Source organism: Tauraco erythrolophus, chromosome 3, assembly GCF_009769465.1.
Source record: "Tauraco erythrolophus isolate bTauEry1 chromosome 3, bTauEry1.pri, whole genome shotgun sequence".
NCBI classification, from domain to species: domain Eukaryota; kingdom Metazoa; phylum Chordata; class Aves; order Musophagiformes; family Musophagidae; genus Tauraco; species Tauraco erythrolophus.
In genome coordinates, this window is record NC_141467.1 from 5,618,812 (window position 1) to 5,762,990 (window position 144,179).

Genomic DNA, 144,179 nt, shown 5'->3' on the forward strand with positions numbered 1-144,179 from the left:
TGCCCAAAGCCCTGCACTCCTGGGTTGGCCAGCTAGCAGCAGTTGAAAGAGCAGTAGGGCTCTTGGCTAGAAGGCAGGTCCCACACCAACATCGAGGCTGAAGGAACATGCTTGGGACGTCCGAGCATCCGGCTGCTCAACGCAGCTCTGTGATTTCATTGCGAGGCCACGAGCAAGTCTCATCCAGAGATCTTGTGTTCTGTAAAATGGGGCTGGAAATAGAAATTTTTCTCATGCGCGAGACTTGCCATCTGTTTGGGAACCTTGCTGGCAGGTTCACCGGCTGAAAGTTAAGTGTTAAAGGCTTTGTATGGGAGGATGAGAAGGTGTATGTGTGTGTGGGGGGGCAGGTTGGAGCAGTAGCCTCGCAAAGACTCGTGCAGCAATTGTGCCAGCAGCAGAGGGGACTGGGGGCTCAGCCTTGGTAGGGACCACTGCGGGTATTTCCAGCATGCTGAGCTGGACACGAGGCTCCACGCTCAGGCCCATAGGCCAGTCCATGGTAGTTACCTGGTAGCAGGCATGCGTTTTCTTGGTCACTTCATTACGGGCATCCAACCTGAACCACTTTAGAGGGGAAAAACCTAGAGAAGGCAGAGGAACTTTCTATGGAAAAACAAGCTTCCTTGCAGCATCTCAGTTTGAACTTGCAAAAATCTCTAGTCGCTTTCGAAAACCCTGACAGTTTACATTTACAGATCACTATGTATAAAGAACTAAGTTTATGAACATTTCCAGAAGAAATCAATGAAGATATTGCAGAGAATTATGATCCCAATGAGGAAATAAGCTGCAGGAGAAGAGGGATGGTTAATAAGCAATGAGACTTTCCCAGAAAAATACCACTGCCATTATTAGGAAAGCATGAGGAAAAGCAATATATATATAACTGAGGACATGAGTGAATTGTCTGGCTTAAGGGAGAAGGTAAAGGAGAATTGTTTTCTAAAAAGCTATTTTTAAGATGTAAGCAGGTCTTTAAAACACAGACAAGCATTCTGCATATTACATTCACTAGCACAGGGAATCCAGCAAATGAGCACCAAACCCAAAGGACTCCATCCCAGCTGATAACTCTTATGCAAGGGGTATTTAAGTGTACTCCTGGGGCTGCATGGAGAGATTGGACAGGGACCTCTATGACAATTGCACTGAAGTGAAAAAGGAGGAATGATCAGCAAAGCCCATGGTATGGACTGGAGTTAACAGAATAAATTTAACCCTGCAGTAAGTGGTCAGATCCTGCTATTGCTTCTATGAGCAACTCGCCTGATTATTGCCACGTGTCAAATTAGATTACTACTTAGCAGTAGCTCTTGAATAGCTCTTTACACATTCATGAAGAGACATTAAAAAAAAAAAAAAAAGAGTAAGCTGTTTTCTTACCAACTTGAGACATCCTAAAGGGCCAAGGCTCTACACCGTCAGACATCTGAGTGCTTTGGAGATGCCTGAGGATGAGCATGTGTGTGTAACACGCATATGTTGAGGGCATTGGGTAGATGGTGTCCAAACATTTAACCAGAATGACTTGAAAGGCTGCCTAAGAGAAAATGAATGCAGGGAAACAGTTTTAGCAATGGACACAAGTGAGAAGCACTAACCCTTGGGCTTCTGGTGCTCTTGCTCTCACATCTCAATGCCTGATTTCTGAGGTTTTTGGGAACTCAGTAACATACTCAAGCCTACTGAGTCAAGCAGAGCCAGACTCAGAGCTCAAAGATGTTACAAATATTCCTGTCAAACCTCCAGGGGACCAGACTAACATTGAAGCAACGGGATGTATAATGTACTTTACCACCAAGTTGATTCATTTTCACATCAACAGTCTGTATATGTGTCAATATTTCAAAAATCAGTAGGTCAGTTTAAAGGGAAAGCAATTGGTAATGCTTTAGAATCAATATCAACCAAAGTGACTGACTCAAAGGCAGTAGAAAATCATCAAGGCTGTAGCAATAAAATGAAACAAGCTTTTACAGAGATATAGCTGTGGCTAATTTTGAATGAAAGGCATCAAAACATCACTGGATGTTCTTCTAGGGTGCCAAAAAATAATCGTATCACTGTGTTGCTCCATATCACTCTGAGCCACTCTGGACCAGCCTTCAGCGTAGTGAGACACTTGAGACAACTTACAAATGTGTTGAGAGAGGAAACAGGTGAAAAGTGTTTCCAAGGCTGACACAATAGGAAAAATTTTGGTCTCTGGTGAAAAGAGAAAACCTGATTGGAGCATGGAGGAGATGTTCCACTGCGCTTGTCACACAGCAACGCTCAATTGGTGTACTTCTCAAGATGAATTTCTGAGTCAAAGATGACACAGCAGTGTCGAGTTCAGTGTTTGCACTAGCATCAAATTAAATGTATCAAAGATTCAGGATACAAGCATCCAACCTGGGCTAATTAAAAGTAGATCTCTCTGTTGCAATCAAATACTACACCTCTCAGTCAATAAAGACCACAAAGCCAAACCAAGACATGATGTCAGCTAGTCCAACTCTGACACAACAGCTGCTTTTGGTATTACTTTTACCTATCTTTACAACACAACGAAACATAGTTAGTATTGATTCTTTTAAAAGCTGGCACATTATCAATGCTTTTGTATGTGTTCTGGTAAGATACATCTCTTCCCGGGAGGTACCATGTGCTTTCACTGAAGTCAGTGGGAGCCAAGCACTTTTTACTCAGTTCCTTTAAAAACCAGCCCTGTATCCCCCTGCAAATCAACCTTTGCCAAAAGCAACCATCTGGGGCATTTGTTCTGGAGATGTTACATACAGTATAACTTTAACTCCTCTACCTATCTCTATATTATATACAAAAATTAAAATAATCTAATGTAGTAATACTATGTTTCTTTTTTTTCCACAGCCCACATAAGTCCTTGGGGAAAAAACAACTTTCTGACTATCGTAGTTTTTCATTTGAAGCCAAGTAGGAATTATCCTATGCTTTTGAAAGTTTTTTTATCCTTCTCATTTCTCCCCATTTCTTGTTTGCTGGCAAGTGTGAAGTTTTTGTAAAAAAAAAAAAAAAACCAGCTGTGGTTGTTCTGAGGATCACTTTCTGAAGTCTGTGGCTCAACATTGGTCCATGGCTCCAGGCAGTGCTTCCCAGCTGTAAAACCAGGACACAAAATAGAGAACTGACTTGCACAAGGATGTCCAAAAATCAGCTACAGAGCTAATTTACCCTGAATCACCTTCCAGCTCTGTCTGGTTGGCCTTATTGCCTCCCTTGGCAGGGGAGGAGCAGAAACATTTTCCCCTTTCTCTGGCTTCAGCAGTGGGTTCAGTTTTTTCCTACAGTACAGAGCTACAGTCTCTGTTCAGATTCTCTTGATTTTATTCCCATTAATCCCCTTGATTTTCCTGTACATTTTTGGAAATCACCTAAAGTCAGAGCATGTGACAACAAGAGAAGTAACAGCCAGACTTTTGAAGAAGATTCACCTGCTCTTCTTTGTGTTATTGTCTGTCTTTTCTGGTGTGCACTAAGAAGACTAGTGCTACTCCTGGAGCTGACTTAATTGCCCCATATCCTTTATCAGGACTCTAGTAAGGTGGATTGCAGAGTGAATGGATCTACTGTAACCCAGCCAGACATCAACAATATACCTCAAAATTCATGAAGCAGAATCATAGAATGGTTTGGGTTGGAAGGGACCTCAAAGATCATCTAGCTCCAAACCCCTGCCATGGGCAGGGACACCCTCCTCTACACCAGGTTGCTCAAAGCCTCATCCAACCTGGCCTTGAACACTTCCAGGGATGGGGCAGCCACAACTTCTCTGGGCAACCTGTTCCACTGCCTCGCCACCCTCTGAGTGAAAAATTTCTTCCTTACATCCAATCTAAATCTCCCCTCTTTCAGTTTAAAGCCATTACCCCTTGTCTTATCACTACATGCCCTTGTAAAAAGTCCCTCTCCAGCTTTCCTGTAGGCCCCCTTTAAGTACTGGAAGGCTGCAATAAGATCACCCCGGAGCCTTCTCTTCTCCAGGCTGAACAGCCCCAACTCTCTCAGCCTGTCTGCATAGGAGAGGTGCTCCAGCCCTCGGATCATCTTCGTGGCCCTCCTCTGGACCCACTCCAGCAGCTCCATGTGCTTCTTGTGTTGGGGACTCCAGAGCTGAACGCAGTATTCCAGGTGGGGTCTCACGAGAGCTGAGTAGAGGGGCAGAATCCCCTCCCTCGACCTGCTGGCCACACTTCTTTTGATGCAGCCCAGGACACACTTGACTTTCTGGGCTGCCAGCGCACAGTGCTGGCTCATGTTGAGCTTCTCATCCACCAGCACTCCCAAGTCCTTTTCCTTCAAGCTGCTCTCAACCCATTCTCTGCCCAGCCCGTACTTGTGCTTGGGATTGCCCCGACCCATGTGCAGGACCTTGCACTTGGCCTTGTTGAACTTCATGAGGTTCTCACAGGCCCACCTCTCCAGCCTGTCAAGGTCCCTCTGGATGGCATCCCTTCCCTCCAGCGTGTCCACAACACCACACAACTTGGTGTCATCAGCAAACTTGCTGAGGGTGCACTCGATCCCACTGTCCATGTCACCAACAAAGATATTAAATAGCACTGGCCCCAGCACTGACCCCTGAGAAGAAACAAATAAGGAAGAGGAAAAACACTGTTGCCTTTTAATTATTTGGTGTTCTCACATTTTCAAGGAACAGAGAGGAAAGAAAGTGAAATCTCTCACTCTCCCCTCACTGATCACTGTGATGGGTCCTAATGGCCAAGCAAAGCAGAGGGGAATGGATTTTCTGACCTCTGCCGATACAAGCACTTGCCAAACTAATCTCAGCTATGTCAACCTTCAAATCCGGGCTTCGACTCCATCTCCCTGGCTTTGTGTTGCACCAAAGCCCCAAGATGGTAGGCTTGCTGTGGGGTGAAGGACTGACAGCCTCTGGTCTGTGTCACACATGGACATCCAGACTGTGCAATTCCAGCAGCCTCGATGGTGGTGACTTTCCTTAGGGAAGCTCATCAGGCTGGAATTTGCCTGAAAGCCCTGATCCTACTGAAAAATAAAAACGTTCAACTGTCCAGATACAAAACATCAATTAATATAACAAATCATTAAAATAAAAAATTATAAGTTCTGGACAATGAAGTCTTTGCAAAGTTATTTATTGCAGTGGCCCATTGTTTCAGCCACTGTTGTCCCACTGAAAGATGTTTGGGATACTTCCACTCTCAAGCCGCTAGTGAAGACAGCCTACCCCAAGCGTGTTTCACTGCAGATGTTCAGGGCTGAAAGGAGGGATCCCACCACCTGTATGATGACCACAGATAACCCACACCTTGGCCAAGAATTTTACCTTCTGCCCTTCAGCTCTATGACAGCCCCCTCCTTTTGTTTTTTTGTGGGTACTGCAGCGCGTCTGAAGTTTCTGCCCCAAATTCAGTAAGGCCAAGGAAGGAGAGAGGGAGCCTCAGCAAGGACTGGGGGAAGAAGTCAAGGATCACCACAAGCCCTAGCTTGCCCTGCTTCTCCTCCCCACCAGCTATTCAAGCGCTGCTCAGAAAGCAGAGTTACTCTTTCTTCATGGGCTTTCTGTTGCACACCACGACTGCGTTTTCCCCAATAAGCCCCATAACACACCGGGTGGTGAGAAGCCACAAGCTACCTGGAAAATTGGGATGCTCAATTAACAGCTGGTTTTTGAGAGGAGTTAGACTTCCTGCTGCATTTTATGGATTCAGCGTCTGACCCTCATTAACTTCTCCCACAGCAATGAGTATGCTACCTCCGCACACAGAAGCCTTGTGTCTGCAATCAATCATCCAGAGCTGCAAACATCTAATCACTCATCCCAGATAGACCCATCAGCTCACCATCACAGGAGCGCAGTGCCAGTGAGAGCACACACAGCCTAAACAGGCATGACTCTCAACTTGTTCTTCTACTAATTGCTTCCCTTATCCACTGCATTTTCCTCCACTCTTGCAGGAGATGAGACTGGGATCCAGCAGGCAGAGGTTGCACTCACTGTCACTGTCCTCCTTCCTGCCCCACCATCCACTCATCCTGGCCAAAGGAGAAGTGTGTAATTGCTATATACAATGGTGATGACTGCCCTGTGAAGGGGTGGACTTCAGATCAGTCATGCAGTCCTGTTTCTAAGCACTTGACTTTGTGACCTGTTAATGTGTTCTACATAGACCCAGCAAGAGCAAGGGAAGGCAATTATCTAGGGCAGGCAAATTCCCAGACTCTCTGTACCTGCTTGGACCTGTCAGTTAGAGCTGCCAAATGTTAACTGTGCTTCTGTTGAGTGTTCATAGCATCAGGTCCTTTGGGACAGCAGGAGATACACAGATGTGCGCAACATTGCAGACAGCAGTGCCACCAAAGCAGATAAGTGAAATGCAACACTTTTCTATCCCACACTCTTTTTTTCTTATCAGGTCTTAGCTTATTCTTTCTTCAAATCCCATTAAATGCCAGTTTTTATAATTGCATAATTGTTCAAGGTCCCATCAAGCAGCACCTTATCTGACAAATCAACCCACTGAGTAAATTGCGCAGCAGCATCCTGATCAGCAGGTACAAGTCGGACTCTCATCAGTTTCTTTCACACAATGGCGAAACCAGATCAGAAGCAGAAAACCCAGAAAAAAAATATCAGAAGCGGAAATTATACAATCTGTTACAGGAGTTCCCAAACACAGGCCTGCTTAAAATAACGAAAGAGTAGCGAAGGAAAAGCTATATAAAATTATTGTTGTCAAGGAAAGGCATTCACATAGACAAAAGAAGAAAAATAAACCTCACTTTCTTTTTCAGTCCAAATTGGCCTACTGAGATCTGATACCACAGGTACTGCTGTGTGTGCTTCTCGTTAATTGTCTAGTGCTGCACTTGCTCTAAAAGCTGGAGTGGCCTCTCTTGGCAGTTTTTGCTTAGAGGCCAGGTAATACCCATTCCGTGATCAATACAGAAGATGTGACAACAAAATTGCACTGCTCTAACATGCTAAAATACTCAAGCTATTGGCAGTGGTATCTGGCCAAGAGCTTGCAGTTGATTTGCTTGAAAGCAAAGCAAGTCCATTCCATGGGTTTTGCTTCTCTGCTGTAATATTGTCACTGTTACAACACTGGTTGTGCACAAAGTACAAGAAACTTGAAATAAAATGAAGCAGCATTCAGCTTAATACAATTTGTCCCCATACAAGTCACTCAGAAAACTATTCTCAAAAGATATGCATTTAATTTAGGACAGCCAGAAGCTGCATTTTTTGAAGTGGGTGAAACAGGATTTCTGCATCTGTCCCAGACATTGCATGGCTGGCAACTTGAATGCCTGAGCTGGGACTTTGCAAACCATAGCTCACTTCTAGCTGCAAGGAACCTAAACCAGCCCTTCCCAGGAGAGGAAAATATCTCTGTAGAGGAGTCTGGGCAGCTCTAATGACTATAGAGCCATTCAAACTAATCACCATCCCAGCCTCCAGAAATACGAATCCGGTAAATTCCTGATATCAGAGCTTTTGTCCTGCCAGCTGTTTAGTACCTCTCCCTAGAGGGGAGCTGCAGCTCTGACTTCTGATAGTGCCAGAGTGAATAACTTCCTAGGCGTTTCCAGAAAACTGGAGGGAAAGACAGAATTTCTTATCATTTCCAGTCCAAATCCATAATGTCATGTGTATAAAGCACTTATTACAGCATTTTGAAGAAAGGATGGGCTGAATGGGGCAGAAAGCAACAGAGAGGTTCTTGCTACACAAGAGGAGATGTCAGCCATAAAGTCCCTTTCCCACTCCAGGGAGAGAGGTATTCAACCACTGTTTGAGCATTGACATGGGGGAACCAAGATCCAGCTGGTGATAGGAATGACAGACGTCAGAAAGAAAACTGCATAACCAGTTTGCCTGCTGGCATATCTGTGCTGTTCTAGATCCAGCCTCTTCTGCCCCTCTCCCTCGTTAGTGTCCCTGGTTGTATTTATTCTCAAGCAATCAATGTCTAAAACTTAAAAATCACATGCAGGGATTTTCAACATCGTGCCCTATAGGATGTAAAAGCCAAACTGCCCAATATATGAAACATACATGTCAACAACTAGCCTACAACTCAAACTATTTTCTTGGGACTTTAATAATTGACTGGTCATGGATGGATCTGGTTGGGACTATAGGTTAGCATATGGTGACAGTGAGAAATGGATTACTGACAAAAAGGCAGTGAGAAGGATCTCCTTCTTTGACGAAGCACTGAGGTCATGCTTCTTTAAGAATAGGTGTAAAACGTGTGTGGAAGTGTAGGTAGGTGCACTAGCACCCAGGACACCCCAATACCCAGCCCATCGTGATCCAAGGCAAACACGGCACAAGGTGGGTGATACTGAAGTGGTCTCAGGGCCACACTGAAGAGGCAAACTAGGCAGGGAGGGAGCTGTGGAAAGTATGATGATAAAAAGATACCAGCTGCCTCTCTCTCTATCTGCACTAGTAAGGAGTCAAAGTACTGCTAAGATGAATGCACTGTCTTTACCTGGGCCATTAGCTCAGTGAGGTTTTAGAAGTCTGGCTAACGAAAGGCTGAACTAAATGCTGTTTCCCAGAAAAACTGATGTCTTACAAGAATGTCCTGATGTTACACAGCTTCACTAGAAAGACAGCCATAAGGGACTTCATATTTATTTCACTTTTTTATATTTCTGACCACTCCAGTCTGAAAAGTCCGCTTTTCCCCCCCCCCCCCTCCTTTCTTCTCCAAAACGATGGCTTTTCCCATTTGCCTAACCTCACACCTTTGGTTGTAACCCCAATTGGATGCAAGTTAATCTGCAGTTTGATGATGACACTTCCCCAATGCTAAGTGTCCCTGAACACAAAGGCATTTTTTTTTCTTGGGCACCAGTAATGCTGATGAGGCCAACAGAGCTTTGGGAATAGGTTTTATCAGCTAAAAGCTAGCTCATTGGAGCACAAAGTATTGTTTTATAACGCAAAAGCTTTGGCTACCATACTTACCCAGTTGAAAGGCAGAAAATAATTCACTAGCATGTTGCAGTGGGGTTTATAATGGCCCTGTGCAAAGCTTATCTTAGTACATGAAAATGTCTTCCTATAAACTGAACTGTTTAGGCAGCAGAGGCTTTGGAACATCATCTTTATAACAGTCCCTAAATTAGCTCAAGTTGTTTGCTTTATAAAGGACAACAAACCCAACAAACTTTGAAGCAAACAGCAGGGTAAACTTTTACAGCTGCAGATGGGATTTGGAGCCCGTGTACATCACTGATGATGTACACTGCATTTGGTTAAAAGGAGACAAGTTCCCAAAACATGCATCTTGGTATAATCACAAGCACGGATACAGCTGGATGAGTATAAAGATGCCTTCAATGATCAAATGGGATCAGAGTGTGCCACTCTAGAGGGCATCAAGAATTCGTGCTGATAAGAAACGAGACCTATGGGAGAATAGAGATATTTTTCCTTAAAGTTGGACTATTAAGAGTTCACACCATTACTTCTGAAGGTGCATTTTGACTGTTGCTTAGAGCGTACAGTCAATTTGTGCCTCCTATAGGAGTGAGGAGTACTGCTGTGAGTACTTTTGTACCAATACACCTGCTCAGGGAAATATCAAATGTTTTGATGCTCTCTGATAGCACTGCCCAGGCAGATCTTTGCCATGCAGCTGTCAGATGCTGAGCTCTTGACCATCCCTCACATCTTCTGACCAGGAACATCTTTTCGAAATAACAGCTTACAGTACTTTAGTTCACATCAGAGGGGTCTTGGAGCACACATTTTTTCAGCTCGGTTTTGTCTGAAAGGATTTGAAAAGTGCGCCAAATGCTCTCCAAGTGCTTATAGCCATTCAGAGTGGCAAGTCCAATATGAACCCTCCAAAACACACTATTGAGTACTCAACACCAGCTGTTTCCCTCTACAGATCTGCTCCTCAAACTTAATGCAAATATAGCTTAAGAATATTAAAACTGAGTCACAGCTCACTGGATTTACCCCTTACTTCAGGAGGTTTTGGCTGTTCAGTCGTCTGAAGTTCACAGCAGCATTTCACTATTATTCTGCAGGCTATTTCCAAATAGAGGAATCTTGTAATCAGACAAAACGACCCAAAGGCCACCACATAACCACTGTGATATTAAGAAGTATTTACTTTGAAGAAGAGCAGAATACAGATAACATTTAAGAACATCTCAGAACCCTATGAATCTATGTAGCAATGAAAAAAAAAAAAAGATTGTTCTCAAATGTTAATGCCTTGCTCTTTATCAGCAAGTTGCTGCAGAAAGCTGCCCCATGGTCTTTTCAAGAGCAGTCACACTGGTGGTTGCATGAAACAGTGGGGGTTTTCATGAAACACTCCATGCAAAGGAATAAAATTTGCTCAACCTTGACTGTGCAGAGCTTGCAAACAGGGCAGGTTTTGAATCTATTTGTTTCAGCCACAACTGGGTCCAGGTTTAACCTAATCAACCTGGATCCCAACAGATCCACACTCTCCCTGCACAGGTAGGCCGTTCATTCATGAGCACTGTCCTTTCAAAATACAGATGCTTAAAACAGCTGTCTTGTTTTTAAATGGTACTTAAAGTCATGAAATATTGAGAGAAATTCAGAGGAGGGAAATAAGAACGAGCACAGATGTGGAACAGTCACTTTGGGCATGGAAACTAAGGTAGGACCTCCAAGTCTGAAAAAGACAGGATTTGGGGCAAATACAGTGTAGAAGTCTATGAACTTATAGATTATATGTTGGAGATGGAAGTTTTCTCTGACTCTTCCAGTACCAAAGCATGCAGCATCAAAGGATTTCAGTAGGAGAATGAGGTTCAAAGTAAATATGAGATGGTGGTTCTTATCTGTTGGTAGCACACCTGGGGAACTCCTTTCCCAAGTATGTGGTAGATGCCAAAAGCTAACAAAGCTGCAAAAACTCACAAAAGAAAAAGCCACAAAAGCTACCAGACAGAGAGATGACATTGCATTTGTGCCCAATAACGAGGCTACTGTAACACAAGCAAAATATCTGCATCTGCAATGCCACTCATTGCTACTACAGTTTTCACTAGACCAGACATTTCCTGTTTCTCATTATCAGGGGTGTTATGCTCCATTTGGATTGCTCAAATTAACAAGACAATGTACTCTGTAAATTAAACTCTATTTTATGATTACACTAAGAAAGAAAACAAACACTTCAAACAAGGGCTAAATGGTTTTATACAGACTAGCCTAACATGTGAATTCTCTGATTCCTCACTTAATTCATGATGTTTCTAACTCACGAGTTCTCTAATTCATAACTTGCAACCCATGGGCAAAATAGTTACCTAGTAGATAGTGACAGTGCTCCTTCTTCACCCTGTGGTGTCCCCTGTATCACACCTGGAAGCATGAAAGCTTCGGCAGTCTGGCTGCTGTTGGATGTGCTTCAAAAGTGTTTTGGGTCAAGCTGATGTATTTATACCTTCCAGCTTGGAAGTTTGATCTACATCATTTCCATAAGTGGATTCTGAAGAAACTGTCATACCATCAATACGCAAGGATTATGGCTGCAGGAGACCTCAAGCTGCAGATGATGACAGCTGCATAACAACCTCTAGCCCTCCCTGTCCATAGTGTCCTGCCTATGTGTTGCTCTAGCTTTGACCTAATGGCACTACTCCCAGCATACCTCGGACCCTACCATGAGCTGTGTATCAGCCAAAACCTGAGGAGGAGTTGAGTGAGAAGTCACAAAGGGTCCCTTTTATTCCCAGACTAATACTGTGGAGATCAGATAAACACAACCACGTTTGGGCTGAGCTGCAGGGGACTTAAGGAAAATGCCAAGCCCCAGCCTGGATCTCCTCATAGTGCACACTCAGCCATAGAGTTGGTTTGCAGCTGTTGACTGCCTCACAGTGGCCAGGTTTCTGTCACCCAACCCACCTTCTGACTTTTTCTTCCCCATGATTTGCCAGCCCTGCAGACAAAGCTTGCTCCTGAGCCTAGCCATGGCCCTCAGCATAGGCTTACTGACCTACCTGCAGAGGAGGTAAATCCTGAATCCCTGTGCTGCCAGCCCATAGTCCAGCTCCAGTCACAGCCAGGAGGTCTGCCTTCTGCCACCACTGCAAGTCTCCTGTTGATGCCTTACATCAGGCAACAGAGCCTTGGGGCCTTCCTCTCTTACAGCTTTCTCTTCCCTGCACCAGGAATCTTCCCTTTGCATCATTTTGGCCACGTTTTCTCTCTTTAGCATGCAGTCTTTGTTTTTTTCCTTCAATATCCAACTCAGCCTTTTCAACTTTACCTTTAAGCACTGAGTAAATCCCTCTCACCTGCATGTCAAAACGTCCCAGCTTCTCTCAGGCACTGGCTTGCATTACAGGTGCTGCTCCAATGTGCACATCACACCCCTATTCATTACCAGCTATCATGCCAGCTCCAGTATGCAGGACAATCCCTCTCCTTCTATCAGCACTCACAGAATACTTTGACTTTCCTCTTTCATAATGGGGCTATTAATTTTGGTTTGAACAAACCCAGGCACTTTTCTCACCCTCGCTGACCTGGTCATCTTCCTCCATTGCACCATTGCTCAAGCTCAGGAGCTAGCACCAGCAGCCACAACCTCTTCCTCCTCAAAGAAAACAAGGACAAACATGAAAGCAATATGTTGAGAAAAGGGCAATATATAAGCCCCCAGCAGGAGAAAAGGGCGGGGGGGCCAGGGATGTCACCCATTTGGCAGAACATTTATTGATTAGTTTCAGTTCAAACCAATTATCACTGGCAGCACCAGTCACTAGGAAAGCTAATGCTCAGTCACATTCTCGGATTTTGTTCCACAAATAAGATGCTGCCATTGCTTGTGAAAGGTCACAGCTTGGTGATACGCTAGTGACACAGGCATCAGGACTCATCAAGCTGTTTCTGTGCTTTGTTTAGCTGTAAGAGCAATTATCTAATGACCTGATGTCTACTACTGACTCTGGTTTAGCTTTTGCATTGCTTTATCCAATTCTATGGTGAAATGTTTGCTGTTATATGTACATTTTGTCACTAATAAACAGTAATAGCAGGTAGTTATTACATGTAGAATTAAATATTTATGACCCCAAAATAAAATGCAGCATAAAGGATCAGTAGCATGGGATGATAACAGGGGCTCTGGAAGTACAGGTGGGGGATGATGTTGGAGATCTCAGGCTACCAATAGCTCATCAGTGGTTAATTAGTGGTCATCAAAGGATGCAACTTTAGCAGGTGGGTAAGACAAATTTTAGATGTAGGAAAGCAGAATAAACAACAAGTACCCAACATGTGTAAAATACACAACATGCAGAAAATTTGGATCTACTGTGAATCCAATGAAGAAAGAACAAGATGTGGAGTGTATTGGTAACCACATAAAAATGACGTCCAGTGGATCATAAGGTGAGAAGGAAGAAATTTTCAGTTGTACTTATCCCAGTAAAGAGGAAGTCTGCCCACTAATGTCAGATTCTGCTTGGTGGAGGACCTGGGACACTGATGTCTTGCTGTTACACCTGCCCCCACCCCAGACTGAAGACAGGGGCAGTGCAGTGGTGCACATAAAAGCAGAGAAGGGGGAGTGTGTTAGAATGCTTATGTGTATCAGTTTTACCTGATATAATTTGGACTATAAGTGCTAGTATCATTGTAATAAAAATACATGAATATAACTCCATCACCTAATTAATCTCAGCCAATAATAAGTCTAAATAGGCTATTTTTTACAAAACTAACAATATATTCTTCCTAGGTCTGCCTGTAAGGTGTGTTTCCTTTTGCTTATAACAAGATTTTGAATGTGATGATTTGATAGGAATTGAATCAACCTGCTCCATAGCTTGCATGTAACAAGTTGGTAACAAATGAAGCGTGCTTTCAGGAGCTCACAGGCTTTTCTTTCGTACTTGGCTTCTCTGAGCTGCTGGAGTGTCGGATCTGTGGAGGCAGGGGGTTGGTTTTGAACGTCTTCTTCACCTGTCCATCTCCAAGATGTGATGGTTGGGTTCAGGACACAAGTTCACCCCACTCAAAAGAGACCCTCAGCTGAAGAGTTTGACCTCCAACTCTTGAGATTCAAAGATCCTCCAGATCTAGGGTTGCCAGTCTGACCTTATTATTGATTGATTATTTCCTAGGCGTACATATAGTGCTATCACAGCACTCACTGCTTCTTCAGTCAGATTTTACTCATGATTCATGTGACAGCCCATCCACAGGGTGATGAGTGGCTGAAATCCTAGAGGCCATCCTCGTTTTGTCCTTGGGTTTTTGTGAGCAACTCTTTACAGAGTGAGGGGGCTGGTGATGCCGAGGGCTGTTGACATCCCTGGCCTCTCTACCCAGTCATCGCTTCTCTTTGCTTCAATACACCCTTCTACAAACTATCAATAAAAAATGCTTCTTGTCTCCTGGTGAACATCATTCAGCTTAACGATTGTTAGTAAAATGCCTTGAAATATTTAGCTGAGAGAAGCACACTGTAAAGGTGCGATGTAGGTACGGTTTAGGAGCCTATGACCACTTGATTGGCCCTGACGTATTAAAGCAATTTCCAGGGGAATCTGGGGATCTTCTTTGCTGGCACTGTGATGTGCTCCGGAAATTGTCACCCTCTTCAACGCCTTAGGTAGGCAGTTGTTAAAACAGCACGAAAAACAAAGGCAAATAGTTAAACTGAGCCTGTAATTTTTTTGTTTGCTTGTTTAAATAAAGATAGGGTTTTCTCCTTAGCATCAAGAAACAGAGGCACCTTTGTCAGCATGGCTCGGAAGCAATTTTTGTTTAATTTTACAATTTAGATGCGGCAAGTGGTCTCTATAGTGCTACTATGTAGAAGAAGTGATTGATCAAAATACAGAATACAAGACACAAGCGCAATCAGACATGCTTTATTTTAAGTTCTTATTACACTGTGGTTATAAAAAGTCTGAAATGGAAAGCAGGTTTATATGCAAGAGCAAAAAATGGATAATTTTATTAGAAGATGTAGATTCTGGTAGGACTGCTTAATTACTTAACAGAGATTGTCACCTTGCATTTATAACAGTGCTCAGTACCCCAGACGACTTGTATGGGAGACCTTGACATCGCAAAGTTTCGAATGTGGTCACGTAAGGTGCACAAAATGAGTGTGTGCCCATGCCTGAAGTGAAAGCCCCCAAAAGCCTGGTGTTCCTGGATCCAGGGGTACTCAATGAGCGTATGAGATGTATGAATCTTTGCTTTGTTCCACACACTTTAGCAAAAGAGCAGCCCGCGTTTCTCCTCTCTCAGGACTTGCTTATTTTTAACAGCTGGTCACAGGTTTTGCAGGAGGCAATGTGTAGCAAGAAGAGGAGCAGAAGGCAAGTCATCTCTCTTGCTTTCCCACTAATGAGACCACAAAATGACACAGCCATACATGGTGAAATAAAGCCGCAGTGTTTAACGAGCACGAGGCTCCTTTTAACTTCTTTGGAAGCTCAGTTAGGTCACCTGTGCTGCTAGTATGGGACATGCTCTTACATGCTGCGGCCAGTGGAGAGATGTTGCTGCAGCTTGTGGCACATGCATCGTTGCCTCATGGAAAACAATCCCGAGAGGATTTCAGGGGAGATGAGAAATGAACACACACACATCCACACCCCTGCTGCCCTAGCACGATGGGGTACATGGCTTAGGCTGGAGTGGTACCCTGCATGCAAGACTGATGGAAACCACGGATGCAGAGCAGCTTCTGCACCAGAAGGTTGTCAGGGGAGGAGTGATGCCTTGGGGGACCCTGCTGCACCTCACAGAGGAATGTGCTGTGAGAAAGCCAGGAAGCAGATCCAGCTGGTAGAGTTTCTTACTCTTGGGATACATCTTTATTCCTTTTCCAGCTAAGCTGCTGTCCCTGTGCGTTCCTGGGGTTGCTCATGTAACAGGACTTCATTCTGCAGTAGCCCTGATTCCCAGGAACTTTCTGGCATGGTTTAGTCTAGACTCATCCCCAGGTGGCAGCTGCAGTGCAGGATATTTGCTAGGTTTGTGGGGCTGGCAGGAGACCATTGGGCTGCCCCCTCCACTCCTCTCTCCTTCACCCCATTTACCAGCTGGCAGAGCCTGGGCTGCTCAGGGGTGGGGAACCCCCCTGACACACACACGGGAAGTGAGGCTACAGGGGGGGTTCAGGAGAGAAGAAAAGGCAGAAAATGTTGAAGAAAGACCACACCATGCAACAGAGATGTGACCAGGAAATGCAAGTTTGGTGTGATGAACTCTGAGCAGCGGCATGAAAAACTCTGGATTTTCATCAAGCAAAGGAGAGGAACAGCGTATCAACAGCATACGAGGTGGGATGAGGGAATGAAATAAAGGTGTGAGTATGTGTGGGTGCTTGTACACATGAAAGAGTAAAAGAAAAATCACAGGGAAGCATCAAGAGGGAACAGGGAGCTGGGAATATTCTGGAGATAACATATCCTGAGAAATACTTCCAGCAAAGTGAGCTCTCCATGAACTGGAAAATGATAACATTGTAAGATCAAGCAGTTTCTTTAGCTAGAAATACCTGTTTTTATCGCAGCCTCAATGATCTACCATGAGGTTGTGTAATTCAGTCTAAGAATTTATAACAATGGGTTCTTTTTTTTTTCAGTGAAATATCAGCCTTAATTAAAACTAAAGTTCAGACTATTTTGGTGAATGTTGTTTTCCAGATTCCCTTGCAGCACTAACACAAAAGACCACAAACACAACTGAGCTATAGGAATAATATGGCCTAGAATTGCCTTTAGTTACATGTATCTGATTTTAAATCGGTCACTATCCAGGTTCCCTTCCTGCTCTCCCCAGTGTTACCAATTACTTTTCTCTATCAAATTTTGTTCAGCACAAGAACGACCAAAATAACAATAAGCAGATTTCTACCTCTTCTCCCACCCCACTGCCTTAACATGATATTTTGAAATACAGCTAAATGAGATATGAAGGCAGCACCTTGGTTCATGGTTTCTGAATCTGGACATTCAGCTCACCGTACACATGCCTCAAAGCATCACAATTCAGGCTTGCAATCAGCTTTCGCAACCCTGGTCGTGTTGGGATGAATTTTACTTCCCAGATCAAGGTAGAGTTCATTGGGATTTGCCTGTAGGGAAAAAGGAAAGTAACAATATTGTGATCAGTCAGCCAGTGCTCTCAACCTGACCCACCACTGAAGAAACTGAAGGTAGACAGTGTAACACGTCTCAAATTGTTTATGTTTCACTCATTCTCATAAGTGTCCTATAAATTATTCTCTCCATCTTCTGTTCCTCACAGAACTGACTCTGTCAGACTTTTCTAGTCTTTCCTCCAGGCTAATTTTAAATTTTCCAAAATGAATCAGTTTTCCTCTGCCTCCTGTCACTTCCTCTCACAATCACTTTCAGAATGATATTCTTTAGAGCTAACATACATTTTTTTCTACTTTATAATTTTATTTTACCTATTTATTATAGCCTGTAGCCTGTTGGTGATTGCTTAAATGGTTAAATAAGTCCTTGTTACGAAATGTCCAGGGCATTCCCATGCAAACCTGACACAGTGCTGGTGAGATCCTGAGCCCCTTTGCCAGTTCCTACCCTGAACAACCCTGCCATGATTGTAACATGAGCAGATCTCCTCACTGGCCACTTCTGATGACTTCTTCATGTCCATACAAATAAGTCAAAATGTTCTTGGGAGCCCTGCTGTTAGCAGTTACTCTTTTACATTATGCATGACTCTTGATAACTCATACTATAAAGCAACCATATTCTGTGCTGCTCATGATTTTCAATCTTTGCTACAATTAGGATGCATGGAGAGCCTCAGGTATTGGGTTTCTGTGTTTTCTCAGCGCTTTCACTACATTCTGTGTGCAGATTTTGAAGGCTGATATTGATCGATTGATTATGTTTGAGCAATGTTAGGATATAGCTGCTCTAAGAGAACCAAAGGAGAAGGTAGCATAGTGGGGAGCTATTTATAAAAATGAACGTTCTTCTCAGTGTTGAGTAAGAAGATTATGAATTGAGCCAGTGTTCTCATCTCACATGGCTATGGTATTCTGCAAACAGTTGAATAAAGAGAGAGTAAAGTAAGCCTAAACCTTAGTCACTGTTTCAAATTCTCATCTAGTAGGATTTGGCTCTCAGATGTCATGTCTTATGCCAGGGTCAGGACAGAAGTGACTGCCCAGGCTAAGCACAAGTTGCCACAAGACAAGAAACCTTAATTAGCTCTAAATGAGCTAGCTTGGAATCTTCCCACCTGAATATTTGTTTTAGTGCAAGTCTGCCCCTGCTAAAATGAGAGGTATTTTAGCTCCTTAGAGGTTAGCTTAGATATCTCTACATGGTACTGTGTCGCGTTTTGTATATGCAGTTGTAGGTATCCTGGGGCACGTTCCCAATGTGAGAAAAGAAAAAGCAGAGAAAGATCATTTTTGGTGCGCGACCACTTCCAGCAAGTGTTTTCCCTCTTATTGTCTTTGTTCTTAATGAGAGATTTCTGTTCCCCTCAGCTGGCCTGCCTGCTCCACCAAATGCCCACTAAAATAGTAGTATGATAAAGCAATGACTTCAATTGCTGCACAAGGTTAAATACCTTTTTAAATTTAGAGTTTATAGGAATGATCTGCAAGGGGTTGTCTGTATGGAAAGTGAAGAAGATACTATACAAGTCTGCTGTTCAGCAAGGTTCAGTCTACTTTCTTGAGCGCTTGGGGCCTAGATTCTCTAAGGATGAAGGTTTCCAGACCACATCTTTACAGTGCCCCAGTAAGTAGCACTACCATCTCTGATTTATAATGCTATCATCTCTGCATATATATTTTATTTTTTTTTTCACATATATATATATGTGTGCAGGAAGACAACAGCTGTGCTGGGAAACCAAACCCACCTTTTCCTTTTTCTCTACTATCCTGTTTCTAAAACAACTTGCTTCTCTCTACAAATGCTACTACTAGCTGAGCTTTGACATGTAGAAACACCTGAAGTCACAAAGTGACTTACCTGCTAGTGTGAATGCATGCCTGGATAAAATCCCTTTAACACTATCCATCACTGCCTGGTTAATTCTCATTGTCATGCAAAGACTATGCCCCATGTAGGAACTGCTGCTGCCAAAGGTTTTTCCATAAGTCACACTCCTCATCTATCTGAGGCTAATAGCCAAATATCACTATATATATATATTTATATATATAAGTCTTCATGAATGGTGAAGACTGAAGACCCCAAGCCACTTCATTCCCAGAATAATGTTGTATCAGCTGGATCACACATATCTGTTTTGTGGAGTCACCCAAGTGATATAGAAAGGCTACCTTCAAAATACAGAGAGGTCAAAAGTCTCATCGCCACAGAGAACTGCAAAAGTCACATCCCATATGAGACAGTCCCTGATGGACATGGAAGCAGTGGAAGAGTGAGGAAAACCTAGACTAGGTTTAATTGTCTTTGCAAATGGAGTAAAGCCACCGTAATCTGATTTTCCTGGGAGAGAATTCAGTGATGAATGGTTCTGTGTAATATGCTGAGCCATCACCACACCAGAGCCATTTATCACTCTGAATGCATGGAGGCAAATGTGATTATTATTTAAATAAACTACAACTGCCCCCTGCTCTGTCCTCTCTGTGTATAACCTGCAGCCTTCATTCATCTCAGAGAAGTTAAGTCTTAAAATGACTGAGCTGATCCATTTCCATTTTAAATGATGCAAAGGGCACTACTGAAAAGGGGAAAACATGGTGACTTGAAGGAAATTGATGTCTGTTCTGTGGGTCGTTTTTCTCCCTAACTCCCGTGCCTTTGATGCACCTGACAGCTTCTGCATCCTTGAAGGTGAGAGCAGCCCATGGCAACTTTTGGATCGAGGAGGATGCAGAACAACAACGGAGGCTGGCACAGCTAGGCAGCAATGAGGGCTGTTGCTGCAACTTGTGTAGCTCGTGTGGACCGTGCTGAGTCATATTCAGCAGCATCTGTGACATACCACATGCATAAAGCAAGCGCAGTGTGATGCCCTTTCACAGTCATTTTTCTACCCAGCTCCACTCTGGAGACTGGTTTTGATCTTTTTATCCCTGACCCAGGTACAACCAGGCTCAGACCTCCCCTACTGACTGCAGATAATGCTGACAATTTATGCAGCTGCTGAAGCACAGGCAATTTTTCAAACTCCTTTTGCACACACCTGGGGACCATCAGCTCAGGTAATGATAGATAACATTGCTTTGGCTGCCCAAGACTGAGCAATGGCTGGAAAATTTTCCAAGGATCTCAGTTATATATCCTGGAACCAGCTGAGCGTATAACACTGAACTCAGATGGGAAGAGGGTTCAGGAAACAACTTGCTTAGCGTGTGGGTACCACTGCATGAGCGTGAGGTGCAACTCTGAGTGTAACGAAGGTGTCTGAAGGACTTTTCTTTTCCTCAGGCTTGGGAGCCCCCTGTGTTGTTGGGAAGTCACCTCTGTGCCAAGGCAGCCCTCTGCAGTGGTGCTACTGGGGGGAGTTGTGTGCTCACGCACCCACTGCAGCCTTCCCAGCGGGCTCTGCTGCATCCGACACACATTTCGTATCTTGACATAAGCTTGCAAAGATCATCTGAGGTACCTGAATGTCTTGTATAATCATGATTAACAAGAGTGGAGAAAAGCCCTTTTTGAAAAACAGCACAGGACTTGATTTGCACATACTGAGCGAGTGGCAGTAAACACTTTGTGTGTAGGATAAATCTGACTTTCTTTCTGTGATAGCGGCTCGTAGGTGCCATTGTCAAGCGCTAAAAATAATGTAATACAGTGAAAAAGTAAACTCAGGCTGCATTAGCAACTACCCACAACCACTACCCCATCCTCCAACGCTGGTACTGAACAGATGAAACGCTCTCACATCTCTCTGCATGGTCTCTCTGGACAGCCTGACTTCTGACTGTTGAGACCTATAGCTCCCCTGTGTATTGAATTTCCGAGTGAGGAGAGAGTGTCTGAATTGAATTACTCAGCACAGCACTAGTTAAGTGTCTCTTGTGAGCTGCCTCCTGTGAGCAAGCAGGGGACGAACTCCCAGCTAGTTGTGCTTTCCTCCCTACCTGAACTCCTTTTTCATCGTTCTCAGCACGCCGGGTCCCTCAAGGCGGAGTGTGACGTTCTCCAGGGTTTGTTTCAGAGGATTAGTGAATTCCACAGTCACAGACATTTCTTTGCCAGCTACCATCTGACCTTGGGTCTGCAAGACAAGGAAAGGACAATGCTCCACAAGCTGATAATAATAAAATGCCCCACAGTGAAATCTGTAGGGTTAAATACACGATACTTGCAAGGAAGGAGAGGAGGGGGAAAGGAGCACACAGCTCACAGTATGAGGCAGAAAAAGCCTAGTCAGAAAAAAATTGTTGGATGGACCTATAGGTACCGCTGGAGATTTTTCTACTCATTGCAATTTTCCCTCAAGCCACATGGCAGGTCAAGAGGCAGGCCCTCATTTCCATAGAAAAATCAGAAATCTGCACGCACACAATCTGGAGCTGAGTGTCCATCTGAGGGCAAGTCCAGCTGAGGGGGCTCCCAGATTCTGCCCCAGGCTCCCCACCAGCACTGAAGTGCATGGACTGATCAGGACGTACGCTCCAGAAGAAAAGGGCAGGTCTTATAACCACAAATTAGAAACACTAGGTCACATTGCTTGCATCCCCCCAAAAGTGTTGTTCCCATCTTCCTACCACCTTGCAACTGCCCTGAATGGTTCCTAACCCTGCACGTGTGCTCTAAGTAGACCTGAGAGCTAGTTGTCCTCCAAAGCCCTTACAGACCAAAAAAGCAATACATTTTGCACTGGAAAATATTAAACTGCAAGACTAACGAACAGTGATTGCATTGACTTCCACGTGCATTACAGTACGCAGCTGAAGGGATCTATCTGTCCCTTCAGATCAGCGCTGGCAGCACAGCTGCCTGGAAAACACCTCCAAATGAATGTGGTTTTAAACAAAGACTATATGTGTTGGGATTTTTTTTTCCCCCCTAGAAACACACCATTTCTCACAGAACATAAAAGGCTCAGGCAAGGGTTTTCAACTTCTAGCTGGCAGATCCCAGCTGGTCCATGGACTACTTTAAAGGGCCTTGAGAAAGGTAGCTAAGGAAAACAAGTATCTTGTCAATAAATTTAAAGTTCTCTGCTGGGGTCTGCAGCCCTACCGCAAATTTTTAAGGAGTATGACAGTTGTAAAAAGCTGGAAAGACTCTGGCCTAAGGGGATCGCTCTGCACCAAATACTGATATATTGATGGGAGTAAAGGATGGGATACTCACGGCTAAGCTCCGAACAGCATTTGGCCACTTGAATTTGCAAAAAGACATCAGCAGCATTTTCAGAAGATGTAGCCCAATTAGAGGTCTTATGTCCTTCTTATTTCAGTTGCACATTTAAGATCACTGTTACATGGGAGGAGTCAAAATTATCCTGAACTTCCACACATGCAACTGAGGCCATGATATGTATTTGCTGAGCTTATTTTTGTAACCTGGTCTCAAGCTAAATTAGAATATGATGTAATTTCCTCAACTGTTAACTCTGTCCATCTCCTTAGACCAACAGAGAAAGATCAAAGGTGTATCCAAAGACACAAGGGGAAATAGGTTGTTTCAACCTTCTCTCTTACTCTCACATTAAGAACTCCAGTCTGGCAGTCACATTCAAAGATGAAATCTGACAAGAAAACTAGGAAGATAAGCTTCCTCAGAATTCTTAAAAAAGCAAAAAAGCAAAAAAGTAATATAAATACATAGATATATATACACATGCACACACACATTCTTAAAAAAATCCAGCTATTAAAATTTCAGCATGTTTTTGCCCATCACAAAGAAGCAGGGAAGAGACAAACTCAGTTCTACTAGAAAACATGGTTATTGGACAACAACCTGTCCTATATACTAAACATCCTTTCTTCATAATAACAGGGAGGATAAACTATTTTGAAGCTGAAATTGGGGATGCTGTATAAGATGTTCTGTTTAAGTACGGAATTGAAAGATCTCTAGTTTTAAAATTTGGTTATTGGAAGATAGGTATTTGAGGTAGCGTTTATCTGTCCTGTTTACCTCTTCTCTAGAATGCTCAATAAACAAAAAACACTTTTGTTTGAAAATACCAATAATCTGATCAGATCATCACGACATTTCTGCAGACCATGAAACGGAGTGGATTTTTTTGCAACCTTCACTGTAGTTTTGATCTATGTGTTTTAAAAAGGTTTTTCTGCAGAAGGCTGCAGTTACTACATACATTACTATATGAAATCCTGAACATTGGTTTGAATAAATATACAGGGGGAAAAAGATCTAGAAACTCAAATTTCTTTCGAGGTCCTGAATTTTAGGGAGCTGCATTCATGTTTATATAAGACTTCCTGAACAGGTGCTCTGATTTTTTTTTTCAGTGTTAGGAAAAAAGCAGTTCTAAATGACATCACTGAAAGCAGATGAAGGCTTTTCAATATCCAATTTTGAAATTGGATGCCCATTATGAACTGAGAACTCTAAATCTCAACCCTGCCTTTGCCATACAACATAGGGTCCTTGTCCTATCATAAATATTACACTTCTACATTTTCATAGGTATCATGCCACCGTCTGCAGAAATGCCTGAACTTTCAGGGAACTTCAATGATAGTACATTCACAGAGTGGCAGCAAAGCACTGAAATCCTGAAAGCGTCGTCCTAAGTTGATGCTGCCTGTCCAAGTTAGGAGAAACTTTCCACAACACCTGCAGGAGGTTTTCAAGCACATTCACCTCAATAGCAGTGCTCTTCATTCTTCAGCAAGAGGCCTCTGTGCTGTGTCACTTTAAATATAACAGACTTGGGACATAGTTAAAGACTTGAGTGACTTGAGTGAGTAATCTCTCTTACCCTTTGAGCTTCTCCAGCTTTCTCAGATCTTTTCCCCTCCTTCCTCCACTGAGATCACTTCAGTTTTCTACTACCGGTGATGCTGTCAGCCTCAGGCTTTCACGTAAGGATACTCAGTACAATATATAACATACCTATACACCCTCATACACTCCAGCCAGCCACTGCTTTATGAGGTCCATGTTAGACTGAATGTCTAAAGTGCACACACACACACACACACACATACACTCCTCCAACCCAGCAGTCAATGTGACAGCCTTGTAGAGAACAGCCTGCCCACAACACGGCGGTTGCTCCCCTCCACCATAGCCTTGAGATACCTTGATCCGCAGGCTGGGAATTTCCAGGACTGTCGCCTTCTGCATGGCCAGAATCTTCCCTGTCTCATTGATCCGTGCCGTCACAAAGAAATGAAAGGAGGCTTGGTCCAGCAGGTCACTCAGGTAGTCACTTGACTTGATCACAACATCGAAAGTGCTAGCTGAGGGGAGAAACAGGAAAGAAAAAAGGCATCTGAAGCAATCTAATGGCTAATCGCTCCTCCCATCATGGCCAGTGCCAGTTACATGAGTGCCTTGGAAAAAAGGTGGCCCACAACCAAAGAATGGCTTTGATTTTTTTGCCCAAACTATCTTCCTTTCTTTACCTCACCATTCCCCCTCTTACCTTGCCCTCTTTCCATTTAGGCTGTGAGCTCCCCGAGGCAAGGTCTGGGTTTGTGCACAGCCTCCCGGCAGCACAGGCCCAGCTCACTGTTGAAGGTTTCTAGGCATTACCACAAAATAAGTGAGAAGCAAGACTGGCATTAATAACCACTGGGCACGAAGGTCTAAATCAGCTTTTGAGTGTTGCTGTTGTAAAAGTTTGCTCTTTTGCTTTACTCCTGTGCTTTCTCTGCCTCTCTTCCTGGCAGAGGGATGCCACCAGGGATGCCACCAGAGCAGGCACTGGGGGTTGTGAGCCCATGCAGGCTACCTGGGAGAACATCTGCTCCCCAGGACATGTCTGGATATCTGCCTTTGTCCTACATTGGACTTGCCTGCAAAATTTAGCAAGAAAGTCCTCCTGTCACCAGCATGCCCTCCAGAGAGCTTTCACGTGCTCCCTGACAATAATTATTGGAAGAAACAAGTCCCCCTAGGCTAGACAGTAGAGATGCAGGGAATCATTAATTTTAACCATATTGAACTGCAATTCCCAGACCAACAATGGTGTGAGAATGTGATGCAGAAAAGCAGATCTGCTAACTAAGTGACCAGGCAGAATGTATAGATCTGGAGCTCTTGCCTCTATAAACATTCATTGTAACCCTAGTAAACATATCAGGATCTCCCATCTGTTAACTATGATTATTACTGCTATCCATTATTTGTATTGCATTTGTGACACACACTGTACACACTGAGATAACTGAACCCAACTGGGTAATGACACTCACCCTTTTTCACTCTTCTGATTCGCTCACATCAAAGCCAGTTCCTTGATTTGGTTTCAAAGCTGTTCCCTTGGTGACCACCTGACCTGGATTTACCAGGCCAGCCTTAAATTTACTTGATGTGCTCCCCCTCCTTCCCTCTCTTTCTCTCTCTCCGTCTCACTGTCTTTCTTGTAAAAGAATTTCCCATAATGCCCCAAACTGTAAATTATACATCAGGCAAAGTATTTATCATCTGTGTAAGGTAAATAAATAAATAAGTTACAATCTAAAAGAAATTTACTTTACAGTGGAAGGAAGAGCTAACTTTTCTGTTTAAATTTAATCACTACAGGTAAAAAAAAAAAAATAATAGACTTCTATTTCCTTAGCATGGGCTGTGCTGGTAAATTGCCAGAACCACTTACTGCACCTGGGAAAGCCAAGGGAGACACAACACCAAGCTGCCTTACAGCCTTTCAAAAAAACAGAGAACACTAAATATAACTGAGTAGATGTGAGAGCAACTTTGAAGGCACTGGAAGGTTTAAGCTATTCAAATCCTCAAAGAAGTTTTCAACCCACACAATTCCTTTAATCATTATTCTGAAAATCATGCATTCGCTTCCTGTTTGAAAACTTAGTTTGCTTCATTCTTTCAGCAGCATGAGCTGGAAGAATGTCTTTGACACATCTTTATTATACTGCAATTTTCTGTTACTTCCAGATATACATATTTACACTTCTTGCCATGAACGAAGCCTACAAATTCTGCCTGAGTGCCTCCCATCACACCCCTGACAGAGTATTCTCACACAGTGGCAAATGATCACGCCGCGTCCCTTCACACCGCCCATCTGCTCAGACACCATTCCTGATTGCACACGTGCTCCTTTCCAAGGCACAGGCGAAAGAATTCATGCTCAGGTTTGATGTGTCACCTTCAGAGATGGCATAACTCGTGAGGGTTATTTGTCCTGTTGCGGGACAAAGTGCTCCACAAGTTGAAGGCTGCAGCTCAGATGTAAGCTTATTTCCACCTTGAAAAGTTGTAATACCTTAAAACATGTCTCCTTGGCCAAAGGCAGTGATGGGGATATACTTTTGGTATACAAGCAAAAACATCCATGTTCTGTTCTCTCAGGTGCCTCTCTCTAGTCTGTGTTCACTCACCATCAGTCAATTCAGAGTTTCTGGCATAGTTTCAAGAAGCTTTTTACCAACCATTTACTTAACTTAGAAAAAATGAATTAGGTGGCTCGGCCTCATCTATTGAATCATCTATTCATTTCATTTCTTGCGCAGAGGATATAGATGAGCCTCAAAGCACTGCAGAAGCTGCGTTTTAGGTAATAATACCTTACACAGACCTTTGGTGCAAGAGCAGACGTAAGTCCTGGAACCAAGCACAAAGCACAGCCAGAAAGCGTAGCAGGTATTTGCACATCTCCTACAAGATGACTGAATTTTCCCTTGTCAAAGAAGTGGCACAGAATTTAGACCGAGCAGTTGAAATTGATTTTTTTACTGTGCCTAGCCAAGTCTCTAAAAGTTTTGCAGTATTTCAGATCAAATATTTAGTAACTGATGCAAGCCAATATAAATGCCCACACTGTGTTTCAATTGGCTGTGTTGGAACAACCCAGTGTCCATTTCCAGATCCCCCACAAATGAGTTGGGAGTTAGAAAGAACCAGTAAGCAGCTGTCAGAGCTTTGCTATAGACTGGAGGTAGAATTTTTAACCTTCACCTGTAGATCCCTGTAAGTGGACTCCTACTTTATAGAGATTAATCAGCTCCAAATAAAAATGTGCAGTTTTAGAGTACACTCAAAATAAGGGATAAAGCAGAGGATTTTTTTTTTTCATGGCACAGTGGGAGACAAAACCCATCCTCTTTGAGGAAAGAGGGCTTACAATGTCTCCTGAGCTGGGATAAGATAGACAAGACTGACGAGAAAGCTCAGAGGTCAGCCAGGGTTGCCGTCATCCAGCACCAGACACAGATCAGGAGGCCCATCCTCTGGTCTCCCTGAGTCCTGCTGCTCCCACTGCGCTCAACAGATATTGCTTTTGCCCAACGGCAGCATCAAGAAGGCAAAGTCATTGCTCCTGACTCTCTCAGTAAGGAACTCAAGAGGAGGAGCCTCTGACTTAGCCTCCATAAGATAACATTATCATGGCTTTTGCTGAGCTGGAGGCACTGACTCAAGAGCACAGTCCTGTCAGGAGAACAAGTGATTGGCAGTCACTTGTTCCTGGAGAAGCCAGGATCTACAGCCAGCCTGCTCCATAACCCTTTGGAGTACAGCAGGTCCTCAACATTTGCTGACTGTGTTCCAAATGGGCTGCCATGACTGCTATCAAACAGATTAGTTATGTCCAAAACAAAAAAGGAGAACGTCCCTCTTCCCTGCTTTGAGCAATGCAAAATCCTGCCCTCAGACGTGTGAGCTAGGCTGCCAGGAACTGCTTTTCTCACGAGAAGAGGAAGGCAGGATGTCCCCACCACAGTTCAGAGGGCACCTGGAAAAGCGAACGCTGTGTCTGTAAAGATAACTCTTAACTGTCCAGCTGAAAAATGCCCCTGCTCTATAGTGGTACGTTTTAGTTACAGATCAACTGTTTAGATCGCTGTAAGCATAAAATTCCGAACCGCTTGGTCCTCTAAAGCCAGATGTGCACTTGGACTCACTAAGAGCTTGTCAGCTTCTTCCAGGTAAGACAAGATATTCACCTTTTTGTCACTGTAAATGACACCCTGGGGAGCCAGAACTTTTCCTCCACTTGCTGAGATACTGCTAGGAGACTAAAGGTGTGAAAAATGATACCTTGCACTCCTTTGCTTTCTTTTGTACTGCATAAGAAAACTCAGCAGTTCCCAGACATGAAGCTTGGTGTAAGAGAGCATTATGCAGGGAGCAACAGCCTGAAGAGAACAGCCTCAGCTCTAAACGACACTGCTAGCAGGGGCAGAGTTGGGAGTAGAGCCTCCTCATACTCAATAGAGTATCCCACCCCTAGCTACTAGAATTGGCTCTATGTATGGGTAGAGACATTGGTGACAGTTAATGACACAGAGGGAAAAAACGTAGCAGGTTTGAAAACAGCTGCCCAAGTCTTACATGAAGAGGGTTCCAGTTTCGCACTGAAAGACTGTTTCTTGAATTCATTTTTTGTGACTCCTGTATAAAACACTATGTTGCCTGAAAGGTACGTAGTAGCAGTGTAGTAGTTGTGACTTTTGTTCCTGAACGTTATAGTGACTTTAAAGTCACTGCCAAGGACTGCCTTTTGCACTTGGAAGTCCATGTCAACATCCGTCTGTGGCTCATACATGGTATCTTGGGTAGATTGCTTTTTAATGCCGTACATCACAGCAGTCTCAAGAGCCAGTCTCTCCTCCTGTGAGCCTGGAAATGAATGAAAATCAAATTTAGAAGATAAGCAGGGGTAATGCATTAGCCCACTCACCGATCTCAAGGGTGTATCTTCCATAGTTTGTGGTAGCTGAAACGAGTGGATGAGGACAGTGAACCTTCCTGTGGTGAAGTTAACAGTAGGAGAACTTCACAAATTCCAAGTGCGCTGGTCTTAAAGATTCAAGCCGTATCAGACAAATTAACTTAGCTTAATTGATATTAATGGAGCTGCACTGATTTACTCTGTGCAGACACCTGGCCTGAGTAAGAAATGTCTAAACAGCTGCATAGAAAGCCTTGAATTGTTTCAAATGCTTTGAGTTACTCCATGATCATCCTTCATTTTCACTACAGCTTACTCAGTCCAAAGCATTTCTGAGTAGCAAAGTCTGTGCTTTTATCAAGACATCTGCGTTTCTGGAGTGGAGTTAGAAATAAAGAGTTCCAGAGGGCACCTTGGCAGCTTTTCATGCAGCCTCCTCAGTGCCAGAGGTCTGTAAATCCACCATCCAAGATCTGACTGAGGTAAATCTATATCGGTATAGTCCCACCCCATTTCAGGTTACCTTCTTGGAACTTGTACTCCTCAGTAATCTCCATCATTCCATCACCACCAACTTCCTTGGTCACAATCAACTGCCCAATATGGTTTGTGTCAATTTTTTCTATCACTTGGGTTCCATTTTTCTCCCTTCTTGAGTAAACAATATCACTATTCACCTACAAAATTAAATTAAAAAGGATTGAGATTCATGGAAGTAGAGAGAAGAAGGGAAGCCAGCCCATCTCCCCTCAAAACAATGACACGTTGACTTGAAGTCTTACTCGCATTGAAGTCTCATGTTTAAAATTAGTCATGTGCTACAAGAATGTTCACAGCTCCAGAACAACAGGCAGTGTAAATTTGAGTAGGCTACAAAGATACTGTTTGGACTTGGGGAGCATGATTCCTTGCGCCAAAAAGCTTTAGACCATAGAGAGGGGAATGCTTCATACATAAAATATCTTTATTCTCTTCTGTCCTACACTATATACAATTCAATTAGAGAGACACTTGCTTTACAGATGCTGCAATTCTGGGCACACGAGCTCTGGTGGTGCAAGAGATTAAAACTCCAGACCAGGCCCTCTCGCTCTTCACGGAGATATTTTCCTCTCAGATCTGCCAGACAAACCATCCATGTGAGCTCTCCTTGACATGCTGCAGCCAAAATGAACGTGGTGAGCAAACACCTCTTTCAAATCACTGCATCCATTTTGACTGAAATAAGCAAGGGAACCTTAACATAACCAGCTTTGCTGGCAAGCCTGAGAAGAAGGTAACAGCTAACAAGGGATGAAGATGAGCAGCTAGAACTAGTGACTCATTTGTCAGCATAGCTGGAATCTGGGAAGGATAAATGACCACAGCCTGATGTTTCATCAGAGCCAGAGTTAGCTTTTTCTGCTTATTACATTGGGGAGCAGAGATTAGACAAAACTCTGTCATTCATTGGAGCCACATCACACCTACTGGCCTGCATGTCAAAGTACAATTACGAGATTTTTTCTTTAATGTGGAGTATACATGAAGTAACTCCTCAATCCATAAATTGCAGCGGACCCCTATCTTCTCTCTCACCTATGGTGCCACTAATATAATTCAATGCACTAAAAATTTTCAGGTAGGTACCTCAGCATAGACAAAAGGAGCATCAAACTGGAAGCAAACATGACCGTGTTTAATGGCTTGAACTGAGGCTGGGCCACACCTGTACATACCTATGGGGAGACGAGAGATAAAGTGAGAGATTAAATTAATTTAAAAACATGTCAAAATGTTATATTTTCTCAAAGAAAAAGAATCCTTGGAGTTTGGTGAACTCTTTTAATAATTTACAGGAACGCCTGACCAAGAAGTGAGAAGCTTAATTTCTGTTACCAGCCCTCTAAACAACACAGACTCAAGTCTGAAAGAACCTAATGGTTTGGTACCTTAATGACACCTTAAAGTCCACTGCAAGTCTCAAGCGCTTGAAACGCAGATACAGCTTGTTTTGGTTAAAGCAGGTAATTTTGGGAAGGCTCAGTTATACCACAGACTGAGAAAGATCTCACTGCAAATTTGCTAAGAATGTCTTTTAAGAACTAGGAAGGAATAGCAGTGGCTTTTCACTTTTTCTCTCCTGCCTACCACCTGCTCAGGAAGTTTTGTAAGGGTTGCAGACATAAAATGAAGGAGAATTAATTTTATTCTGGCTCCTGTATATGTTCTCTAACATTTTAGGAGCCATCTTTTGGCAACAGGACTACATCTCTTCCGGCCCTTCTCACGCAGGATTTTGTGCACATGCATCATGAAGCAGTGGACAGATTTTAGAACTCAAAACATATCAGAAGGCCCTGAGCACAGGTCAATGTGGTTATCTGGTGTGAGAAGTCATCACCAGCCTTATGGTGCCACTGGCTCAGCTACAGTCATTGTTTGCCATAAAGAACCCAAGTGTTAGAAAGACAGCTAGGGAGGACTTCAGGCAGTATTACCATCACTGGTTTCTTGGGGTGTCCCATCAACAACCTGCCATCCTCCAAAACCAACAGGAAGATCAGGTCTGGTCATCCAAGCTTCATTCCAGCAGTGATAGTTCCTTAGACAAGAGATGAGATCAGAATATTAAGTTCTTGGAAAGCAGCATACAGATCAAAACAAGCCTGTGTATTTATGTCCTGCCATTGCTTCAATAACAACATTTGCCAATGTAGGTATGAAAAAGTATTCTCTTTTTAGAGAATAGATTTTTAGGTCTAAAAGTTCAGTACCTATCTGTTAAAACCTGAAGGCCACAATCCTTCATTGTAGTTTCTTGACTGCAAGTTGAAGCAGCTTTTTGATTCTTCTAATGTGTTCTGAATGCAAATGTCTCAGAAAACTTTCCAGTGCTTGTAGATTGTTGGGGTATAAGAAGAGCTACACAAACTATAATCCCTTTCCAGCCAAAAACCTCCACTTCAGTCTGCCTGCTAAAGCAATCTTCTTCAAGCCATTGAAGCACGGTCTGCTTTCTAACTATTAAGACTGAAGCTTTGGTGCCTCTTCTGAAGAGATTTCAGGATCAACTCCATAACGTACAGGGTGTAGCTTTATTTTCGTGGCTCAAAACAAACACGCTTAGCTGGTTTTCACGTTGGCTGAGAAAGAGACCCTGCACAGGCTTTATAAGACTATCCTCTTTGTGGATTCCTTATAAGGTCTTCCCAGTGTGTCATGCCACTGAGGGAGGTCAGATCTCCTAGAACATACAGCTTTCCATAAAACCCACCTACAATCACTGTAGGCCAAGCCTTGCCTTTAGGGTCCAGGACAGTATGCTGAAAGGTGAATTTCTGAGAGTGGTTCATCTAGGCACTCAGGGTTGAAATGTCCTCACTTGGCTGGATGCTCAGGAAAGAAAAAAACCACTACAGCACCATCAAAGTCTGCCCAGAATGTTTCAAAGATGAACAGAAAAGACAGACAGATCTTGTAACTTCGTGCAATGGTACCAGTACTGAAGGGAGACCACAAGGACGTAAAAAAAGACAATCTAGGAAGAGAGTCTTGCAGTAAAGTCAGCAAAGTGTTTGAATTTCATTACTGCAAAAAATAAAAGAAGGAAGGAGTAGAGAAAGGGGCAATTTTGCTTGCAAATGATACAATTTCTACAGCAGATACGAATAAAATTACATCTGTGTAGCTGCTCATACAGCCCCTAGTACACGCGATGATATTAGCAACCAAAATGGGGATTGTTAAATTCTGACCATTTCATTAATAATAGGTGAAAACCAGCCATGGAGCAGAGTTGGAAGGATCTGAGACTCGTCTAACAAGACATTTCAAAGTGGAAATGAAAGCTTGGATCAGGGTAAAACTTGTCAGTTAAGGGAGTTAATGAAGCAGCACTACAGAAAAAGGAATTATTCAAGGAAAATGACACACACTCAGAGAATTTTTGATGCTGCTGAGAGTAGTCAGTGCTGAATCATGCTCGCAGAGATTTGCTGAGGGCAATCAGAGAATGGGGACACGCATTGTGGTAAGTGGGTTTTTGAAAACTGCTATGCCAACATGCGAGAGAGACAATCCCTGCCCTGAAAACTTCACTGTTTCACTTTGAATCAAACTCAGATGTGTCACTGGCTTTGTGTTCTGCGAAAGAAAAGCCTGAAGAGCAGGCAGGAGGGAGGATGATAAAACCAAGTAGAGGATAACAGCATGGAAAAGTGGCAGCTCTGCTTCAATTCTGTAATTAGGTAATGCATTTTTTTCTTTTTTTTTTTCTTTTTCTATGTTCATCCTAAAGGACAGGACCTTTCTTACTGGTTCCTATTGGCGTAGTGTTGGGTGCAACAAGATGGCAATTTTTTTAGGTTTGCTGCCATGCAAATAACAAATACACCTAAGGATACTGAATGCAAATGGACAGAAAGACATTGCTTGTAAAGCACATGAGCATTAAGGAAAGGAGGATGAGTGGAACATTTCTCTCTCCAAAACAGAGCAGAAACTTCTCTCTGGTAGAAGTGAGCAGAGCCGAGGAGCTGGCTTCCCAGCTATAATTCGTTAAACTGATTCTGTAGTTCTTGTATTCTACAGCAAGCCTAAGACATTAAAGAAAGCAAGAATGGCTATACAGATCAATGTAGTGACCATTAAATATTTACAGAGATAATTACGAATAGACTAAACAAAGCGATGGGGAAATTAATAAAAGATGACCAGGTGGATTTTATGCCTGGAAGACAATTTAAGAAGGGTATTTCTTATTGCTTATGAGACAGGCACATGCTGGAAACAGCTGCTGCCCTTTCATTAGTTAATAAGCTCAGGCATTGGGGTTGAGAGAGGCACTGATAACATTATTGAGAAATTAGAGAAAAGTGAGTTGGAAGCAAATAGGAGAGCAGAGGTCTCAGAAGGGCTTTCTCCATGGGCCTAGACATGGATGAACTCCCACGGGGCCAAGTGACTTCAAGCAAGTTTTTGCTGAGGTACTGACGTTGGTCTGCTTGGACCTCACAGTAGGAGTGAGTCTTGATTCCCATCCAAGAGAAATATTCTTTAAGTGTCTTTATATCATCATTAAGAAAGACAAGGAGAACAAAGTAAGGGGACAGAGCCAGTACTGATGGGCCCAAATCCGGCCAGCTTTATAAAAATAACTTTTTGCAAAGTCTGTGTAATTTTGTATGTGTGTTCTGTTGTCGTTGATTCCTATCCTGAGGGAGATGATGATCTTTAATAAAAATAAATAAATGTCAGATAACATTCAGAGGGAGCCCTACACTCGTAGATTGATTAGACAAAAAATCCTGGCTCCAAGTATCCCTGAAGTCTGAGAGTATTTAAAACCTGAAGACAGATCAGCTCCAGCAGTACAAGGCAATAGAAATGATATATTAATAAAGAAAAAGAGCTTTGCTTCCAGTTTTCAGGAGATTATAAATAAAAGTGAGAAATACATTTAAAAAATCATTAAAAATACCTTGAGATTGTCCTCTTTAAAAAAAAAAAAAAGAAAAGAAATAAAAGAGGCATTAAAAATAAAATCAAGGTTAAGACACAAGCCATTTAAAGTCGGCGTGTGGGCTACCATGGAGTGTTACAGAGTAATGAAGAGAAAGGGCACAGAGGAGAAATGAAAAGAGGTGTGTAATATATTAAGTCATGCCCGAAGGGTTATGTGCACCATGTACTAATAAATGCACCAGGAGAATAAAAGGATGAACAAGGCAGTTCAAAAAGTGATCAAGCCAAAGAAAAGCAAACACAGGATGGGAGGATGAAATGCTCGTGTGAAGATATATGGATTTCAGTGGCACAAGGATGATTTTGGATGACCTGGCCTTGTTCCAAAAGAATGGAAAAAAACCAAGACTGAATTAAGAAGTCTTGGGAAAAAGAGAGGTAGGGAAGTAAAAGCAAATGTCAAAAGTGGGCGAGAGTGGTTTCACAGATCAGGTTAGGAGAAGAGGAGAGGAAGAGATGAGACAGTGAAAAGTCTGAAGCATGGCAATGATCATGCTCGGGTGTACATGGACTGAGCATGGCAATGATCATAAACTGGGTGTATATGGACTGAGCAGTGAGGCAGACAGTCATTGAGTCTTGTTTCACATCATTTATAGGCACAAGGTTTCAGAAGTGACTGTTCCTTTACTGCTCTGTGAGCCATAGAAGGACTAGCCCCATGAGATGTACTGAGGTCCTGCTGTCACATAGACCAGATGCAGCTTAGCAAACTGGGAACTCTCAAGGATCCCAGCAGGAGGGAACAAGGCAATCAGCAGGACCACAACCCTGGCCTTCAGGAGAGTAGGCTTTGGCTTGTTTAAGGTCCTGCTTGGAAGAATTCCATGGGAGGCAGTTCTGGACAGAAGATGGGTTCAGGAGAGCTAGTTGTTTTTCAAGGGTCACTTCCTCCAAGCTTAAGAATAGTCCATCCCTATGTGCAGGAAATCAACCAAAAGTGGCACAGGCCCGTATAGTGAACAAAGTGGTCCCAACTAAACTCAAACGTTAAAAAAAAGTGCACAAGAGGTGGAAGCAGGGACAGGTGACCAGGAGGAATATAGAGACACTGTCTAAGCATGCGGGGACAGGTTTAGGAAAGCCAAAACCCACATCAAATGGAGTACATCAAGGGATGTGAAGAGCAATAAGAAAGGCAAGCACATCAGTATCAAAAGGAAGACAATGGAAAACATGGGTCTGCTGCTGAATGGGGCAGGGGACCTGGTGGCAAAGGACTAAGAAAGGGCCAAAGTATTCCATGTCTTCTTTGCCTTGGTTTTTACTGCTAATATTTGCCCTCAGGAATCATGGCCTCCGAGACCAGTGTGGAATTTTGGAGTAATGAAAATTTACCATTTATAGAGGAGGAACAAGTTAGGAAATATTTAAACAAACTGGGCACACAGAAGTCCAGATGGGATGGGATGGACTCAAAAGTGCTAAGGCAGCTGGCTGATGTCATTGTAAGATCACTCATATCTATGTTTGAAAAGTCATGGTGATTGGAGGAGGTTCCCAAGGACTGCAAGAAAGCAAGTATCACTACTTTCTTCAAGAGAGAGAAGGAGGAGTACACAAGGAACTACAGACTTATCAGCTTCACCTTGATCCCTGGGAAAGTTACAGAGCAAATTCATCTTGAAAACATTTCCATACATATTAAGGACAAGGTGATTGGCAGTAGTCAGCATGGATTTACAAGCGACCAGTCGTGCCTGACCAACTTGATAGCTTTCTGTGATGAAATGAATGGTTAACTGGGCAAGGGGAAACCAGTGCATGGGGATTGCTTTCTCTTTTGACTTCAGCACCATCTCCCAGAACATCCTCATAGACAAACCACTGAAGTATAGACAAGTGGACAGTAAGGTATATTGAAAACTGGCCGAACTACTAGGATCAGAGGGTTGTGATTAGTGGTGTGAACACCAGCTGGAGCCCAGCCACTATTTGTGTAACCCAGGGGTCAATACGGGGTCTAATACTGTTCAACATCTTCATTAATGACCTGGATGATGAGACCTACTACACCCTCAGCAAGGAAGGAATGGATGATAGACTAGAGGCTGTAGATGAGGAAAGACCAAGAGCTGGGACTGTTCAGCCTGGAGATGGGAAAGCTCAGTAGGAACTTATCCATGTGTATAAATGCCTGGTTAGGGAGTTGAGGGAAGAAGACAGAACCAGACTCTTCTCAGTAGCCCCCAATGACAGGGCAAGAAGCAACGAGCACAAACTGAAACACAGGAAATCCTGTCTTCACATCAGGAAACACTTTTTTACTATGAGAGTGGTTGAGCACTGGCACAAGTTTCCAAGAGAGGTTGTGGAGTGTCCGTCCTTGGAGATATTCAAAACCCAACTGGATGCAGCCCTAAGTAACCTGCTCTAGTTGACCCTGCTTAGAGCGGGGGGGGTGGATGACTTCCAAGGGTCCCTTCCAGTCTTGACTATTCTGTGATGCTGTGATATGAGCTTCAGAGGTAAACGAACCTAATTGTTTTCCTTAGATTCCTTCTTGATAGCAGATTATGAAGGCACATAGAAGAGGATAAAGCAACAGGTCCAGTCATTTCCTCCACCACAGAATGCGTTTATTACAGTTTTAATATAAAGACTTCCAGAGATTAAGTTGTTAATGAAACATGCTGATGAGTTGAAGATATCACTGACACAAATCAGGTATATTAACGCTGAATAGGATAAGTATCTCCTGAATATAGGAATATAGACAGAGGTCACATTCACTGCCTCACTCTGAGGAGGAGAGGCTTGAGACCCAATAACCCACACATAATTTCTACTGAACAGAGCATATAATCAATATATGCTACACTTCTGCTGTCAGACAGGAGACAGTAAGAGTTTGAGGAGGAAGTTAGAACAGTCTTCTCCAAAAGAATACGTAGACTCTGTTTCTTGTTCCTAAGGAGTTTTCTTTTTATAAACCTGGTGATAGCACTTCAGCAACTTGTATAATACCTTGGCTTGTTTCTTTTTCAGCTGAACTGAATTCATTTTAAAAAGTACCTATTTGCAGCAGTGACTGCTTGTACACAAGATAAAACCAGCCTACAAATATGGGAACTGGGCAGAAGCAGGACAAGAAGGGCATTTTTCCACAGACATTTAGGTATCCCTTTGAGCCTGGCTCCAGACTGATGGAAGTGCACATCCTACCCCTTTCCATTTTTAGAAATGGCCTGGCCCTAAGAAGCACAAACCCATTCCAGCTGTCCTCCAGTGTGCTTAAATGTGGATTATACCCAACAGTAACATTAGTAGTGTCTAGGGTATGTCTCTTTACATGACAAGAACTTCGTATTAGTCAGCCTACTAAAAACCCATTCATTCTGTTTTACATAAGCTAGCAGTGTTCTTTAATGCACAGAGAAATAAATAAACCACAGGCATTGATGTCATGTTTTTCACTACTTATATAGTTGACACATTAAAGGCATTTGCCAGGAGGACTCACCAGACAGAGTCTTTTGTAAGTTTGGTGTCCACGTTCCCTTCATCATCCAGAAAGAAGTCCAACTGTAAATTGGCATTGTTATCATGGGCAGAAGAATAGTTGGTAACAAGTCTTGCAGGTATCCCCAAGCACCTCAGAACTGTGGCAAAGAAAGAAGTGTGATGAGAAGGACAGTATGAAGATTGTGCTCATGGACAATGGGATAAGTAGAGAAAAACTATTGACAACTAGAATAAAATGGAAAAACTCAGTCGAATCAACCCAAATAACTCCTCTTATTCATATATAGAATACGTTAAATATTTTATTTGGTCCCAAAATGACGAGCATTCAAGACATATAATGATACAATGGTTAAAACCTAAGCAGCTGTTACCAATAGTTTTAGAATAGTCTTGCACAGTGACCACACTGCAGCTTTTCAGGGTAAGCAATGGATCCACCGCATGACCAAATGTGGTATAAAGAAAAATAGGTTTGAGCTTGCAAGAAATGCAAAATATGTTAGGTCTCCCACTATCAGTAACCCAGGAGAATCACGAGACTATGCTAAAAAGAAAATTAATAGCAAGTGTCTCCTTTTGGTTGATATGGAGTTTTCCTGTTTGACATCTGCTGTCAGGAGGGATCTGGAGAACATAAAGAATAAAGCAGAAAATTATTGCTAACAAGGGGGAAAAGCTGCATTATTTGTAAGTGAAATGTCAGAGTTAATCTGAACAAAATGCATTATATAATTTGTATTGATTGCTAAGTATCAGTATTTTGGAGTCAATAGTCTCTTCCCCTTAAAGGACCTTAAAAGGAGGATGAAAAAAAAAAAACCCTAAACCTCAGACAATCACAATGTAGCACTGATGGCTCTTCTTCCCATTTGACAAGTGGCAAATTTGGGATATGTGGAAATGCTATGGCTATGCCTGAAGTGGTAGTGCATCATTAGGCTTCTGTGTTTGTGGTGCACTCTGGCTGATAAATAGGCATGGAGCATGGCCCTGAGGGGGGAGTGGGGCTGTAGGGTGACACATCATCTCAGTTTCTCCAGATGACACATTTTGTCTCTCTGCCAAAAGAAGGTCCTGCTTTCTGATTTTAGAGACAACATGGTTCTGCAGAAAATAGAGTTGTTTTTTTTTTCTGGAAAGGGAAAACATTTTTATTGAAAATCCTATTTAAAAATAGTTCTGATGCTGCAATGTTGAATGGCCCTTGTGGCTCCTGCTGGGTTTTGTATATTCATTAGTGTCACTACTGTGACTCCCAATAAAGTGTAACGCTGCACATTCATTTCAAGTTCCTGGATGACAAATTACCTGGAAGCATCCAATACCATATGTACCTATTGATTAAACTTAATTCAAGCGCCTTCCCAGGCTTCTAGCACAGGAGCCATCAGGGCTCATTGAAAATAATTTGTCTGACAATTTCAAGATTAATGACCATTTTTCAGAATGTTTTAGCATTTTTAACAGATGACTATCCAGGGCATACAATACAGTAACCTTGGAAAACTGGACTGGTCACGATGATAAAACGTTGGCAGCTGAGAAAGACACAAAATCAGCTCAAAACAACCCTTTTAGTTGCACATGGCTGTTGGGACCTTTGCTGTCCTCTCTGTGCAGCAGTCAGCAGCTGGATGTGTCAGTGACTACGTATCAGATCAGTCACTGGACAATATTTTCATTCCATAATGCTCAACAAAATTTATACTCCAGCAATCCTTGCAGCAGCACAAGGCACAGGTCTCTAACATGATTAACTTAGAAAACCAAGTCTAGTTTTGCCCCAGATAAGTATGCCTCTCCATTTATCACAGCAAACTCCAGGCCTCCACTGCATCGTCCTAGTTTCACAGTGGCCTGCAGGCAAAATACTGTGTAGTGGTGATTCAGGGCCAGTGCAGCGGGAAGGTGGGAGAACTGGTTTGTGTGTCTGTCACCCAGAGAAATCCAGATGGGTGGAAGTCACTGTGAGGAACTGCATCGATAGGAAACCTTTGCAACAGCCTTATTGAGCCCATTGTGTTGCGCAGAGGCTGAGGAGCATCAAGTACAGACCATGAGACCTCATGAAGGAAGCAGACATCTCTCAGGTTCTTTGGGTGTGAGTGATTGCTGATTATCGCCTTGCATGAGGAATAACATGAACCATTTATTGTGACAAAGGACAGAACACCTGCCAGCACCTCCCCAAATCAAAACAAGAATCTCTCCAGATATATGAAAAAGAAGCAGAGAAACCTGAAGCTGCATTCCCTGCCACAGCTGTGAGAAGCATGTGCCAGCTTCACTTCTGAGGTCGTTACTCTTTTGAATAGCTTTTGAACTACCTCAGGTAACTGAAATGAGTTATGAAATTCAATTATCCAAACTGGAAGAAAATTACGTAAAAAGTGAAACATACATGTACAGAACAGGCAAAAATAAAATGAAAACACAGAGATGTCCAGGGCTGCGCAAGGGTGAAGAACCAGTCTTGTAACTTGTCATTAATTATTCAATTTACATGTTTGCTGCAGAAGGGGGGTGATTAATAGCCTTCATTTTTGATAGAAGTATAATGTAAAGAGAAGTGCAATGCTATTCCTTGACGCAGCAACATGTGACAGTGTTGAGACAGGTGAAAAAGTGAAAGGTTTCATGGAGAATTTTTCTTAATTTCCTTTTCATGTCTGAAATACAAGGACCAAAGCTTAGACTTTCAGCTGTGGCTTAAAAGTACTTGATGCAAAGTAGGCTCCAAGTCTGCAGAAATACCTGTTGTGTCCCTCCGGTCCTAAGCTGATCTAGTCCCCCCCAGTTTAATACTTTAATGTATATGTTGTAAGTGCCTCTAAGGAAGACCATCCGGGCTTAAGAAAGACACTTTTAATTTCTGTTCAGCTTCTTTTATTGGCCAGTATCATAAGCATAGGAACTGTTTGACTAGCTCTACGCTGGCACTTGACATAAGCATTGCTTTCAATGTCTGGTCCTCATTATCTGTAAAATGCACATTTTTTATGCTCTCAGAGTCTTTCTTGACTCCTAATACACCACAGTGTGTTCCAGCGTATTAGTAGTGTTCATCTGGGATGCTGCTGTTAGCAAGTGCTAGACAGTAAAGAAATAGGGCCAATCCAACACTGCTTTCCCTACTGGATTTTACAACCTGCAACACCCCATGTGCTGCAACATTGAGATTCTAGTTTGAGCAAGTGTGTTTAGACTTAACCTTTAGTGCTAGACAATTCACAAACCAGGCCAGCATTTTCCTCATTGTTGTAGTTCACGAACTCCACAGAAAATGTTAACAGTGCTCAGCAGACAGATGCTGGGATAGTGCATGTCAATTTTGCTAGGAACAATCCTTGGTAGGTGAGATTTGGCCTTTCTGGAGCAGGAATACCATCACATATCCCATATTGGGTAATAGTTTCATGTTGTAGGTCTAGGTAACAAGCCTACTGTTCATTTCAGATTTCCTAACAAAAATGTGCAGCATGCCAAAAGACTAACTTTCTCCCAAACTTACCTTTCTGAGTCACTGAACACATTTCACTGAACAAATAAATAGTTAATAGATTTGTGTGGAAGAGCAGCCGAACCGAAGGAGATGTCAAAGGCTTATTTAAAGAGCATCTATTTAGCCATGTATTTTTAAATATCTCTACTATTTACTCCTGAACACCACAGAGCCAGGAAGTATTTTAGTTAGTTTAACCTGAAAGCTCTCTCTGTTATGCAAGAATCACATAACAGGGTGGAGCTTTTCTCATGGATACCTACATGTGTTGAAGACACCAGCAAAGACCCAGCACTGGCCATATCGCACAGGTTGCTTAGAACTGTAATACTCCAAGAGAATGTCCACGCTTCCTGTCCAGGCTGAAGGTGCGACCCCATAAGTGTATGTATTGTCCCAGGATCCAGCAATCACACCATTATCATCCCTGGAGTTGATCTAAAGACAAAGGAAACGAGCATTAGGGATGTCAAAGATTGAATAACAAAGAACTCGTTAAGCCAGCAGACAAAGATAGGATGGGAGGGACTGGATATAGCCAAGTTTAGGCTAGAAGTACGACAGAAATACTTGATTATGAACGTAGGAGATGAATAGACCAATCTTGCTAAGGGCCATGGATTCTCCATCACTGAACAATTCTGAATGAAGGTCAGACACTTAAAAATAATGGTGAAGTTAAATCACCACACTGAGTATCCATGTTGTCATTGCCAGTTTAATGTTTTATTAATATTAAACATGCTTACTGCTAGGTATTTTAAATAAACCTGATCAGTTGTACACTGATAAGCAAGCCTCAGAAACATTAAGCTGGACTCTTTCCTAGCATCGTCTGTTTTTCTGTCCATATCAGTCCAGAGATTTTAACAAAATCACTCGATTTATAGCAGATCGAGAGGAAAATGAGTTCACTGTTATTTTTAGAGAAGAAATTAATTTCTTCGGTCCAGCACACATGAAAACAAGAAGGAATTTGCTGTGTAAGTTTTCCCCGGTTAAGATTATACAAAGCAAGGAGTTTTGCTGACTAATGGCCATACTGATAGACATTAACGAGCAATACATCTCCTAGCTGCAATTTGAACAAAACCAGTTGAGGCTGTGCAAAAAGCTCATTCACTCTGTACCTTTTAATTATGCTAATATGGAACAGCTCCATGCCAGCCAAATAAATCACAATTCTCATTTAAAAGCTTTTGGCTGGGTTAACTACTGTTTTATAATTAGAAAATCGACTTCCTGTGAACCCTAGGACTGAATAAAGATAAGTATTCACAGGCATAACCAAAGGGTTAAGGGGTTGTGCCCATCTCACTGTTGTGGGAAACATGCCAAGAAAAGAGGCACTTCAAGGACAGGGCAGTATGTTGATCTTCAGGCTCTCCTCTGGCTGTAAAGAGAGGAAGAAGAGGGTGACTCTACCTGCTCTGCAACATGCCTCAGAAGGATTCCAGCACGGGGGCACCTCCTCAGATGAGCTCAGCTCTACCACATTTCAACTTGAGCAAGAATGAGAGTAAGAAACATAGGTGGGACTTCAACACCTCTTGGCCACTTCTTACTGAGGTCCAGATTTCAGATGGCCAAAACTCCCACCCAGCTAAAGCCCATTGACGCCTGGATTTCCAATGGTGAACTTCTCCACCTCCCTAAAATGACTGAGTGGCTCAAAACCTAAGTAATATCCAAGCTCTCTTTGGGTTCATAAACTTTGTGCTATTCTGCCCTTAGGGCTTCCACGGTCCCTGCACGAGGGACCCTTTACATCTACTAGCCCAGTGATGAAGGAACCACATTCAATTCTTACTTCTATCTGAAGGTCTGAAGCTATATTTCTAATGTCTAGTATGAAAGAACTAATCAAAAGGTTAAAAGAGAAAGAGAAGTGGAGGTGTTCTCAATATGTCCTACTGAAGCTATTCTATTTAACATGATACTAGGGAAGATTCAGCATGTAGCACTGAGAGGCTGGGGATCCTATTTCAATCTCATCTAAGACAAAGAGCTCATCCTCTTAAAGCCTGGGTAAATGCTGTAACAAGCAGCTTAAAGGATCATCCATCTCCAGCAGCCATGCGTTTTGGACAGTCTACTTTAGTAGCTGACTTGGGAGAACATCTAATGACTAGAGTATTATTCTGGGAAGCAGAAGGTATCAGTTCAGACCTCTACAAGGCAGAAGAGAGGACTCAGTCTCTACCTTCCACATCCTGGATGAGTCTTCCATCTTGAATATTAGGGATAGCACTGCTCTTGCACTCATAGCATGACTCCTGGTGCATAGCAGCTGCCAATAATGGAGACATGGGAAGTCGTCTCCTAAATCTTTGCTTCTAGTTATTTCAGGTACTTCCAGTCTGAGTGCACTAAGTTTTGTAGAGCCCATGTATAAGAGGACAGGTCTCACAGTGCTTTCTTCTGGGGCTAAGGTAGCGCACATACATGTTCTCAGCCTGACTAGGCCGTCCAGGGCTTAAAAATCAGACACAGTAACACCCACCATTGCAGTGTCTTAAGACCCTATTGAGGTTAGTGCTGGAGTCTACAGTCTTTCAGTTTGCCGTCCTAAACTCCACCCATCGTGCCACCTTACTATCCATGGCTGAAATAGCTTTCTCAATTATCTCAGCTACTGGAAAGCGAGCACAGTGTCACAAGAAATGCTATCATGCCTGGAGTGCCATGTCTAAAAGTGGCTTTCCTACCAGTGGGGTACCATTCTCAGGAAAAGGGGATGAGCTGATGTAAGTATTGCACCTTTAGTGGAGCGAAATAAAATGCCAGACCCCAGAGGTCAGAATGGACAATTGATCTGGCACCTGTTGGAGTGAGCACATAGGGGCATGAAGACCAGTTAAACCAGCCTGGCTTTGATTTACGGGTTGCTTCTGACACCTATTAAGCAACTATTACATACCACTGCGGAGGCAACACGGCAGATTTTGATTGGGTTTCCACGACCAGAGAGCTCTAATTCTGCCTTGTCCATCAGGAACAGGCAAGCATCCAGAATGTTTTCTTCAAACTAGATACAAGAAAATAAAAAGAGAAACAGAGGGAAAATTAAGTCACTTTTTATTCTGGAAAGCAAAGGCAAAGTTATTTTTCATTGTTATAATAGCTGATCATCTTCAAAATTAGCTAGTCAAGTGATAGTTCTGTGTTTAAAAAAGCAAGTTTTCTTCTAGAATAATTGCCCATGTATAGCAAAAAAGGTGAGAGGCTGTGAGGGAAAAGAGAGTGTCATTTTTAATTCAATCTCAGTCCGGTTTCCAGAAGGTTAAAATGACAACACAGCCTTTCTGACAGGACATAAAATTTTAAGTGCTAACAGGTATATAATAGGAAGATATTATAATAATAACTACAAGAAGCTAGTCTGCTCACAAAGGACTTCATGTCCTTCACAGATTCCGGACCTGTTAATTTCAGGACTTCTCTGACACAGCCAATGCAACGCTGGGAAGCTGAACAATAAATGGTCATCCAGAGTTAATCTGAAGACACTTACACTTCAAAATGAATTTTTAAATGTGTTTCAAATTGACAAGCCAAAAGCTGATTATATGGATTAATCCTGGTCTATGAAACTTAGACATCAAAAATACCAAGTGACCTGAAGTAGTCTTCTTCAAAAATAGAGTGAAAAGGTACAGTTTCTTCGATCCAGCATGAACAAGCACAAGAATGAATTGAGGGCAGAGGTGCCTAAATAGACCAGAAACCATTTGTCACAGAACTTGCCCTGTGATGTATTTCATTTTCTTTAGGAGAAACTGCATAGCAAAAGAAAATACCTCTGTCCCCTGGAAAACGGTGGGAGACAGGGAAACGCACATTAATAAAACAAACTTCTAGATTCGCTGAAAGCACAATCTCACATTAACATTCAAGGCCATGATGGAAACTCCACAGAGCTCATCTCCTCACCATGTTAGCCTCTATGTTCTACGTTTGCACCCTGGAAGATACGGTTCACGCTAACTGGATTTTTGCTTTCAAGCTGTAACTAGAGCTGGATTGGTTTTGCAACTGTCCCCAGCCTGGTTTAGGGCTCTTTGGCAGGTAAAGGCAACCTGAGTTTTGCCTCCTGAAGAAAGTGAGCAAGAGCCCAGACCAAGCTGCTGCTTTAACAGCCCAGGGAGTGGCATAGGAGAAGGAAGGGTGAGACCAGAGTGCTGAAAAGGAAGCACTGAAGAGTGAAGACTGCTGCCGATGCGGCAGGGAAGATGGGAAGGATGGTGGTGACGTCCCAGGGAGCCCATGTACCCTTTGGCCTCTCCCTTACGGGCAGCAGCCGAGCTCTGGCATAAGGCAAGAAAGCAGAGGCACCACCATGTTTCACCACTCCCAGATATTTTCTGCCTAAGGGAAGTTTTCTTTGCTCCTGCCTTGAGTCTGCCTGGATCTCATCGCTCAGGGTACCACCGTGGCATGGATCCTTTTCAGCAAACGTCCTCCAAGGCAGTACACCTCTCCACTTTCTCTGGAGCAGATGTTCATCAGTAGGTAACATCTTATAGCCTGAGCAAAACTGAATTCAGGGTGTTTGGGCAAGTAGGGAAAGAGGGGTCAGTGTTTCCCAGGGATGTACTCCCAATACTGTATCATCTCTGGGAAGCTGAATTGTATGGTAGACTCTCCAGTCCACTCAACTGGTATATGATGTAAATAATCTCAGGTGAATGACTGCACTGTGGAGACCTTCCTTCCCAAGGAGAATCCTCACAGTAGATAATGTAAACTCCAGGCCCTCATAGCCATCCTTCCTGCTTCAAGTTTATTTTTCTTCTGGTCTGGCCCAATAATTTATCACTTTCACCAGGATCAAAATCTGCTTGCTGCACTTCAAGTCATCAGCAGGGCCTAAGACCTGAGTTAAATCAATAAGAAGTTTAGCCTGCAAATTAAATCTTTCTCATCTGCAGTTTATGAGACACTGTCAATCTTGCCAGCGTATACAGGAAGAATAAAGAGGAAAGAAATTGCTATCAGGGTTGTTGCCTTCCACCTCAGCATTTACAAATGACATGAATGCTTGTGAAATAACTGGATTAACAGGAGAAGAGATATAGGACAAGCTGTAAAGTTTAGCTGCCTTACGCTACTGCAGCAGCGTAGGTTGCAGAGTAGCCTTAACTCTAAAGCCAATTTTGCCATTCTTCACTATCCAGAGATTTAAAAACACTAAATCAAACTAAATCAGTTTCCTGCTCTCAATCTTGCCATGAAAATCCTATCTAGAGGGAAGTGGAATAGAAACATAGCACTTCTAAGGCTGAGCAGCCTTGAAATGTCAGAGGAACCAGAGCAGCAGTAGGCAGCCAGAACAGGTGAGTGAGCTTGGGCCAGATGCTGGTTGTCTGCTCAACACAAGCTGAAATGGAAATAAACCAAACTCAGGACCAAGGAACTTCGGCAGAGCCACCTGCGAAAGACCACAGATGGAAAAAAAAGCATTAAGAAAACACACAGGCAAAGGGGTTGTGTCTGCACACACACGTGCGTCGTGCTGCAGAGCAACACATTTAGTCAGGCTGGCCTTCAGTGGGCATTCTCCTTCCATGCTAACCTGTTTCTAATAGATGACCTTCCAGTGAAATCACAGTAAGAGGGTCTGTATCACCTTTTGCACAGGTTGGACAAAGGCTGTATTTCTCACAGTCAGCTGCAGGCAGATGTGATCTCACGTTGCCTGTGGTCTGATCTGGCCAAATGCATGTGCCATAAAATTACATTTGCACAGTGGGCTGCAAAGGTAATGCAGCTCTATAAGTGAACATGAGACAACTGACAATGGAAATAAGAGCTCTATGCCCACGTTTTGTTTTATTTTATTTTTCTCACAAAAAAAAAAACATTAAATGATCAATACAGCATCCAACTTCCGACACTTCTCAGCTGGAGAACTCCTATGTGTCTAGATTTCTTCCAAAGACAAATTTCCCCTGAATCCCCTGTGGGCTTTTCTGAGTGACTGGCTATTTATGCTTTCTTAGAAGAAAGGAATCACAGCCATGTTACAAGGAACACCTCCATCCTCATTCATTACAACTGTGTTTCAACTTGTCTGTTGTTTTTTTGGTCCATTTTTCTTGCCTTCCCTCCTCTCATGTTGATGCTGCTCACTAAAGACAGCAGCTGTGAGAGCATCTCCCACTAGCAACCTAGTTTTAAACTGTAGGTTCCTTTTTAATTTACAACCTGAGTTAAAGCTTCCAGCTGTCATTGTTCAAAGGAATTTTTTAGCCTAAGAATAATACCGTGCACAAGTCTATCTGTATTTTCGTATATGACCATACATCTTTCACATCTATGACCGTGAGTGGCCTTATACTGTTTACTTACACTGTTGCACAGGGCTGTATATCAGAAATGCAAAACGCATACTTATATGATATATCCATAATACAGGCCTTGCTGATAGTACTTTTACTCACTCACAGCAATGCTCTTACTCTAACATCCAGGATTGCTGAAAACGAGGGAGATGCATGTTTTTAGTGGCTGGAAATTGTCAGGGTAAGATCAGGAACATCGTATCCTCCATCTCACTCAAAGTGAGAGAACCAGAAGAATATTTCTCCATTGCTTTGCAGTTTGAGATGTCTGTTGCACCCATACAAAATGACTGATTCCCTTAAAACTCTTGGCTTGGGCCCCCTTAGATGCATCTGCCACACTCACATTTTCACACAGGTAAGTGATAGCAAAAGGTGCACCACACACAGCGTGAAAATCTGGTCCTTCAATCTGAGACAACACAGAAATGAAAGCACATGACAAAAGGGATACGGCACAGCCCTCACCTCCCAACCAGAACTGCCTCCTAGCAAAACCAAATAAATAATGCAGTTTCTCAAGGGAAGCCGGTGTTTATGTCAGAAAGGTGCCAGATTTGCAGAATGTAAGCACCTCAGGCCAAGCCACCATAGGCCATAAATTTAGCATCTTGGGACATAAATCCAGCAGCTGGCTTAAGCGGCACCATCTACCTCCAGCCACTCATTCCCTTCTCTCCATCCCCTTTACATCTGTCATGGAGTGAATCCCAAATCCGAGAATAGAGCAAGACCAAAAAATAACCCAGGGAAGAAAAAAAAAAAAAAAATCAAGGAGATGCTTATTCAGCTAGATGAGCTCTCCAGTCTGATTCACTGCACAGCTGCACAAGCACTTGCAGGGGAAGGAAGGGCCAGGAGAGGGCATTTTTGGTCAACTTAAATGCGCACCCAGCTTTGGCCTCAGGATCTGGTTCCACATCACTTATATCAGAAGCCTCATCAGCTCATGGAATTGCTCCCTCATCCACCTTATTTAAGGGTTATTTTTAGCTCAGTCAGGATGACAGCCAGACCTCGCAAACAACAGCGCTGACACAACCAAAGGAACGGTGCAGAGGCAAGAACTTCCTAAAGCGGCGCTGTCACAGGAAAAAAGATGAAATTGTACCCTTAAATAAAGAAACAAGAGATAACGAGAGTTCAAAGAGCTCTCCAGGGCAAGCACACTGGCAATCCATCCAGCTCAAGCTTTGAGATTGTCTTTAGCTGAGGGAGAGCAAGCAAAGCAAGAAGGCTTCTTCTGCACGGCTGCGCCTGGGAGGTGCCACGAAAACTGAATGCATCCGTCACCATAGCATTAAGGAAACACTTCAATACTTTCTTAACTGTGCTGTTGTGAAAATCCAGGAGGTGAAGTGAGCAGAGTTCACCGTGTCCAATAACTGTCCATTGGAGCCCCTCTGAGTGACAGCTACAGTTGGTTTTGCTGGTTTTGATTCTGCTCGTTAATGCCTTTTTCCCCATTCTCACACAACAACTTAACTCTTTCCTCCTCAGGGATTTTCAGGCTGGTTAGTGCTTACAAACAGATCGAGGTAAAATATGCAAGCAAGCAATAGGAGTTGGATGTTATTGAAGGCACACCAATACCGCACACCAGCCTGGCAGGGGGTGTTTGTTTCCCCCAGGCTGCAAGAGGCCAATGGAGGCTGATGTTGTTAAGTCCAGGCAGGAAAAGGAGAGTCTCTCCCTTTGTCACTGGGGCAAGGAAATTTCAAACTGTGGGATTAAATCCCAGTTTGCCATAGGAACCCTGTAACAAGCTGACACCGCCCCAAGCAGATGAGAGTAATTACCGCTGAGTTGCTCGAATCAAAAGGAGTCAGAAAGCAATACAACCTATTGCTGAAAAATGAACAAAAAAACCCCAAATCTCTCTACTCTTTCACCAAATTGGTTTGATCCTGAAGCAGCAATAACGTAGCAGCAGAAATACTGCTGCGCTGTGGAAACCTTAGCTAATCATTCTAACTTTGAACAGGCAGCCTCTTAGTATCTGAAATATGCCCCCAAAACAAGATCTTTAAACTTTAGCTGTTATAACATTGCTCTTCTGGATTAGGCATATACCCACTTCATACAATTTTAAAATTATGCCCTGTCTTTCTGAAGGAGAGACCAATAATGTACTCCAGAGCCCACAGTCTCAACCACAGTCTGGTGCCAATTAAACCCACTTTCTGTCCTGCTGGGAGCAGCCAGAGAAGGTCTAAACAGCTCACCTGACCATAACTCCAGCTTCTTGATTTTATTTCGTTGATGTTTCCATGGAAAACAATACCAACATCATTCAGGACGTATTCTTCCCTTTCCTTCTCGTCATCCAGATACACGGCATCCTCTGCATCAGTTTACCGAAAATAAATGTGAACAGTTACTTTTTATATCAGACAGATTAAAAATCTTAGCATATAATACTGTCATCTTAGATGAAAAGTACTCCTCTTCCATCAAACAGAGCATTCCTTGCTTCAACAGAATAAGGATATAGTGACCCCAGTTAGGAATACTATACACGACTTAAAAGCATGCAAGATGCAAAAACGCTGACAACTCCGGCCTGTTTTCTCAGGATCTGTAAAGTATGATTAAAATGTCACATCTTATCAAGAATTTTATGATTACTGTGTACCACTAATTCAAAAGTTGGAGCACCATGATGCAATTCTGCATCCATACAAACAGATCAAAGAACAATTTCAAACCTATTAATGTTAATGGAAAACAGCCCAAGTCAAGAGATCTAAAGAAAAATCTGTACTGCATTAAAAAAAATGGAATACAGTTTTTATAGTGTATTAACAGGACATTTTGATTGCTTTTTCTATACATAAGTTATTGACTGGAGTGTCCCTCCCCCATGTAGCTCGACTGACCAGCTAATATGCGGAGAAATTCAAGTGTCCAAGTGAAAATTGGAAGAGATCTTAATCAAAACCTATACAAAGGGTATATCCTAGATCGGTCTTATATCAAGAGTCAAGAGCATACGTGTGGACCCTCACCCTGCAAACACGATTTACATATGTAAATAACCCGTTATTAACATTCATAAATAACTCTGAATGACATTAAACCATTCAGACCTTCACAGGTAAGTATGAAGCAAGTCGTCATTCTGTGACGCTAGAACAGTTGAGGATCTCTTTCCTGTGCCAATGCTTGTAACTTGAGACTAAGAGATACAACTTAACAATTAATAGCATGGGAATTAATTAATTTGAGGAAATCAGTAATGTTGTACAGATAGCAAATTAAAGGGAGGCAATAACCTCTAACAGTTGGACACAGGCAAGTGCAAAACTACCACTCACTATTGCCATAGTGGATTTCTTCAGCGTCCCACTACAAATTACTAGAGGATCATTTCACTTTTAAAAGCCTATTGATTCATTGTGTTTTGTTGAAATGCAGATCAGATTTGTACTTCCTTCTAAACCTCATCCTCAAAAGCTTCTTTATTTGCCCATAAAAGTGCAATTTGTCTGAAAATAAGCTAAAAACTGAGCCCTCTGAGAAATCGATGACAAAACTCACACTGGCTTCAGCCAGGTGAAGGGTTTTGCCAGTCTACACACTCGAATCTGCTGGAAGTTTTGTTTTCCCTGAAGGTATGTCTATATCTCTATGTCTGTACATACAGAAGGGATTATGCATATATATATGTAACATAATGACCTCCACATAGGTGTGCGAGGAATGAGAGGGAAGCAGGTGTTAGATGTAAGAAGCCTTTATTGCATTTGAGGAGATCAGCACTTGCCATTAGGCTTTTGGCAGGGTTGCTGTAGAGGCTCTGCAGACTACATCCGAACCCCAGCAAACAGAGAAGCAGCAGGATTCACCAGGTTTTCCCTAAGGTGGGCAGGTCTGAGACCCACTCTTGCATTTGGCAAGGTGGTGGCATTCACCCGGCACCTAAGGGCTTGGTTGTCAAGAAGTTTCTTTATAGGGTCGTCCATGCCCTAGTCAACCTTCACCCAGGCACTAATCAGAAGATCACGGGTTTTATCATATTCAGAGGCTACCAGGTGAAAGAGAGCGTTAAAACTTGACAGTGAATCAAAAAGCTGTAGTGATTTATGCCAGCAGGAGCTCTCGTACTCAGGAAACCGTGCATTACACGACTTTTTTGAGGTCCAGCTCGCAGCTCTAAACAAGTTCTGCATAACATCCCACCAAAAACGTTGCAGATGTTACAGAACATGTAAGTTCTGTTTCATTAGACTGGATCTGCCTGATTTGCTGATGGAATGACTATACGCGTTCGCCCACCGAGCGCTGGATTTTATTAAAGCACATCTGTACAAATGGTAGAGAGAATGCATTTAAAGAAGGAGAACTCACACCTTCTTCTGTACAGTTATGCATTCAGTGGAGTGTGCACATATGCCTTCTTAACAGCTGTTGTTTTCTTTCAGGGATTAAAAATATCAATATTGATCTGGTCGGTATCAATTGAGATGTTTATGTTATTTTGAAACTGAGTGATCTTTGCTAAATCAGATGAAAATTGATTAACTTCTCCGTCAATGATTTTAAAATATTTGTGTGTTTTGATACAGTAAAAAGGGCTTCTGTATTTCACAGAGAAGCCAGCTGCTTTGATTTTTGACAGCTTTCACTACCCTTGAGACTGTTTAGAAGAAAATACGAGGCATTTGTGACTACTTTGATGCTAAGCGCGCTCTACATAGTACAACTCCTAATTATTTTGTGCAAGTGGAGGCTCACATCTGACAAACAGAATTCCACAGAAATGTGCTGGGTTTCTTTGTTCTTTTTCTCGAGCAGTTTAGGGTTTTTTTCACTCCTCTTTTTTATCCTGGAAAATTACTAAGACCCTAGCAATGTTACAAAGAAGCAAATTAGCCTCTACACTGCTCTGTTTGAAGATGGATAAGGTGAAAACACACTTCACGTGAAGATGGTATTGCAGGCGAGGAATCCCACTGAACACAGGCCCTTTGTAAAAGAGATGATGAGTGCAGAGGAGCCCTTTCAACTTAGGAAAGAGAACGATCATTAGAGGACTCTACCCAATATGGGGGGACCTCATCCTCAGTACAGCAACTGATTGGAGCTGGAAACGCTGTTTCTTCATGCAGAGGAGGCAGCAGGCTTGCCCTGAGCACCCAGCCTCCCTTCATCGTGTTTCCCTGGGAATCCAGGAATGTGAGGCTGGGCTTTGCTTGAACCACAAAGCTCCCAGGGCTCTTGCCCAGCAAGAGGACAGCACTGTGGCAAACACGGAGCTGCAAGAGCTAAATAGGGTTATCTACAAAACCTGCTCCACCTACGACCAAGCTCAGTAAGCTGCCCTGCAACTGCAAGTGCTTGCTTACGTTAGCGTAGCAGAAGGATGAAGCTCTGTATGAATTTCATCCACATGGAATCTATGGTAGAAGAGATTTAAGATTTAGCTACAAATGCCAGAAAAATGTTGTTGGGTCAAATTTGGATGACTGATAACACATGAGAGAAGTCCAAAGTCAACCACATGTTACGAAAACTCAAAATGTATTAGGACATTTGAGGCACATAAGCTGAAGAAATGTGCAACTGACTCAGTAAAGTTGCAATATATTGAATTGCTTAGATATAAGGCACCTTGCAGAAGACTTGGTTGAATGAAACACACACCTCAGTCCACAGAGTCTGCAACTTGCTCAGATGCACAATGCATCTCCACCTGTGAGAGCCACACAAGTCAATGCAAGGTCTTTTCCTGATTAGCACTGAATGTTCCCCAGCAGAAAGCTGCCGGGGCTCAGCACCTCCTTGGAAAGAGCTCACAGTATTCTCTGCTTTTATGTAGTCTGACACTGCTAAGAGTTTAGTTAAACTCCAAGAAGTCATCCTTAACTATCTGCCATTTGTATCTTCTGTTTCAGAACTGAAGAGAGCTCTGCATGGCCCAAAGCACATCTGTTTATCCCAACTACGTCAGCTGGCTGAAGAGAGGATGCTGCTTCTCCTCACAGGCTTTACACTTCGCTTATTAAGTAATGCAAATTTCACCTGAGTATCTGAAATCTCAATTCCCTAGCTTGCTGAATTCCCAGATGTTTGGGGCTGGTGTATATAATGTTGCAGGATCAGGCCCTGCATCTGCATCTTTAAAGTATTCTTGGTGATCAGCCTTAAGTGTCGCTAAGGGGATTAAAAAACATAAAAGCATCTGATGATTTTATAAGCAAAGTATTCTGTAGCTTGACTGGTATAGTATTCAAACTTGTTCTGAAACAGTAGAAAAAAACTCACATCCCTGGTTGGGAAGATATGTCAAAATTGAACTACAGCGAGAAAAGGAGTACTAAGAAAGGGCACAAATGCCTCTGTCTTAAAGAAAAGCTCATATCAACACACTGATGTTCCTCCAAAATGATGAGTCGGAAAGCTGCGCTAGTCAGTGACAGAGCCCGTACTCTGCTCCCTGCCATAACAATCCCCATTCATTCCTGGCACCAGCCTTCTCTCTTTTTAATGAGGCTTTTCACTCTGACTTTTCTGCTTAGCTATTAACCCAGCAAACAAGTCTAGGAGATTTTCAAACTATTGTTTTTTCTGCACTTTAACTGCCTGAGTTTTTATATCCTTTTGTCATTCCACTGAACAATCTTTTCCAGCCAGGGGATAAAGCGTGCAGAAACAGTCCCTGGTTTTCTAACACAAGGAAAGGGGGAAAAGGCAGATGTAGGAGCCAATTAGCCCAAACTACCTAGGAGTAAAATAGGGGCAAGAAAAGAGAATAAATCCGAGTCCAAATGAAATATGCAGAAAATGAAAACTACAACAGTCAGCAAGGACCAGGACCTGAAGTCATTGAGACGCAGCTGAACATGTAAGCTGGAGACAAAAACGTGGTCCTCCAGAGGTGACCTCGAGTTGCCTCCCCTGGGCCTGGGGACACACAGCACATCCTTCCTGCCCAGAGACTCCCTTCTGCTTTCTTGAAGCAGAGCTTTTCTGTTGGAAAAGCTGGAGGCAACTGCTGCATGTCTTGCTCCCTGTGGGTTTGCTCCCACGCAGTGGTTTTAATCTTGCCGGCTTTTGGCCCCATTCAGCTCAGGTGGGAGGGAGGGAGGGAGGAAATGTGTGTGTGCCGTGAACAGATGTGGACCAGTCAGCACACAGCACTGGTGGGGAAGGAGGCGAGAAGAGGAGACTGATTTTCCCCTTTCAATCCCCAATCAGCACCTTGAATCAGCCTGTGTAGTCCAAGTCACACCACACTGGGACAGCCAAGCCCCTCATATCTTATTTTTTATCCTGTATTACAGCTGAATACAGCCTTAGCTGGTTGTATGCCAGTCATAAGGCAACCTGAAGTAATTCAAGAAGCTTTTGCTCTGGGGTTTATCCTTTTCAAGGAGCTGCTGAGCCACCGCATAGTCACGGTGCTGGCTAACAAACCGGCTGTTACGACACTCATGGCTAAAGCCAAGGGATGCTCTACCTTGGGGTGGAGAATTGCACCTCCTTGGCTGGAGCTGTGACAGGCTGATGATGTCTTCACAGACCCTGAGCAGTTTTGTCTGCTCACAGCAGGTCGTAACTTTGGTGATGATTCCTGTCTTTCTGTTAAACACTCTCCCTCCTCTCCCAGAACAAACTCTTAGAGTGCTGCTGAGAGGTATCTACCTCCACACTGCTTTCAGAAGTATCTCACGGTGTCGCGGGGCCTTGGGCACTGCCCTTCCCTCCTGTTCCTGCTTAGCTAACTCTGCTTTACTCAGCATTAACGTATATCTTCCTAAATAATGCATAAGCTAATCATTGCTTTTATTCCCTCAGACCAGGGGCAAGTAATGAATTCATCACAAATCATTCGAGGTACTGACAGTAGTGCAGCTGAATAATGGACTCTATTAATAACGCTAAACTTACTCGTGACTCGGTAGGAAGAGCCTTGTTTGGTGCGGGATTATTTGATGCAAATACTCTGGTAAAAGCCTTGAAAGATGAAGGAAGGGTGGCGGGAGACTGTCACAGTTAGCTGGTGGCCTGAATATACAGCACTATGTATGCCAGACTCGGAGACTTACAAGTGTCAGAAGCTGAGACACAGTGCTACAGCCTGTCAGAAGGCTGAGCCAAACTTCTCCAGTCCTCCTTGCCCTCTCCTTAAAGCCAGACTTGGAGTTCATTGGGTAAAATACAGTTCTGTCAGCACAAGGGCTGATTCACCCAGGATCCAGGCAGATTTAAAAAAAAATAAACTGTTCTTCAACCCACTGGATTACAAAAAAAGGCTCATTTGCAAAACGTTCTGTTCCTCACAGAGGACAAGGCTGCTGGTAGTTAGTCACCACCAAAGGGGAAGTTATGAGGGCAAACGTCATTGACCCTTGAGGAACATCACTTGTCACTGGCCTCCACTTGGACCTCAAGCCATTGACCGCAACTCTTTGATTGCAACCATCCAGCCAATTCCTTATCCACTGAGTGGTCCATCCGTCAAATCCATGTCTCTCCAATTTAGAGACAAGGATGTCGTGTGAGACAGGGTCAAATGCTTTGGACAAGTCCAAGCGGATGACGTCAGTTGCTCTTCCCTTACCCACTGACACTGTAACCCTGTAGTAGAAGGCCACCAAATTTGTCAGGCACAGTTTGCCCTTAGTGAAGCCATTTTGGCTGTCACCAATCACTCCCTCATTTTCCATGTGCCTTAACATAGTTTCCAGGAGGATCTGCTCTATGATCTTGGTAGGCACAGAGGTGAGACTAACCGGTCTGTAGTTTCCTGGGTCATCTTTTTTTCCCTTTTTAAAGATGGGGGCTGTGTTTCCCCTTTTCCAGTCAGTAGAAACTTCACTAGGCTGCCATTACTTCTCAAATATGAAGGATAGTGGCTTAGCAACTTCATCTGCCAGTTCCCTCAGGACCTGTGGATGCATGTCATCAGTCCCACGGACTCGTGCGCGTTCAGGTTCCTTAGATGGTCGCGAACCTGATCTTCTCCTACAGTGGGTGGTTCTTCATTCTCCCAGTCCCTGCCTTTGCCTTCTGTGACTGGGGCTGTGCAGCTAGAGCACTTGACAGCAAAGACTGAGGGAAAAAAGTCATTGAGTACCTCAGGCTTTTCCCTATCCGAAGTAAACAGATCTCCTGGAAAAAAACATGCCCGTATTGACTTGTCAGTTTAAGGCACACACAGGCAGGCAGGAGGCTCACACTGATGCCTATTAAAGTCAGAGCAAAGTCTTGAGTATATTTACTACGGGAAACAGCATCATTGTGCTGCCTAAGCTGGTAAACACAGGCTTGGCCTCATAAAACTGTCGAGTGCAGCTACAGCACAGGCACAGGTCTGCAGCATGGAGTCCTGCTCACATGGGGCTATTCCCCAGCCTGAAACATTTGCCTCTTGGCAGAGTTACTATAGAATTTCCAGACCCAAACTGGCCTGTCTCCAACCACCTTGGTACCAACTTCCTCTTCCTGGACCACTCCCTCCCAAAACCCGACGAGGCCAGCAGCAGTAAATGTGAACCTCTGACTCGGATAAGGTACTTACGCTGGCACCAGGGATTGAACAGGATGTAAGTGTCGGTCGCTGAGTTTCTGTGTGTCCGAAGGATACCAAAGGGAGTCCAGACAGCAACGTACAGGCGAAACTTCCCAACGATGCAGGTGGCAGAGGACATGATAGACAGGCGAATGGAGTTGTTCTCCTTGTGGGTAATCCTGGCTCCCCACTCACCGGGTTTCAGCACATCCCCTACTACGATGGGGATGTAGGTGCCTCTATTTTGCTGTGGGTAGCGACCTGTAGAGAGAGGGGGAGAATAACTCTATGAAGAAGTTCACCTTGTTTGGACAGTCTCTTCATTTCATAGAATCATAGAATGGTTAGGGTTGAAAGGGACCTCAAAGATCATCTAGTTCCAACCCCCCTGTCATGGGCAGGGAAACCCTCCACTACACCAGGTTGCCCAAAGCCTCATCCAACCTGGCTGTGAACACTTCCAGGGATGGGGCATCTACAACTTCTCTGGACAACCTGTTCCAGTGCCTCACCAACCTCTGAGTGAAAAATTTCTTCCTTATATCTAATCAAAATCTCCCCTCTTTCAGTTTAAAGCCATTGCCCCTTGTTCTATCACTCCATACCCTTGTAAAAAGCCCCTCTCCAGCTTTCCTGTAGGCCTCCTTCAGGTACTGGAAGGCTGCAATAAGATCACCCCGGAGCCTTCTCTTCTCCAGGCTGAACAGCCCCAACTCTCTCAGCCTGTCTGCATAGGAGAGGTGCTCCAGCCCTCGGATCATCTTCGTGGCCCTCCTCTGGACCCGCTCCAGTAGCTCCATGTCCTTCTTGTGTTGGGGACTCCAGAGCTGAACGCAGTATTCCAGGTGGGGTCTCACGAGAGCTGAGTAGAGGGGCAGAATCCCCTCCCTCGATCTGCTGGCCACATTTCTTTTGATGCAGCCCAGGATACAGTTGGCTTTCTGGGCTGCCAGCGCACATTGCCGGCTCATGGTGAGCTTCTCATCCACCAGCACTCCCAAGTCCTTTTCCTCAGGGCTGCTCTCAATCCATTCTCTGCCCAGCCTGTACTTGTGCTTGGGATTGCCCCGACCCACGTGCAGGACGTTGCACTTGGCCTTGTTGAACTTCATGAGGTTCTCACAGGCCCATCTCACAAGGCAGTCCTCTATCCCTTTGTCTATTTTCAGTGGAGGCGGCAAGTTTTAGTGAGTGGAAACCACCTACCGCCTCATTCCTTCACACAGTGCCTGGTCACTTGGCAGTACAGCCACATGACTGCAAGTAACACAGGCAGGCAGCACAGCCCACCCATCTCACTCCAGCAAGCTTCTTGCTGGCTTGGGCGCTGCCAGGACTGTAGCCCTGGCAGTGTGAACGGGGGCTGCCCCAGGATTTCCTTGCTCACCACTGTCTATCCTAGCGCAGCAAGCTGCACTCCAGCTTGCTACTTGCCTTGGTGTCAGCTATATTGTTGGTAAGTGCGTATAAGAGCCCTTTCCTCAGTTCAGATGCACCCATCACTCTCGTTGCTAGCATGCAAGTGCCTACCGAGGCACAGACTTCGCTTTGGGGCTCTTTAGCAGAGCAGGGCCTCATTCTTCTCACTGCTCTACTGTGCCAACAAGCAGAGACCAAGCACTCTTTCACGCGAGTCCACGTAGATGGAGGAAATACAAGTCAGTTCACCGGTAGATACCCAATGCTCACGTCCTCCTGAGTGTCTGCTCCTCATGGATGGAGTGGGAACCAACACATCTGGGCTGGATAGCCAAACTCCCTCTGCAAGCAATGGACCCCAAAGTATGACACATCTCTTAAGTACCGCATGTGATAGTCTACCTCATAGTAAGACAAATCACACCCTAGAGAATCCTATTTTACTCTGCCAGCTATAAAAAGCATCTAGATGGATAGGCTACATGTAAACATGCACACTGCCAGGATTCAAAGTTGTGTGAGGATCCATCCTTTGAGCCTGAGGTAGAGCCAAACTATATCTGAAAGCCAACCAGCCGTGTAGACAGAAAAGACACTTGTGAGAAGGCTGAGTTCCTTATCTCATTCTCAAATCTATTCTTTGTTTCATATTTCAGGCTGAAAGTCAGACTCTCTCTTTCAAAAATAGGGTGATGAAAAGCAACGATGGCAGACAGAGAGAGAGACTTCTATATTTTTCATTCCTACTATTTAAGAACTTTAAAATTAAACTCACAAGGACGTTGATTTTCCTGCTTTCTTATTTTTACACAGCTGATGTAGAGATAATCTCAGATCTGAACACTGCTACATTCTGGGAAAGGACAACTCCAGCTTCGAATCAGAAGCTTATGAACTGTCATGACATCCACGTTTTAAGAAATCTGGGGTTACTGTGCTTCATCCAAGAGATTATTTGCTGCACATGAATTTCCATTTTGCAGCTGTTCAGTGCACTTAAGTAGCCCACTTTGCCCTGTCGGCCAGGGATGCTGTAATCCATGAAACCCATTCAGATCAGTGAGGGACACAACAGAAGGGAAAGACCTATAGAAGAAAAAAGGACTACAATAAGAGAGCAAAATCAATAGAAAACACTAGAAGATAAAGCATGGGACACTTCAAACATAAACCATCAAAGGAAAGCCAGTCCAGAGAGAAGAGCCTACAGAGGTAACAGAGGTGAGAGCCTTGTGCCTGCTAACAATTGCGATCTGAGAGCTGAACATATTCTTGTTCTTTGTAGTGCAACTGGGTATGACCCAGCTTGCCTCTACAGTTGATATTTTGCTTCTAGTTTTGACATAATTGTTTTTTTTTAAAAAAGCAGTCCACGCAAACAAAGCAGCAGAGCAAACCAAGTAATTGAACTGACATCCTTGAAAATGGTTGACAAGTGCTACTTTTTAAAATACCTCCCTCACCTCCTTCAGAAAGGTGGGAGGGGGAAGAGATTACTATTTTAACATGGTTACAAACTGACATTGTTATCTTCACTGGAAGCTGCATGTTGGTGTAGGATCTTCTTGGGGACAGAAGGCGCTGGCTGTGCTGTGGTGGGGGCTTTGCACCACCACGTGCACGTGGGGAGGCTGCAGAATCACTCCTCAGTAAACCTGCCTATAGGAACCAGACAGGATCTCAAAGAGGCTGTGAGGCCTTTGTGAGACATCCTAACGGAAACCCCACCACTGGCACCTCATAGCAGGTTCGGTAAAGTACCAAGCCTCTGGTACTCTCACTTTTCTGAAACCTCAACACACAAAACTCCATTTGCCCTTCCAAACAAAGGTCCCTTTTGCATGCAAAGCCACAAGATGCCCTAATATATCTGTTGCTTGACAAGGGAGCAACTGTAGCTGCTGCTGAGGGGTATGCAAGGTCCTTTCCGTGCAGAGCCCATGCATGCCCCACACAGCTGCTCCCACACTGTAAGAGAGAGAGAGGCCACTGCGCTATCCTTCTCATCCACGAGGAGAAGATGCTCCGGGGTATTGCCTGCATCCCTGCAGACATAGCAGGGATGCCAGGGAAGGGATATCCTAGAAGTCAGGATAATTTGCAGATGTTATAAACAGTAAATACAAAAGAACATTGTTTGCTTCTGACAGACGAGCAGGGTTTGGTGCTTGCTGACAGCTGCATAAATCCTGAACCCATGAGGAGGCCTGGGAAGATGGGCAGAGCCCTCAAGAGCACAGTGAGCAATTTCCAACGATTTTTTTGAAGAAAGGACAGGTTCCCTAATCTTCTGAAACAAAAACCAAAATGCAAATGGAAGAGCAAGGGAATTGTTACTTCTGACAGGAGCTTGTGGAGCTGAATTGTAATCACACATCTAGACACCTGACAGTACCAGCCATGCTAGTCTCATATACACACATCTGTTGTCTTGATACAAGAGTGCTATAGAGCTGAATAACTTTGGCATTACATGCTAAGCTTGCTGGCAAAAGAATCCTTATGTAGGTTCAGGACTATGTTTATCAACATTGTAGGGAAGTCTTCTCAGGATGGCTTGGCCATTTGACTTTTATCTACATCATGAGCACATGTTTCTGGCTGCAGTGGAAAGGTTGGGCTGACTTTGGCTCCTAGTTGGGATATCTGTAATGTCAGCCCTTTCTCAGACGGGATAACGTGCAATGGTGATTTCATTTTCTGGGTTAGAGTCTCTAAGGAAGAAGATTCCATGTTATCCAAAGACTCATTACCAAAAGCCTGCGAACGCCTGCCAGAGCGCTATCTGCAGGATCTCTGTTGCTAACCCAGCCCACGGAGAGGCAGGAGGGTGTTTGGGTGCATGTCAGGACCAGGAGCCATGTAGAGAAGATAAACTCCTTTTATGCTGACAGGAGGGTGCTTCTGCCAGAAGCATCAGCTGGCTGAGGATCCCTCTTGCTCTGATTTGCTTCAGGAGCTGGCAGCCTGAACCACGCTCCGCAGCCAGTTCTTTGTGGCTGCCTCATTCCCTGATCCTCACGTGTGCTTTGGGTGTAGGAGGCCCTGTCCCTCACTCGAGGACATTTCACAGCCAATTGCTCTATGAAAGACAAAGCCTTTGAGTGACATCATGCTGCTGGGATGTCCCTGTCCGCTCTCTCTTACAGCACATGGACATGGGAAAATCCAGCCTGAGAATTCAGAAAGCCTGGAGGCTGCCGCACTGTTACCACCAGGCACAAGGTGAATTTTTTTATAGGCTCCTTTTGCAGCTCAGAAGATATCTGGCACTGAACAGGGGCTGCTGACTGTCTTGCCTTCAAGGCAGGAGAGGACAGGAGAGAATTTGCAGTGGCCCTCTTTCATGGGCCTCCAACTTTCTGCATTCCAATGCCAGGTACTGAGCCACCATACTAGCAGAAGACATTATTTTTACAGAAAAGTCCCTTTTACAGAAGGTTTAATGGCCCAAACATACCTATTTCCTCTGCTTCACAGTGCACAGGCCTGCTACCCTTTGGTACTTCTTTCTTACCCCATCTTGGTTTTGTAGCCATCCAAGCTGGGCTCCTAAAGCTCCCACTCATGCCAGTTGCAGCTCAGCTCTGCTCTACGCCTCCTGGGCTTTCGAGGCACCCAGGGAAAGAGGAGAAAAACAGCTGCTGTCGTTATTAAAGGAGCTCAGGTCTCCCTCAGTGCTGCATCATGAGGCTTTGAAAGTAAGTAAACATGAGTGAAGGTCTACACAGCGAAATGCATCACGACTGAAGCACGTGTGGATGTGGGCATGCATGGGATGCCCGCCACCACACACATGCAAACTTTGCAGGGGTAAAAAGCAGAGTGCCATGTTTGTTAGAGTTTGCCAAGGTCTTATTTACGCAGCACCAAAAGAATGAGTCGCCTAAACCACAGAACTGTGGCCACACATACACACACATTCCAAGTGAGTTATTTTTAACGTACGTCTCAGCTCCTTAGCATGTCAGCACCGGGCCCGTCAGGCAGGGAGGCAAGCTGTGTTTAATTTTGGGTAAAACTGCCACACCAGAAAGGGATTTACAGCAACAGAGGGAGAGTGAGAGATAGGTACAGCAAGTTCAGTCAGCAAAACACGAGCGCTCCTCCTCCGGCTATCCAAAACGGTTGCTGTTCCTTCCAAGTGACTAACAGGGACCAAGGCTTGCTCAAACCACACTCCTCCTCTTCTTCCCTCGCCCAGTCCCTGAAAGCCCCTATGTCCATCTAGTTTAGTTTTTCCTTTGATCCCCAGTGGACATACACATTGCTGTATATGCGCGCGCATTGAACAGCTCCTAAATGCCACTGCTGTGTTAGTGCCATGCTGTTGGCACAGCCAGTGGAGAGACTGATGGGTGCTCTTGGATAGGCTCTGTACAAGTGAGTAGATGTTCTACTTTCAGCAGAGAGGAGGGAAAATTTGGTAGAACAGATATTCGAGATATAGTGAGCTCCAGAAGAGATTTCGTCCCTGATGGAAGTAGGATACCGCAGAAAAGGAGGAGGTGAACAAGGCTATTTCTCATTAGTCTTTTTAGGAACCCTCCTCAGAAGATTGTTTTTTAAAGAAGTTGAGGAATCTGTCTCTCTTTGGGACATACATTATACACAGTAAGGTTAACAACTTTCCTGTTAGGTTCATTTATTTTACCTAAATACACTCTTTCATACAAAGGGTAAAGAATCTATTTCAATGCCAGCCCTGGAAGTTTAATAATTGTGGCAGGCTGATAAATAAATTTGAGCTGGAAGCCAGAAGTACAGTAGCTGTGCAGAAGAGGTGAGCCTTATTGCAGAAAGCAGCCTGGGGATGGGTGTTAGCATACTGGGACCATGCCTTATTAATCACTATGAATTACTACAAGTATCAGAAAAGGAAAAAGAAAAAAGAGAAAGAAGAACAGAAAGAAGGAGAAGAGAAGAAAAGGAGGAGGAGAAGGAAGAAAGAGAGAAGAGAAAAAACAGAAAAAAAGCAGTAAAACAAAGACAAAATAAAGAAGAGAGATGCTCTAATAAAAAAGCAAACAATCAAAACAAGCAAGAAGGAGAAACAATTTTTGCTAAAAACCAGTAGTGTCTTTAAGCCACTGCTTTAATATCACATCTAGGTTCCTCCCACCCCAAATCCCATTGCCTTCAGAAGCGTTGCATACAAACTCAGAAATGTAGGAAACCCAAATAACTTGAAATAATTTTTGCTTATGGCTCCAGTTAGGAATCCTTAACATCTGACCACTCTGTCCCAGGAGCAAGTGTTTCTAGTACTTTACAGTTGTAAAACATACATTGGAGTCGCACACCTTAGCTATTAAAACCATTAAAAACTACAGCCAGATTTTATGTGCCACTTGATGCCGCCACAGCAGTGCAAAAGGAGAGCATAATAAAGATAATGATTACTTTGTGTGAAATACTGCAGTCATGGAGCACCTCAAGGGACTCCCTCCTCTCTGCTCCTCCGGGGCCTGGCTGGGAATTCTAGAGGGGAGGAAAAAAATACCCCAATGCCTTTGTTCAGAAAGTGAATTTTGTTGTTCTTTGCTAAGAACTGGTGAACAGGTCTCTTCTCTGTCCGGAGTCAATTTCTAGGAAATGTGTTCCACTGCTAATACATTATTCTTTCTTCGGCTAAATGGGACTCCATCTTTAGACCATCAGCTGTTTCTGTATCTTTGTTCAGTTCTTGTAGTTCTTTGTTAAACAGGGATATGGTGATTTAATAAACTCTCAGCACTGGGTTACATATCAGCATCAACAGAGTTTGCCTCCAGTACCAGAGTTAGTTGCTCTTGTGTAATGCCAAGAAGGTTTCTAAAAAAAATCAGGATCCAACGTTTTCCAATCAGTGACTTTTTCCAAGAGGCAGAACTCAGCTCGACATCCCATTCGAGGTGCTGGGGGACACCTCATGTCCCAGCCACTCTATTAGCTGCCACCTGCCCTGCCCCAGAGCTGCCGAGGAGGACAGGTGACAGTAGGGGTACCAATCCTTCCCACTAAGAGAGATTTACTGCCTGACAAAAGGAACAAAACCTCAACCCTCTTGGAATAACCCACGTCCTAGCACTGCCGTGAAGTTAGGGAAAGGCTGTGGACAATGTAGGACAGTATGAAGAGCTCCCTTGATTCTTGGAGGGCATCCTGCGTCAGACCCCTGGTTTTTTAGTTGTACTCAGATACCCCTCTGACTATAGGTGGGAATTTGGTATCACCTAAATAAGTCCTATGGGATCAGCTCCAACATGTTTTTGTTCTTAGCTGCTTTCATGTGTTTATAACTATTCCTCTGGAGCAGGCTTGGGAAGATGGTAGAAAAAAGAGCTGCAAGTCTCTGCTCTCATTTCAGGCCAAAATCCAATGATTTGAAGGAGACTGAGAAGTGCGTATGGGCAGCTGCGTGGGTGTCCACGCATGCACACGTGTGGAAAGGTGACAGGAGCCTGGAGGACTGGGATTTATGATCATTCCAGAAGTATGCCAATGAATAAAATGTTCATAATAATATTTAGGACTAGACCAATATATATGGATTTATGAAGCCATTTAAGGAAAATACAAATATACAACAATTTATGAGGATGTGGGAAAAATATATCATTAGAGTAAGGATGCACCATATAAACTCATCAACTACTCCACGATTTACAACCATGTACAGGAAACTACTACTAAAAGCAAGATTGAAGGCTGTATAAGCCCATCTAATCATACATCTGCTTTCGGAGAAATCACCGCCAGTGGAGCAGTGACTGTGGAAACCTTGCAGCACTCATGCCAAACTGGCTGCCCCAGCTGCAGGAGCTGTGCTCGAACAGGTTGAGCCCCACAATGTGGAAAGCCAAGAGCAGCACAAAGTATCCCCATCACCACAAAGGCAGTAGTCAGAAGAGATCAAGATGGGTGAAGGAGTCATTGGCTCCTCCGGGCTCCCTGGGGCTTCCAGTAAACAGAAATCGTTCCCTCTGGGGAGAACTGGATGTAAGCACAGCATTTACGTTTCTCTTGTGGCTCTTTCATCTCAACCCCAGACCAATAAAATGAGTATTTCCCAAGGGGCGATGCTCACCTTTCCTCTCATTAAAGCCAGGAAGTGGGCTGCGAGGAAGGAAATATGTGGTGATGGAGCAGCTCCCAAACCACAGGTACTGAGGCAGGGCTGCAGTCCAGCACAAGAAATGAAATAACATCCCATTACTTTTTAAGTAGATATTTTTCCATGTGGATTTTTTGGCACATTCTTTGTTTTCCATACTTTGGCAGACAAGTATGGTCCAAATTTAATGAAGCATTATGTGCAAAACTGAATTATAGTAATTCACATGTTAGCACTTCAGCCAGCTTCACTGATGATGACTCTATGGAAAACAGCCTGTTAAAGCAAAAAGGATTTTAATCATAAGGAACCATTTCAGAAGAATATCAGTACAAGTGACTTTCAAGAGATTGGGTGAATTATTTGTGTATTTACATATATATATATATTTGTTTATACGATTTAGCCCATGAATTCTAGACTCTGTGTGAACAGTCTTTAAATGGACTGTGGATTAAAAAAAAATTGTTACTGAAGATTGTTCTGTAAGTGTTTCAGAACTAGTTTCAAATGACGCAAGAAGCATTAGTCCCAGGTACCCTTGATTCATTATCAATTAGAAGGATTAAGCAGTCTCTACTTGCTTTACTTGCTTCATTAATCATCTTTTTAATGATGCAAAAGAAGCAAAAATAGGACAAAAAAAAGAGAAGTAAAACTAAATGTTAGGGAATAAAGGAAGTAGAATAGCTCTGCACACACACAGGATCAAGTCATTACTGTTGTCACATTTTTCAGGAGCAAAATTAGTCTTTAATGGATAAAAACTCTGACGGATTAATGTCAATGCTGGGAAATTTCCACTGCTGGGAACTAATAATTTCTGAATAGCTTTATACAGTTGTGTTGTATAAACAGCCCTCACTGTAGGCACAGTACTGCAACAAGAGATGCTGAGTTTTCCCATCTCCAGCTGAATTCCCTGGGAGCCAAGACCAGCCGTCCCTACCAAAAGCATCTTACGAGAATGACATCTTGAAACACTCAAAAGATTCAACAGCTCATGGACAGCCTGGTCCATGTTGCTTGGGGTAACCTTCCCACCCTTGAAGATATTCAAAACCTGTCCCCAGGGCAAGGTCCTGAGCGACCTGAACAAGCTGGACCTTCTTTGAGCAAGGGCTTGGATGTGAGACCTCCAGAGGTCCCTCCAACCTGGGTTATTCTACAGTTGTGCTGCACCATTTCAAATTCACTGCTCAGGGACGCAGAGAGCTCCTTGGTAACATCATTTTACAACAACCTGCTACTGTTTCTTTGTGTCCATCACTTTAATCTCTCAAACTCAGCACTTTCTTAAAAGGTACATCCCTTGTTTTTGTGCAAAAAGCTTCTCTGAGCTCAAGCTGCCTCTGCTGTATGGCTGTTGCCTGAGCCAGTCCCTAGGTGCAGCTCCTGCCTGGCAGTACCAAAGGGTGGGATTCCCCTCCTCTATCTTCAGTGATCTTGAAGTCAGAGCCTGGCCTACAGGGAAGAGTCAACGGAGGAAGACAAAAAAATCCAGAAGAGAGTTCATCCCATTTTAAGACAGCAGGGCTAAACTGCCACCTGGAGGTGCCTGCCTCCCTCCTCTGCTCACAGAGGCAGCCTAGGCAGCAGCTTTTGGACTAGGCTCTGGTTTTCAGGCAGCTGGCTTTCCGAAGAGCTGAATGGCTGCTCTTCAGGCAGATGAACAGAAAAAAACTGGAGGTAAATGGCCACCGTGACGAAAGGTTTGAGAGTACAGCACTGAAACCTTGCGCACTCAGTGCCCTTTCCTAAGTAAAAGAAACCTCCTCTGTCTCCCCTTCAGGGCATTAAGCATCCGGCTCGCCACTAAAAGGTGAAGTAGCAAGAGTCAAGCAGATCATCTCTGGACAATTTCCTTCTCCTTTGAGGACTGTGTTTGTTTTGCTTTCTGTTGCTAGCCTCTGAGAACAAATGTACTGTGTTTTCACCAGATGTGCATAAAGAGAAACACTTGTGGAGCACTGAGTATTAACCAGTTCCTAGAACAGAAGCTTGAACATCTCTTCTCCCAGTTGAACCTCTGTGAGCTAAATTCCTTGTAGCAAGAGGGCAGTGGTGCTCACAGAAGCAGGCACTTCACAGAAGCAGACACGAAAGCAGGGAAGGGCAATATATCCTGTATATGCAGCACTTCCCTTCAGCTGATTGCCAGTCACTACGCAGGGGACACCAGTATCACTGTTCCCATTTACACAGAAAGGACAGAAACAGTGAAGAACAGGGTGGGAAGTCAACCACAGGCTCAGGGCTGACTCCAAAGTCCTCATTCAGAGCTAGAGTTTGTTGCAAAGTCTCCCCTGACTTGGGCTGCATTTAACCCCATTCCTATCGTGGCTGAGGATGAAGGGATTTTTATCCATGCTTAGAGTTTCAAGGTACAAACCATGGACAGATGTGTTAGGAAAGAGCAACAGGAAAATAAGTGAATGTGTTCTCTTAAGTGGAGTGCAGAACGTCAAAAGAAGTGTTAAATTTCTTCTTCCAATATAGAATATCCAATTAAAACAAATGAAAACTGCACACAATGCAATAAAAACCAAATGTTCCATTTTCCACTTCTTGATACAGCTGTTTGTTTTAAACATATAAAGATTAAGGGAGCAGTCTTGAATTTAATTAAATCCCAAAAGAACTAATGATATTTATGCATATTAAATTTTTAAAGGCACTTGTGGCTGTTCAGCCAATCATTCACTGTACTGTCATAACATGCCTCCCAACCCTAATTTAAACTAGGAAGAAGACACCCATGGAAAAAAATGTGCACACAGTAACCTTTTCACTGCACATATGCTTAAGAGATAAACGCCCATCTAGCTTTAAAAGGCAACAAATCTAATAAATGGTCACATCATCATAATTCAATGGTGGAAAAAAAAATCAATGTTACAAATTTCGGAACTGCATCTCTCAGGAAAGTAAATTAAAACATCAATTCAAACCTACTTTAAAGAGTTTATAAGGGGAACATTGACGTCTTAACACAGAAACTCCTAGATCACTCTAGATGAAGCTGGGTTTTCCCAGAGCTGTGATGCAGGGAGCAGCGTTCAGTGGGGCCATCTTTGGAGCACAGCAGGAAGCCCCACTCTGTTGTTTGCTTTTCCCCTTCTCTAGCGAGGTCATTCCCTTCTCTAGTGCTGTACCTTCAAAAAGCCAACAGGTACATTAGGACCTGGGTCTCTAATGGAGATCTCTCAGTGTGCAGAAAAATGCTTTCTTGCTTTTTTTTTGCAGTAAATCAAGAAAGCCTTTGATGTGGCCCTGAGTAAGTCTCTGGTCCAAAGATACAATGCCTGAACCTTCTCCCTTGTTACACGGTTGGCTGTCAATGCAGGCTGCGAAGTTGCAGGGCCTCCCATTCTTCCATCCTGCATAACTTTTCCCCCTTGCGTACTCAACGTTTTGTCATCCCAGTTCACACATAGACATCTCTCCCACCTTAAACAAGACTCCTCCTCCTTGCATCTCCTAAACACTAATAAAAGGTGTTTCCCATTTCACCTACCTTTCAGCACTGCCATACAGCATTAACTCAGTAAAGTACAGCTTCTTGCTAAACAGAAGGCCCCAAATACTGCTCCTTCTCTCACAAGCAATTCTACTGACTTCTCGAGTAAGGATTCAGAACCTGTTTAGAAAAGCACTTCCTTGCCTACGGTTAAGCCTGTTTTTACGGTTTATCAGTCACAACAGGAAAAGACCCAGCCATTAAGTACTGCTGTGTTCCTGTTTATGAGAGATTCTTCCACCTTACTTTGCTGATATGACACCGCCTTTGCCAGGCACTTACCTATCAAATACTCCAGCCAGAATTGGTCCGCCTCTGGCTTGTAGGGTCGGTTGAAGTCAATCTGGATTTGGAAAGGCTGCCCCCGACGCACTATCAGCTTGGGGCTGTAGTACTTGTCAGTGTGGTGCTGCTGCTTGTTGATCTCATGGGGCTCCTTGAACATATGAATATCCACAACACGCAGGTAATCTGCAGAGACACGTAAATGAACAGAAAGGGAAGGAGTCAGTATGTTGGAATGTCAATATTGATGTCAACATCATTGGAGGCCCTGTCCTCCCCTTCTCCAGCGTTGCCTCATTGAGGAACACTGTGCAACGGAGCATGCTAGATCTGTTTGGGGCACTTCCTCCTGGCTGAGCAGGGACTCATGGCTTGAGACTTCTCTGTCCACCTGCCATTTTCACAGCCAATGGTGAAAGCAATTGCAGAAAGGGCAGGTTGCTACAGGCGGAAAGCTGAATGTCCTCAAGGAGAGCTGGGCTCCATCTTTCAGTTTTCTGCAAGTCTAGGCCTCACTGTCACAGGTTTATCAGTGCAATCAGTGGGACTTTGACAGCTGTGGCTTCAGGTCTCCCTTCTTGCAGCCCTCCATTTGTAAAATGTAAATTCACAAGGGCTTTGTGACGCTTAATTACATTAATGTTTGCAAAGCACTACTCCTATAGAATTCTGAAGAGCCTGAGAGGCAGTTAATGATCTTGCATTCAGCTGAGAGCTTGAATTGTCTGTATTAAATAAGGTTTTGGTGCACTCTGTGTGTCTAGACTCAGCTTCTCAGTACACCTCCACTGCTATTAGTGTCTTCTTATGAAAACTAAACATAACATTACAGTACGTAATTACAGCATAGAGTTACAGGCAAACAGCAGTAGGTATCTGTAACATGCATGGGCAAAGCTCTTCTCCCTTCAAATTAGCGCTGTCTAAAGGGTTATAGCCTACTACTCCTAGAAGTTAGGCTGCTCAGCTAATGACCAGTGTGGAGTGGCACTGGGACAGCCAAAAGCACTTGCAATCACCACGAGCTACAAAACTGCACCATATCAGGAATCTTCACAACGGGAGCCTTCTCACACAACGAGAAACCACACGAAAATGAACTGGACATCATTCTTTTGCCTGCCTGCTTAGGCAGATAATCACAAAACCTCTGCCAGGAGGACCATTACTGCTCACCACCAGGAGAGAGACTGAAGAGTAAAGCTTGATTTGCAGCTATCCGCCTGTCTGCCCAGGTGCTGACAGTTAGAAACTAGCTAATTTCTGCATTTTATACTGACGATGACAGAGCCAAACTCATGCCTGGCAAACAGAGGTGCACATTTACAGCAGCTGGTGGAGCTGTGTGTACTCATAATGGTGGCTCATTTGGCCTGCTACTGAGTACACTGTGAGCATGAATGATGCGCTCAGCGAATGAGTCGGATATTCAAGTCACTGAGGGCTGAACGCAACCCGTTTCACAGAAACTCAGACAATAGCTTTGCACATTGCTTTTCCTTGAAGGCAAGGAGACACTGTGTAGAGGTCTGCTCTGGACAAGCAGCACAGAGCAGCTCCCTCTTGGGTGCGTAGCCTCCAGACTAGAGCAGCATGTGCATTAGCCCTGCCTTTCTGCAGGGATGTGTTCAAGACATCAGCAGACACCCGCAGGCAGCAACTGCCCTGAATGCCAGCATGGTCCTTCTCCTGCCTCGGACAAGCCACCCAGCCTGGGCTCTGGGTGGCAGCTAACAGCAGAGGGAGAAATAAGAGCAGCAGAAGCAGGTCCCACTCCTGCATTGTCACCATCAGCTGCCTAGCCCTGCCCTGCCAGAACCAGAGGGAAACTGCCGAGGACACAGCAAGATAAGAATCCTTTCATGGAAAAGCCCTGGACAACTGAACTCAAAACCATCTGCCTCCTGCCAACTCTAATCTGCAGAAATGCTGGAATACCCTCTTCAATCCTGAGGCAGGTTTAAAGTCCCATGGCAATGTTATTGTTATTCTCCGCTCAATTCGCTGGGCTTCTAGAGTAACTTCTACAGATCCCCACTGGCTTCAGCACTGGCTAAACCAGAGATGTTTTTTGTGTGAAACATTAAACTTGGTTTGCTCAGAAATCATTCTCATTGCCCCTCTGTGAAGTGGGGCCTGTCTTTGCCTCCCTCCCTGCAAAACTTACCACTCACTTACAGTGATGCTGACAAAGCTCACAACCAAATTGAGGCAGGAATTTCCTGGAGGGGGGTAAAGCAGAGGAGAGTCTCTCCCGTTATCTCTCCCAGCCCCTCCCAGGCTGAAAGCACCGCATGCAAAAGCTGCACGTTTTGGGGCTCTGTGAGGGATGAAGGAATCAGTACGTTTGGCTCAGCTTCTCCCTCCTTCCAAAGAGGCATAAAAATGGAGTTTAGGGTTTGCTGTGTTTTCAACTCGTGTTCTGAAATAAAAGACAACAGCGACCCTGCCATTCCTTCGCACATTAGCTCCTTCAAGCAAAGCTAAGCCACTCTGGGCCATCAGTTCAGCATTTGCTTTTTTTCATCTCAAGACTTTATACAGCTCCAGTCAAAACACAGCCATACACGTCTGCAAAAAACACACTTCACTTTCACTTTCAGTGGTAAAATGTACCTTGAGCTTGCCAGATGAAGACAACCTGTGACCGAGCCTGTGTTCATTACAGTAACAGCAATTACGGAGGACAAAACACGAGCAGGGTAATGGTATGTGCTAACACCATCACCAGAGTACAATCAAAAGGAAGGGTCCAGGTGTTGTGTATGTCACCGCTCATCTATTTGTGAGGGACAGGTGGCCATCGAGGGCTTCTCTGAAGTCAGGTCCATTTGACGGTTTGCCCAAAGCCTGGTCTGCCATTTCGTGCAGGCAGGTTTGCTTATGCTCTCTTAAAGCTTTTGCAATGCTAAGCTTGCATGGAAAGAAATGAGCACAAGCTTGAGCTGTTTTTCAAACAAGAATAGCCTTCAAACATCAGGCTTTCTTGCGGGACCAGAAAGGGCTCTGGATTACAAACGGAATAGTGGGAGTTTCCAAAGGAGGCACCCATCCCTCTGCCAAGAGAGGAAGCACGATTCCCTGGCAAGCTGTCTGACTTTGCAAAGGAGGGTGCGTGGGGAGCTGCAGACCGTGGGGCCGCGGGGCTGTGTCCTCCCACCGAGCGGCTGTAAGCGCCGGGCCCACTCGTAACACGTTGCGGTGAGATGAGCTGGCTGGGAAGAGCCAGGGGGAGGACACAGCACAGGCGTGCTCACGGAGACACAGGCTTCTGGCTGAAGAAGCACTCAAGGGCTGCGTGTCCTCCTTGCTGAGCATCTCCTCCCGCAAGCGAGCCGGGCTCCTGCAGCAGGCAGCCCCCTGGCCGGGCTGGGGAGGCAGCCGTCCCCAGCAGCCTCTGCCGCTCGCTCCGGCCGTGATTCAGAGGAGAAGTGGGTGTCAGCAGAGAGCTAGTCAAGCACAGGGTTTTACCTCATCCTAGAGTAGTAGCTAAAATAGGTCAAATGAATCACACCCTAAAAATGCCTGTTTCTGTTGGCTGTCAAGGGAAACGAGGGTGACTTGCTCAGCTGGAGACACCTACACTGCACAGATCAAGGGCAGGATTCAGTTAAATTTAGGCATCTAAATGATGTGAGCCTGGCATGCAACCTCTTATTACAGGCGGTTGGTGGCTGGTTGCTGCAGCCAGTGGAGCCGACAGAAGGGTACGGATCACCCTGGAAGTGACACCCACTGCCTCTCCGGACAGGCTGTGCCCTCACCTCCGCTCACCACCTGGCTCTGTGTTGTCTACGATCTGACACAGGTGAAGACACCGACGTTTAGATGTTTATAGCAGGTGGCCAACCCTACCCCAAAGGCTAGAAAACACCTCAGTTGTAACAGCAGGGATAAAAGCATTTGCATGCTTTTTTCAGTCTGCTATGGCAAGGGAATGTGGGAATCACTATAAAAAATTTGGACTACCCAGAAGTGTAAAGGTGTGCACGAGAGCAACAGTGCGAGTGCTCAGGGCAGGCTCAGCTTCTCAACGTAAGCCCCAGTCTGAGCTGCATTGGGCTATAAACCTTTAATGTAGTCTGACAGGTGACTTAAGCATCCTACCCCAAAAACAGCATGTCCAGGGACCACACTTACATCAGCTGATATCACAGGCTTAGATCACACCTGATGTGCACTGAAACAGGAATGCTGCTGCGGTTCCTTCTCTTCAGGTCACCCCTTGCACATTGTTGCTACAAGCGTTGCAGAGCTGAACTTCACAGCAGAGCTGATCCAGCTGCACAAAAAGTTTTGCTGCTACGCACAAATTCATTTTTCAGCCCTACCGGTCCCAGAGCCAGGTTTATCCTACGGCCACACAAACTCTTGCTATGGACAAGGGCTATTTTTTGCACCAGTAGCATCACCTTAAGCATCCTTAAGTTGGGTTCCTGCTTCAACTGTCTTGACTTGACATTCCTAAGTTTCCGTTGCATTTCTGAAAAGCAAGAGGCTCCCACCCACCAGCACATTCATTCGGATTCACAGCTTCATTCGGAGCCTGGTGTGAAGCACATCAAAAAGCAATAGGAATCCTTCCCCTGGTACTGGTGGGCTTTAGCTACAGGCTGCATTCCATCTAAGGTAACCCACACCCGTACGCATCTCCGGCTTCTGTGAGCATAGTGGTTTTGAAACGGTATCTAGTCAGGACCTGTATTGCATTACATTTGACAATTTAAACACACATACTTGCCCCAGAGCTACAGGGTTATTTGAAAAAGTTCAAGCAAAGTTTCTACAGTCTTAACATGCCAGTTGGTTTGCTCAGGCATTTTTTTTAAATAAATGGTTTTTGAAGAAATGTGTGTGTATCAAAATAGGTGGGGACACGTGGTTAAGGCACATGATTAGGACTAACGTTTGCAATAAAAATTTGAACTTCTCACTTAAAATCTTTTTGTCTGTTTCCCAATGTGCAAAACACAGTAATTAATGCTTGTCCACATTTATTAAGCACTCTTTCAACCCTGGATAAAAAGTCCCATACGAGCATTAAGTGCTATTACATCTGGCTACCCTGAGTTGCCACATTCAACAAGCTCTACTGTTAATTTCAAATAGGCCAAAAAATTAACGTCATTCTATTGGTGACTCATTCAGGAGCCAATCTTGACTTCTTTTAAACCAAATCTTACCTATTTTTTTTCAGGTTCATTCCAAATAGTTGGCACTGAAAATGTGGTTCGATTTGCCCATCCTGTACATGATATAGTTTTGTCTCCCCAGCCAAATGACTGAAACCGTTTTCACAGGAGAATAGTTGAAAATTTGGGGATTCCTTTTAGTTTCATGGTCATTTTTATGAGTGAGCTGAACATCTAGCAAAAGTTTTCCCTTCCAGCCAGCATTTTGTGGTAGTTTCACAGCCAGTTTAAGGCCATAGAAACCAGCAGGGCCATTACAAGAGAAGGTTCGTCCTGCAGCCTTCACCCCCAGTGCTCCCAAAGCCATGCCTCAAGCCAGCAGTTTCTAAAATGACTCTGTGATTGTGATTAAACTGGGAAAACCCATTCTTGCTTTTTATTTTAACTATTCCCACAGTTCAAGCTGAAAAGCTCCACTCCTCACTTTCCCTATCCATAACCTGCAGTAACATTTCCGTGCACAGGGGTGTTTTAGTAATTTTTTTCATGAGCAGCACTAGAAAGCTATCTGAGATCAAAACATGTAAGGAGTTCTAGAGGTACATAGGACACAAATTACAGTACTAAGCAAGAAATGGTTTAGTTTTAATTCACAGACCCAGACGGAGGTGAGTATGGAAGATGTAAAAATAGACTTATGGCTTAATTGTACATGGTACCTTTTGGATTAAATCCTCTAGGTATCAACCCAAAAGCCTCCATCTCAGGGACCTCATTTTCTTCATCATTGGAGTTGTTTGGTGGGAGGGCTCTTCTCCCATTCAGAGGAGGTTTCTTCTTCTCTTCGTTGGTGTTCGTTTCAGACATCCTGTATTAAAAATGTTTTAACACCATGAAAGAGTGCAAGGAAAAATCAAACATGAACCAGCGTGGCACATCTAAGATGGAAGAAACCAAAACCAGTGTGGAGTGTCAGTGAGCTACACATTTTTAGACTCACATAAATAAAAACTGAGAGGCAGAAAACATCAGTCTAATGATGGAGTACAGCTCTCTAAGGATTGGAAGGCATTTTGTGTTTGTCAAAACACATGAATAAGAGACGAAGGGGGGCGGGAGAAAGAGAGGGAAGCCTAACACAGAAGTATTTGCCTAGGAGAAGCAGGGCATTAAAAACATTAGGGAGTTTCAGGTAAAAGGACTAGAAAATCATTCACTCTCCCACTCTCCAAAACAGTATTATTGAATCCAAAATAGCAAATTGTATTTCCAGAAAGTGCATCACGCAGTACCTCCCCCTAATAAAAATGACATTCTAAGTTATACTGCAATCATCCCAAATACTACAACCTACAACAGTCTGTGGATCATTACTGGAGAATTGTATTTTTGTCCCTGTGCAGACAAACACTCAATATCTAAAGGGCTAACTCCTGCACCCAGAAAACCCACTTTTAAGAGAGAGAGAGAGAGAAAGAGAGGAAGAGAGAAAGAGAGAAGTGGGGAGAGGGGAAAAAAAGGAAAGAAAAAAGCACTTATCCACTTATTTCTCTCCCACTAACAACCTTAAGGGAAATCTCAGATGTAGGCTGATCAGAGACTTCTCTTTGAGCTAGTCAAAACTGCTTTCACATCTATTTCAGCATAAGCATGTAGCAATGAAAGAGCCATGCCATCCTTCTAAGAAAATATTCATGGCTGAGAATGCAACTTCTTCCCAAAGCTCCTGAAAACAGCAATTCAAAATGTAGCAATTATTTAATAGCAGTAAGCTCTTAAAGGAAGTTTTTCAGTTAGCAAGGGTACCTTCTTTTCAGATAGTCCTTTTTTTTTTTTTTTTTCTCCTCCCTTGCAGAATTTCTGAAGCGCAACAGAAGCCTGGAAAAGTTGGGAGCTTTTAAGTAACCTCTGTATATCCTCCTCCCTCCTGTTGCAATAGGACAGTGCTGAAAGGGTTGCCAAACCCTCCCCACACCACCTCTGAGGATCTGCCACTGCTGCTGTCACGTCTTTGCTTACTCCCTCCCTCTCCCTGCCTGTCTTACCCCAACCCTGCTCACCAGGAGCATTTCAGGGCGCTTGGGTGAAGGAAACAGCTTGGGCACCAACGTTTCAGTTCTCAGTGAGACGGAGTAAAGCTGCTCATGGCACAAGGGCATATGAAGTGGAAGATTGGAGGGTATTTTCTGAGGGACCAAGAAGTTGTGTTCACCATGTTGCCAGTCTTTAACGGTGTCTCTATCTCAGGGTGCCTGCAATACAACTTCAGGTGCTGGTTTTCAGAGTACTCCCAGCAACAGTTTCCTTGCCTGGTGCCTCACGGCAGACCTTTCAGAGGACTGTGAGGCACATGGACATGGAGAGCTCGTTGGTGGCCCAACAGAGAGGACGTTTTTCTTGAGACTCTGTGCAGTTGAGGAGAATGAAGAAACTTCACACCAAACAGCAATGTTTGGGGCAAATGACCTTTGGCACTTACCCATGATAAAATGCGTATCACCTAATGGCCAGGGTCTGGGGCAGCACCTGGTGGAAACACTTTAGCTCCATGCTGACTTTGTTTGGTTCCACCAAGCTCGAAGATAACTGGGGACTGTGTGACACCTCCTTTGTCAGGCAAAACTCCACAGATCAGTGGAGAAAAAGCAGTATACAGGGAAGAATTCAGGTCTACTGTCGTGCCAGTTGCTGCTTTTTGGTTCCAGAGGTACAAGTCACTTACTAAGAGCATGCATGGGCAGTGGAGAGCTCCTCTTGCATGCATGGGACCAGCCATCATCACTTCTTTGTCTCAGTTGCAGGGTAGACGAAGGAGCGAGGAGATACTTTGAAGAGGACTCCACTCTCTCTCAGCCAGGGCTCATTGCATCAGTGAATCCTCAAACCTCTGCTGGCTTAACACCACTGAAATCAAGCCAGGAGGTAGAAGAAGAGAGAATGGGGTCCTGTTCCTGTAAAAGGAAGCAGCAGGTAAATCATGTGGAAGACAGGACCCTCATCCTGGTTCCCTGGGGCATAGAGGCCACAGTGAGGTAGCTCCACACACGCCAGGACACCTGCACAGTGCGGGGCAGAGATGCCAAGGGGGGACATGGGACGAGAACGGCTGCACCAGCACGGCATTGTGGCCAGGCTAACGAGCCTGCCAGGGCTGATTGCCGAGGCACGGCGCCAGCCTGCAACGGTTTTGGAGGAAGCCACGCTACCCGCACACCAGCGTTGCACTACGCTGCCTCACAGCCAAAGGGCTGGAGGTCTCTCCTGCCTGCCCCAGCAGGCAGTTAGGCAGGTAGCATGGAAAGCCACCTAGCCAGGGAACTCCCCTTCCCCTGCCCGGCTCCCCCAGGAGCACAGGCACCCCGTGGGGAAGGATCCGGTCCCATCACTGGCATCCCGAGCTGCGATTTCCATTGACTCACTTTTACGCAGATGGGCCCTGTGGTAACCATCTGGAGGGCAAGTGGCACCCCTGGCACCCGGGAACACAATGAGCTTTCTGGGGGAGGAGGCTGGTTGCTGATTTTTCTTTTTTTTTTTTTCTCTTTTTTTTTTTTTCCTTCCACCCTCATTTCTACATGGCATGGTGTGCTTTGTGCCTCTCTCTCCACTTCCAGCCAGCACTTCAGTTCCCAAAATTGCAGCTGCTGCCACGATGTTACGAAAACTGATATAAATATTGCCTCGGTGCCATGCCTGCTGGAGGCCTGCAACACAAATAAGAAACGCCGTCTCCCGAGGATGTCATGTGCTTCCCCAAGTGGCTGCGGTGCTGTCAGAGCCGGGAGGAAAACTTTCCGTCAGAGCGAGGAAGGGAGCAAGCGGATGCAGCCGAACAGATCCTGCTCCAGCCATCGCGCCCAAACCGCCAGCGGTTGCGGATGTCTCCCCACGCCCGTGCACATCCCTCCGGGGCTGTCGGCAGAAGCCGACAATCACACGGAAAGTGGGGAGGCCAAAGTTTTTGGCGATAGCGGCAGGAGTGGGACTTTACATCCAGGGAGAGGAATGTTCTGCAGGCTGTAACTTATTTATTTTGTGGGGAGTGATGTAAATTCGTGCTTATGACAGCTCCAGATGGCAGGTATTTTCTCATTACCTTGACTTCTCAGCAATTGCTCTCCCTTGCCTATTAGACTGCGCTGGCCTTAATTTAACTTCCATGGCTTGGAACTACTGACGTCAGGGCTGATGCAGGAGGGGGGACAGAGAACACAAAGCCCTGATTTTCCTGTAGGGCCTTATAATTAATGAATGATGCTCTAGGATGACCGGTGAAAGAGTGCTCTCTCTTCCTGAAGCCGCTTCTGCACTGCACCCTGTGGAGAACCATGAGCCCATGACATTTTCTCAGAGGCAGCCTTCAGATGCTCGTGGCCTTTGCCAAAGACCTTTGCAGTCACGGGCACCCTTCCCACTCCAACGGACTTTGGATGATGGACAGCCCTTCTTCCTGACCCCCACAGAAAAGCCCTTAAATGGCTGCAAAGCTTGCATTGTAAAGGGTTATCCAAAACGCAGTTTCCTGTGGTCGCCAGAGCCAGTGTCGCTCTGTTCCAAGTCCTCTCCTGCCAGACAAGAGCTTGTGGGGAAAAAAAATACCACAAAACACAAAAGTCAGTAAAGCTTTACAGCCAGAGGAGAGGGCGTGCCAAGATTTGTGCCAAGATCTGTCACAAGCAAACTGATCAACCAGGTGCTCACATAAATGGGTTGCTGTGCCACGTCCAGCGGCTGGATGGGAGGGATGTTTTGCCTACCACTTCTGTAGCTACACCAAGCACTCCTTAGCAGCAGCTGCACATTGTAAAGCTCTGCAACAGGGTGAGTTCCTTTCTTCCTTTTTTAAAACATCACCCTCGTGCCTTTCGCAGCCTAGATGGGTGTTCAGATGCACCGGGACATTATACTACAGCATGTGCACAAGTGTGCCCGCGAGGAAATCATCCTCGCTCCCCGTAAACCAGACTCTTTCAACTCTGATCTTCTCCACATAATCATACAACATTACCTCTCCCTTGTCTTCCCAGAACTTCACATGGGAACTTGCGTGCTTTCTTAGACGATGAAGTCTGTCTTCCCTCTCCCTCTGTATCAGTTCTTGTCTCCCAGAAACTGATGTTCCTCTTCCTACGATGCCCTGCCTCGCCAAGGCTGCAGGCAGAGTAGAGCAGATTCTAGCAGAAAATATGAATAAAAAATGTTATTTTTAAATAGAAGCAAATTTCGGAAATGTGCATTTGGTGGTTTTGTTTGCATATTTTGCTTTGGGTTTTTTAAAAAACAAAACCAGCTACTGTATCTGTGTGTGTGTATCAGCTCTGGCTAGCACACACAGAGGAGTATATTCTGAGTTAATGCTGAAGATTCAGAAGGCCCAGTTCCTGAAACATGGCATGTGTACACATGTCTATATATGTGAAAGAGGGGCAGAGGCAGAGAGAGATAAAATGGCAGCTCTTCAGATGGTGGAACATTTGGAGAAGGGGATACAGGGCCAGTTTTCAAAAGATATTGTTGAAAATGTTGCAGGAAGAAAAAAAAAAAACATATATAGATATATTGGTACACATATTCTGCTAGGAAAATGCAGCTTAGGAGATTTAACTCCTCTCTGAAAAATTGTTTTTCCAAAATGCAGGTCTAAATTCAAACTGTAGATCTGTATAAGCATCTACATCTGAGCTGGCCATCTCAGGCTCCCTTTATCCTCCGCACAGATCTCGTCTAGGCAGTGATTCATCTCCTCCTACAGCAGACATGTAAATAGGTCAGATGAATCATGGCCTAAAAGTGCCTATTCCTTGTGTCGACTGCAAAGGGAGCTTGGGGTGACGGGTCCTACCATATGTGTCTACACTGCCGATGTCTACAGTGGGGTGAGATGAATCCTAGCCTAGGCACAGAAGAAGAAAAGGATTTTATTTTGGTCTTGAGGCCTGGCTTTCAAGCGCTAAATTATCCTTTACTTTTATGGAAGATACTGCTGCAAATCATCATCCCTGATACACAGTATACAGTTCAATATACTTTTTTCTCTCGGAATACGTGGCTGCCACTGCCAATTACGTAAACTGTATTTCTTATACTAAGCATCAGATTACAGTAAAGTACATACAATCTCATGAGTTCAGGCTTGGGAAAACAGATGCGTCTTTTTGTACTCGTCTGTGAAGGCATTTTGCTTCCTCAGACAGAAATATAACTGTACATGTAGTACCTGCAGCAAAATAAGAAAACAATCGTATTGTCTGTTATGAACATATAAGGCAGGTTCCCACTCCTATTCTTACTGACATCTGAATGCAAAGCATTCAGTTGGTTGGGTACTAGGGGCTGCCCTAGTTTCTTACAGAAAGAGTAAGAGAGAGGCCAAGCTAGGGCAAAGGGTTCTTCCATAAGAGACGATATTTACACCTCCAGCTAAGTTTACTGGTTTATGTTTTCCTGGAGTTGAGGCCTTAAAGAACATCCTTCATAGGTGGTATTGGACAACTTCTCTTCTAGGGCCAGCTGACCCGAAATCTGATAGAGACACAAAGGCTGCAGACCTTAGATTTTTATTTCAACCCTAAAAGAAAAGGACAGGACATCAACGCAAATCTATAACTACACAGAGACTCAAGCAGGAAAAGTCATTTTAGATAGAATATTTGAATAAGTTTCACTACATGTGCTGTATGTTTGGACCAAAGAAAGAGACCTTTCTAAAGCAATTGCTTCAGTACCACTTTGTCTTCTTAACCACACATACCCAAAGAGAAGCTCTTGGCCTAGGGATCAATCCTACTCGGTCCATCAGGCAATGAGACTGAGAAGAGGGACTGTAACTTGAAGAGCAGGGGAAACAGACGATTTGTGTGATCGCCTTTCAGAGGCTATTGGCAGATACCTACTCCCTTTGAGTGGCCATTGTATCTAGAGACAGGCAGAGCAAACAGTATATTCAGTCTGGTAAGACTTTGTCTATCATTCTTGCCATATACTCACAGAGCTGCTTGAATATTTTCCAATGCATCAGTCTCCTTATAGCTAATGCTGATTCCACAACACTGAAACATTTTCAAGAAAATGACAATTGATTATGGTAAAACAGTTAGTAAGAAGTTACCAAAACATGATTAGCTTTGATTCGGTCATTTTAGCTTGTAAGCTTGCAGCCAGGCTGCAGTCCCCAGGTACTGGGATGTCTGTGGCAGGACAGCTTGGGGAGCTCAGGGAAGGGAACCTTAAAGTTTCTGCAAGGACTCAGCCTGAGTCTGACTGCCTGCCGCAGAGCTGCAGCCCTCAGCTCCAGATGGGTTCACTTGTCACATACAGCATCAGATGCAAATGAGGGTCACCCATTTGTGCCACACCCAAACTACTGTGGCTCCTAGATGTTGTGGAGTCACCTTGAATACATCCAGGCCAGAACTGATAAACCAAGGAAGACCTAAACCACTTACAAGCACAAGGTCTGTGCCCTAGGTCCCTGAAGCACTCTCATCAAAGACGTGGTACAAGATGCTTGAGATGTCCCTACATAAAGCCATTTGGGCTGAGTAGGGTTTAGTAGGTCCAGCTCTACATCATGCACAGATGAATACAAACAGTGCTAGGTTGAACAACAGTGTTCATGGAGCACTGCATCTCAGCCAAGAAGCTAGATCAGACCAGAGCTCTTCCTGCATCCAGGGGGTGGGTAATACACAACCCAGGCAATCCCGGCATGCTTAGTTGACAGTTGGTTCTAATTAATTTAGTAACATATGTGGACATGCAATGTTTCAATCTTAATGCCACAAAGCGTTTCAACATTACTGACACGCAATGTTTCAAGTACGCTCAATTACAAGATTTCTGGAATTAAAGATTTCCTAAATTTCATTTCAGGGTAAAACTTCCTGTTCCAGTTCAGAACAAAAATACATCTTAAAACGCCCAAATGTCTTGTAGAACAGCTTTTCCTCTTAATACAAACACAGATGTAGTGTGTAGGCCCATACACAACAAAACACTTAAGCACGTCTTAACTTCAGTCGAGTAAGTAATTCCATCTTTAGGCATATGCCTAAATCCTGTAATGGGCTCAGCTCAACCAAATCAAGGCTGTACAATATCTGTTTGTACAGAAACACTGAAGCTGCCTGTTGATGTTGTGTTTCTGCAACATGATGTTGCAGTTCCACAAGTTTCCAGCTTCTTGACTCGTTCCAAAGGTGGTTGACAAAGTGGGCTGTTGATCCATCTTAAAGTCCCAAGACTGACCTTATCTTCGTGCAAACGAGCTGAGTAACTGCTTATTTAAGGAAGTGTGCAATATTTTGAGAAGTAGGTTCAAAAGTGATTTGTAAAACATCACGACTGGTTGGTTTGTTAATGGCGGATGTTCTGGAGGGAGAAAGGAAATTGAAAGGATGAATCATTATCCAGATGAAGTTCAAAGGCAATTTAAAAGTCATTTCATAATCACAGATGTGTGCCAAATATACCCCGTCCAGCACAAGCTGTAGGTTTTGATTTTTGTGATGTCTGCAAGTTCTTTCATTTGCTATTTCCACTGTAACCTTTTGCAGTGTGGTCTAAAAAAGGAGAACGTAAGGAGAAACTAATGCCTTCTAAATGCTTTACATACCTGTCTCTTTCTATAGTTCCGTGCTGCATCCACAAAATTACTGTTAATGCGAACAGTGGAATACAAATACTTTTCCCTTTGTACTCGTAGTGAGCTCATGGTTGGAGTAAAGATAAAAGTCGGATCAGCTGAGAAATACTCCATCAGGACAGCAACTCCAGCACACACCCACAGCAAGGTCCCTGGCTGCTCAGTTAATGTTAAAATCCTATGTTATGAAGAACAGACATGCACAGTATTTCTCTCATGTGTCCAGAAGCTGTGTAAATCCTGCCAAAGCTGTACAAAGTCCAAGATAATAACCATGGTCAACGGTTGCCCTCTCCAGTTGAGGCTTATCCATCCTCTCCCGCAATTCCACCTCTGGTTGTGTGTCCCTAACAGATCAACCTCTACAAAGTTTTAGTCTTTGAGCCTGCACGAAGGCATGCTAGGACAAAGCTCTGCAGGCAGATGTCTTCTCCTTGACTCCTTGATCTCTCTCTGCCCCGTCTCTCTCTCAGCTGTAATCTTCATGAACTTTTGCATCTATAGGTATTGGGTTTGACTGAGACGGAGTTAATTTTCCCCATAGCAGCCCTCATGATGGTGTGCTTTGTATTGGTAGCTTGAGAAGTGTTGATAACACAACAGAGCTCTGGCTACTGCTGAGCAGTGCTCACACAGCATCAAGGCTGTCTCTCCAGCATTCCCCCCTCACCAGTAGGCTGGGGGGTGGGCAAGATCTTGGGAGTAGACATAGCCAGGACAGCTGACTCAAACCGACCAAAGGGATGTTCCATACCAGATGACACCTGCTCAGAAACAAAAGCTAAGAGAAAGGAAGAGAAGGGGCATTTGTTATTATGACGTTTGTCTTCCCAAGCAACTGCTATGTGTTCTGATGTCCAGCCACTTCCTGGGAAGTAGGGCATCGCCTGCTGAGGGGAAGTAGAGAATAAATCCTTTGTTTTCCTTTGCTTCCACACACAGTTTATGCTTTATTAAACTGCCTTTATCTTGACCTATCAGTTTTTTTTTCCATCTTATTTTCTCCCTCTCTGTCCTGCTGAGGAGGGGAGTGATACAGTGGCTTAGTGGGCACCTGGCATCCAGCCAAGGTCAACTCACCACACTATCATAGGAATGGTATGATCCTTCACTCTTCCTTTCAAGCCATTTTCTTCAACAATCTTACATGGCTTTTGATTTTCTTTTAAAACATCAATGGTTGTTTGCTGGGAGAGCATTTACTACTTCACTAATAGATTGGAAACTCATCTGGAAAACAGCAGCGCAAACAAAATGGGAATCGATCTATCTTTTACATTAAATGATCACTTTCTCAGAAAGGCCGCTGGAATTCTTGATCATCAAACTTGGAAAAAATTATATTTTTTTCAACTCATAGAAAAAGAAGGGGGTCACTGGCTGTGGCTCAGACGTCTTGATTCAAGTGCCTTGTTTGCCTGGGATTCCTCCTGAAATTCTGTAGTCCCTGTAACCGACTCAGAGAATTCCTTGGAGATGTGCATGAAAATGTGGTACAAGCAGCATATTAGAAAATGATAAGAAAAGTGCTGATAACGTTAGGCTGAAGAAGTAGCCAATGCATTTTCAAGTAAGAGCATAAACACGCTTTAAAGGCATTCACTGGAGTACACAGGTGGAAATGGGTTCATTCAAAGTCCTATCCCTTAAAATGGTCCGTGTCACAATCTTGCAGTCTGATTTCCCACCTCTTGCTTGCAATTCAGACAGCTAATCATTGAACAGAAACAATACCATGACACCATAAAGAGCAGTTACTAGTTGAGGACAAGGAGAAGCAAGTAACCTGAATAAATGGCTTTGGAGCAACCAATAAGCTGAATTTGTTTGAACTATACCACAATAAATTTTAGCCAAGAACATACATTCATAAAAAGCAAAGTTGATTTGTGGACCTCTGAAGGAAAAAGTTGGGGCAAGTTATAATGACCTGCCTGTTTAACTTTTCCGATCGGTAGGGCCAGTGGTTGACTAACACTTCTCTTCCACACCTGCTGAGAGTTGGTGTTCAAATGTTGAATCTATAGCTCTCTGACACCACTGTTGCCAACATTTTCTATTGCATTCGATGGTAAATATAACTTTTTCTGTCTGTTACTTGAAATACCAACAGCACTTCTTTAAGAAACATGGCCCAAAATAAAACATGTGATTTATGGGCATAAAAATCAGCAAACTCTTGGAATGTCTAAAGAGGCCATTGTTGCAAGTCTTATCTAATGAATACCACTTTGAGGTTGTGTTTATTCTCACAAAAAACACAACCTTTCATGAAGGAGACTGAAATATACATGCAGAGCTTCAGGAATAAGGCAAATGATGATCTAAACTCACTGTAGCCATCATATCTTTTAGAATGAACTCCCATCAGAACTCTTCATCTTCTTCACAGCTCTGAAGGCTGAAAACATTACACCTTTTCAAGACTTTAACCATGCCAAAAAAAGAAGTGCTATCTCACTGTAATAATGTTGTCTTAATTATGTACAATACTTAGCACTAGTTTTACACCAGATGAGTCATAGTAGAAGCTTGTACTTTGCTGTTTGACTAAGTACCATAGCACTTAGAACTCCTTGCAGTGAATGCTCACCAGTTTGTGCTCAGCTCTTCTTCCAGACCATGTCTGCTGGATCCTTCAGGGAAGGCTGGTTTGAAAGGTGCTGCAATAGGGTGAGCAGACACTGTGGTTGGAAATAAGGGCTCAGAGTCAGTAAGAACATGCCAGAGAAATGCCTTGAGAGCTGCTTAGGTGTTTATGCTTCTCCAGTAATATTCACTTTAATCAATTTGGATCCTAGAAATCATAGAGCTGGGTTTCATTCCTTTCTTTTTAAAGGCAATTTATCTCCTGAGTAGAAAGTTGGCCATTTTTTGTCATCTTATGCTGTTTGTTGTAACAATTAAGACAACGCCAAAGAGGCAACTGAAATACTTGGTAGCCATTTACGTAATCCCTGTTTACTTGTCTTTCCCCATCTAATCTTTTACTATTAAAAATAATCCCATAGAAGCAGATACCTATCATTTTATGGAGAATTTTTACCACTGGGTTCTCCAATGAGATAACACGGTCTGCTGGGCACCTCTTCATTTGTGCAGATTTATCCTCTTTCCTACGTTTCAGGGCTTGCTGAGCTCAGTGAAATCCCTGGTAAGCACCGGATATTCCCTCAGGTCCCTCCACGTGCTCATCTCTTGGAGAAAACTGGCCATTATCAGATCAGCTGTTACCTTGACAATCCATTTCTCTTATCTGAAACACACGAATAATACTGCTTTCAAGCCTTCATAAACTTCAAAGGAAAAACACTATTAGATAGATCTTTTTAAAGGTATTTATAAAGTTCAAGAGCAGATGGGCTTGCAGCAGAGTATATTGCAGTCTTCATTCACAGTCAGCAGGAGAGGTAGGCTCCAGCCTCAGGTTCTTTGAATCTCTCTCTAGAAGACCACATAGGAAATGTAAAGTTAGACACTGTGAAAAATTGTTCCCATCTGCCTCTCTCTCCACCTTCGCCCAGTGGATATGCAGAGTGCCTAAGTACCTGGCTATCACAGAGGACTGGGAGACAGTTGTTGAAGCCTCTGTCTATGTGAATGACAAATATTCTATTCATTAAACATCCCTCTAATTAATGTCCTGCTATGGCACCTTCTGAGAGACTCTTGATTAATTGAAAGAAGTAAAATACTTCATGTTGAAATAACAGCTGGTTATGATACTTACCAGTATCAGCTGATAGTCTAGAGACATACACTTCACCAGGAAGCTTTCACTCCTACACGTTACTTAAATAGAAGCCGTGTTTTGCAAACTTAGTACCTCTAAACTGAGGTTTAATACAGTTAGCTAGTATGGTCTTTCTAGTTAACAGTATTTTTCAGAGTACAATACCTGTCCTGTCAAAAGCTTTACCTAGAAGAAACCACGAGGAGTAGCGTGCATGCCACACTATTGCGTGGTGTAAAGAGGATGCATCCAAGTGAAAGGACAAACAAATAATTCTGCTCACGAAATCATTTCATTTCCATTTTAGCCAGGAATGCACTAAATAATGCATCGTTCCTTGGCTACTCAAAAGGTCACCTTTTGGTCTACAAGCAGCTGCAGCAGCTGTGGTCCCCTGAGACCTTGCTGCAAGCACAGAACAAAGCACGAGAGCTGACAACACGCTCAGAGGATGCAGGTACAGGACAGGCTTCTGGAGGTCTCTCAGCAGCTCCAGTTGAGAACCACTGCCAAATTTCCTTTCTCTCATGTTTTAATTCAACCCCAAATGGCCTCCTACTTTCCCCTCCCCTTCCTAAGTAAATTAGTCATATATAAAATATGAGAAAACATACAGCCAACTCGGATTTTGACACCATGCAGGGACAAGTATCCATGGAGATTAGGGATCTCCTATTCATCACTGATTTCCCATCACATTTGACAGGAAGGTACAATAGAGAGAATAAAACAGCCCCCCCTGAAGGCACTCTGGGAGGCCAAGTTCAGCCTAGAGGCTGCTGAGTCTCTTATTATCAAACTATAATGCAAGTGAGCTGATTCTGTGACAAAAATACAGAAGCAGTAGAAGCATCTGACCCACAGCTGGTCTAGATATATTCCTGATATTTGACACTTTCATCCAGTAGATCTAGATGAAAGAAATTGGAGGCTTCTTAGTTATTATCTCATTATCAGCAACTCAGACCTGAGTTTTACAGCTAGGAATCCGTTCAGCTTTCTAGACCAGGGTGTTGGTTATAATATATGAATCTTAGTTTGGAGGGAGTTTGAACGGGAAAGAAAATCAATGTGGATTACCATCTAGTTTAGAATCTGTCCTCCTAAGAGATAGGTCGGGGAGGTACAGAGGAGACATCCTGACCAGACCTGGCTTCGACAGGATGGTGGATGAAGCAACGTGCTGTTCTTGTAGGATTTCCTCAGTGATCGTTTCCACACACCTAATCCTGTTGCATTTCCTGAACACCTAAATCAAAATTGCCTACAACCAGAATGGCCTTTGTTTCAAATTAAATCAAACAAGCAAGGAGAGAAATAACAAGTATATGAGAGAAAAACAAGCGTGTAACTCACTGTAAGGGCCATCTTGCATTGATGCATAGCAATCCCTCCTAGACAGCAGCCTGGGGAACAGTTTATTTTTAAAGGTCCAGCACACAATAACAGAATCACAGTAGACATTCATCTAACCATATGCACCACTCTGATCTTTCCTTACCCAGAAAAACAAGTGAACCTTAAAAAGAGACAGGGAAAGAAAACCTAATGCAACCACTGAATTAAACATAATGCAAAAAAATTCTACCGCATACGTATTCCTTAGCCCATCCAGATGTACTTTCATCTCCTCCAGTCACTCACACATCAAGATTGCAGTAGACCTCCATGAAAACCCCCTGAGCTCTGGGCTTCCCATCCCTGTTCCAGGGCGATGTAGGATTCATTAACTCCAGCTGCCACTGTTAGCTTTTCCCCACTGCAATGGTTCAGTGTCGCTGCCAGCCAGCACAAAAGCCTGCCCAAAAGCACACGCCATGTGGCAAGGCTCTGCTTTTCAGCAAACTGCCAGCCTTGGGCCACAGTGGGCACAGCAAGGTGGCAGATAGCAAAGGACAGAGGAGAGAACAAGGAGTAGATGGGTCCATAGGGTTCTTGAAATAAACTGGCAAGCAAATCTTAGAATTTACATTTTAGAAAATGAAAAGCAGAATATTGCAGAGTAACCAATTCTGCCATAAGCTGCTCTTCACAGCAAGGTAGAGGTAACAGCAGTGAAAGCCACAGAGGCTCTTCAGCTGCGATCAGACTTAAACCTCCTGCTTGCTCATGTACCCCCTCTGCCACTGGCACCCAAGAGCCCTGAATGGCACCTGCTGCAAGTCAGGAGAAAGCCCCGTATGCTTCTAACAGCAGCCATCTTCACCATTTTCCAGTCACAAGACCATCAGGCATGAGTGACTACTGGAATTCAGTCTGCATCAATGTTACAGTATATACTGAACCCGTCACTTGCTAGAGGCTCCAAACGGTGCCAGGATACCACTGGCATTACTTAGCTCATCTAGCAGAGCCCAAGTCTGCACTGGCCTGCCTAAAAGAAAATAAAGAAAGAGTGTCTGTTATCAGTAGGCTTAAATTTGTTCAACAGCAGCACACACCTCATTTGCAAAACATCTGTGAGCCTAGAAAGTATAAAAGGCTAAAGACACAAACCAGTCACACCCCATTTATTTAAAATATGTGATCCCAGACAGCTAGAAATCCAAGCCAGAAAAAGACAGCAGCTGGTTGGCTGTCCAACAATCCAGGGTTTAGCAAGGGACCAACAAACAGCTAAACAAGTGCTCTTCCTAATGGTAGGAGAAGCAGGAATGGGAACACACAGCCTTTGCACTTCAAGCTTAACCTCACCTTCCTGTGCTTGAAAGCCAAGTACTTTTGGGCTTCCCTAAAATGACTTTGGAGACTTTGACGCATCCTGAATTTGTCAAAGATCTTGACACCATTACTGCTATTCTAAGTCGCGTCCTTTCCCTGGGGCTGCTTCTAAAGAAGACAGCCTCTCTCCACTGACCATACAGGTAGCCTAGTAAGAGGAAGTTTCCAGTGCAGATTCCTGCTTAAAGTCAAGCAGTGACAATATTGATCCTGCCCCTGACCCTTCCACCCCTATTCTTCCCTCCCTGGCTAACAAGAAGATTTTCTTTGGCAAAGCACACCTCATCAAACACATAAAACCAACTGGCAGGTTAGAGTAAGAGTGCATCTGCACCCCCAAATCACAGTAAGCAAACCAGCCATTTCCCAGCTTCCCACTGAAGCAAAACCAAGAGCGGACCGGTGCCCTCCATCCTATCTCCAGGCCACCACACGCAGGACACAGCCCAGCAACTGGACTGGAGTCTCCCAGCGCTGCAGTGTGCACCACTCTGCACAGGGTATCTGCGGGGCTATTGAGGTACAACTATGGTAATTTTTTTCTCAAGTATGTTTTCAGAGCTGTCCCCTTTGATGTATATATTCAACGGGCTGCAATCCAGTTAGCACATGTGCACACACTCACAGGCACACACACACACAGAGCTGGTTACATACAGCTTTCCTTACAGTCCTGATAATCTGTATAATTTATTCAGGTTGGCAAAGTTGGAGTGTTTTTCCGTTTCCTCTGCAGAAGGGGAGCAATGTGATTGTTGCTGTGGTGATCCTTCCCCTAATATTTTTAGCCATGATACGGCTTAAAGTCACAACTGGCTCTGGAAAGTGTCATTTCGTTAAGGCATAATATTAAAACATTGGTGAATAGCTTTTTATTTTTCACACTTGAGTAATATATATATAATTCTTGAAATTCACATTTACAAATTAAAATATGTAGATACTACTTTATCATAAACAGGGCTGGTTTTGGCCTTTATTTTGTAACCCCTGTTCTCCTCCATCCCCATGGGATAAATCTGCACAGTCAGAACCTCTGCTCACCTGTGTTATGTTTTTGGGAAGGTACATACTTAGCCAGAAACATCAGTGCTGACATTAAGAGCAGTTGCATGTGTAATCCCCCAGGCATGGGGTTTAAAAAGCTACCTCCTTCCCCGTTAGCGAGGTTAATGACTACTGCTGTGCAGAAGGGGAGACAAGGCAATTTCATTTTTTTTCCTTCGTTTGTGAGGTTGCAGAGCCAGCATTCCTCTCTCTGCAGAGAGGACAGCAAATGTCAGCTCCCCACCTTCATTTATACCTTGATCAATGAAGCTCTTGGCAGAAAAAACTGTTACGCGCAGTAAGAAAAGAAGTACAAAACTTCTCCTACTGATGGAAATGGCCGACGGCAAGTTATTCCTATTTGTAGCCTGGGCTGTAGACATATCCTTGCATAGATCTACCAAAGCAAAGGTGGTAGCAGCACCACCACCCCAAACCTATAGCTGTGCCATTGCATGGCAGTAGTGCACAGCTCACAAGGAGGTGCTGATGGGGGGTGGAGGTCCAGCCCTCAAACATCCTGCCCTTGTCTCCTTTCCCTTCGCTTTGAACGGCAAACCCCAGCATCCTGGGAATGGCTGTGTTTTTAAAGTCGCAAAACTACTTTCCTTAGACTGGGTTCCCATAATCTGCCTTGCATTGAGTTCTCCGATGGGATTAATCACGGAAAAGAATGCCATGCAGTGTAGATGAAAATAAACTAAACTGGGCCAATGGAAAGCTGTCCTCTCATTTAGTCGTGATTTTCTGAAAATTATTGTTTGAGATGATACTTTGTTGTCTAGTTTACAATTCAGGATTAATCATTCAGGAAAGCTGACAATTCTGTTTCTCCATTCTGTATCTCCTACGGGTGTCTTCCAGTATATAAAACAATTTCCGGATTATTATTGTATGAGGTGGGAACAAACAAGGGGCTTGTTTATTTTCCATTCAGGCAAATAAAAAGTGACATTCCAAAAGGTTTTACCATTTCCATCATTGCAACCAAATGTGTTTGGTGTATCTGAATAAACCAGATTCAGATATTTGTTCTTGAGATGCACTAACAGAAGCTACCACAAAACTTCTCTTTTACAATAGGATTGCAAATATAGGTGATATGAAACTGTGTATTTTCTTTGTTTTAATAAGAAAAACTCCTAGAATCATAAACAGAGAAACTGCTTAACAGACAGACATGTATATATTTATTTACACATAAGCACACACACATTTACTATGAACTGCATCAAACATGATGACAGAATACCACAGCATGAATGTGCCTGTATCGTTTGTTTCTCACTGCTTCTCTAGAAATTTCAAGGCTTTTAAGATTTCATCTGCAAGTTTTCAGTAAGTGCTAGAAATCCATGCCTTCCAAAAAAGCTATACCATCCTCTGTGGTCTTAACACTCTCTGGATAGACTCCGGTAGATTCAGCAGCCTGTTGATGCAGCAAACTACGTCAGAGGTGCCAAAAAAACAACCTATGCTGCACTGATGGAATTAGGACAAGGCTTCCTACCAGCCCTGCAATCCTTTCCCACCATCAACAGCCCAGTGAGGGCACTTGGACTCTTGCCTTCCCACTGATCCCTAAAGGCAATGCATTGGACCAGGATGACACGCGTGTGGCTAGACTGCAGCCTGCATGATATTTGGGGACACCCTGGATCCTACGCAGCAGCTGAACGGGGACGCTGTGCTTGTGCTCCTCTGCACAATGCCAAGTAGGCCTCCCACAGCTGCAGCTGGCACGCCACTGCTCCATGCTCATTCCCTCACCAGGCAGGGCACAATCCAGCCCGTGATCTTATTCACACGCTGGCGTGGGTGGGGTGGGCAGGATTTGACAGCTGGTTTGCTTTCACCTTGGCCTCCTCTTCCACGCCCTGTCTCATACTGTGATGCCACCACTACCAGAGTAATCTGCAGGCATGCATTTATTTATGCTTCTTGTGTACGTCTGTATTCTTGCCCACGCTATGCTTTAGAAATGAGAGAATTCTGCAAAGAAAGGAAGTGACAGTTCTGGGAGCTGGGAAAAAGCATGCAGGGTCAGCTGAACCCTTTTTCTGGGTCATTTTAAGAGAGTCATATTTCAATCCACAGACCCATGTAATATAAACCCAGTCCCATTGTTACAAGAAACAAAACCAAAGCAAAGCAGACTGTTGGATGGAGCCCAACCGCCTACAGCTGCTTTGACACTTCTCATTAGCTGTAAATGCCAGGTCTTGCTTCCCATGTGCAGCCGAAGGTGCTGGATTTTGGCTCACCTCCCTTTAGCGTGCACCAAGCCTGACCTAACTGCAGCTTCATGGGACCAGGCTGAACCTTCAGAGTCCTGCTCTGCTGCACTCAGCTCCATTTCCACGCAAACTCTCTGCATTAAGGCAACCTTCCAACACATACTCCAAGCAATTAGAAGATTTCCTACCTGCTGTAAGGTAGCCTTATTATGGTTGTATATCAAAACATAGCTTTTTACATGTTATTCCACACTTGGATTGCTACCTTTGTTGCAGGGGGCTGAGCTACAGCCCCTGCGGGAGCTATGAACGGTGCATTTGCAAGCAGAATGTGGGTTTCTGTGCTATTTCTGAAGCTCTGCAATTCGCTTCCTGCCTCGCACACGGACTGGGGTTTTGCCTAGATGCAAAGCTCAGATTGAGCTGTCAGTCACAATATACTTCTCTTTTCCTCATTTTAGAACGGGGATTTATATCTGGAAAGGATGCACTCAGCTCAAAACCCTGAAGCCTTAACTACATTGGCTCTGGAGCAAAATATCAGAGAGAGATGAAGGTATGTGACAGAATTAAGTCTGCACCATAAAGCAAGCCTAACTTATGTCAAAATCCCAGCCCTGCTGAAGTACAAACCATAGTCTCCTTTGGCTGTACTGGACTTGGAATCAAATCTCCACAGAGCCTGATAAGATGTTGTCCAGGTAAAAACAAACTGAATTTTTTAACAGCATATTTCCTAGCAATTTCAATGATTCCTGCTGACAGTTTAGTTTTACAGACCAAATTCTCAGACAATAACTCATGACCCAATTCTGAAGTCAAGACTACAGTTCACAAATAATTTTCCCCATACATCCCTAAGCAATTTTGGAGAGAAAGGATGCTAAAAGAAGGCCATAGTAGCCAAAAAAAAAAAAAAAAAAAAAAAATCCACAAAAAACCCCAGTTGGCCAGATATTTAAACTAGATAAACTCAAGTTAGTAATACATACAGATTTCCCATAGCAGTTTTTTGCAAATCCATAGAGGGGAGCTTAGCGGCTCCTAAGTCAAAGCAGGTAAGAAGTTGGAGAGCCTTAACTAGTTACTGCCCTACGACACCACCTGCTCACCTCCACCCCACGTGAAATGAAGGCAGAAAGTAACTCAGATAAAAGCACACTGACTGCCTCCAATTCTGACTGCATTACTCCCTCCTTCCCCACTACCAAAAAGTATTAAGATGTTTACGCATCGTTAGTCAAATCAGTATCACAAAAGACAGAGAGCAGCTCAATTTGGGGGGCGGGGGGAAGCAAGACCAGGATATTTACTGTCTCACTTTTCTCCAGAGCTTAATTTTGAATTAGCTTTGTGGCTTGGTTAATTAGCCTACACATTGATATTTTAAAACGATGATTAATTTTTCCAGCTCCTTAGAATACAGCCTTAATTCTAGTAATCACAGCTGCTCATTGCTATAGCTTGTTAATGCTTATTTAATCTTTGAGGCCCCAACTTAAAGCCTCCATCTCTGCATACCTTTAAGGAGGAGTTAGGCACACATCTGCCAGGGATGATGTTGATATAGCTGTGCTTGCCTTCAGAAGGAAAGATGTAATGATCTCTTAAGGTCCTCTTCAAGGCTAATCTTCCACGACAAAGTCTGATCATAACACAACGTAATTGCACTATTTCAAGTTACCCCATCCCAGTGGCTCTCTCCCACTCTCCTGCTTCTCTTTTGTTTGTGTTTTAAGAAATCCTTTCTCATTAGTGGAGTTTGGCCACAAGAAAAGCAGTAAGCATATATTTGAGAAACTACCCCTAGGCCAGATAAGACAACTTTCAGGTGACAGACAGGGAACCATCAGCTCTATCTTTCTATTCTACCATCTGTTCTATGTGACATAAAATGAGAATATTCGATACTGAGGGAGAGGGGTAAAACAGAGTCTCTCACCAGGGTTTCCCAGACACAGGCTCTGGGTCTTTCCACCAGCAGAGCACTCAGCAGGACAAGTTTGATCTGGACTGGATCCGGGCAGAAGACTGTATTTCCATCAAATTAGTCATAGTACCTGCAATACAGGTAATACCTGCTCCAGAACAAAATTTGACATTGTCATTTTCAACCTCAGATAGTCTTTGGACATTTGGACCATATCTGGCGACACCTGAATGACGCCTATGGCACCGGTGTTCTGTATTGTGTGGCCACTATGTCTGTAAAACACTCCTGGGGATCTTTCTGTTGGGTTTGCTCTACTGTCAAGAGTCTGGTCTAAAAAGAAATGAGTGCCTTGGCCCCCTGGCATTTCTGACAGACTTTTTGAGGCAGATTCTATAACAATTATGAAGCAGTTCACAACCCAATGTGCATATTTTTGAAGTGTAAAATATTCCAGAAAGTCCTGGTGTATTCTCCACAATTCCTACCTTCTGTGCTGCTTTTCTTCTTCTTTTTTTCTTCTTTCCATTCTCTCACCACTTCAGTAAAGATCAAAAGTCATTATACACTTCTGTTTTATGGATCAAATCCCTCTAGACTAATCTCTGCAATGGCACACAGATCAGCAGACATTTTTCTGGAAAAAGTTAAAAAACATACAACTATTGCTTAGTATATTATAATATTTTGTCTGTTCATTTTTAATTGCCTCTAGAGTGAAGCTTTACGGTTTTCATTTGAACATAAAGATTTCTTTTATGCGTGAGATATAAATTAGCAGTGGGCAAAGCAATTACAAAAAGTGAAAAGGAGAGAGGCTAAACATTTCACCCCCCATCAGAAAATAATGAACCCAGTGAGCTATGGAAGATGCATGCCCCAGCTGAAGCCCTCTCCATCTTCCCACCACTCGCTCCCTGTGACTTGGTGTGGACCCAAGCCTACCCAGCCCATGTAAGACTCCCATTCAAGTGATCTGGTTCCAGAGAGACTTTGGAGACCAGCACAGAAGCTTCAAAGCTCCCATGTTCAAACCAAGCCTTCCTGTTTGCTGCTTTGCCCAAAAGATCTAACAGGACTTCAGTAGCACTCTTCTACAGATGCTGTTTCCTGAGCAGGGGTTGTACAACGGGGCAAGCCACAGTAGAAGGCAACTGAAGCCCTTTAAGCACCTGTGTTTGTCCTCAGAAAGGAGTATGGGAATGAGGGGGTGAGGAGAGAGAAGATGACTTCTGGCAGCACTTGGCCTGAGTGGACTTACCAGAGTTTTCTGCAAACAGAGAGTAAACTGGAAGGGGACGCTTGGTTTGTAGCTTGCTGGCCAGCAGTAGGACAAGGAGCAGAAGACTAAGGAAGGGAAGGAGTTCCCTGGCTGCAGAGGAGAAAGAGAATGCTGGGTTATCAAAAACACACGGACATCAGAGAACCATCTGGACCTCTTTCTGCACTTTGCAGCTGATCTCCAAATATTTAGTGGAACACTGCTGCTCCTAGATGCAAGTGTGCATGTTTGCTCATCCTTACAGGAGAAACAGTAACACACAATTGGAAGTATGTTTTGTAATACTGTATTGTTTACAAACATACTGGCTGGGAAAGGATGAAAGTTGGTTCTATGTTTAAGAGATTTTGGTTTATATTTCAGTTCTCTAAAATTAACCATGGCAAACCTGACTGCATCTGACAGCCATATATAATAAATTCAAAACCTTAATGTCTGTCTCTAAAAATCAAACAAAACAAAAGTAATCCTCTGGTTTCAGTTCTCTCCTTTAAAAATCCTCTGACCGCAATTGCCTCTGACTCCTTAGATAAAAAGAAGGGTCTGATCCTCCGCCATTGGCTGTATACATCCAAGGGACAGTATTGAAGACTATGGCATTTCTCCAAAGGCATATAACCAGCAGCAAAATCTGGCTGGGTGGCTTCAGGAAGAGTTTTCCTAATGGTACGTCTGTGCTGCAACCTGCTATGGGGAACAGCAAATCTCTCTACACCCTTTTGGTACAGCACACCCGTTACGCAGCCCCATACATGTGACAATACTGTGCTACAACTATGCACTACAGACAAGGTGTCAGAGACAGTAAAGAGGTAGCAGAGAACAACAATCCCAATTTTCTGATCCTCTGGCAGATGCCACTCTCAGCACTGAGCTTTCCCTTACCCTAGGAGGGGACTCTTAACCAATACATTGCTGCCCTCCCAGAAAGATGTCCTTTGGAGCAATGCATGGCAGGACCCAGCTCGTCCCTGACTCTCCTGCCACCCTCCTGCCAGCATAGTGTCTTAAAAGTTAAGGTCTTACTCTTAATGTGCTTTGTCCCCAGCGTCCTCTGAAAAGGCGCAATGCTGTCTACAAACGTCATTTCACCAAGTGTTTTTCCATCTATGCTGAGAAAACACATGGAACAGTCCCTCAAGGAGTTCAGTTCAGATCTGATGAGATATATCAATGATGCTGCACTGATGCACAGTCCTTGTAGTCTTCCATAAGACCTTTGGTGTTGCCAGAACATTGCCTGGTTTATGCTAAATGAATAATCTCTTAATTCGTTTCTTAGGTACCACATCATTCTTCTATTTTAAAACTATTCCACGATTCATCTGGGTAGAGTTTTTATACAAGCACGTGTCCTTGTCTACTGGCTTTCTTCCAGCCTGAGGCGTTAGGTTTTCCTAGCATAGCACTGATTGCACTACAAATAGACCTCACATACCCTACCCTAAAGGCTGCAGTATTTCAACTCTGTTTGAAGTCCTTGTGTCTGTAACCCTATCCCTCCGAGGATCTGATGAAGGGTGCTAGTGTATACATAATTTCTAAAACAGTACACTAGTTAGGAAAAAAAAGGCGCTACATGGGAAGTATTGTTGTTGTGAATTGGATTTATAACTTTTAAAGAATCAACAAGTGGACTGGTAATGTGAGGTACTTACAGATTCAAATACTAACTTCTCATGAGATGGAACACTTCCACTGAGTGCTGAAAAACGAATCTGGTTATAGAAGAGCTCCTAATTTTATTCCAGCCTGGCCAAATATAAACTTTTGTCAAACAAGGATTTGTCAAAGATGTAAAGGAAACCTGGATTATCCTAGGAGCTGCAGCAGACAACCTAATGGTGAGTTTCAGCCTAACGAGGAATCTGGCCTATACTATAAAGACAAGAGTGGCCTGGTCAGACCATGGATGCTATGCTATGGGCCCACAGCAGAGACTGCTATTTAACAATGCAGTTCTGGGAACTGCAAAGTCACGTTCTCCTTGGGATGCCCAAGCAGGTTGGCTCTTGACTCCCTCTAAGCATTCAAAAAAATTGGCGGTCTCAATTACAACCCTCTACAATGTGAGGAAAAAAAAAATAAATAAGATAAATCAAGTACACTTGGACTGAGACGTAACTTGTTTCGATAGGAAACAGAGTACAGTATGGTTCAGCTGCAAATAAAACCTAACTGCTCTTAACAGCATCCTGAAAAGCTGCTAAGGACCTATACATGGACAGCGGGATCAATATAAGCTAAACTTGCATTTCATAGCTGGAATCAGAGCCACTTCATACTGACAAAATAATAAACCAGCAAAAGGACAATGAGGCATTCTGGCACATGTGTACATTTTCTAAAACCACATATAATGAACGCTTTAGCAATGCAGAACTCAGCCTCCCAGCTCAAAGTTTTATTGGCCATTATCTTGCTGAATTTGGAGCAACAGCTCTGAACGCAGTAAAAGACATTCATTTTTCACAATGTTTCCCCACATAACTGGCAAATTTATTACTGTTATAAAAAAGGACACAATTTTGAAATCCCCAGAGTGCCTGTAATAGTGCCAAATATGTTTCTCTTTTCATTAACATTCAGAGATCACTACGCCCAAACCACCCTCATCTACTTTTTCCACTCACATAGATGCAGCTCATGTTGGATCACCAGCCATCTCGGTGTCCAAGGTAATAGCTTTGGACTAGAGCAATCGGATACACTGAGAGGCTGTTTCCAAATTAGAATGGAAACTGCTAGATGTCCACAACATAGTCTACCACTGGCCTATTTCAATATAGTGTGAACTCCGTGAAAAATCTTTTGGTTCCCCCACCTTCCTGCTTGAGAATTATAGACACTTCTCTGTTTGTAGAACGGTTGCAAAGGTAGATACGTTCAGACATTTAAAAAATTATCGAAGAACTCACAAGTGCTACCTAAACCTCTGGAATGCCTGGCTGGGATGCATAGCATCTGAATCTGTAAGTACCTCACATTACCAGTCCACTTGTTGGTTCTTTAAATGTTATAAATCTAATTCACAATTCAACAGCCTTTGCACATTTTCCACCTCCAAGGAAAGAAAGTGAATAAAACGGCAGCACAACATGTTTCGAGTGGCAATTGTTTGAAGAGGTCACAGGCCAAAGAAAAAGACATCGAGGTACCTGGTTAGCCAAATTTTGCTTCTCCCAGGGAGAAGTACCATCCTCCCCTTCATATTGCAACCCTCGTGAAGAGAGCAGGAACTTGAAGCCAGAGACCTCCTGCTTTCTCCTGGGGCTGCTCAGCTCTTTGGACCTCAGTCCAATGACCCAGATCTCAACACCATATCATTCTGAAAATATCTTTTGTATCTTGTCTCTCTCTTTTATGAAGTCACTTTGGGGGCCTGATAACAAGACATAAAAATGGTTCCCCTCAGTTGGACATGCCTAAACTTCCCTGCTGGAAGAAGGCTTCTTCAGGAAGGCTGTACTCTTTTACTTCCCCGACTTCACTGGACACTTCCTCACGCTGCCATCTCTCATTCTGTCCACCCTCCTGATCAGCACAGACCCCTATGCCCACAACTCTCCTTTCTCTTAGAGACCCATCATGGAGCTCACCACAGCCAGTGACACCAGGGAAAGAGATGTGGTGGCCATTGGTATCAGCCTCTGCTAGCCCTTTGAATAACTTATGCACCAGTCCTGTTCTCTGGGAGAGCCACATTTCAGCAGACAATGGTATCACAGCAAGTGCCATTAACCCAGTAACTGCCACACATCGCATTTTACCTTACAGAGTCTGCAATAAGGATCTGCCAGCTTTATTTCCACTTAGCTGCTTCTCCTCTGTTTTCACTATAGCCCTTCCTCCTTTTTTTCTTTCTTTGTCATACTCAGATCTAGTCCAAGTGAGCAAGGGTTGGATACTTCTCCTCTCACCAGCCAGTGAGGAGTTTGGCATAGCCTAAATCAGTTGTCTGTGCTTTCTCCGCAGTAAATGGAGACAGCTCCAGAGGGCTGTTCATCCCACTGTATTCGGGTATGCCGGAGAGGGGGGAACACGTTACCTTATAAAGAGTAGGAGGTCAGGCATCAAGCTTTAAGATGAGAAGCTGAACATTCAGATGGCTACAGTTTGGCAGTGCCACTCTTAAAGCACAAATAATAAAGATCTGAAAGTCAGAGACTAACTGATTGAGAGCTTCACTCCTCTGGAAGCCCAGATGTCCTCTCCTTTCCATCATCACTTTCAAGTTGAGGGGGGCAGGGGCTGATGATTTCTGGTATCCCCAGGAGGTTGTGAAGACCACAAGGGCATATTCAGCACTGGTCTGCAGGGCTGACATCAGTTCTGTAAAACATCATGCTCAGTGTTAGGTTATAATTTGGGTCAACAGGCACAAACGTTTCCTTCAAACTTCTTTTCAGACTCTGCATCAAGGTTATGCCTAGTTCTCCAGGATCCACAGCAGCCTCCATTTAAGGCAAGAAAAACAAAGGAAACAGCTCCTTTGAAACTACTAACGATTGAAGCCTTTTAATTCTTTTCCTGTTTGCCATTAATTTCTGCCCCCATGAGTCTCAGAGCTTGCTGCTTTATCTTCTAAGCTTTAGAAGCCTTGTTTTCCTCAAGGACACCTTGGATTTATGAACATTTCTTTCTTTGTTCACCATGCCCTCCCAATTTTTTTTCAGAATCAAGAAATCATTACGGCACCAGTTGATTCTCTCTCCTTGCCAAGTGAACCTTGAGTTTGGAAAGTGTTTTCTGTACACAGGGAATCCTTTCTTGATCATTTTCCAAGTAATACAGAATGCCTATTATAAGAAAGGAGTATCTATATATTCTTACAAAAAATAACATTAATAAAAAGAGATAAATATATATTAATCCTTATTTTCCTCACCCTAATCTTCAAAACAACAACAAAAAATATTACATATTATCTTCATTCAGTGAAAAGACTGCCTCCTCCATAAATCAACAAATTCACCTTTTCTAAAGCCTGCTTCTCTTTGATAATCTCATATATGCTTTCCTCCTCGCCTTGATTCTTGTCTCTCTGCTCATTATCATTAGGAGTCCTATTCTTACAAGGCAGGGAAATTCTTGTAGCACAATGCAGAAGGACACAGGGTCATCATTGCATCAGGCCAGTAGTGGTCCCTAAGACCAAGAACCTCAGAAAAAAATTATGGGCAATCAGTTTATGATGTCTGATCCTGTTCCTCACCAGGAGTGCAACCTATTAGGAAGGTCACCCCAAACAATTGCCAAAGCTTTTAAGCTGCCCCCAGTTTATATGCACATTCCAGATATGTAACTGGAAGATCTGAGCTAAGCGAGTTTTTTACAGTGTCACCTCTGTTCTACTGGGATGATTTCTGCAACATGCTGCTTGTCTTACCAACTCTTACAGGTTTTAGAAGGAGCAAGAGGGAGACAATAAAAGAAACATCACCAAAAATTGAGTTAAATGAGGTTTTCATTTCAGAATCTTCTAATGTGAAACAAAAGCAGTACAGTATGTTGCAATGCTGGTAATCTCTGCTTTTCAACAGTATTGCACTTCCATTTCTAGCTCTTGCTCTGGATAGTCAAGGATTCTTGAGAGACCTAGTAGGTTTCAGACTGAATAGAAATTAGGGTTTTGGTGGTGCAGGATAAATTCACATAATTACATGTTTTAGTATATCAGTATTCTTAACACCTATAGAACAGAAATATTTCTGTGTCACCATGTAGACTGACTCATTTACTCTGGAATTAAAATGCATTCAACTCGAGGGCAAAACAACACTGCTGTTTGACTATGTGTAATTGTAGGTCAAGAAGTGAAGAAGAATATCACATTCAATTAATGCTTCTTACAGCCTGAAAGCTGCCGAGTGGAATTTAGTCACTTAGCTGGAGGGAACGCTATTATTCTTCTGAAAGAGAGATGGGAAATTTCCTCATTACAAATATAACTAATTAAAATATGAATTTTCCATCATGCAGTAAATTCCAAGATACCAACATCTAGATTTCATTCAAGACAAAAAAAAAAAAACAAAGAAAGAAAATAACCCTTTAAAAACAACTTCTCAGAGTCAAAAATTCCTAATATTTCATGAATCAAAATCCTCTATGAATATTTCATTTGAATGCTTTTCAGAAAGCCTGAAAGAACTGTTCGGATAAAATCGTTATCTTTTTGACTTTTACATGAATGAATGGAGTATAATATATCTGAACTGAAAACACTAATAAAGGAAATACATGTTTCTGTTAAACATTTCAATTTGCCACCTGAACATTGTAACAGAAAGTTTTCCACCAGGTAGATGTACAAGCAGACAGCAAGAAAAGGGATTTTCTGTAACACAATTTGGACCATTACTTCATGGAAAAAAACTATTATGGACTTAGAAATAGCAGTCAGATAAACACTTTCCACCAAAAAGCTGTGAAAACTAGGTCATACGTTAGTGTTCTTCAAAAATTCCTTACTCTCTTCCCCTGCTTGTGTCTCCTCATGAGTATTCTTTGAGGGGGTAAGGATGTGCAGGAAGGTTCCAGCTTTCCTGACAAGCTGGAGTCCATATAGTTTATGAGAGCTGAGACTCACAGGCCAAAAAAGGCTGCACAGCCAATAAAGGCTGGACACCTCGTCTTGCCCTCTCCTGGAGCTCTCATTCCAAGTCACAACATCAATATTAAGTCAAAAGTTCTGAGGGACAAATTCACATCAGTTTCAAAGACCTGTAAGACAGAAAAGTTCTGGAGGAAATTGCCAACCGTGGAAAAGAAGCAGCCTATATGAAATTAGATTTAAAAAAAAGAGCACAACATATTGATTTGAGCTCTGCCAGAATAAAACATTAACCATAGGACCCTTCACTCGCGCCAACCACAAGCATTATACTGATAAAAAACCCACAAAGATAATAAAGTAATCCCATAATGCAAGAAAGAAAATAACCCAGGGAGATTTAGAACAGCATTTGCCCCAAACATGTTTTCTTAAAATATTTTGCCACAGATAAAAAGGCTCTGCTTAAAGAGCTTTACTTCTTTTTCTTGGGCAAATGTTTGTAAACCAGAGAGGAAAATGGCCAGTAACAGTCCCTTGCAGATTTACAGAAACCTTTTAGTTGTATGTCACATGACCCTTGATACCACGTGAAGGTGATCCACCGGGTTAGTTGGGATCACAACACAAAAGTGAATCTCTCCTTTGGCTTCCCCATCCTCTGTCTAGTCATCCATCTCTCTGCAATGTATAGGATAACACATCCCAATCCTACAGGTAACTCCAAACAGCAGCAGTTTATAAATCAACCTACCTGGTAAAGCTTCTCTCCTTCTTGCTCTAAATGAACTGCGTACCCTCTAGCCCCAGACTCAGGACTTTTTCATAGTTTCCTCTTCTCCCATCCTGCCAACACGAAAATAAGAGCTTTGTGACATAGGATATGGGGAAATTTTGTTTTTTTCCAGTGAACAGAAAGAACTTAGTTGAAGCCTTGGAAAGTCCTAAGGCTTCCAGGCAGATGAAGTTGCTAAGCCACTATCCACCGTACCTGACAAGTCATGGCTGTCCAGTGAAGTTCCCACTAACTGGAAAGGGGAGAAATAGCTTCCATTTTTAAAAAGGGAAAAAAGGAAGACCCAGGGTACTAGAGGCCAGTCAGTCTCACCTCTGTGCCTGGCAAGATCATGGAGCAGATGCTCCTGGAAACTAGACTGAGGCATACAGAAAAAAAAAGGAAGTGATTGGTTCCAACATATTTTCCAAATCTGTCTAAAACAGTTCTTGATTACTTCTACTGAGTTATGTTGTAGGAAAATCCACATGGTTTATAAGCCATACAACTGGCAAAGTCACAGCCCAAATAATCCTACACCAACCACAGCACCATGCAGTGCCTGAGCGACCAAGTCTGTTTGTATGCACATACACTCACAGGAAAAAAGTACTTTAGTATCAAAACTCTCCATACAGAGCCCATACGAATGCATGGCTGGTGACTAACCCACAGTGGCCACGTCTTGGCTTCTCCATCAGAGCCCTCCTGAGAAATGCCCATGTGATAGTGCTCAGGTTGCCTCATGAGCTCAAGGCACCCAGAACAGAGCACCCAAAGAGAGCCAGACACCTTCCTATCCTGATGGATGCTACCTGTTCCACAAATCCTTGATGGACACATGAAAAAAAGAAGCTGTTATGTATCCTAATTGGAGTCACCAAGGAAAAATTACAGAGAACGTGAGGGACATGAGGTCATGGAGAGATGGTCTTCAGCAGCTTCTCACATAGTCCTTCAATAGGACTGTAATGCCCAGAAGAGACCTACGAACACAGCACCAAGGAAGAGGATGGAAGCATTGCTCATCGCAGGGTATTTAGTGAGATGCAAGGTCAGTAGTGTCAGCAGCACTGTAGTAGTAAAGGGTCTAGAATGGGAGAAGTTTCAGCTTGATACTCAGCCTACAAAAATATTCAAGGAAGAATGGCAGAGTTTAAAGAATGGATGTGCAAAAAAAAAAGCTCATCACTAGCAATTTGGGGAAAACAGTGATAGCACAGGGATGGGACTACTAAGAGATATAGCTTTCTATAGCTCTTTAACCAGACCAAATGTTTTGGCTTACATTTTTACTGAGCCTTCACTTATACAAGTTCTCAAAGACATCTCTGTGGGAGCTTTTTCCCAAATGAAAGCTGAGTAAGAATTTGGCCTAGCTGAATTTGCAATTAAAAGAGCCATGAAACCACAATAGGAGAAGCTGCTTTTGGAAGGATTGACAAGAAGCATCAATACTGTTTCCAAGGTAAGAAAGACTTGAAAATTAAGTATAATTCCAGCCGTTGCCATTCCAGTGTGATGTGGTCCAGTACTCTCAGAGGCGAAAAGTCCACATGAATTCAATCCAGATGTGATTAACATGTCCCAGGAGCGTGACATAGACAAATATGTCTCATAAGCAATGCACCTTGCCTGACTATCTCCACACTGGAGACATAAATTGTGTTTTATTTAAAAGTAGTTTAATAAAATAAATATGAACCTGCCTCTAACTCTTACACTAGAAGCAACTATTTGTCATATGGATGGAGCTTGTTCTAGAGTGCTAAGGAAATCCTTATGGTAAGAGGAAAGTTTCCTTACTGCCAAACTACTTCAGAGTTCTCTCTACGTTCTTCCTGGGTCCTTTGAGACCCCATGACAACTCTAGCATATCAGGGGGAAGGTATAGCTCAGATTCTCTATCTGGAAGGAGATGAGTCACTTTGTTCAGAGAAAATGCTTGTTTCATCAACATGGGACCAGCAACAACAGTTATTGAAAGAGTAACTTCATTTGGATCATTAGTCATTAAGGGATTGATTTTGGCCTCCGAGCTACGTGACTGCTTCTGGAAGAAAATTTTGGCTGGTGCTGTCTCTTACTGACATGAAGAAATCCATGACTACCTGATCATGCAAAGCGCTAGGTGCTGTCAAATACAATGGAAGGAATCAGGGAGTGGGCTGTTTGTAAGATCAGGCTTTCCATCGCTGTGCATGTCTCCCTGACTCAAATGAAATTTTCTAGGTGGAAATTCCATTAGAAGCCTTCTGCTTTCTGCTTCTTTCTACTGCAAGGCTTACTGCTCAAGGGATCAACAAATCCAGTCAGCAAACGCACTCCAAATCTGGTTAGCCGCAGCAGTAACCACTATGAATCCACTGAAATTTTCAGTGGAAATGTCTATCATGTTTCTAAAATCCGTGGAAGAAGCTACGGTCATGTATTTACGATGTTCAGATTTGCATTCAGATGATCCAGTTTCACCACTGTGAGTTTTCTGTTTACGTCTTCAGATCCGGACTGGAGTTCACACAGATCACCTTCACTGAAGCCAGGTAGCCAGCCTGCCAGAACCAGAAATGAGAACAGGCTTCAATGATGACACAACACAACTGAATCTTGACCTCAGGGCAACAAATTTTTCTGGTACAGCTGAAGATTTGTGAAATGAGCAATTATGTAAGAGTTCTCAGAAGTCAGAAGAGGTTAAAGCAAAAACACAGAGGTATCTTCCAGAAATATATCAACACTGTACCCTTGCTGGAATTTCAGACAAGAACTTTGACATCAGCTAATATTCTTTTGTGCAACTGGGCTAAAACTTCTTTATTTCTTCATCACCCATTGAAGACTTTGCCCTTTAGGTTTGGAGGAAGGAGACTGCAGGTAAATATGAGTATGCATGTGTGATGAAAGGGGGGAAAGACAGAGAGGATCATTTCCAAGAAAGCAAGATATTTAAAAAAAAAAAAAAAGTGACATTTCCTCTTTCAATAATTAGTTTTCTCTGCTTGTTTTTGTCATGTCAGCAGAGTACTAAAATACTACCACTTTGGCACCGAAATCTCTTCAGAACAGAGAGGTGATGGTGAATGTGTTGCCCATGATTTCAGTTCACCCCTTTGAACTCCTGTTATTCCAAGCTCCGTTATCCATTTAGTCTTGAATATTTCTATTTTCTGCATCCCCTCCTAACTTGACTTTATAAGCGTCTGCAAAGTAAGTATCCTCGGCTGTGTCTGAGACATGTCAAGAAAGCTGTGTGTAAAGCACAGAAGGTTTGCTCAGGTTTTGGGGTGTCTAAACGTTGACTAAGAACAATAACAAAATTTGAAGTCACCTTCAAGTCATCAAGCAGCTCAGACTCATGATTTTATCAGTCTCTGTCACAGCACTCCATCACTGACAGGAAGAAGAGTCAACCCTATTCAACTGCTGCTTGTACAGAAGTTGCTTCAGACCTTTGAACAGCTTGGCCTCCCTCTCCATACTTTTCCTATTCCTCTCCAAAGACCCCTCCCTGTGAGCTCTACAAGCTGTTACACAACTCTTTCTCTCATCAGTTCTGTGGTTTTTCTGGGGTAGTTTCCCCGAGTCCTACATCAGTGGTGTCTAGCAAGGCCGAACAGCTATGGTTCAGGCAAGGATCTGTTTGAAGAATGTATTCCTTCAATTACACTATTTCAGAGCAGGCAGAGACAGTGCCATATCATAGATCCCCCACATGCAACATGGTAGAATAACTGACCTGAGCTACTCTTTGTCTAGGCTTCTAGTCAAACTCTGGTTCTTCTAATTTCAATGATCTTTTGAGCTGCAACAACCTCAAAGGACACCTTGCTGGCAGCAAAGTCCTCTCCAGTTTACACCTGAAGTCTAGTTCTCCGTTTCCCGTCACAGTCTAAGAAGGGCCTTTGAATCACTCTGTCTCCTCTGGAGGGTTGCAGGCACGCCTGTGATTTTCCAACTGCAGGACGTTCTGAACAGAGACATTTCAAAAGACACACAGGAATAAGAAAGTGCTGATTTACAGACACTCTACAACAGTAAAAGTGGGAGTATTTCTTTAACACGTTACTGAAATGTCTCTTTTTTACTTTAGGATTAGCAGATCACTTTAAATACCATATTACAAGTCCATGTGTATGTCAGATTCCTTTCTGACCACCAGGGCTGTGGCTATCTGCTCGCCACTCTGCTACAAGTCACAGATTTTTCCCAGATGTTATTAGTCCATGGAAGACCCTTTTACTGTTCCTCATACCTGTGAGATCAAGTCCCAAACCAGTCCACATTGTGCACTGGGGAAGCGAGTACACAGTTTTGATTTTAAAGAGCCTAATTTAGGATACTCCATTACCATGTATCTAATAATATTGCTATCTCACTATAATTTAAAAGTAAATGCATACAGAATGAACAAAAACACTGAAAAAAAAATTGATCTGTTTGGTACTGTCATATCTAAATACTTTCATACTCTTTACTTGAAAACGAAGCAATTCTTGTTTTTCCAAGAAATACAGTATTTGGCTTTTCTTTTGAAGTTCAAACAAATGTGTTCGAAATAAAGGAATTTCCTTTGAATTGAAATTTCAGTTACTAAAAAGCCAGGTTTTATGTTTTGGATCTCTGTTTTGCTTTGGTTTTTAATAAGATCAGGTACTGTTTAGATAAGATACTGGATAATAACTAACATCTGCCAAAATGAATAGTTAATATAACAATAGTTGAGCAATTCATAATGATTATGAGGCCTTTTGAAGGTAACTGAATGTTATATATTAACCCCTAAGTAAAGTAACAGCAAAAACACCAAGATAACATAACTGAATTTTTATTGCTTCGACCGTTCAATTTTGCAGAAATGTTGCCAAATTTGTTCTACTGAGTTCTTGAGAATTTATAAAACCAAGTTTTTGCAAAAATCTATAGACTATAAAAATATTTCCTTTCACATTCTCAGGAGCAAAACTTGAATTAATAAAGTTAAATACTCCTTTTTACAAGTTCCTAACTTAATAGAGATCTTTTCGAATCGGCATCATTCCTTCAAATTGAAAGAAAAGGTTCAGGTTCTCATTTTCATATACAGATATGTATGTATATAAAAAGAGCAGTAAGCAGGAAAAAAAAAAAACAAGAGAAAATGGAATTTTAAGCAATTTTTCAAATTAAAATTTTTTTTTTTAAGAGATACAGGTAATTTTTTGGACTGATTCTCAATACAAACATCTGAAGATACAGAAAGGAAAACTTTCTAAAATAACCTCTTCTCTTTAGAAAAAAAAAGTTATAGTTCAACACGTTGCACAAAAGAGCATGAAGTGTTTTCACCCTGTCAAATGCTTTTTCAAATTCTTTATAAGATTCCCTATGTAGGCCATTACTGGAAAGGCTCCTTAATGTAAGGTGAGCTATGTCAAAAAAAAGCTCTGCCCTGTAAGAGCAAGAATATCAAAGCCTATGGCACATACACTGCTCAGTTTCAACTGGAACAAACAGAGAGGTAAGAGGACTTGGACATGCGGCACATTAGAGATGAGAGCTTGGATTGCCATGAAGGGAAGCAGTGACATGGTATATTAAGGAAGGCATTTTAGGAAAAAGGCCTGGAATCTGCCAAAAATAAGAGTATGAGCTAAGGAAACAAACAGAGACACCAAGAAAGCTAGCTGGTCAGAAGCCAGGTAGCACCTGGCGTGAGAGGCTAAGAGGAAGGATGTGAGATGGTACAGGGACTTTTATGTATGTACCAGCAACACCTAGTCCCACATGTAACGTGGCTGAGCTCAACCTTTCAGATCAGGGTTGCGTCTGCTTCTGGAAGTACAGTGCCTTCTGAACAAAGACCAACGTCTCTTGAATCACATGGTGTTAGCAGGAGTTGCAGGAAGCCTGGTGTGGCTGCAGCTGTGGCTCGTGCCGCACAGTCACCGCTCGAAACAGACGTGAAGTGTGCGAAGGTGCCTTTGCTCTGGAGAGGTATAATAGCACCAGTAATACATTTATTGAGTCAGTAATGGGGTGCTGCTCAAGGAGACTTGACAAATGGTGCTTAAAAATTAATGTTTAATTAACATCATTAACATACACAAGTGTTTCCAAGGAATTCTAGAAAACCTAAGCCATCTTCTTTCACTAACTGCGTATTTGCTTTCAGCTTTCTACCTGTCTGAGATTTTATAAAAATTACTACTGATCAGAAAAGGTGGGGGTTTTTTTCTTTCGTCACAGTAATTTTTCTCTACCTGTGGAACACTATAATATTAAGCAATGCAGTTTTGCACATTTTGATGGTTGCATTTTTTGCCTGATCTGTGAAGCCTGTTATTTTCTTCACTAAAAGGCCAAGAGATGCAATTTCTTTAAAGACAACTGTTTCCACTAACACAATATCATTTGGTCAAGCCCTACGAGGCTGGCTTTAACAAGCACCATTTGCGTGAATAATCTGGAAGCTCTTGCTACGAGATCATAGTAATAAGTTTACCTACTGACTACTGCTCTAATGTATATTTACAAGAGATGTGAGAAACAGAACTCCAGTTTCACCTACTACATAGACATCCTTTCTTCGCGTGGACCTCCAACTGTGATTGTTATTGTCATTACAGCCAGCACTGTTCAAAAGAGATGTTTGAAGAAGCACTTCAGTGGTCAGCATTAGGGCTTCAGGCTATTATGTTATTATCAGACTAAGAACCGACCTAGGTGTGCTTTCTAACCTAGCTACAGTATTCTGGAAAAACAAGAAGTGTTCTTGATTATACTTCATGCGAGAAGAGAAAATTAAACAGGATATGCTCAGACATTTCAGATGTTTATTGCTCTTTATCAATTTTATGTTTCTGAATTTGTCTCCTCAAAGAAAATTTCCCTACTTTAAACCAGCTCCTCTCAAAACGATTTATAACCTTTATCTTCAATGATGCCAAGATCTTTAAAAGATCTGAGGCTTGAATTAGAAACCGGCCACCATTGAATCACAGCTATTCCATGGGGCAATGCTGCACGATATTCTTTAAATATGCACTCAGAACTTCCATGGTTTGCATTACTTAAAGATGTGCTGCCACTGTGGAACAAGAGTTTGAGAAAGACAACATTTGTTATTTTTCTTCAGAAGTGAGCAAGTGCTGGGATTGCAAAGGTCTGCTTTGGAATGAGTACAGGGCATTGACCTCTAACTTGTTCCAAAAGCACTGTGATCCATCCTTGCATCTCTCATCCCCTGGAACTATAACTTGCCTTCCAGTTATGGCTGGTACATTTTACACAAGCTATTCACATGAGAGTTTACTGAAAAGTTTTCCAGAACAAGATCTGTTATTTGAATATACTAAATAGGCCATCAAAACTATTTCAGAGGAAAATGACAATTATGACAAAATCATTAAGGTTTCTCATGCGAGATTTCTTGACTTCTAGAGCAGCAACTATTTGCTGATTTTCAGAGAATTCATCCAAGACATGAGAGAACAGCAGAACAGGAACTTACCATGGGTCTCTCTCATGAGTGCTTTGGTCCAACAAGCCACTGTATCCGAGGAAGAGAATAAGGGATGCTGGTTTCTCCTTTGCCACCAGGAGAGAAGCATCACCATAGCAAGTGAACTGAAAAGCGGCACTGAAAAGAAAAACGCTTTCTTTGTCCAGTAATAACATATTTAAACATTCAATCAATGTAAGTACAGATATGACTCAAAGACTGACAATACAATGACTTTCTTGTGAAAGGTTAAAGTAAAGAACTTGGAACCTAGCGCAGGTCTCGGGTTTCAAGAAAGTTTCAGACTGAGGAAATTTATGTCACTGATTCCTAGTAATTAGACATGTTGAGAATGAGACCTGGATTTGTGAGTGGTGTGACCCAAAGTAGATGTGGATACAAAAGGAGACCCTGATATCTTGAATGACAGAAATCCCTCTTTTCATGATCTTTGTCACTTAGGCTTCACTTTAGTAGGCTCTTCTTAAGCCTTTCAGGTTAGATGAGGCTTTGGGCAACCTGGTGTAGTGGAGGGTTTCCCTGCCCAAGGCAGGGGGGTTGGAACTAGAGGATCTTTGAGGTCCCTTCTAACCCTAACCATTCTATGATTCTATGGTTGGTTGAACTTCAGACTCATAAAGGACCAAGGGAGACAAACTGATGTGATCAGAACCCAGTGGACTCTAGGTAAAACATAAAACCGCTTAATTAACCACCTTTTCCCATTCTGCTCATTTCCATCTTCCATAACTCCTCCATGATTTACTTGCTTTAAAGACTTGATGCATTTTCAGAGTTCCCTAGCAGCTACATTTTCCTTTTCTCTCTTCTGTAACATATTTATCTCAGCTAATAGTGCCAAAACCAGACACCAACAGAGAGATGGCACTGCGGAGAAGCAAGCCATGAAACTGAGTCAAAACAGCAGGTGCTAAGATTGTCCTCCTCCAGCAAAGAGGACTGGCAAGAAATTCCTCCAAATGAAGGTATTTCCTGATCCTTCACCCACTTTGTGAAGGTCTTATCAAGAGAGGCTATGATTCAGCCCTGAAGGTATTAACTCCTATGACTAGGAATCATCATATTATTACAGTACTAATAGTGCCCTCCATTATGACAGCTATAAAACAATTTACTCCTACTGTATTTCAGCATTATGCCATTTTTGGTAAGTAGACTGGATAAGCAAAATGCGAATTTGAACAGGACTTGAGGCTTGCCATAACAGGGAGAATTAAAAGACAGTCTGTGTTTCATAAAGGGAAATCTCTCTCTTCATATCTTTATCTAACAAACTTCAGCAGAGGCTACAGATTCATATTAAGACCCAAAACCCCACGTTTGTTTAGAAAGACAGACACTACATCCTTTTTTAAAATTCACCCCTTCTCTCACAGAAATAGTGTAAAGTGCTTCTTAGAGACTGCAATAGCCTCACTTCTGAAGAGCCCAGCACAGCAGATGAAAAGGAAAGCTGTGCAGAGGCAGCAATGTGTTGTACCACCCAGGGACATCTTGGGTATGCATCAAATGAGCCTGACCTTCAGTGTGTGGGTGTGCTGAGATTTTAAAAAGGTTCCAGTTGAGGAGAAAGAGGAATCTCCGTTTTAAGCTACATGCCACATTCCATGTACATTAAGCGAGGTAAATTCCCAGAATTTAGGGAGCCTGCCCAGGAAGCAGTTAAGGTATTTAAACAGATAAAAACCTCTCTCCATGCTGCATTTAAAACACAATTAATTGAAAGACTGACCTGTGCTCTGCTTATGGTCCTTAACACAGCAGCACGCAGCACAGCAGAGACTACAAGGTGGAAACGCAAAGTAACGCAGGAAACCGGCGCTGCCCATCACGGTGTAGCTGGAAGTACGTTATTTATCAGCCTCATTCATTTATTAGCCGCAGGTCTAAACCCTGGTGCTTTGAGAATCTCGACTTTTTGGCACATAGAGCCACGCCTGGGCTCCTGCTCGCCTTTCTCAGTAGCCTCCCAGAGAGCTCCCGCGTCCGCCCGCAGTGCAGCGCTTGGCCATGATTCCTCCGCACCCATAAATGAATGCACAGCCTAGGAAGGTGTACATGGAGATCCTCAGACCTGGCTTGCTGCCCTGTGGCAACACGTTGCTCTGCCAGCTGAGATACCACGCTGCAGCAAGGCTGGGAAAAAAAATTACCCTGTCTGCATCCTCCCAGACCACGGGGAAACCCAGCCCTGCCCTGGCAGGGAGACAAGGGACAAAGCATAGGTCTCAGGCTCCTCTTTTTCACACTCGAGGCTGGGATGGCTTTATAGTGTTCTGTCACAGTAAATAAAAATAGGAACACTATTGACCTCAGATCTGAGTGCCATGAAGATGCTTGACAGAAATCTTTTTCCTCTTATCTCAGGATCTTGTAAAACATACGAAGGGTCAGTGCTTACAAGCCCACGGTGGTATACAAGTAGGGATGTAACAAGTGTATTCACCTACCAAAACTACCAACTTGTTCTTTGTAAAACCAAACCAAATACCTTCTGAGGGCAAAATAAAGGCTACCTAATTCAGTAAAATTAGTCAAAGGAGACTGATATTTCAGGGCTGTACTTGTATGACTTCAAAATAAAGCTGTTGATCTAAGGTGGCACAGAGACTCTGGCTCTTTTCCTCTAACTAGACATATGATCTTCTAAATTATGTTTTCTGGTTCTCATTCATGATTAACCAATGTACCTGGTCCTAAAAATCAGCCAGAAAATATTTGTGGCCAAAACTGTCTGTCACCTGAACATTCCACTTGAGAGGCATCACAGGTCTATTCAAAGTCAGACTTTTTATGATAACTTTTCTTGGAACTCATCACACAGACTGTGATTACTCATCAGCCCTTCTCTTACCTGTGCACGTACATGCACAACTTCTGGGTTTCTCTTTACCTCAGAGTCAAAGGCTTCAGGCAGCAGCTGATTTCTTGGCAGGAAGATGTAGTTTTTCACAGGCAACATTCAGGTGGGAATCAAAGTAGTAACAATGCTGAGCAGCTTCATCACTCAGACCTTGTCTCTGTTCCCATAGGGACAGCAAGCTGCTGAGGTCTTGGAAATACAGAAGTAACAGTGGAGAAGATCCCACCCCTACAGCAGCTCCTCAAGAAAATAGAGAGAGCTCCACCAACTCCTTAATTTCTCTGAGGGTTTTTCCCCTCCCAGATCCAGCACTCTGGTGCTTCTACTTCCATGTGTGTTGAGGTCCCTTCTCACCCACCTCAGAGAGGAGTGCTCTGCTAGCAAAAGGCTGGGTACTGTTTTCTGGGACCACACGCCGAGCACGGAGCAGTACCTGAGAATGTCGCTTCTTCCATACGCTGCTCTAGCCCATGCCTGTGGTACCCAGGTGACTGATATGAGACAACATTATTGTGTCACAGCTTTTGCAAGAACGTGCAGAAAAATTGCCCATAGAGGAAGACCCTCAACTTAAAAATTGTACTTTCACCTGTCAATAATGGTACACTAAAATCCTCTGAATTTAGGCACCTTGTTGAACGGTAAATTGTTCTATTTTAACAGCTGTAAAAAAGAAAAGCTATTAAAAACTTTGGTCTAAATAGCTGTTAAGAGATGGAAATCGTAGCCCCCTCCCCCTCAAAAAAAATCAACAATTAAAAATTACATTTGTTGCCTTGCATCTTCATTTAATGGTTATTTGGAAACTTCCAAAAGTTTAGACTGTAATATGAATTTAAGCACCACTTAATCACTTAGCTCCAGCTGAATATATCCTCATTATGCAAATGTGTCTTAATTTGTCCTGATTAAGTAAGTCCTTGCTATTCACCACTGTTAGGTGAAACAGCTCCTAAAAGGGTCCTCAGTAAAAGAGACATCCCAGCTGAACATATCATTCTTCCCTTAGATTGAACCGAGGTTGTTCAGATAAGGCCCTTTCTTAATGTCCACAAAGTATTTAATCTGATACTGTGATTATTTAGAAAAAATCCTTCTCTGCCAATGGTAACATCTCACACCCAAAACAACAGCCCCAGATAAAAAAAAAAGAAACTTCTCAAAACGGTTAACGTTCCCATGAGTAAAGGCAACAGAGTAGATCTTTTCAAGGCTGAGAACAGGTTAATCCTCATAAATCTTGTTAAAAACAATAGGTAAAACCTCGAGAAGACTTTGAAAATCTCAGCCCAGACCTTACATCTCGTTGCTCTCACACAGGCTAAGGCACAGACCACAAGGGACAGCTCACCTGCACGAACAGGCGCTCCTGCCAGCCCGCTCTCCAGGAGATGTGCTACAGCTTCCACAACTGTTACTTGACACAACGATACTACTCAAAATCCTGAGTTAAATATGGGTGAGACACTACAGGATGAAGGCCTTGTATTAAACTGTCCGAGGAAGGAAATACCTCCTGCTGTGTTTCCAGAGTACCATGTAGTTTACAGTCACTGCTGTGAGTTCTCTGGGAGAATATTAAAATGTCTCCACTTCCCAGCCAGAAATATTAAAGAGTCATTATTACCAGCTGAAATTTAGACTACAGCCTGAAAAGAAAGGGGGTTCTCTGAAAAGACATTCTTTTCCTGGCTAGGAGCTGAGTGTAACACACTTTTTCTTAGCTTTTATGGAAATGGGCTTCCACATCATGTTGAACCTCAGCCAAGTGCCCTATTCACATCTTTTCAGCAAAAACACATGATTTCCCTTATTCATATTTGGAAAGGAACGAAGTTGATTTAAGAGAAAGTATTTTGCATATTTTTTTGAAAATTTATTGGTATCAAAAAATCTGAATTTCAAAGGACACAGATTTTTACTGGTGGGGGGGAAATTGTTTGGAAAAATTTGAGACCTTTATCCAGAATCTGCTTTTCTAGTACACACTAAAGTAGAAACAGAAATATCTGCTTAGTTAAGGCATAGCTGAGCATGAGTTGAGTCCTATGGTTTTTCTTCTTGTTAATAAGGTAACGCTTCCAGATTCCCATTTATTTCTGGGAACCTTGGGCAATTTCATCAGCTAATGCAAGACTTCTTGTGTTTCTATTCAGTCTGACGTTTCTCTCGGTATGTAGGATATTACCTACACAATTCAGACCATCTTTGCATGATTAGCTAGTGCAATAATGGCAACAAATGTGGGAACATTATCAGCAATGATGTCCTGTGTCTCTACAGAGTGACTGGCCTGAAAGGTGACAATGAGCAGATGTGCCTTCTGTGTGCCATGCAGCAACTCCATACAGCTGATTAACTCTGCCACAAGCTCTCACTAAGGGAAGGAGGAAATTTTTCCTTTAGCTTTTTAATTTCAGCTATGACCATGCAGTCATAAATGGGAGTGCTAATCAGCTAAGCACAGCAGCAGACTTCTGCTCTGGAGAAACTTTGCTATCATGATAACTCAGCCACCAACTACACCATCAGAATTTGACAATCCCAACTATTTTATAAAGAAAAGTGTGTAAATGATGTCTTTGTATCTTATTATGGATGAGAACCCGGTAGGAAAACTGAAGTTTCAAGGTGATCCAACCCAAAACTTTAGAAATAAATGTAGCCAGTAAGAACTAAAACACATACTACCTTGAAGTGTGGGGACCGTCTCAGCACAAAGCTGTTTCACATTGGTGTGTTATTTTGTATCCTATCAGCAATGGACCAAACTGAGCCAAAAAAATGCTGGTCACAGACTTATCAATATGGAAACAGGTATTTTTAGAAAGAGTTGGACGTACAGAAGCAAGCCTGGAGTCTTGCTGGACTGAAGTGATAATCTGAGGAGGAGTTCTGAGAAAGAAACAGGTGGAAGTAGATGTCTGAGCAAAGTTCAGTGAACAGTCAAGGGCTTACATGACCAAAGACAGTTTGTACGGTATGATTCAACATCTTGGGCAAACCTTAATGGTCAATACAGTCTTGCATGAAGATATTGGAATTTTCCAGAATTGCAAGAAGCAACAGTTAACAACAAAAGACATATAGTCTGGGCATCTAAAACCTTCACTGGAAGAATGAGTCACTTTGAGTGCCTGACAGCAGCTTTGCAAGAGAGCAACCCAGGCCACGATGTGAACTGGGAAATGTAGAAGGGCACGTGTACGTAGACTGCTGCAGACTCAAACTCTTCAACTGCCCATGCTCCACGTTGGCTGGACATAGAGCAGTGTGGAATTTACAGAGCCCACAGTGTGGGCAGAGAAGGTGAGGCTGTCAGCCCTAATTTATGGAGATGTGCCCTCAGACACCCTGCTTCATTCGACGTTTTACTCTGAATGCAAAAAAAAAATATGCATTAGAGAAAAAGCGAATGCTGTGGTCATCTCCCCTTTAACTAAATGTATGTTTCATAAATCATTCAGCACTCTGAGATACTTGGCTCCTGATTCCCATGTGTGTCAAAATCCATTGTAGCATTCTCGTGAGGGCAAAGGGCCTTATCTGTTGATGATGACACATCAAGTTGATAGAAAAGAGTTTGTGTACATATAAGAATTGAGTCTACAAGGTCTTCATGGTCAGTCTTGGTTCCTGACTAGCAGGGAACTAATAATTTTTGCTGTAGCATTGTAATATGAGAAAACAAATTTATAATAGGCGATTGTGGCTGTTCACGGTGGTGTACTCGGAATCTTGGGCAGAGGTTAAATCTTCCCCAGGAAGAAGTATATGTATGTGCACAACGTGGGGCATGCATTGTAAGTCCAACACTTCCAGGATACACAGAGATGCACCCAGGCAGAACTGTGAGCAACAGCACTGGTGCTATACAATGGGTCTGCACATCTGCAGGGAATATGCACTGAGTTTCCGCATGGTCTACACTCTTGTTGGAACTATTATAGCTCATTTTGTTGCTGCGATTGCTTTTGATCTGACAAGGCAACAAAACCATTTGGAATCTTTGAAAAAGTCTGAAATCCTCAAATTCTGGGCAGAAAAAAAAAGACACAACTGAAGAACCTGAATGTAGGGTTACGTCAGCCCAGGGGTACATCCAAGCATTAGTATAAAAAGCTCACAGCCCAGGCTGGGGGGGCGAGATGGGAGTTTGGTTTTTTTTTCTCTCTCAACTGAACTGAATAACAGAGTAGAAACCCCCGTCAACCTACAGAAAGCCCATCTACTCAAATGGTTAAATCAAGATGTCCACTACTTGTAGTGGCTGGAGGCAGAAGCAGCACATACTGAGCAAGAAATAAGAAAGTGCTAGAGATTTTTTTACCTCGAGTTGGCAGTATTTGATGGCGTCGTTTTGAGGACTCCATTGTTGTTCCCACACAACATGAGGTACTGACCATCAAATATGTTTAAAAGGACTAAAATTCAGAAGAACTCTACAACTAAGGTTTATCGCCCTGAATGTTCCTCTTTAAAGCATCTCTGCAGTGCAGAAGGTCACTCTGTAAACACAGAATTTTTGTGTGACATGCATTTCCCCCTACACTTCTATGTCAGTTTTGCTATATTTTACAGGGCTACAATTTCAGGTAGCCCCCAGAATGGTCATACCAGTGTGGCTTACAAAATATTTTTTCCTTTTCAGAAGTATTCTTATTCACTTTAGAGACCATTTTGACAGCAGAAGAGAATTCCTAATTTGATATTTGACAATCTAAAATATTTATGCACAGAAGAGCAAGGATGGGCCACAAACAGTCAAGCAGAGAAGAGGGCTAAAGAAATATATCTGGAATAAATGCTTCACGAAAAAGAAGCCTCCCCTGGTAATGACATTAACCTGAACAGCCAAAGGGACATTTTGCCTAAGCCTCAGGCTGTGGAATTTCATTTAGTTTTTACTCACTAGTTTCATCACCTGTTTTCAAGGTTATGTGTTCGAAATCAGCTACCTAACTCCACATTTGGGCTCACAAATAACTGGGATGAATGACAGAAGCACTTAACCCTGCCATATTTTCAAAAGAGCCCACAGGGTTAGGTATAATAAAAGCTGTAATGGTAGAGTCTCAACTAAAATACTCAAAAGTGAATTGAGGTACTTAATGATCATCTTAATTTTCTATAAATGCAGAGCACTCCCCTTAAGTAAAGCAGGCTCTTCTGAGAGCATAAGTTGAGCAGTTGATACCACAGATGGTTTTTAACATGTTGGTCCATAGCCTGAAAAATGCAGTTTATATTTTTAAAACACGGACGTATCTAATGAACTTGTTTAAATATTAGGCATCACAGCAAACATGAGGTGGAAGTCACAGAAGAGAACGTGATAGGATACAGACTTAGAAGCCCACGGCAGGAATGTACTGCAAGCCAAATCATGTTTTGGGCCAAAATTTAATATTGCCTAAAACCAAAGTTTTCATTTAACTCATTATAAAGATCCACAAAGTTACAAACTTCACAGCTGGATCTAAACCTATGAGCAGGGCTGAACTCCTGCAAAATTTAGGGGGTGGCAGAATTTAGTTTTCAGTCCAGGTCTCTCACTAACAGATACAGGTACAGTAAATATATATGCACCGTTACATATTTACTTTTCACAACTTACAGTAGGAGGATGCTTTAAAAACGCATTAAGCTTGACAGCAGGAGGGAAAAAAAAAAAGAGGCTGATCTAATATTTCAAAGCACAGAAGATTTTACCTCATCTTTAGAGAGATATCGAACTTCTGCCGCAGGAGATCAAGACTGTCATTGCCAAGAGATGGAAAAAGCCAGTAGACAAAAGTAGAGTATTTTTGAAACATTGCTAGATAATTAAAACATTAAGTATAGTTGACCCACATGCAAGGCTTGAAACTAGAGATATCAGATATGTTGCAAGAACAGTGTATTTTGTTTAAACAGGGCTCGCCGTTACCTCTCTCTGCTGGCTGGTAAGTTAGCTGCACTGTTCCAGTATGAAACTACTTTTGACAAAAAAAAAATAGAGTTCCTGCAAAACTGAGGGTTTTGTCTTGTTGTCACTTGTGAAATCAGAACTTTGCTCTCCCACTCACTGTGAACTACGCCAGCCACATCACTTTCCATGCTTCCAGGGAGTTTCGCCATCGAGGTTGCAGTGTTTTGTCACTCTATGGAGGGGCAATGCAACGAGGTTTTGCTGCAGCTCAGTTAGGGCTCATCTCCAGAAGGCAGAAACCTGCTGTAGCAGCACATTGGATGAGGCTTTGGGCAACCTGGTGTAGTGGAGGGTTTCCCTGCCCATGGCAGGGGGGTTGGAACTAGATGATCTTTGAGGTCCCTTCCAACCCAAACCATTCTATGATTCTATGATTCTATCTCAAATAATGGCTCATTCCCTGGAGCAAGTACCAAAAGGTCTTCATCTCAGGAGTTAGGTCTAAGGACCAAATGCTGGCAAGCAGGTTATTGCTTTATTCCCTCACATAGCAGAGAATGTGTTTAGTAGATTTGTCCCATCCCTCAGCTGCTTGTTGAAAAGGCTGAGCACAAACTAGTACTGCTTGAATCTTCCGATGTTCAGACAGGAGATAAGAGGATCAGAAGTATGGCAGACCAAATTCAGATAGACTCACAGAGCCTGAAAATGCCTTTTACCTGAGGTGCACTCGTTTCCAAAGCAAAATTATCAGTCCCACAAACACCAAACTCAAAACACGCTTTGAAAAAATTCTAAATAGCAACATCACATCACTGCAGCTATTCTTGGGCTGCGAGATGTGAAAAAAGCAAAGTGTCAGAAATACCACTATCAAACCTATGCATTAAAAAGCCCTTTTCTTACCTCACCACGCTGTCCTGCTTGAGATTAGCAAAACCAGTGAGGTTGACAGGATTAGGACACCCCCTTCGAACACGACTTCTGTTTGAGCGAACACCACGCGATGTTCATTCCCTTTACCTCACGTGCAGTTTCTTGGCACATGTCTTAGGTACAAGTCTGCTGCTCTTCATGTTAGTGTAGAACAGGAGTAAACTCATTGAAATGCAGACCTCCCGTTATCAAGTCTCCAACTGGTATAAGACTCCCAAGACACAGACTTCATGTCACTGCTGTGGCCTGTCCATTTCACATGCTACCACATCTGCATGTAGCCCACGGACGCTCTGAAGCCATCAGCTCATGTAAAAGGAGGCAAGTGACTTGCTTACCTGGCTGTCTGCCTTCGGACTGCTCCAGTACCAATGCAAATCACGGGAATACGCTAAAACTATCCCACTTTACTCCTCAGCAGAGTATCCAAAACAGCACAAGCGACCAAGTTCACTAATGAGCTTTAGAGATTTTTCATCAGACTTGGGGCAGGTGGCATGGCTAGTTACTGCAGCTCCATGGGGGACAGCAACCTGCCACTGTGGGAAAAATCAATCCTTTTCAGTCATGTAATCACAATCTAACAGGGCCAGAAGAAGGAGTGCTGACTGCTGGGAACACCTAAAGCCCCTTTGCTCATGTTCCCACAGGCGATGGCTCTGGGTGTGATTTGGGAGCAGCATGCGGGGATGTAGTCAGTATTCCCTAAGCTGCTGATCCACCCCTCACTGCCAAACTGCATGGAATTTGAACAGATGAGGAAGCCATACCATTCACCAGAGAACCGGGCCCAAGCAAAAAATTAGGTCTTCTCTGTTTATGACTAGTAAGGCAGGCATTTTCGCTAGAAACCACCTTCTGGTGGTGGGCAGACACCTCACCGCAGTCATCTGCAGGAGGTGATTTAAAACAGTACATGGATCCCTTCCAGTGCCGTTATGATTTTAGATCCCAGCGTTTGCTATTTAACAGGTCTTCACGACACGACTTCTCTACATGTCTGTAACACATACACTCTCGTTCCACATTTCTGTTCTCTTTCAGTTGCCATTAAAGAGCCCTTTCTCCACACCTCCAAAAAAATAAAAATAACAAAGCCAACCTCTCTTATTTTAAATGGCAACTTCATGCAAGGTTCCAACCCAAGGTTATTTTTTTCCTACCAGTTGTTTCTTTGAGAACAGATGGCATTTGCAATAGTTCAGGATATATCCTATTTTTAAGTGTCACATGTTTCTGCTCTTCTGCAGTGGACTTAGCAATCAGAGGAAAACGCCACAAGACCCGGGCTTTTTACATGATGAACAAATCATGTTGTCTCATGCCACTCAGGAAATTATCTCCCATTGCAAGCACCCAACAGCCACCCTGCTCCATGTCCACCCTTCTGGTGCAACGTTTCCTGCCAGCACTCAAGAAGGAACAACCTGCATCCGGCAGTGCCAACTCAGCAGAGCACTCAAACATTGACATAACAAAACTGGCAGTGAGAAAGTTGAAATTAAAGTTATATACCACAGTGTGATCTCTAGTACGTGGCACCACAGGGAACAGGCCCATCTTCCACCACAAAATTCCATACGATAAGAACATCCCATATGCTCCTTGATTCTCTTTTTGGTATTTTCTCCTGTACATACCATATTTTGACAAGGTAGCAGCTCTCCCAGAACTGGAGAAGCAACGAAAAATGGAGTCAGGAACTGACATGCTATTCAGGTTTGTTGTTTCCTATACTGCAAGTTCATAGGATAAAGTCAGCCTTACTTGCAAGTAACTGCAAGCTCAGTCTGCCTCTATTTTGATCCATCCACACAAGAACTCACTCTTATAACGGAAAGCCAGTGAGCAAAATCTGAGCTTGAGCCTTTAAACCCTGCCAGTGAGATCAGGCCAGGTTTTGGACCACGCTAACACGGCTAAACAGCTGCTGGGTCAAAACCGGCTTCAATCCAGCAAAGCAGAGAGAGTTCATAGAGATTTGCAGAAGCCCACATGGATGCATCCGAAGTTAGTATTTGGAAGCAGCCATACGAATAGGGAAAAAACATTGTTGTGAATGGTTAAAAAGGGCAGACGCACAGCCACAGTGACTCATTCACCAAGGACACACAAAGGCTGACATCTCTGATCCTCTGCCAAAGGCCTCTGGGTTGCCTCTTCCACCAGTACCAGAAGCACCTCCACTTTGGTTCATGCTCCTGATTAATTTCTATTTTGTTTCTCTGTCAGGCTGAGAGCTAAAGCAGTGACAGCTCAACCCTAGACAGCATTGTCTAAGGCAGCTCTGGCTGACTCCCTCACTGCCACCCCCTCGGGGCTCAGCAAGCCCTGCAAGGAACCACGATGCAATGGCTCGTGTCAGGGGCTTGAGCAAGTGGTGGTCAATGACATTGGGTTGGATCCCCTGGAACAGACTTTGAAATTCAGGAGAAACAAAAACAGAACCAATCCGGGATCAGACTTGATGTTTGAATCCAAGCAGAAGGAATCTGAAAATGTATTTCACATGAAGTCAGTAGGGAGGGGGAAGTCTGACTTTTTTCCCACTAGTTCCAACAATGAAGGTATTCATCTGAGACACTGAAGACCAGGGTTCTCCTTTCTAATGAAACACGAGGAGGATTTGATCTTCTTAAGATAATTTCTCACCTGCTATGCTACCCTGAAGTTCTGGCTTTTGAATCTCACCTGGTTCCTCTTCACCTAACATACTTAAACCGGCTGTCTCTGTTCCCCACTACGAGCTCTGACTTGTACAGTACCGAGTTATTCTCACTCTCTCTGGCCCCATGATACATTTTGTTTGCCAAAACGCCAAACTGATCTTCAGCTCTGTCTTCATCCTGTCTCTCAGAACAAAGTGAGGTTTTTAGATGCCTACCAGCATTTGGAAAAACAGAATGGAAACATTTCTGAGAAATTTACTGTTTACTTATTTCTGCATAGCTTCTTTAAATCAACACCTCTTATAACAGAGAAGTCTCAGAAGGAAACGAAATAAGATGTGTTCCTAGAAAACTGAAGCTGCTTCACCATAAATATCACAGGCAAAAATAATAAAACCTCTTAGGTACCCTTCCAACCAACTTACACAGCCCATTCCCTTAATGCTGAAGTTTAATGTTTCTGCCATTAGACTGAGTCCCCAGGGTATGTCACAGTAAGCTTGAGTGAGCACATATGAGAATTGCTAGTAGGATAAATGGCCTTCTGGTCTCACATATGCTTATTTTCTTGCTATTTTTCTACAGCACTTAGAACAGTCAGTCTTGCCAGATACTGATCTCCATACTAGTGCTGTTTTGTAGCACATTGCTTTGAACTTGGGAGGCTACTTGTCGAGGAAGGTGCTCAAGTTCAGGCATGAACCAAAGAATGGTTTGGGTTGAAAGGGACCTAAAGGATCATCTAGTTCCAACCCTCCTGGCCACAGGCAGGGACTCCTTCCACTACATCAGGTTGCTCAAAACGTCATCCAACCTGGCCTTGAACACTTCCAGGGATGGGGCGTCCACAACTTTTCTGGGCAACCTGTTACAGCGCCTCACCACCCTCATTGTAAAAAATGTCTTCCTTAGATCTAATCTAAATCTACTCTCTTTCAGCTTAAAGCCATCGCCCCTTGTCCTATCAGTACATGTCTAAGTGTACGTGAGGTTCACATACAAGATGGGGCTAACACCACTTCAGCTCATGGCGTGCTAGCTGCAGGCAGAAATCCACCTGTGTTCACAAACGGCTTAGAAACTACGATCAGCGTATTTGCAGTCCCTGAGGAAAGTCTGTATTCAGTGTCGGGTTCAGAGGATCTGTATGAAGTAATGTAAAGGAGAATAAAAGGAAATGAAAAAGCACCACCCATCCTGACTGAGGTGAGAAGCCCAAAGTAAGAAAACACAGTGTGACCACCTACTTGAAGCCTGTCTTAATGCAAACACACACACAGCAGAGGAAAAGAATGGAGGGACAATCAGGGATTTGGACAACTAAATTTAAATCAGGCACATCTAAACATTTAGCTTTCAGTGTACAGACATACAAACACACACGTACCTACGTTGAAAATTGATCCAAACACCTCCTACTGCCACCAGATAAAAATATATATTTATATGCTACTAAATTTGCAGCCCAGGTTACTCTAACTTTAGCTTCTCTCCCCTGTGGACATAACTCATACATGGTATACTTAAACAGCCCTAGGCAGTGAATTAAAAATACTGTTTTATTTACAATTCTGTAGCAAATGATTCACTGTAGCTATACATCAACCTTTTCATTAAATATTCATCATTCAGTGGTTTGTTCCTGCTGCCATGAGGCAATGCAGTGGCAGTACCAGTGCTTGGATAACAGTGCCTCAGAATTACTAAGAGGACCTTTCTCTGCAATAAGGCAATAAATCACAACTTATTTGCCAGGAATATATATTTTGAAAATTGCTTGATTTTCATTTCAAGCCGCACTTTGACCTAAAGTTCACCATCAGGTACTGAAGCCTCTTTGATGCTACAATAATCTAGTTCTCTGCTAAAATCAGTCAACTTTCAATCTGCATCACTTCAAAGGGTTTGCAGGCACCATGTTCATCCAGGGGTACCAGACTTTTTCAGATAAGGCATCTCCTTCTTGAAGAGACACCTCGAGCCAGATACTCCCTACTATAAAACAGTTGCACATTTAAAAATAAGTCCAAACCCACCTCCCATACCATAATCCCAAACCTTGAAGAGAGCAAATGTGCTCCTTTTTATGTAAAAAAAAAAAAAAAGTATGTAGCTAAAAACATATTGCCTCAACTCACTACTGAAGTACCAGTAAATGCATACACATTTCATACAATCTCAAGGTAGAGACACTGCTTTTGTGCTAACTTGGAGCTAACTAGGTAGCTGGAGAGCCTGGGAATATTTCTGCCAAGTTTTAGTTAATCTACAGAAATATTTTTACCAAAGCTTCTCCTTTTTTTTTTTTTTTTTTTTCCCCTCTTTTTCCTGTGGGGCTTGCTCAGCCATACAAGAAAATACGGAGTTGAATTTTGTGGACCAAAACTGAACAAGGTCTTACTTCAGATGTTTAAATACAAGCAACTTGAATCAGTCACATCTGAAATCTCACCACAATCAACAACAGAGCTCCAGTGACCTGGATTTTTCTCCTCCTATCTGAAGCGCCACGAGGTTTATTACACCGAAGAAAGTCAGGGAGCAGTTTATGCTGATGTGTTTTCCTTAGCAGTTGGGATAGGTTACAAGGCAGGCATTCGGCAGCCACAGCTCAGCTGACTGATGAGAGTTCACTTGGTCACCCACAATAAACTAGTAATTTACAACTGTACAGAAATATCTCTAATAACAGATGTACAAGATGGTTAAAGGCAATGCTGTCTTCAATACTGTCTCTTGGAATGGTAAAGGAGATGTCTGTACCTTTTATAACTACTAGAAGAAATTCACTCATAACCCTGTATTTGCTGGTCTCTGGTACCCTGCCACCACTTTCTGCCAGTGAAGCCACTAAGGCAGTGTCAGATGACTGTTGTGACATCAACTAGTGCAATCCAAGTAAAAAATGGTCAACAAATTCCCTCATATAAATACTTCTATAATTATGGGGGGAAAAAAAAGGAAGGAAGTGCTCAGAAAGACCATCACCTGAGCAAGCCTTGCCTGGGATGTTTGTTCCAAGCCAGTCACACTGCCCTGCGTTGCTGCTTTCAGATGTAATGACATCCACCCAACATCCAACTGCAAAATGGTTTTCGCTTTCAAACTTTCAAAGGAATATTTTCCATTCTGTTCCTGAAACCAGTCAATACTGCAGTATCCACAATTGTTTCTAATACAACTGCCTGAGGAGTATGTGTAGGCACTGGGCAAAGATTACCAGAAAATGACACCTTTCCAGCTGGAACATAACATTTTCTGCCCAGTTCTCTTTAGCTCTGTGCTTCAGCCTCTAAGTACACTGCTGGAACTATACTTCTGTTTCACTAAGAGTCCTTACTGAAAAGACAAGTCATGAAGTGAGCTGGTAAAAGTTGGACACATCCTTTAGAAAGCCACTCTGAACTGATGCTTATGCTATGTGGAGGGTCCTGTCTCCAGAAACCACACAGTTCCCCTTAACTCTAGTTTGCTGCGCAGTCCCAGTGTTGTGGAAGATCATGGAAGACACAACCATTTAGTGAAGAGGAGTCAAACAATTGACTTAGTTAAGCATCAAGACTCATGAGCATAGACAGAGAATCACAGAATGGTTTGAGAGAGGGGCAAAGTGATGAGGAGCCTGTCAGCCACAAGTGACACCGACACCAAAACCTCAGACTTGTGTCTTTGGGGGCCTGAACTTCTAATAAAGTTTTCTTCACATGATATAAATCCTGTGTAATGTAATAAAATTTACTTTACTTCTACATTGAAATTCACTATAACAGGTTCTGACAACATCCATATCTCCATGTGCTGGAAAATCTAATGACTCTGCATGAACTGCAGAGCTGTCAGAGCTACAAACTTCATCACTACATCCTATCCATGGGAATATCAGACACTCACATGAAATCCAGCTCAGAGGACATAGGAGGATGAAGAAGGTCATGGCCTCCAGCTGGGCTGCACGACAGGCTGGTAGCAGGGACACAGCAGAGATCCTACCCATGCTCACTCAGGCTACAAATCTTGCAGGATTTGAACAAGCCACCACAGTTGGTAAGGATTATGTCTATGTTCACCAGGAAAAAGCATCCCATTAAATCACGACCCCATACGTCTCATCTCCGGCAGCTCCTGCTGTCAGAAGGTAAATCGCCAGGCAGGAACAGTGACTGCTGAAAGCAGGTGGCCCCAATCTCACACATCCTGAACCCTGCCCTGGCAGCAGCAGCAAACCTGATTTCCCCGGGTGCTGGCAGAGGCAGAGCAAGCGATGAAGACATGACCGTTTTGCTGTGCCCTTGGCAGGCTGCTGCTGCCCAAGGCAACAGCCTACACCACCTATGCTCCCAGCTGGCCCTATTTCGCAGTCAGTTCTCTGTTATGTCTTCAAATGACTCTATTAGCACCTCGAAATAAGTCATTTGGGCCCCACCTAAGATTTGGAGAGATTTTAACAGTTGCCTTGACTCATGGATCTGCAGACTAATTGCGAGTACCATCCAGGAACATTAAAGCCCACACACAATTACGACAACTTTGATATTATTGCTTAGAACAGTGCCCACTTGAGTCATGCTTTAATTCAGTCATTAGTATTTTCACGGAAAAAAGGCATTTTTTTCCCCCCAACCCCATTTCACAGGGTGGGAAACACACAGGAAGAATTTATCCCACATAAAAATAAATTGCTATTAGCATGTCAGGAAATAGCTGTGGAAAACAGAAAAACATCAATTATTCAGAGCAGTAAATAAACAAAAAGGGATTTTTTTCCAATTTTTATAAAGAAATAGGTTATCCGCAAGCAATTTCTCCATTTCCCCCCCCCTTACAAAGCAATTGCTATATCCTCCTCTGGATAGAGTATACATATCAAGTGTGACACACTGGTCTGATTACTGTGAGAATGAGCAAAACAATGAGCTTTTACAGCCAGAGTCTTGAATTTGAACAGATGCCAATTCAACCTGTAGAGAGATATTCCATTGTGCCTTTGAAAACTTGCCTAATTTAAAAAAAAAAAAAAAAAATAAAAAGAGTCTTTTGCGGTTTTGGTTTTGTTTTGTTCTTTTTTTTGAGAGAAGAGAGGTTTTCCCTTTTAATCAGTGACTTGAAGATGTTGGCTCTGCTCTTAAACATTAACGTGCCATTAGCACATGAGTTCAGGGCAATTAGCTTGGTGAATGTGACTAAATACAATCTAAGACACCACAGTGAGAAAGAAGCCCATAAATCTTCCTGTTAAATTATTTACATGGCTGTTGCAGCCAGACATACTCGTTGGGTGGGGATGAGATTGCTGCCATGCTGCCTGCATTCTCAGGTTGTGAACGTGGGTCAATGTCTCTGCCCCTCTGTCTTCTCCACCACTTTTTCCCCATACAAGCTAGGACGAATAGCCCATCCTGCACTGCACACACCTACTGATGTGCCAGGGTAGTGATTCTCCCTCTTGAGTAGTGTCCAGCCTTGACTTGGCCACCATCGGGAGGGGGCAACAGCCTCCCTGCTCCCAAGACAGAGTGGATTTAGCTGATTTTTTTTCTTATTCTGGCAGGCTTTAATGAGGCTGGGAAAAAGTAGCAAGCACAGATAATGTAAACGGTGTTTTGTGTGGAGAGTTAGTTCAGTATTAGTTTGACAGAGGGATAAAAGAGCAGACTGTGCATGGTGGGGTTTTCTGCTTCATCATCTATTTTTCTTAAGATGGCAAACAGCTAGTAAAGTGTTCATTAATGGATAGTGACAAGTAGTTTCCTGTGGTCTTAAAACAAACCATCAATTACAGTGAGTGTTTTCAGCTCTAAAGGCTAAAACACATTCAGTATCGTTCAGCTGGTTGCATGTTTTTCAGGTGATGAGAAATCCAAGAAGTGACACATGAAAAAAAGAGAGAAACTATTGCGCTTTCTCCAGACCAGCATGCTTCAAAACAGCCTTCAGCTGAGGCCTAGATATTCAGTGTCCCTGCAAAACAAATGGCTCTTTGAAGAGCTACAGCCTGATCTTCATTTGACCCGAACATCTTTGCTCAGCAGGTCAGTAAAGGCTCAGGTCCCATAAAGCAAAGCAGGGAGCAGCAAGAAGGCCAGGCTGTAGCTTTAATGGATACTGCCACGAAGGTTCGTTCTCATCACTTTTTCCTTTCCCTTTTAACCCTTATGCACTACAGGTCAAGAAAGAGGAGACTTCAAACTGGTTACAAAAAAATCACTTATGGAATGCAGGAAATTTTTCTGCCTCTAGAGTGGCAGAGACACCCCATCCTTCTGAACCAGCCTATTTTTCGTTCACTTGAAAGGATCCTAGTGAGAAAACAGAAACTGTGTTGGCAAATGTTACAAGACTGGTTCCTCACTGTAATACGCAGAAAGGGGAACCAGTTGCACCTGCATCACTGGAAACGTGCGAAATACCAGTAGCCTAAAGCTCTATCACAAAACAGTGCATTGGACATTATGGGGCTATTCATACCATCTAAAGTAAACCAAGAAACCCTCCTAGATGCAGGAAATTTACAGGGTCTCAGGAAATACGCAGCTACCATATTTAAAGTGGTTACAGAAAGGTGCTTCTGAGCTGTGGGCACAGAGTGAACTGTCTGCGTGTTCAAGTACATCTACATCTTTTACGCAACGGATGCGAGGTTTGGAAAACGCAGCTTTCAAGAGCACAAGGTCATACCCAAGCAAGCTCCGGTATTACAAGCTCTAGAGAGCATTTCCAACACAAGAACTAGTTCCATGTTCCCTTTCATAAGCAGATTGCAGCACATTAGAGAGCTGGTCTGAGAGGCCTCTGCATTAGGTGTTAGCTAGTGTCATATACCATTAGATACAAGGAAGAAATTTCTGACAATGAGGGTGGAGAGGCATGGGAACATGTTGCCCAGAGAAGTTGTGGATGTCCCATCGCTGAAAGCGTTCAAGGCCAGGTTGGATGAGGCTTTGAGCAACTTCATATAACAGAAGGTGTCCCTGTCCATGGCAGGGGGGTTGGAACTGGATGATCTTTGAGGTCCCTTTCAACCCAAACCATTCTATGATTCTGTGACACAGATCAGAAACAAACTTTGACAGCACAACTGGTTTTTGTGCACCTATCCTGTAGCCCAGCGTTAGAGCTGCCCATCAGCTATGACCCAGAGCCCTAGAGCTCAATATGGGACTCAGACTTTTTTCAAAGTTTCATGGGGTTTGGATTCAGAGGTCCAGTTTAGGACCAACCTCTAGTCACCCATCCCTTCCTTCACCAACACACTCACCTTTACAATGGGCAAGGAGTACAACTGAAACGCAAATCAGCATGGAAAGGATTCAACAAAAAAAGCTTTAAGCAAGAAACCTTTTTCTTGTACAATGGACAAGTGTAACGTAGATATATTCTTTCTAAACATGCCGCATCCAACTTCAGGAGGACAACAGCTGCAAGTCCCTTGCACCTACCCAGGGTGCTCAGAGACAAAAGTCCTGCCCATATGGCAGCTAAGTGCCACGTAGCAATTACTGACTGTTATGCCAGCACAAAAGAGTGAACTCACACCCAGCCACGGCTGCTGTTGGCCAGTTATGTATGAGGCATATCATCATTCATGAAAACTTTCTCTGCTCCCAGAAAGCTACAGCAGGGACTAATTTTGTCTTTGCATGTGTATACTTGTTGAACTTACAGAAAATGTGGGAACTTATGAAATACAGCAAAAGGTGGCTTTCTGCAAGTAGAAAGCTCTCTCCAACAACTCGACTTCTCATGATGACGAAGGTGCTTGTTGGCTTGCGCTGTTGTGCTCCCATTGCGTGCTTAAATGATTCCCCCCCATGCCAGCTGTGTGCTCGTGCCATGACCGATAAAGTACGGGCTGTCAAGCCATTCTGGATTCAGACCATCCTTGTTATTCACCACAGAGGATATTGTGTCTGTTGGATAGACCAGCGGTTTCACAGGAACTGTATGGTTTATCTTGCTATAGTATAACCACAGTACAAAGCACAAAGAAAATATTTCCGCCCATATAAATATTTAATACAAGCATTATCTTCATGTAGAAGAAAGGATAGTGGGGACCCCTTCGAGACCATCCTGAAGCACTCTAACTACAACAGTACCAATTCACTTCAGTAGATGTTGTCCATACCTGTTATCTCTCAGAGCCAAGACTTATCAATGTAAGTTTTATAACCTTATTCAGGGTGGGTTTACTGAAGTCAGGAAAGAGATATAAGGACTCTTATTAGCATGACCTATCCACATCTTGGGTCAGATCCAAGGAAAAAAAAAACCTGCACTCTCTTTTCAGCCATAAACTATGTGCTTAATTATCCAAATGTCAAACTGTGCTTGCAAATAACTAGGAAGGTCAGATCAGAGTGAGCTAGATCTTTAAAAGCCAGTTTCAGGAGCCAGTCCTTTCCAGGGCAGACATGTAAGTACAGTACAGTTAGAACTCACTGTCACTTTTTGCAAGTTGCTTCTACAAGGGCCATGAAGAAGAAATGAGCACTTCTTCCCACTCGGAGCAGTTAAGGAGCCTGTGATGGCAGGGTCTGGGGTATGCACTCGCAGGGAGACAGGATTTCAATTCCAGGACTTCCCTATGTGAACATCTAACCATACAGAGCAGGAGGTAACCAACTCTCTCTTGTTATGGAGAATTGTTCAGACTCCTCATGACCAGCTGCCATTTACACTCAGGACAGCCTCAACCTGGAGCAAACCCAACAGAGTGTGGGACAGAGGAAGGATTAAGGCCCAGGGTGTTTTCTTGGAACTATTAGTCACAGTAGGAAATTATTAAATCAATATCGGATTGCAAAAGACTTCAGACAGGGACCATGGACCAAATTATCACGGCTGTAAGCAGAGACACACTGAATGCAATTCGTGATGGGAATAAGTATTAGAGTGCAAGGGAGATGCACTCTAAATTTGGCTTTTTTGTTTTTTCATAGTTTATGGCTACAAACAGGCCGGGTCCAGCTCCTCAGACTCAGAAGAATCCTATTAACTTCAGTGTCATCTGGATGGAGCCATGGTGTTTGTAAGACATTGACTGACAACAGGCAAACATACGTTTCCCGACTTTCTCTCCTGTTGGCATGAGGGGCCTGGAAACAACTTGGAGGAAAAACACTGGCCAGATGCATTGGCTTTGGCAGCAGGCAGCCAGCCTGGGTCACCATCCTGGTGTAAGCCTGGGCAAACAGGACTGCTCCTTGCATGGTGCCCAGGCACCCAACAGGGCTGAACCAAGGAGCAACTGGGCAATCACTGGGGCAGAGATCAGATGCACTACATGGTAGGGCTACGAAAAAAACCCAGATCTTCCACAGTCAGGTTTCACACTGGTTTTGCCAGATATGCCCGACTTAAGTAAACACCAAGAAGCTCATCACATAGTAACAGGAAGGCTCTAACATGAAGCTTCCCAACCCTGATACCACCACAAGATAGCAGCTTCCTTGCCTGAATAAAATAAAGCCAACCATCCCTGCAGCAAACTGCTTCGCATTGCCAGAAAACACAAGTGCCATTGCCTGTTTCTCACTCTCTTTTCTCCTCGTGGAGAGGCAGCGCTCCTGGTTCTTCCATCAGCATGAGTTTCTCCTGCTCTCTCCCAGAGCAGGTCACTGCATGATGTTTTCCACATCTCTAGTAGTCCACTAATTTTCTGTATAACTCAACTCATTTTCTCCAGGCTGTTCCTTGCTCCCACTGAACTCAAATACCACCCTTTTTGACAGCAAGGCTAGCACTAGCTGTGCCAGCCTGTCTGCATTCCTACAGAACTAACTGTTGAGCTCTGCGTGCCATCACACAGAGGTCCATAGCTTGCCTCTGCAGAGTAGAATGGGTTTTGGCATCTTGAACAGGAACTGTATCCAGGCCATCTCTCCTCCCCACACTCAGAAAGAGCAAATCAGGTCTTGCTGAACCCAAATGAAACATCCCGCTTCCCAGGTGCTTTAAGGGGTCATACGACTGACCAAAGGGATTTCATCATGACTTGAAATAACATCCCTTCACCAAAGAAAAGGCACTACCTTCTGCCATTTCATGTGCAAATAGTTGCATCCTCTGCTTCCTTCAAATTCAAAGCTCATTACAGCTCTAAACGCTAACCCAAGAGAACAGCCCAGAACACAGAAACATGGCATAGAGACATTACAGCTTGAATCCTTCATTGGGTTAGCTTGTTTAAATTTGATGAGATAGAAGGGAAAATAAAGGACTACACAAGAAAAGACACCTGGTTACATCACCTCAGCAGTTCCATGAGTGTGTTTTCTTGTACTTTTTTCTTCCCTTTCTTTTTTTAACAATTTTAGGGGTCTCGAGTGAGTCAAAGTGTCCTTTACCCTCTCATGCACAAAAGGAACTGCAAAACATGTCACAGAAGTTACATCTTTGAAGAGTCAGACACACAAAAAAAGATTCTGCTGCAGCATTAAACATAAATTACACAGTATAAACCCTGAGCTTTCCCTTAGAGCTGGCACCTTGCTTTTCTTGTCTCCAAACATGCAAGCAATGCTTGGATGTGTTTTGTGCACCCGCCATGCATTCTCCAGGAAAAAAAAAGATTAACTCAGGGGAGAAAGTGTTCATTTAAGAAATGAGTAACAGAGAGAAGGAACACAGTGAGAAACGCTAGCGTAAGACATAGGAAAAAGAGAGGCCAAAAGGGAAGTATTGTGCAAAGTGCTTTGAGTGTCCAGGAGCAGCGAAGGAAAGTTGTGCAAGACCAAAAAGCAGGAAGAAACATGTAATCTCTATGCGTGCCTGTATCGGGAGAGGAAACAGATGATCGCAAAAGACTCACACGCAAACTTTTGTCAAGTTCCCCTTCCCACCATGAGTTTCTGTACGTGTTTAACTGGATCGCTCACATCAAAACCACAGACCTGAGCACTTACACCTCACATCAATTTGTGTGACCCTTTTCTCACAGATGCTGGACACACAACTTTCACTAACGACAGGCAGAGATGCAGGTGTTTGCTGTCTGTAAAATCATTGCTTTTCCACTTAAACTGAATGTAGGAGCTCACCTGAAAATTTAACCTAGGAGCTTTCATTCCACCCCCTCAATAAAATGGATACAGTTAATAGGTTCTTCAGGGCAGAGCGCAACAGTGAGGAAAAAAAAAAAATAGTTGGATCTATCAAATCCTTCTTGACTTTTTAATTAGGGAAAAAATGGAGGAAAGACACTGGAAGCAAAATCAATTTGCTGCTCTTGATTTGGCTTTTTGTTTAGTGACAATTTGACTCCTAAGACCAAATTATCTTTGGGGAAATAATTTCACTTACTTCAAAGGCAATTCCTCCAATAGATAAGTTGCTTACCTTTCTTTCTCAGGTCTGTATGCTTCTCCTCTTTGTTCTCTGAACCTGAAAATGTCTTTAATTTCAGGGCACTTCTCCATCAGTCCTTCAAACAAGATCTTCAAAGTGAAGAGCATTTTGTCTATATGACTGAGCTTCTCTCCATACCTATAACAGGTTTTAAAGCAAATTAGGAATTACTTTAGCTGCAAAACACCAGGGAAAAGAGATTTTGGAATATGCAGCATTCTGATTAGAAGAAAGAACAAGTGAAACGCATTGACCGATTTGAAGTCTATGTGATAAGAAAAAAAAAAAAAAGAGTTTTCATCAGACCCATAATTCATTAACACGATTCCTATCTGTATTAATACATCTCCTATCTGGAAGCCAGTCGTATCACTGGATATATTGTGCATCAGCACAACTATTTAGGCACTCAATTCAAATCACAATAGAAAGATTGTCACTTATTTCTGCTGGTTTTTCCTTTACTTTTCCAGGGCTTTAATGTTATTTGGAACTTCCATCAAAATAAATTTTGAGGATCTTGGCTGTGGGTTTAGTTGAATCTAAGCTGTTTAGAATTTATGTTCTACTTCTTGTTTTCAGGCCTGGTATTTCTTTGTAAGATATTCCATTGGGAAGTAACCAGAAAACCATTTCCTTTCTTTTTTTTTTTTGAGCATCTTAAAAGTCACATAAGAAAGATGAAATGACCATCAATAGTTCCCAGGGGGAAGACTGGAAATAGAGGAGATTCATGAGGAGTTCTTAATGCATCAGCTTCTCCCACACATTCAAAACCCACATGAAAATTGGAACCCACACAGTAAAAGCCCTTACGAGCTTGTGCACCACTTAAAAATTTAAACAGTCTTCTAATGGAAAAAGATAACCTATTAAAGGCAACAGTGCCCATCTACCAACGTAACGTTCATGCTTCTCAGACTGCTGGGGCTCTCTGTTTTGCTATTAAAGCCCCTTCTACTTTTTTTCTTTTGTGTAGCACCAGCCAAGATGGAAGCCTAACAAAGGTGTCATTTCCCAGGAGGGATCTCTGCTTCCTCACTTGCCTGTACTGAGGGAACTGGGAGACACCTGGATGTCTCGGCAATGGAGATGAAATGCTGACAGCATGGCAAGATTAATGAAAGCTGATCCACTGGCATTGTCTTTCATATATCTGCAGCCCTTTGCAATCTGTATTTGCTAATCCAATTTTCTGTGGAAGGATACCTGAGAATCAACGGACATGTGAACAATCCAGCCTTCCCTGGGCGCACGTGCCTGGATGCAGAACAGGAATTGGACACCATGATGACGTTGCTTCCGGGATGCAACCAATCATACTAAGGGGTGGGCTATTGTTTGTATTGTAACCAATCATAGATTGCCAAGTCTTGTTTAGAAAGCTATAAAGCACGCTGAGTGTATGCAAATAAAGGTTCACTTGTTTGATCACATAGATCGTGTCAGGTGTCCTCGCTCATCTCCTGCAATTTTCCACTTCCAGTGAGGGGAGCTCTCTTCATTGTTTCCTCTGACCAGCATCACCTCAAGGCTAACCATGGACCAATCACTATCAAAAAACCACTGGAAGAACAAAATCCACATCTCTCTTCAGGCTGAGAAATCCCCTGAAGGAATACTCCCACCCACACCAAGGGGATACACTGCTACTAGAGAGCACTTACTCCAAGAGCAGCCCTCATCCTGGTGACATGTGGCTTGAGACACAGCAGGAGCACTTGTCTCGCCTGAACGTTCAGGACAGTATTTCTATGTGAACACATCCACTTTTCATTCCTGAGGCAGGCTGAGACTTCACATATGGTGAATTACTATTGCTCAAGTGATGAGTGACTCCATCTCAGTGGAGAAGCAGCACAGGACGGCTGAGCCCATCCAACATTTCACTGCCACTGTTGAAAGAGGGAAGTCCTACACCTCCTACATCAACTCTTAGACATTCTCTCTTGCTCACCTTCCACAGCTCTGGTGCTTGCTGAGAGCCTCTGGGAATTGACACAACCCAGTAATTCAGCAGCAAATTATCTCAGCAAAAGCAATTGAGTTTTCTGCCAGGATAGGGGGTGAAATTGGTTAAGTAAAAAGTTTTACAAGCTGCAGAGTCAGCACGAGACTGCACAGCTGAGGGGAAAGAGCAGGCAGGACAAGGAGGAAGAGGATCTCTCTCCCTCAGCAGATGCAAGTTGTTCATAAGACTCAGCCGTAACATGCAAATTCACCTTTGGGATCACGCGGATGTTGTCTCCCGTCGCTTCAAAGGCATCCAAGCAGAGCGGTCAGAAAGAAAGTAAACATTCTTTGGAGTACGTTCTGACAGGAAAAAAAGAGAAATGTGTGTGAGTGAATAGAGTTGTCCAAACATACATTTTTGTGGAAGAAAACTGCAGGATGAGTATTTTAGTAGAGAAGATATTTTAATCTTTTTTTTTAAATCTGCTTAACCTTAATCACAAACAAACATTAGGCACAAAGGATAGCCTTGTTAAGGATTCAGTGCCTTGGTTCTTCCAATGAGAGGAAGCACTGAAACCCAGCTGTTAAACAATAACTGGGAAAACTCCTAACCTTTCTAGAGAGGAATAGAAAAGGGAAAGGGAGAGGGAAGAGAAAGGAATAGATCATTATGCATCACAAAAATAGATCACAAATTTCTTTTTTTTTTTTTTCCTCAGTTCTTCACAGGTTCCTTTTCAAGCGAAAGACATGACTTTTTAAAAGCCTGTAACAGCACAGCTTTGCACTTTTAACAAAGACTTCTTAAAGACATTAACTTCCATTTGGCCCACAGCCTTTTCCTATGGGGGAGACATGAAACAGGCCATTCTGGCAGCGACCGCTGATCTCACAGCCAAACCTCTGCCCCTGTAACCAGGCACAGCTGGGCACTTGCCCAGGAGCAGTGCCCACAGAGCTCCTCTTGTCAGTGCGACTGGTGAGGCATTGATGACCAACAGCTGCTACCACCACACCAGTGAAGTCCTCAAAAGTCGCCTCCAGCCCAGGAAGCAGGTCTGTGGGGTAGAAATTGCATCGTCCAACAGTGCATATCTACCCGTACTCAGGAAAAAAATCAGCACAGTAACAGCCCAGAAACAGAGACAGGCAGCCAAAAGTTTCTCTCTGCACACCTATTTCGTGGGTTTATATCGCTACCTGATCTCTTCCTCTCATGGACCAAAACCAAGCTCTGCAACGTTGCACAAAGTGCCCGCGGTGGCCTGCAGGTATTTATTATTTACTGCGATCTCAGGAGGTCCACACTAAAAGCAGCCTGGGAAAGCAGGCTATGTTTTATCCACCACATGACCCAGTTTCCAGCAGCTCTGTCAAGCACTTCTGTCACCAGTGACAGGGCTGAGTAATGTTCAGTGAAGTAGGTGATGAGTTACGTGAAACTAGCTTCCAGAGGAAATTAATTTCCACAGCCAGGCTCTGGCTACTTGAACTTTGTTTTAAAAAGCTATGTTTTATTGCAGTCTAAGTTAATGAAGAAAGGTAGCTGACAGGTTGCTGTGCTGTCTTCTCTCTCAGTTGCCTTTCTTCCAGCAGCAGAAGTAGTAGCAGAATAGGAACATCCACTGAAATGAGCTTCCATTCACATTCATTTTACTGTTTCTCTTCCTACTGCCACATTTACTGCTCTACTAGTGTCATGAGAAAAAATCAAACCTACTTTTAATACAACACTGTGCATACAGCATCTCTGCCAAGACCATTCTTGAGCAGAAGAACAGATTGCAAAAAGTACTGCACACTCAGACTTCTGCCTAGGAAACTAGGTAGAGGATAACATCTATATAAGCTGCACCACTCCTTACAAGCATCTGATCTCCAAAAAGATCTGCTTTTGGTCTGCCAGACTTACCACAGCGGATGTCCCTCCAGGGTTTCCATTCCTCTGCCCTGTGCTTGACCTAGTCTTTGCACGCTGGAAGATTTTGGAGACCGTCAACTGAGGCCTTAACACCACCTTTTATCCTACTATCTGGATTAAGTCCATCAACCTGAGGAACGTATTCTCCATATTATGTCCATATTACATCCATATTATAAAATTTACCCTAAAATTTAAGATAAACTACTCTGTGGAACCTGTGTACAGTAAATACTGCATTGACACTCAGGTAGGTTACTTCTTCTAACAGCACTTACCTCAAACATCTCAGTTACAACATCTGTTGGCTCTCAACGTGTTCAAAAGTATAACTTTCTACATTTCAAAGACAAGTGGGAATAGGGAAAATGTGGGGAAACGCAGAAGTCTTACTGTGGAGCAGCTGCTATTCCACACTGTTAATCTTAGCACAGTAAATCAGGCACACTTATCTCTGCTCGGGATCCTTTGCATCAACATTGCTGGAAAACACGCTTTGATGTGATCAGATGCTTCATAGTAGTTCCTCACCAAACGCATCAGCAAACAAAAACGGGTTGAAGAAAAGACTTCACAAGACGGGATTTCCTTTTGTTATTTTCTATTGTTATTTTGAAGAAAAATCGATGAAAAATATGAATGACTTGAAGGAGCTTTAGTTTGCATGCCTTTGAGGCCCTATGTGCTTGCAAAGAATCAGGTAAAAACTGAGAGCTGTTTAGGCATACACCTTAGCCTAGACACAGTCACAGGCAACAACAAAAGGGGATCTCTCATCTTCCTTTTAGCTGCCCCAGGAAATGTAGATACAAGACTAAAAACTTCTCAGTCTTTACCCATCTTTACCCTACTCTCTCATACAGTATTTTACGCATTTGGCTAGATGATAGCAGCTTTCCAGTACCTAAAGGGGGCCTACAGGAAAGCTGGAGAGGGGCTTTTTACAAGGGTGTGTAGTGATAGGACAAGGGGCAATGGCTTTAAACTGAAAGAGGGCAGATTTAGATTAGAGATAAGGAAGAAATTTTTTACACTGAGGGTGGTGAGGCACTGGAACAGGTTGCCCAGAGAAGTTGTGGCTACCCCATCCCTGGAAGTGTTCAAGGCCAGGTTGGATGGGGCTTTGAGCAACCTGGTGTAGTGGAGGATTTCTCTGCCCATGGCAGGGGGGTTGGAACTAGATGATCTTTAAGGTCCCTTCCAACCCAAACCATTCTATGATTCTATGACATGAAAATGTCCCAAACACTTCATTAGCTGAAAAGCTTCTCAATAGTACAATGGCTGAGTTTCCTTCAATAAAACCCAAATGTGCAGCAGCTTTCCTTAACGGTTCTATATCTTCTCATCAGTTTTAAACCCAGCCATGTCTGATTCACTGGAGTGCATGCTCAGCTTTCTCACCAGTATTTGCCAGCCATTAGCATTGAAAATTAATGACTCAGTTCCTCATCAGGCTGCTTTAGAAATAGAACAGTTTTTTTAAACAACTGTGAATTCTAGGGAGATTTGTCTCTAGATTTTTGAGGTTGATGAGTTTTGTTTCTCAAAATCTCCTTTCCAGCCATCAACATGAGAATCTTACTTTTAAAAAATAGACACATGAAAGTCACATGAAATAACACGGCTCCAGAAGTCCATGCTGTAGAGTCAAAATAAATGCATGAAGGTTAACAGCCCTGTCTATTTCTTAACTTCACAAACTTTGTAGACAATCTAGAGCAAAGTGTCAGGACCAGACATAGGCAGTCCTCGGTTTCTGGAGGGACAAGAAGCAGCAGTGGGGTGAGAGGTCCCTTCCCTCGGAGGTAGGGAAAGCAGCAGGTAAGAGCGGAACCACAGATCTCAGCACAAACACCCCACTGATGTACAGGGGATGAGCTGCACCTTTTGCAGCTGTGGCATGAGGTCAGTAAGCAATATGCTTGATCCCTAAACTTATATTGCAATGAAACCAGAAGCAATAGCCAGAAGCCTATAAGTGAAGGATAAAATTTTGATCGTCTTTGAGTCTAGGAAGTAGAAACATGCATGCAGATCTAAGTCTTAATGTCCCACAAAACACACCAGATGCACAGGTAGTAAGTTCTACTGCATAAAAACTAACTTCAGATCTTGGGAAACTTTAGGGTACTATTCTTCCAAGAACATATTCACACCAAATATTTATTCCCGCTCTAAGCAATTTCAGGTGTTACAAAGCCAGAGGGTAGAGGACACCAAAACTAGTTTTATATAACAAAAAAAAGAGTTTTCTTTCCATATTCCCATTCTAACTAGAAACATCTGACCAGTGTTGATCTAACTAGACTATATTTACTTCCAAGAAAAAGATCAAGTTAGATTTTCACTGGCAGCATAAATGGTCTCAGAAAACCGCATGAGGGACAAAACCAAAGTAAAAACCTGAAAAGACACAGAGGACTAGAATCAAAATGTTTACATCACTTCAGCCTTTAAAGTTTTTCCTTTTTTTTCTGCAGGTACATCTTGGTTCTCTCAGCATTTCACTACAACGGCAATTAATCTGGGATCTGTTCTGTGGGAGAATGGTGTCATGGCAAAGATAACTCCTAAGACTTTTACATCTGATGTGAGAAGAGATGCTATTCTCCAGGTCTAAGGGGAATGAGGCTGTAGTCCTGCTGCCTGCCTTGTTTGTCTACAGAGCAGTGGTGGCAAAATGGCTCACAAGAGAATACAGCTCCAGCTGGGCACTGTAACTAGGTGGGGTGCTAAGACAAAAATACTAAAACAGCAGCCCAAAGTAGAGGAGTGAATGAAAACTGTGCTGCTACCCTGGGTAGATCTGAGGGTCTTCTCTGTCAAAAGGAGATTAAATCCCACTGTGGACAGGCATGTGCATAGCCATCAGAAATAAACATACGTCCTAAAAATAAATACCCTCTCATAATTAAACTCGGCAAAAGTTCTTACGTGTGTCTGTGTGCTTATTTGTATAACACCACCTGCATTTCTGTGCTGCTCATTGACTCTGATCTGCACAGCGGGGGCAGGTCACACGGAGAAAATCCCTGACATTTTGCAGCTCCTTTTAAAAGTCTGCATCCACGCAGGGACCGTGACAGCTACTGGACTGATGACCTCGAAGCAGCACATTGCCACAGCTCTGAGCAGCTGCAGCACAGCGGGCAGTGCTGCGCACTCCCCCCGCCCCCCCTGCCCTGAAGCCAGCTCGATGCAAAGGGACCACAGCAGGGTGGGGGAATTGGACTCTAAACCAGTAGCTTCTCTGCTGAAAGGTGCCAAGTTTGCAGCCATCGGTTAATTTTATGCAGGGTCTCCCACCCGGGCAGGGGCAGGAGCCACCACCTCATGTCACCAGCTGGTGAGCAGGCACCATGAATTTGTTCCAACAGTCAAGAAGCAGAAAGGCAGGTTCTGCTCTCCGCTGCACAGCTAGAGGAGAGCTCTGATCTGACCTGGATGCTCTCCAGCAGGCAGCCTCAGCCTGTCTCCTCCAATTCAAGCAGTTCAGAGCCTTTTCGGAGGAGACAAACGTTTTATTTGCATTTCCCTTTCCTGCCTTGGGTAATGGGAACACATCGCTGATGTCAATCACACAGGCTCTACATCACACAGCACTTCTGAGGTTTCCTTTAGTGTGTTTCACAATAAAAATATTACAAAAATCCAGCAGCAGTGGTCATCCTCCTCCAAGTTGCAGTGTTCGCTAATTGAAGAGAAACATGTAAGGTCTAATGTCATATCATCCAGTGCAGCTCTGACTGCGTGCTGGAAGCTTCCTCAACACAGTAACAAAGTGTTGAAACTGCAGTTTAAGTGAAACACATCTACTAGCAAAGATACAACCCATTTTTGAAAATACAGTAGATACTACAGAGCCAGAATATGCCGCCATGGTACCACTGCCCTTCTTTGAAAGGTATGTTAAAGGAAAGGTCAAATCTTCCTGATCTGGCAAGCCAGCCACATAGAGAAATCTTCATTTACCCTGTACCAGCCTCATACTGCTTGCTCTGCGTCCCTCAGCCAGGCCCTCATCCTCAAACACCTCCATGCCTGAGAGTCTGAGGATCCATCCCCAAACCTGCCGGCATTTGGGAGCCTGGAGGGTTACAGCACTTACCGAGGGGCCGCCTGTCCCTCCAAAAGCAGGCAGAGGAGCCACACTTCTCTCTCTCACAAAAGAAAGCTCCTGTGCTGCACAGAAGAGCTGCACTTCAATGATTTTTCAATCCCCAGGGAGCCCCGCAGCAGCTTCTTGCTCGCCTCTGGGTTGGATGTCATTAAAAAGAGACATGGACCATGCCCCATCTTTTCTTTGCAAACACACAGGTTTGATTCTTACTATCTTTTAATTTGCCTCTAACTCAGAAACTGTCCCATTGCTTTGAGAGCTAATGGAGAAACTGTGAGAAACTACAAATATCATACATTCCCTATATCACCTGTGAGCAGCTAGTCGGAAAGGAATCAGAGCAAATGAGATCTCCTGGGCCTGGGAACCCGTGTTGGGAGAGCAATCCAAGCAAGCTGGTTCCCAAAGGGCCCCTTGCATGCAAGTTTGAAAAGATGGGACTGAAAACCAGCCCAGGCAAAGGAACCCTGTTCTCAGAACAGTTCTTTGGTTGTGAAGTACTAAAGATACACTTTCAGAAGTACTGTTGTGGCTTAATCTTCCTAAATACCATTCTGCGGGAGGCCAGGCACCCTGCATTTTTAAGGAGATTTCATGGACTGTTTATTTTAATATAATCTCCCACAAACATTTATGGGGAGATTTTTGTTTAATGCAGTTTGTGATCTGTATAAACATCACCACAGTATTAGCCTAACCAAGCTCTGAGCCGAACTGGAAGTCATGTGGGAGCTTTATTTGGGATATTAAAGTAGCACAGTTCAATACATGATTTTATTTGCAGTAGACTGCTGGGAATTAGAGATTAGTCATATGGGGATTTTAACAGTTGTGTAGTTACGAGAGGCTGACTCAATGATTTTCGTCTTGTAAAATGTCACCCAACTGTCTTGTTACTTCAAATTATGAGATTAAGAAGTTAAAATACTTAAATCTCCAAAGAAAGGCTTGAATTTGCGGGTGGGAGGGCAGGAGGAAAGCATAGAAGGAGAGAAGCAGAAAGGTATCTGCAAACACAGTTCCACACACTTCTCACAAGTGACTAGAAAAATGGCACTAGTGCTTCCAAATTTAATTTTCTCTCCATGACCCTGTGTCAGATTCATTCAGTTTACAAGTCGATTTCGTATTATTAATTGTCAGCCTTGAAAACTCCACTTGGGATCCACAAATCAAGTTGTGTCTCTTTATGCCTCCTAAATCACCAGTAATGAAGATTCTGCCCTTTGTAATTTACCTGTCGGTGCTTCGGAGATCCAGACCCAAATCCATCTTACTCACCCCTGCAGTGTCTGTATGTGCTGGCTCTGGATCTTTTCTGAAGAAGCGCTGTTGTTTCAACGTGGAGGAGACTAAGACATTTCCCAGGCTGCCTTCTTTTTTTTCTCTACTCTCTGCAAACAGTCTCTATACGCTGCATGCAT

General features: G+C 43.3%; 1 protein-coding gene across 2 annotated transcripts; it reads right to left on the bottom strand.

Moving 5' to 3' along the window:
• Nucleotides 1-14,890: 14,890 nt before the first annotated feature.
• F13A1 (coagulation factor XIII A chain) lies at nt 14,891-77,353 on the bottom strand. 2 transcript variants are annotated; one of them, XM_086608434.1, is made up of 15 exons: nt 77,327-77,353; nt 75,324-75,472; nt 69,470-69,658; nt 57,162-57,413; nt 49,861-49,979; nt 44,212-44,319; nt 41,555-41,729; nt 37,785-37,923; nt 31,297-31,400; nt 30,446-30,534; nt 29,340-29,493; nt 28,477-28,764; nt 24,259-24,419; nt 21,111-21,247; nt 14,891-17,132 (listed from the first exon to the last, which is right to left on the bottom strand). In XM_086608434.1, the coding sequence occupies exons 2-15, from the start codon at nt 75,469-75,471 to the stop codon at nt 16,988-16,990; spliced, it is 2,208 nt and encodes a 735-aa protein (XP_086464560.1). In that variant the 5' UTR covers nt 75,472; nt 77,327-77,353; the 3' UTR covers nt 14,891-16,987. The 2 variants fall into 2 exon arrangements, with proteins under 2 accessions (XP_086464560.1, XP_009975450.2); XM_009977148.2 differs by lacking the exon at nt 77,327-77,353 and adding an exon at nt 76,411-76,443.
• Nucleotides 77,354-144,179: the final 66,826 nt, after the last annotated feature.

Excerpts from the sequence above, each read along its gene's own strand:
- F13A1 (XM_086608434.1), bottom strand. The coding sequence starts at position 75,471 with ATGTCTGAAACGAACACCAACGAAGAGAAGAAGAAACCTCCTCTGAAT. Across the intron at positions 44,320-49,860 it reads GAAGCTGGAGTTATGGTCAG|TTTGAAGAAAACATTCTGGA; the intron begins GTGAGCTGTTTA and ends TCTTGTATCTAG. Across the intron at positions 29,494-30,445 it reads CTCCTTTTGTCTATGCTGAG|GTGAATAGTGATATTGTTTA; the intron begins GTACCTACCTGA and ends TTAATTTTGTAG.